The sequence below is a fragment of the Gossypium hirsutum genome, chromosome D12, assembly GCF_007990345.1.
Source record: "Gossypium hirsutum isolate 1008001.06 chromosome D12, Gossypium_hirsutum_v2.1, whole genome shotgun sequence".
NCBI lineage: Eukaryota > Viridiplantae > Streptophyta > Magnoliopsida > Malvales > Malvaceae > Gossypium > Gossypium hirsutum.
In genome coordinates this window covers 800,714-931,730 of record NC_053448.1, presented here as the reverse complement: position 1 = coordinate 931,730, position 131,017 = coordinate 800,714, and the positions used below count along the sequence as shown (strand labels likewise).

The 131,017-nt window shown below is 33.1% G+C and overlaps 16 protein-coding genes across 22 annotated transcripts in view; 9 read left to right on the top strand and 7 right to left on the bottom strand.

Annotated features, from left to right (window-relative positions):
* Positions 1–7,406: 7,406 nt before the first annotated feature.
* Positions 7,407–8,851, top strand: LOC107936831 (peroxidase 3). The gene is made up of 4 exons (XM_016869600.2): positions 7,407–7,689; positions 7,766–7,957; positions 8,037–8,202; positions 8,297–8,851. Exons 1-4 carry the CDS (start codon positions 7,408–7,410, stop codon positions 8,698–8,700), a joined length of 1,044 nt encoding a protein of 347 aa, XP_016725089.1. The 5' UTR covers position 7,407; the 3' UTR covers positions 8,701–8,851.
* Positions 8,852–13,365: 4,514 nt separating this feature from the next.
* LOC107936833 (peroxidase 56) lies at positions 13,366–14,862 on the top strand. The gene is made up of 4 exons (XM_016869602.2): positions 13,366–13,658; positions 13,754–13,945; positions 14,017–14,182; positions 14,314–14,862. The coding sequence occupies exons 1-4, from the start codon at positions 13,449–13,451 to the stop codon at positions 14,715–14,717; spliced, it is 972 nt and encodes a 323-aa protein (XP_016725091.2). The 5' UTR covers positions 13,366–13,448; the 3' UTR covers positions 14,718–14,862.
* A 5,166-nt stretch (positions 14,863–20,028) lies between these two features.
* Positions 20,029–22,594, top strand: LOC107936823 (peroxidase 3). The gene is made up of 4 exons (XM_016869594.1): positions 20,029–20,126; positions 21,556–21,667; positions 21,758–22,118; positions 22,191–22,594. The coding sequence occupies exons 1-4, from the start codon at positions 20,029–20,031 to the stop codon at positions 22,592–22,594; spliced, it is 975 nt and encodes a 324-aa protein (XP_016725083.1).
* A 3,769-nt stretch (positions 22,595–26,363) lies between these two features.
* On the bottom strand, positions 26,364–28,463 carry LOC107936817 (cationic amino acid transporter 5). Its single transcript, XM_041108115.1, has 2 exons — positions 27,916–28,463; positions 26,364–27,819 (listed from the first exon to the last, which is right to left on the bottom strand). Exons 1-2 carry the CDS (start codon positions 28,262–28,264, stop codon positions 26,507–26,509), a joined length of 1,662 nt encoding a protein of 553 aa, XP_040964049.1. The 5' UTR covers positions 28,265–28,463; the 3' UTR covers positions 26,364–26,506.
* A 3,190-nt stretch (positions 28,464–31,653) lies between these two features.
* LOC121224603 (UDP-glycosyltransferase 43) lies at positions 31,654–33,216 on the bottom strand. Its single transcript, XM_041108114.1, has one exon. It carries the CDS (start codon positions 33,075–33,077, stop codon positions 31,773–31,775), a length of 1,305 nt encoding a protein of 434 aa, XP_040964048.1. The 5' UTR covers positions 33,078–33,216; the 3' UTR covers positions 31,654–31,772.
* An 11,299-nt stretch (positions 33,217–44,515) lies between these two features.
* On the top strand, positions 44,516–46,320 carry LOC107936875 (peroxidase 3). The gene is made up of 4 exons (XM_016869652.2): positions 44,516–45,099; positions 45,173–45,364; positions 45,444–45,609; positions 45,703–46,320. The coding sequence occupies exons 1-4, from the start codon at positions 44,890–44,892 to the stop codon at positions 46,104–46,106; spliced, it is 972 nt and encodes a 323-aa protein (XP_016725141.1). The 5' UTR covers positions 44,516–44,889; the 3' UTR covers positions 46,107–46,320.
* A 2,248-nt stretch (positions 46,321–48,568) lies between these two features.
* On the top strand, positions 48,569–51,306 carry LOC107936895 (NPL4-like protein 1). Its single transcript, XM_016869679.2, has 2 exons — positions 48,569–49,696; positions 50,830–51,306. Exons 1-2 carry the CDS (start codon positions 48,713–48,715, stop codon positions 51,082–51,084), a joined length of 1,239 nt encoding a protein of 412 aa, XP_016725168.1. The 5' UTR covers positions 48,569–48,712; the 3' UTR covers positions 51,085–51,306.
* Positions 51,307–51,693: 387 nt separating this feature from the next.
* LOC107936897 (SOSS complex subunit B homolog) lies at positions 51,694–52,710 on the bottom strand. The gene is made up of 2 exons (XM_016869680.2): positions 52,335–52,710; positions 51,694–52,232 (listed from the first exon to the last, which is right to left on the bottom strand). Exon 2 carries the CDS (start codon positions 52,216–52,218, stop codon positions 51,805–51,807), a length of 414 nt encoding a protein of 137 aa, XP_016725169.1. The 5' UTR covers positions 52,219–52,232; positions 52,335–52,710; the 3' UTR covers positions 51,694–51,804.
* Positions 52,711–61,427: 8,717 nt separating this feature from the next.
* On the top strand, positions 61,428–63,590 carry LOC107936899 (gibberellin receptor GID1B). The gene is made up of 2 exons (XM_016869682.2): positions 61,428–61,967; positions 62,364–63,590. Exons 1-2 carry the CDS (start codon positions 61,929–61,931, stop codon positions 63,357–63,359), a joined length of 1,035 nt encoding a protein of 344 aa, XP_016725171.1. The 5' UTR covers positions 61,428–61,928; the 3' UTR covers positions 63,360–63,590.
* A 14,254-nt stretch (positions 63,591–77,844) lies between these two features.
* On the top strand, positions 77,845–82,181 carry LOC107936901 (LEC14B protein). Of its 2 annotated transcripts, none has more exons than XM_016869685.2 (10): positions 77,845–78,041; positions 78,528–79,065; positions 79,178–79,297; positions 79,524–79,601; positions 79,758–79,931; positions 80,458–80,535; positions 80,698–80,873; positions 81,115–81,273; positions 81,404–81,464; positions 81,743–82,181. In XM_016869685.2, the coding sequence occupies exons 2-10, from the start codon at positions 78,637–78,639 to the stop codon at positions 81,932–81,934; spliced, it is 1,467 nt and encodes a 488-aa protein (XP_016725174.1). In that variant the 5' UTR covers positions 77,845–78,041; positions 78,528–78,636; the 3' UTR covers positions 81,935–82,181. The 2 variants fall into 2 exon arrangements, with proteins under 2 accessions (XP_016725174.1, XP_016725175.1); XM_016869686.2 differs by having other exon boundaries at positions 77,847–78,041; positions 78,650–79,065.
* Positions 82,182–88,565: 6,384 nt separating this feature from the next.
* LOC107936856 (LRR receptor-like serine/threonine-protein kinase SIK1) lies at positions 88,566–90,229 on the bottom strand. The gene has a single exon (XM_016869630.2). It carries the CDS (start codon positions 89,965–89,967, stop codon positions 88,789–88,791), a length of 1,179 nt encoding a protein of 392 aa, XP_016725119.1. The 5' UTR covers positions 89,968–90,229; the 3' UTR covers positions 88,566–88,788.
* Positions 90,230–91,541: 1,312 nt separating this feature from the next.
* On the bottom strand, positions 91,542–93,041 carry LOC107936880 (histidine-containing phosphotransfer protein 5). 2 transcript variants are annotated; one of them, XM_016869656.2, is made up of 6 exons: positions 92,887–93,041; positions 92,345–92,475; positions 92,191–92,262; positions 92,026–92,097; positions 91,885–91,957; positions 91,542–91,788 (listed from the first exon to the last, which is right to left on the bottom strand). In XM_016869656.2, the coding sequence occupies exons 1-6, from the start codon at positions 92,947–92,949 to the stop codon at positions 91,738–91,740; spliced, it is 462 nt and encodes a 153-aa protein (XP_016725145.1). In that variant the 5' UTR covers positions 92,950–93,041; the 3' UTR covers positions 91,542–91,737. The 2 variants fall into 2 exon arrangements, with proteins under 2 accessions (XP_016725145.1, XP_040964047.1); XM_041108113.1 differs by lacking the exon at positions 92,887–93,041 and adding an exon at positions 92,563–92,715.
* A 1,965-nt stretch (positions 93,042–95,006) lies between these two features.
* On the bottom strand, positions 95,007–102,499 carry LOC107936882 (autophagy-related protein 18g). The gene is made up of 9 exons (XM_016869659.2): positions 101,848–102,499; positions 100,088–100,552; positions 99,245–99,682; positions 98,384–98,629; positions 97,435–98,271; positions 97,200–97,357; positions 96,253–96,386; positions 95,576–96,154; positions 95,007–95,444 (listed from the first exon to the last, which is right to left on the bottom strand). Exons 1-9 carry the CDS (start codon positions 102,019–102,021, stop codon positions 95,440–95,442), a joined length of 3,036 nt encoding a protein of 1,011 aa, XP_016725148.1. The 5' UTR covers positions 102,022–102,499; the 3' UTR covers positions 95,007–95,439.
* A 4,383-nt stretch (positions 102,500–106,882) lies between these two features.
* LOC107936864 (receptor-like cytosolic serine/threonine-protein kinase RBK2) lies at positions 106,883–111,989 on the bottom strand. 2 transcript variants are annotated; one of them, XM_016869640.2, is made up of 8 exons: positions 111,709–111,984; positions 111,161–111,624; positions 110,826–111,077; positions 108,157–108,311; positions 108,005–108,084; positions 107,776–107,911; positions 107,511–107,660; positions 106,883–107,394 (listed from the first exon to the last, which is right to left on the bottom strand). In XM_016869640.2, the coding sequence occupies exons 2-8, from the start codon at positions 111,498–111,500 to the stop codon at positions 107,308–107,310; spliced, it is 1,200 nt and encodes a 399-aa protein (XP_016725129.1). In that variant the 5' UTR covers positions 111,501–111,624; positions 111,709–111,984; the 3' UTR covers positions 106,883–107,307. The 2 variants fall into 2 exon arrangements, with proteins under 2 accessions (XP_016725129.1, XP_016725128.1); XM_016869639.2 differs by having other exon boundaries at positions 107,326–107,660; positions 111,709–111,989.
* Positions 111,990–123,367: 11,378 nt separating this feature from the next.
* LOC107936893 (probable LRR receptor-like serine/threonine-protein kinase RKF3) lies at positions 123,368–125,959 on the top strand. The gene has a single exon (XM_016869672.2). The coding sequence runs from the start codon at positions 123,711–123,713 to the stop codon at positions 125,595–125,597; it is 1,887 nt and encodes a 628-aa protein (XP_016725161.1). The 5' UTR covers positions 123,368–123,710; the 3' UTR covers positions 125,598–125,959.
* Positions 125,960–129,776: 3,817 nt separating this feature from the next.
* The window catches only part of LOC107936894 (sugar transporter ERD6-like 7), a 5,087-nt gene continuing 3,846 nt past the window's right edge, over positions 129,777–131,017 (top strand). Inside the window, exon 1 of one of the 4 annotated variants that reach the window (XM_016869676.2) lies at positions 129,777–129,995. The gene's annotated coding sequence lies outside the window, so the exon portion shown is untranslated. Of the gene's footprint in view, positions 129,996–130,911 lie in introns of those variants that run through there. The other 3 variants (XR_005922181.1, XM_016869678.2, XM_016869677.2) reach the window with 3 other exon arrangements.

Sequence of the window (131,017 nt, the reverse complement as noted above, 5' to 3'; positions counted from 1 at the left end):
CATTGTGGATAAACCACTAGTAATAAAAAAAATTGGATGAATCACCGGGTTTTTTTTTTTTATAAAAAGTTTTTATAGACAAGTTGCTAGTACGGTGTGGATAGACCACTCATTGTTGCAAATAAAATCTGCTAATACAGTGTGGTAAACCATTCATTATTGCAAATAAAAGTTGCTAATACAGTGTGGATAAACCACTCAATGGTTTAGATAAACTGCTCATACTTCCTCCGTTCATAGTGCCAGATAGAAAAATTACACAACTTTGGGATCTAAACTCTAAAATGAGATGCTTTTACCATTTCTTGGCAAAGATTGTAATGCGATTGTCGTCAATTACAAAATTAGTAGAAGAATAATTAAACGAGAATAATTTAATTCGAGAAAGCAAAAATGTTCAGTAGCAAAAAGATGTAAATTTGATGAAAAAGGAGGAAAGAAAAGAAAGATAAGAAGAACTAGGAAGAGAGAAGAAGAAATTCTAATTGGGGTTAGAAGAGAAAACAAAATCCATGTTTAAATGGGAAAAATTGGAGTAAATAGTTACGATTTAGGAACCTTAGGGGGCGGCATAGTAATTTACCCTTTTCTTCCCTTTCCTTTACACCATATTTTCATCCTAAATGTTGTTGATTATTTTGCTATCTCGAATCAAATCATCCCCTGTTCAATCGTTTTATATCGGAGTTTAGATTTGTCATTAATAAACATCCATTATCTTGGCCAAGAATCGGTAAGTACATCTCGTTTTTTATGTTTAGATTTCGAATTTTCGTAAAATTTCTATTCGATTTTAATCTTTCAATCCAATTACTCAATCTTTTTCGGTTCTTGTCGAATCTTTCGATAATCTTGACGAATCTTGAAACAAATTGCTAATTCGTGTAGAAATGCCGTTTGAAGGACTTGTTTTAGGTGCATCGGATCAGATTTGATTGTGAGGAACGTTGATCCGAATTCCAAAAAAAAGTGTGTATTCTTTTACAAATCAATCGAAGCAAACTGTGTCTATGATTAGGGCCACATGGTCTACCACACGGGCTTGTGGCCTACACGGGTGGACTACATGGCCCCTACACAACCATGTGCCCTGCAAACCTTAGGTTAGTTCGTGAACCATGTGACTAAGACCCTACCACACAGCCGTGTCTCCCCTGTAAGTTAGTTTTTGCATTTGCCACAAGGCCACAACCTATTACACGGTTTGAACACACAGCCGTGTAACCCTTCCACAAGTGTCACATTGTCGCGTCATAGGTTGTATGTCAAACCGTGTGTGCATTCGATGTTGGGTTACACAACCGTGTCGTAGGTCATGTGCTAGACCGTGTTACAAATAGACTTGTGACACACGGCTGTGTCTCAGACCGTGTGAAACTTGTACCTAACACAATAATGACACACGACCATGTGGCAGCCCGCGTCCTAGGCCGTGTGTTACATAAGTTACCCCAAAACAAGCCAAATTATGCACCAAATCTTGCACACCAAGACACACCAATCCCACATGCATTCATATGTCTAAAACACTATCAAACACACTTCAATTCATAACAAATCAACTTAACCAATATGCAGTCAAAAGACACCACAATTCATACATTAAAATCAACCCAACAACATCTCAAGTTCATTAATTAAGCACATATCTAACATACCAAAACCATTTCAAACATATATGTCATTCAACCATGGTTTACCTATTATCACAAGGCATGCATAAATATTCAACAACCTATCAATTTACACCATTAACTATAATCATTGATGCATACATAAGCTTGGTACCACTCAAACATACCAAATTGTCAAACCAAAATCAAGCTCTATTATATTTAAACCTTATACATGTCATTTATAACCATTAGCCAAAATAACCAAAACTACCAAAATGATGATAGGATAGTGTGATCGTACTTCGATGCGATTCTAACTGATCGAGCTTCCGATGATCTACAAAACAGATAAAAACAACTATGTAAGCAATTAATGCTTAGTAAGTTCGTATAAAGGAAACTTAACTTACTAAACATTTAAGTTAAACAACCAAGCATAATTTCATTATGCCATAAACCAATTTTCCTTTCCTATACATGCCACCTCACTAGGTTAGTTGGTGTAACATTGCATATACAATTCTAATCAACACATAACATAAAACATATCTAACATTTCACTTTCATATTTCTCCACTCATAAATATACACTAAACCATCTTTTCCTTTCAATTACACATTTCGTCATAATCCATATCATTACTCAAAAATCATAGTTCATTTCAGGTAATCACATACCCTTTAAGGCTTTATTTACCCGTTGAACCAAATGAAACAACATCAAATACTTGAAAAATACTCATATAACCATTTAATTCTCTAAACACACCACAAACATAACTAAATAACATATTTATAGACATATGAAACATATATTTACACCAAGGAATTAATATTCATTATCAAACTATAACAATCAAAACATTTATTTCATGTTCATACTTATGTTACATATCTCACCTGAAACATGTTACCTGAATAGCGAACGGTTGAAGGATGAGATACCAACCTTTTCATTGCTATTCTTTTTGACCTTTTCGTTTGATATCCTTTTCAGATAACATCCTTTTCAACCTTTTCATTTATTGTTTGTTGACACCATTTTTTTTTGAATAAAACGGGGTCGAATTGGTTTTTAAAAAAAATGAAAACGAAAATTGGAGTCGCCACCAATCCTTTTTTATAAGGTGTGAACAGGTCACCTCGTAAAACGATTGTTTTTAATAAACGGTTTAGATTTATTAAAACAATGCTTTTGGTCTACGAAATTCAGAAAAATAAGTTCGGGAGTCGGTTACGTACGAGGAAGGATTAGCACCCTCGTAACGCCTAAAATTGGTACCTAGTTGATTACTTGGTGTCGAAAATTAAAAAAAACTCGAAAAAAATTTAAAAATACGATCACTCTTTATATTGTGTTATTTTAAAAATTACTCGAATAAATCAAAACGAAAAATGCCTTCTTATCTCGCATTAACAAGATGTCACATATAATAAGTTAGAACACGGCACCTCGTATTTTGAGAGTAACCTTGCCTTTTTTTTTAAACCTCATTTATTTCAATTTTAAAAGGATATTCGGCTATTCAGGTTTAACGTGAGAAAAAATCGCAACCCAGTAAGTTAAGGCACGACTTCTCGAATTTCCTAAAACGCGAGATATTGCCTTATTTAAAATTTTTCTTTTTGAATAATGACAAGTGCAACACTTGTACGAGGTGTATTTGTTTTGTGATAAAATAAAACGGTTTATTATGGGTATGTAAAATACATTACGTGCCATTTTGGAAATGATGGAATGATAAGATGCTTATATAGAACATAGAATGACAATTTATAAATAAAATGTTACAATAATGAATGACAAATATGCAACAACAAAAGAGCACATGATGGCAATAAACGCATGATGTATATCATTTTAATACTAACATTAACAATCGGGACCAACAAAACAAAATATCATGCAAATCAATTGAAAGTAAGAAATAATTTAAAATAAATAATTTACAAGAACAATTCAAAAATAAATAATAAAAGGCTTCAAGTAAACAGTATATAAAAACTTAAAAATGAATAATAATAGTTTAAGACAAATAAATAAAAGACATACAACATTTAAATATATATATATATAAGAGTTTAAAAGATTATGTACATATAATGGTTTAAAATGAATAACCTATTAAGAGAATTAAATAAAGAGCATGTAAAACAGTTTACCATAAATGATAAATAATAATAAAAATAATAGTAAAAGAGTTTTTTGAATAAAAAAATGAATAAATAAGTTAAAATGGACCAGGGATGATACTGAAATCGAATCAAAACCTGGGGGTTTAGACCATAAATAAATAAGAATTACTAAGGACCCAAATAGAACGCGCTTAAAGAAGGAGGAACTGATTGGAAAAATATTCCCAAGCCCTGTGCGCGACGTTCCATCCTGGACCAAAGTGGAGCAAATAGAAATAAATAAAAAATTACATCGCTAAATTAAAAAAAAATGAACGAGGACTCAATTGCAAAGATTCACGAAAGTGGAAGGACCACAAAGGTGAATAGCCCATTTTATTCCAGAACGCGCGGACTCTCAGCGGGTCGAACTCGGGCTCGCGGGTCGGCCACCCCCGAAACTACGCCGTTTTGGCATCTGAGGGGGCCGAATTGAAACGGCGCCGCCGTGCGTGGTGGTCGAGAACCTCAAAAACCCTCATTTTCACTCATTTTTTCGAGTAAAGCCCCGATTTGGGGTTGAAAAAGTCTAAAAGGTCCTCAAAAATAAGAAAGAAGAGAAAAAAAAAGGGAAATATAAGGGACCTTTCGGTTACCCACTGTCGCCGGTGGGGTTTGCGGGAGCCCATTAGCTCGACCACCCTCAACACCGGAGAAGATCTCCAACCGCGGCCACCAAGGTAAGAAATACCCCCTTTTCTTTTTTATTTTATTATTTTAAAAATAAAATAAAATAAAATAAAATAAATCGAACAAGAAAGTAAAAATTTCCTTTTCAAATCTGTTCTGTTTTTTTTTATTAATGTTCGTAAAAAAGGAAGAAGAACTACAATCGTCTGATTTTCGGCTTTTATAGCCGATTTACAGCCTTTTAGTTTCTATTTTTTTTGTCACTTTGCTATTTGGCTTTTCTGCTGCTGCGTGTGGCTCGTTTTGCAGGTGTCAGACACGTTGGTGCAGGCGACGACAGAGGCGTGCGAGTAAGCCGGCATGCGCTGGAGGCGTGACAGAGGTATGCGGCGCTAGGGCTTGGGGGAGGCAACTAGGGTTTTTGTTTTGGCTGAAAAAATTTAAAGTTTGGGCTGTTAGGTTTGGGCTTTTGAGCTGGGTCTTATTGTATAGGTTTTTTTTTTCTGGGTATTGGGTTTAAGTCTGATTTTAGGTTAGTGGGCTTTAGTTTGGGTACTAGGCCTGGGTCAAAAATTGGTCTGTACATTGTTCTTTTCGGATAACATCCTTTTCAACCTTTTCATTGATTCGGAAATACCGAATGTAGTGTCATGGTATCTTTCAACCATGGTCTTTTCCTTTTTGAGTATAATACCATGATATATTTCAATCACGGTCCTTTCTTTTTCTTAAATCAAGACAATCTTAAACATCAATACATAGATGCATATATAAAGATATCAATTAATCTTATAAATTCAAATGTAATATTCTAAAATGAAATACGAACTGACCTTGATTACAACGGTTGTTTCAGCAAAGTTGAGAACTAATCCAAAACTTTTGTTTTCCCTTGATTCAAGTTCGGTTGATTCTTTTATTGATCTAAATAATAATTTCATTCAATGAAATAATTCAAATAGCTTAATATCATTAATTCTAACTTATAACCCATTTTAATGTGAAATTACAAAATTACCCCTAACATTTTATCTTTTGTACAGTTTAGTCCCTAAACTTGAAACTTGCAATTTAACCATTTTAATTAAAATTCATGCTAACTGATTCTTAATAAATTCACAAACAACCTATATTTTCCACCAATTCCCATTATTAACATTGAATTTTACTATTTTTCCAAATAAGTCTTTAAACACAAAATCAACAAAAATCACTTAACAGAACACTTATATCTAACTACTAACTTTAATATTATATCAACTACTTCAAAAATACTTCAAACTCATTCATAATAAATCCCTAAACCTTTAACAGTTTTACGAATTGACCCTCGAGCTAGCTAGATTAAGCTAATACGAGCTCAAAAACATAAAAATATCTTAAAACGGGACAAAATATCATACCATGCATACCAAGATAGCTTAGCCGAAACTTGCTTGCCCTTGGCAATGGCTATTCGGCTTTAAGGTGAAAAAAAAATAAAGAAGATGATATTCTTTCATCTTTTATTTACTTAATTTTTATATTACCCTTAATAACTTAATTAATCATCAACAATTTAATGTCCATGGCTGTCCACTACTTTTCTATATGATATATTTTCCATTTAAGTCCATTAATTTAAGATTTCATATCCGTTTGACCCTTTTAGCTAATAGAATTAAATTTTTACATATTTTACAATTTAATCTTTTTTACCAAATTAATTATTTAAACATTAAAATTTTTTAACCAAATTTTAATATGACCCTAATAACACTTCATAAATATTTAATAAAATATTAAAAAAGATGTTAAAATGCCTATATATATAAAATTTTAATAAATAAAAAAGTATATAAAATTATTAAATATTAAAAAATAATATAATTATTTTAAAAGATTTCAAAAAAAAAATGGGTGGCTTAAAATGGATTTGGGTTAGCCATTTACAAATATGAATATGTTTGAGTAAAATTTTAAGCTCATAATTTGGATTGAATTGAACTTTTATAAAATGTGTTAATATCATACTTAAACCGACCCGAACCTGACTTGCCCAACACGCAAGTCTCAATGCTTACCCTATTTTACCTAGCAAAATTGAGATAAACTAATAATATCAACAACAACAAATTTGATTCTATAATAATTCTATTTTACTTAAGAGGTGTTCATAGGCTCTTTTCAAAGTTCGTACTGTGTTTCTTTGCGTTGACATTTTAATTTTTAATAAATCTGTAAATATTATTTATCTAGAAGTAAAAAATCTGCTACAACAAAACAACATAGGAAGTTCCAATGTAAACAAAAGGTCTATACTCAAGCTATACAATATCATCAGATTACCACATAAGCTCATACCAACTGCGTCTTTCTCAAACAAACGAGTGTTATCCGGTAAAAGAAAGCTCCCCATACCAACCCCAATATAGTTGAAATCAAAGCTTTTCCTCTTAACTTCAGTGCCCTCCATTGTACTATTCAAGGAATTTTTATAATGAGCAAAGACTTAACACCTCTTTCCAAACAGTGTTGGAGTAATTGCATTAAAAAAAAAAAAGGGTTTCTAGTCTTCATCTCCATCTCAGTTTGACAAAGTCAACAGCTAACATTTTAAAATCTTTCATAAGTTGTTGGGTTGCTGAAAATATTTAAACTGGATTGGCGAAGGAGAAAAACCCAACAAACAAATAAGAAATGATCAATGTCCAGTTTGAAGCCCTACATTTTCGGGTCAACTGCAAGTATAACCTGTGGGATTCTTCAAGTATTAGAGTTAAAAATGGCCTTTCTTGGGAGGATAAACTACCCATTAACTTTACAATGATTTGTTTATAAGCTTATGTAGTTATGTTCATCCAAGGAAACAGCAAAACAAAGCTTATAAATCGTTTGTTTATAAATTAAATGTTTGACTTTGGAAAAAAATAATTGTACCGGAACATAAATAATATGATAATGGTTTGAAATTATACATTGCCTAACTGGGTTACAAAGATTCCAAATGAACAAGTATAAAATGGCAGAGCTGGTTTTGCCAATGCCATTCCCACTTTCAATTAGCAAGGCATCAAGGATGAGAAACCAGGCTCTCATTTTGCTTTGCATTGTAGTTTTTGGTGTTATTGGGACCTGCCATGGAGGTAGCCTTAGGAAGAAATACTACAAGAAAACATGTCCTAATGCAGAAGAGATAATCAAGACAGCTACTGAGAAACATGTTGCCAATGATCCCACATTGCCTGCAAGGTTCCTCAGAATGCATTTTCATGACTGTTTTGTTAGGGTAAGGCTTTCTAAATATTGTACACCACATTTATAATGTGTTGGAATCATGTATGCTTATTGGGAAATCTTTTCAGGGTTGTGATGGTTCAGTCCTATTGAACTCGACAACTAATAACTCGGCCGAGAAAGATGCGATTCCGAACCTAACCCTTGCTGGTTTCGATGTCATTGACGATATAAAAGCAGAAGTCGAGAAGAAATGTCCCAATGTGGTATCGTGTGCTGATGTTCTAGCCTTGGCTGCCAGGGATGCTGTTTCTTTCAAAGTAAGCTAAACCAAAACTCTTTACAAGATGTTAATTTTGGTATTGAAAGCATTTGATTTAACTATGTAATTATTTGCAGTTCCAAAGACCCTTGTGGGAAGTTCTTACTGGTCGAAGAGACGGCAGGGTGTCACGAGTTTCCGAGGCATTGGCTAATCTTCCTTCCCCTTTCTCTAACTTCACCACCCTTGTTCGGAATTTCGCTAACCAAGGCCTCAATGTACATGACCTGGTGGTCTTATCAGGTACAATATCAATGCAGAACATAACTAAAAAGAGTTGGTCATTCGATGTCGACAAAGATTTCCGAAAAAGTGCTAACATAAAAGTTGAATGCAGGCGGGCATACGATCGGAGTAGGCCATTGCAATGCCTTCAGCAACAGGCTATACAACTTTACTGGAAGAGGTGATCAAGATCCTTCCTTGAACCCAACCTATGCAGCTTTCTTGAAGACGCAATGCCGAAACCTGACTGACAACACGACATTCGTGCCGATGGATCCTGGTAGTGTGTTCACATTCGATAATAACTATTACGTCACCGTTAAGCAAAACAAGGGCCTGTTTCAGTCGGATGCAGCCCTCTTAACAAACAAAGGCTCCCGCAACATCGTCAACGAACTGGTGGACCCGAAGAAATTCTTCACAGAGTTTGCACAGTCAATGAAAAGGATGGGAGCCATTAATGTTCTCACAGGGAATGAAGGAGAGATTAGGAAGAAATGTTTCGTGGCTAACTAATTCTGGAAAGAAATTCCTCATTCATTTCATATTTAAATTGTTTATTAAAATTTGAGCTACTATTGATGTTTGATTTCGAAATGCTCTGCTTATGTATTAATGTTTGTAAGCTACTCCGTATAATAAAGTCGTTTTTATGTTTTGGGTGTTATAAGGGTAATTACGTCATTTTCTCAAAATGGATGATATATTAATTTGATATACAATTATACAAATATATAAATGGTTTATTTTTAATTAATTAATTAATGGGTGTTTAATGAGAACAATAAATAAAAATAAAAAATTTAATTTGTGTTTAATGATAATAATAAAATATTATGATTTAAATAATAATGTAAAAAGAAAAGTCAATTTTAACTCTATTTATTCCATAAAATTCATTTGAGAGTTGGTCTCACGTTGCAGGATTGATTTTATAATATTTAAAATATATATTTTTTTATTTTTAATAAGGTAGATAGATAACTTTAATTTTCAAAAATTGAATGAGAAATATTTAAATGATTATAAAATATGGTATAATTAAAAGTAAATTAATTTTTGGTGAAAATTTTATTTTTTCTGGATTTAACTTAATTGCACATGTTAATGTACTAAAAAAGTTAGATACAGTATCTATAACTACAATTTTTTTTTAAATTTTTTAGAGATTACTTAAATAATGATATGGCACAATATTAGAGTGCCGCATAATTATAGAAATTAAAAATCTAGAACAAGTTGTTAAATTTCAAGACTAACGTGGATAGATCAAATTGGAAAAAAAGTTACCAAATGTAGGGACTAATGTTGCCTTATCCCTTTTTATTTACGTAACAATAATTTTAGTTGCGTAGTTAACTATTTTTAAATATTCTGATTTGTTTTTTAATTTATATATATATATTAAAATCCCATTAATTTATTAAAATGGAAATGTTAAGTAATAATTCTTCATTGCAAATTTAAATTAACCTTAAAAACAGTTCCGCAAAAGATGTCTTGGCTAGTAATTTTGTGCATTTCACTCAACTCAAGGCTAATATAATACAACTTTCAAGAACTTGGAAATAAAAAAAAAGAGACTATACCCTTATTTGAAAATCTTCTAAAAGAATCCATACATACAAAATGAGATTGAAATCTCCTAAAAAAAATTCCTAAATACTTTTATATAGAAACAATTCAAGCCGAGCCCGCATCCCAATTTGGTGGGTTATTTGTAAAGATGGAAAAAAAAGGGAAGTGAGTTATGAAGCTCAGTATGAGTTTCATCACAAGAAAATCAGTGCAAAAAGTAGACAAATCGTACAGAATATTAACTCATAGAATGATCACAATTGAATAGCAACTTAGAATATCGATACTTCAAATCAACTTATCACCATAATATCTCAATATTCACAACTATGCAAATGTTTATGAATGCAATGAAATTTCAATTTATCAGATAATGTCATACCCCACCTCTATCTTTACACCACGTCATGGATAAACCACTTATTGTTGTGGATGAACCACTCATTGTGGATAAACCACTAGTAATAAAAAAATTGGATGAATCACCGAGGTTTTTTTTTTAATAAAAAGTTTTTATAGACAAGTTGCTAGTACGGTGTGGATAGACCACTCATTGTTGCAAATAAAAGCTGCTAATACAATGTGGTAAACCACTCATTATTGCAAATAAAAGTTGCTAATACAGTGTGGATAAACCACTCAATGATTTAGATAAACTGCTCATACTTCCTCCGTTCATAGTGCCGGATAGAAAAATTATAGAAATTTGGGATCTAAACTCTAAAATGAGATGCTTTTACATTTCTTGGCAAAGATTGTAAAGCGATTGTCGTCAATTACAAAATTAGTTAAAGAATAATTAAACGAGAATGATTTAATTCGAGAAAGCAAAAATGTTCAATAGCCAAACGATGTAAAATTTGATGCAAAAAGGAGGAAAGAAAAGAAAGATGAGAGAAGAAAACAAAATCCATGTTTAAATGGGAAAAATTGGAGTAAATAGTTACGATTTAGGAACCCTAGGGGGTGGCATGGTAATTTACCCTTTTTGCCTAAATAAAAGGAAATGGAAGGGATTCGAGTGGCTGAAACTCAGGACATTATTTGTTTTAGTGTAGTTTTCATCCTAGTTTGCTGAAAATAAAAGGAAAATAAATAAGAAAGAAGTGACTTCAACCTAAGACCACTAGGGAGTGCACTGACTATTTAACCATCAAGCATAATTCATTTCTAAGTTAATTATTTCAATTATCCCCCTATATTTTGGGGCGTGACAAATATATCGATGGATCACATCACCTAATCTGAGCTGGCCATACTTGTTCCATCTTCAGCAGAATACTTTCCCATCCTTTGTAATAAGGAAAAATAATATTAAATTGACAACATAAATATGCGACAATTAAAATGAGTTGAGCTATAGAAATATAAACTGAAAGCTCGCGTCAGTCGTTGTCAACTTTTGCATTTCCTTTCCCTTTCGACGGTCCTGCATCATTTTTAGCTACAAATAATAATTCAGTAATGGTATAACATAAAATTCTATACAAATAAAATTAAATTACAAGGTCTTACATATTTTACAAATTATTCGATTTAATCCTATATCTCGATAATCAATCAAATTCATACTAGTACTATTCGATCAGTCATAATTAAATATCAATTCATTAAATATCTCAAATTTAAATTCATCATATTCAATTTATTAGTCAATTTATCATCTCTTTACGTTTCAGTCCCTATCACACCTTATTGTACCAAATTGTAAACAATTCAAATTACAATCACACAAAAACAAATTCAAAATTCAATAATATATTGCAAACAAATATAACCATACCCTATAAACATACCTGGTTAAATCAATAGACAAATTGAAACTTTAAGGACTATCCAACAATTTTGGCTTTTCCCCAATTATTTCTGATTTGGTCCAATTTCTGATTTATACAATTATTCAATTCAATTTATTAATTTCAACTCTCTTATTTCATCCAATTATAAACATGTATCAACTCAATTTTATTATTTAGATGCCCCTAAAGTTTTATATTTTATTCAATTTAGTCCCTAAAACTGAAATAGTTATAACTTTCAAATTTGAGCCTCAATTTTGAAACGATCTCAATTTCATAAATATTCAATTTCAATTTAGTCCCAATGCATATAAATTCCTCACCAATTATGGATATAAGCAACATGAGGTTGTGAAATTGGTACATGAGATAAATGAGCCACGTAAAGAAACTCTGGATAATTTTGTCAAGATTCATCAGGAGTGCTAAAAGAAACTATATCGCGTCAGAACTTCTAAAGCAGGAATTGAATTTTTTTTATGAGTAAATATTTGTTACATATTTCAGGCCTTAATTCGCTCACATTTATATTATTCATGAATGATTTTTAGTTAGTTTTGAGCTATTAAGATTTTTATGTAGCCATTAGATTAAGCTCGAGGAAGGACAAATGGATTCGAAAGAAAGAAGTGGAATGAGAAAAGGCTAGAAAAAAAAATGAAGAAACTTGAATTTGCCTCCCAAGGCCGCGGTGTGGAGCTTGGATACCGTGACATTGGCTCAATAAGTTCTATTTTGGTTTTATTTCGTTTTAAATGGGATTTTTGGTTTCTTTTCATCGGTTATCGATTCAATCGATTAAACTGTCAAATCAATCATGAAAATTTTTTAAATAATTCAAGAAAAAAAGAAATTCATAAAATAAAAAATAAAAAAAATATATATTAAAAAGGCAAATAAATAATAAAAGGTACAAAATATAATATTTAAATCAGGTTATATACAATTAAAATGATACAAACTGACATTACTTCAATCAGTCGAAGACTAAAAGATAAAGGTTTTGGAAGAGATCCAATTTGAGCTAATTGTTAATGATGTAAAACTTCATGAGCTGTGTTGTTGGAGAAAAGATAAAATGAAAATGACTGGTAAACGAGAAACCCCCCAACATGTAAGAAATGATTACATAGGGTTGTAACTTGTAAGAGGATGCCCTCACCAGTCAATTTCCTGTTTCAAGCCTTGCATCTTCGGGTCAATTTATGAAATAAATTAATATAAGCACAGCTATTTGTTGATGATAGTTACATATGTAAGAACATTAGGAACTTTGAAGTAACATCTTTCCACGTCCTAGCAGCTGAAACAAATTAAGAAAAAAACTAAACAGGTTGATGAACTAGTGGAGAGCCAATTATTGGCTGAAAGACTAGTCAATTATCATTAGGAACTTTGAAGTAACATCTTTCCACGTCCTAGCAGCTGAAACAAAATAAGAAAAACACTAATCAGGTTGATGAACTAGTGGAGAGCCAATCGTTGGCTGAAAGACCAGTCAATTATGCTTTGCTCTCAATTCTAACTTCCTATTTTTGTTTATACAGCTGAATTCTGCTCTAATATTAATTAAAAGAACATATTGTTTACATACGAAATTGTAATCACTTTTAATCTCACCACTGGCTTAGTATTTCATCGTGCTCGCAATTACATACTACTGTTTGACTTGGAAAATTCAAAAACAAAAAACATTTGGATTATTGTACCGGAAACATAAAAACATGGTACTTGAAAGAATCTATTAAATATATACACTGCTTAACTGGGTCTTAGGAAATACACCCAGCTACAAGTATAAAAAGGTAGACCTGGTTTTGCCTATGGCATTGCCACATTCAACTAGATTTACATTGACTTGCTTATAGCAGAGGAAACAGTTCAAAGATGAGGAAGCAGGCTCTCATTTTGGTTTGCATAGTAGTATTTGGAGTTGTTGGGAGCTGCCATGGAGGTAGCCTTAAGAAGGGTTACTACGATAATACATGTCCTGATGCGGAAGCAATAATCAAGAATGCTACTGAGAAACGTGTTGCCAATGACCCCACGTTGCCTGCAAGGTTCCTCAGAATGCATTTTCATGACTGTTTTGTCAGGGTAAGGCTTTCTAAATATTGTAGCATATTTACAAAAACCCGCAAAATGCCCCTAATCATAAATGCTTAAGTTACATGTTATTGGAAAATTTTCAGGGTTGTGATGGTTCGGTCCTATTGAACTCGACAACTAACAACACAGCCGAGAAAGATGCGATTCCGAACCTAAGCCTTGCTGGTTTCGATGTCATTGACGATATAAAAGCGGAAGTCGAGAAAGAATGTCCGAACGTAGTATCTTGTGCTGATGTTCTGGCCTTGGCTGCTAGGGATGCTGTTTCTTTCAAAGTAAGCTAAACCAAAACCCTTACAAGATGATGTTGATAACTAAATGCATTTAACTATGTAATTACTTGCAGTTCCGAAAACCATTGTGGAATGTTCTTACCGGTAGAAGAGACGGTACGGTTTCAGAAGCTTCCGAGGCATTGGCTAATCTTCCTTCCCCTTTCTCTAACTTCTCCACCCTCGTCCAGAAATTCGCTAACAAAGGCCTTAATGTGCAAGACTTGGTGATCTTATCAGGTGCAATATCAATGCACAACATTTAGATGATAAAAGATGAAACTTTTCAACTTAATTCATAATAAGAAAACATAACTAGAAGAAGTTGATCATTCAATTTTCCAAAAGTTCTTACAGAAAGTTGAATGCAGGGGGGCATACCATCGGAGTAGGCCACTGCAATACCTTCAGCAACAGGCTATACAACTTTACTGGAAATGGAGATCAGGACCCTTCCTTGAATGCAACCTATGCAACTTTCTTGAAGACACAATGCCAAAGCCTCAGTGACAGCACGACCTTCGTGGCGATGGATCCTGGTAGTGGGCTAACATTTGATAATAACTATTATGTCACACTTAAGCAAAACAAGGGTCTGTTTCAGTCCGATGCCGCCCTTATAACGCATGAAATCTCGCGCATCATTGTTGATGAGTTGCTTGTCTCAGAAGTATTCTTCAGAGAGTTTGCACTGTCAATGGTGAAGATGGGAGCCATTGGAGTTCTCACAGGGAATGAAGGAGAGATTAGGAAGAAATGTTCCGTTGTTAACTAATTCCTGAAAGATTTTGCTCATGTACCTCAGTGGACCATATATGGTTTATTTCGTTGTTACAAAAATTTGGAGAAGAAAGAAATGGAATCTACTCGTTGAGCAACTATTATTGTTGATTTTACTTTTCAAATCCACGTTAAGTTGTAACTAGGCTTACCAACTACTCCAGCAAATTTTCACCTTTTGTTGCAACTTCAAATTCTATATTCTTCTCACTCTTTCTCATCTTATCAACATTTATCTCAAAGGTCTGCAATCAACCAATGAGCTCATCAATCTTCATATTATAAATGTCTTTTGTCTTCTTTATGAAAATTACTCTGATAGCAAAATATTCAAGTAAAAATCTTGGGATTTTTTTATTAGCTTAGAATTTGAACTCTTCACCAAAAGCAAATACCTAATTTGTCATATCACACAGCTTTACGTATAATTCAGACAAGGTCTCATTGTCTTCCATCCTAAAGGTCTCAAATTTTATTGCCAAAATCTGAAGCTTGGACTGCTCGAGTATTTGTTCTTCTATAAGCATTCTTGAAGATGGTCTAAGCTTCTTTGGCAATAGTACACTTTGAGATATGTTTGAACCCTTGAGTGTAAACTCTATTGAAATTGCATTTAAGGACTTTGGAGTTCGAATTCGTTTACGTTTAATTGTAACTCAACTTATTAAATAATAGTATAACACTAAGAGATGGACACAGAAGTTTGGTTACGGAATTCGAAAATTTCTCACGTCTATAAGGCTTTAACTCTTTATACAAGACATTATTTAAGTTTAACTCACTCACCAAATTGAAACTTCACTCTTATATATAATCTAAACTACTCCCCACTAGGACTTTTGGCCTTGAAAACTTAGTTGCAAATCGAACAACAATAACAATTTGCTTACAACAATTTTACACTAGAATAAGTTCAGGGCTTTCTCAATCTCGTATGAAAAAATAATAATAAACCTTCCCTTAAATAATCGTATGATCGCTAAAACAATACAAAAATTGTGAATTTTTAGCTCAATAAAGTCTTTAATATAGAATGAATCAATAAAGATCTTCTCGGTGTAATTAATTGGTAGTGAACAACATATAAAAATTCAATTAAAAATTGATATTAGTTAAAGCCTGAAAAATATTGCCCATTGCTCACCCAATAACAGTAAGTACATAGTATAATTACAATGAAATAAATCCAACTCTTTAATTAACTAATATAAGTCAACCGTTAATAAAGTAAATAAATATAAAGAGTACACGAAATTACTTATTCAACCTAAATTCATAAATAGTGGTTAGCAACCAATAAATTGTGTCAAATGAACCTAAATTTAGAATCAATGACTAAGTTAAGTGTTTGGAAAGCACAAGTGTCATTGTTGCACATTCTCCAACGCCTTCAAATGATATACTAAAATTACTAGCTTTGCCCTTGGCTTATCGGGATCTTCAACTAGAAGTTGTTACCAGTAATCAATACTTGAGTAATCTCTTGACTAGATTACTAAAGTAAAAGTAAGCGGGTTTTCGACTTAATTCCCATTAGAATTCACGTCTGTTGAATTATATAAATTTGAATATGCAAATTTGCCTAAAAATCTAAATTCAATTATTATTTACAAATTATTCGAGTATTACTATCTAAATATGAATCTGAGTTAAATACTATTATCTGTCTGGTATATGAATACACAAGAAAACTAATTTCACAATTTCAATCATTTTTGGAATATTCAAATTTAAAAAAATCTAAATTTGAATCCACTAAAATTCTTTTATTTATGTATAACCAAAATTACAAGGATTCTATATCTATAACCAATGGATTCGTTTGGATAATGGATATTCGAGTATCTATTTGCATACTCTCAATCTAGATTGCAGTTTTAAAATTTGAATTTGAATATCTGAATTCGCAATATCCAAATCCACAAAAAGCAGATCAAATATCTATGAATATCCAAATTCACAATCCAAATTGTCATCCCTAATTAACATATACAGTCAATTCTCTCTATAATAGTCCATCGCTATAACAATATTTCGCTATTACAACCAAATTCATAGACGAATTGATTTTTTTTTTATGTTTTATTTGAACCCTCTATAACAGCTTTTTGCTTATAACAGCAACATCCATAGTTTTGAAGTACGTTCTTTATTAAATTAGTTCTCTATAACAACATATGGTCTAAATTTTTAAGTAAATTTAAAGCTATTTCATATAAGCAAGCCTATTAATTATAATTTATTAAATAAAAATGATATTATTTAAAATATTATTTCATTAAAATGATTATATTTCACGTAAAGAAATCTATTAATCATATTTTACTAAATAATATTCAATGAGTAGAATTAAATATAGGCATAATGACTTATTTAGCCATCTAACTTTACAAAAAAAAAATCATTATAGCCCTCCTTTTAGTTTTTCGCCTATTTTAACCCTTGAACTTGTGTTGTTTGTCTAATCTAGGGGTGAGCAAAATCCGATTCAATTAAAAAAATCGAAAAAAATTCAAATTTTAAATTAAATAGTTCGAGTTATTCGAGTTAATCAAGTTATTCGGGTCAACTCGAATAAAAAATCAAAATTTTTGGTTTAACTCGAATATGAATTACACAATTCAAGTTATCTAAAAATTCGAATAAGAAGAGGCAAAACTATGTCATTTTGATAAATGTTTACCTTTTCTAAAGTTAAAAGTCAACCATTAAGTTAAAAGGTAAAACTATATCGTTTTGATAAATGTTTACCCATTAAGTTAAAAGACAAAATCATTATATTATTTATGTAATTAAATAATATTGTACTTCATCTACTAGTAAAATAATCGGTCCATGTAAACGCAACATTGAGTATAAATAATATGATTCGTTAACTTGACTCAATTTGACTCAAATTTTTTTGACTTGATTCAATTTGATTCAAAAAAAATTCAAATTGAGTTTGGTTGCTAAAATAGGATCCGTCAACTCGACTAACTCGAAATTTTTTGACTCGATTCGACTTGACTCGATTGAATACTCACCCTAGTTAAATCACCTCAAAATGGATAGAAGTTAACGTTTATTAACTTTACTGATGTGATATACATGTAGATGTTATGTCAACAATTAATTAATTTTTTAAAATTTTAAGAATTTAAAAAAAATTGATAAAAAACATTTTTTAAAATTAAAATCATTAAAAATGATAAAATATATTTTTTAAAATTTTAAAAAATTAATTAATTGCTTATGTGGCATATATGTGGACTACCACATGGATACCACGTTAGCAAAGTAAATAATTGTTAACTTTTTCATCCATTTTGAAGTGATTTGACAAATAATACAAGTTCAAAGGCTAAAAGAGGCAAAAAAAATGGCTAAAATGACAATTTTGTTAAGTTAGAGGACCAAATAAGTCATTATGCCTTAAAGATATCAATTTAATAAACTATTAAGTTTCCTAATTAAATATTCTACTATGAATTTACAACATCATAAACTTCTAAATTGACTACTCGAATTAATTAGTGACTCATAATTAATTCATTAATTTAATTTGACAAGTCATTAATTAATTAAACTTGTTAGATTTATAAACTTTATAATTAATCATGTGAAAGAATGTAAAATAAAATACACATAAAAGGGATAATATATGCACATATTATACGTCTTTTAATTTTGTTGATTTGATTTTCACTTTCTTTCATTTTTAAACATAATTCTTTTTTTTTTCATTTAATAGAAATTCACGATATAAACTATATGGTGAGCTTACAACGATTCCCTCTCGATAACATGTTATTATAGATGTATAATACCCACCTCTCTATAACAGGCAAAACTTGAGCAAACAAATTGTACTGTTATAGAGAGAGTTGACTATGTATTAAAAAGGATCCACTTGCAATACTAATATAAAATTTAGTTTTACACATTTTTTATATTTTTTTCATCAAAATATTTGTATTTATCATGCATGTAAATTTTTAATCAAACTGATAGCTTTATCATATTGATCTAAAATACTATCTATATTAATATATATTTAATATTCGAAAGTTTTTTTTATATAAAACGAATAGTTAAAAAAAATTAATTTATGTCAAACTTGATTTGCATGAACTACATGAATGGAGTATGAAATTTGACAGATATACTGTTAAAATATTAATGGTATAAAATATTATGGAATGGTGTAAAACCACTTTAATTTTACACTAGTGTTAGTGGATCCATCCTTATTAATTTATTGAGTTAATTGCATCAAACATCCTAAACTATGACCCTCATTTTAAATTGGTCCCTAAATTTTAAATCATTCTATTAGATCCTTAAACTATCAAGTTATATAAATTAGATCATTTGTTACTAAAATCATTAATTTAACTATTAAATGAAACATTAAATCTTATGTGATATAATTTAAAATGAAAATTTTATATGAATATTGTAAAAATAGATGTTTTAAAGATTTTTGTTTTGAGGTTTTCGAAACTTTTATAAAGTTTTATCGTTCACTTTTTTTTAATAGCCAACTGGAAGCACTTTTCGTTTCTCTCTCCAAAAATAGTCTACTTCCCTAAATAAAAAAAAGGCTTATAAGCCTAATTAAAAAAAACTGGCATAATTGACTAATTTAACCAAATTATGCGGCAACATTATATTTTCTTTAAATATTTATTTTAAATTTAGCTATAAAAAATTTGACGTGTAATTTAATAATTAAATTAACGGTTTTAATAATAAAATAAAAAATGTAAGTAAACGTTAAAGTGGGAACCAATTTAATACGAGGGCTCTGCGGCAACTAAGACTGGTTTATTTATTTGTTAGATGATTGTTTTAATAAGGACAATCAGAACGTTAACATCTTCCCACCTCCTACCACCCGAAAAGAGCAGGTTGATGAGCATGTGAAGTGTCGGTCATTGGCTGAAAAGAGGAGTCAATTATGTTTTACTCTCATATCTAACTTCTCATATATGTTTATTAAGCTAACTTCTTCTATATATACATATTTTTAAGTTTGTGCATGTCATGAAAAAACATGTTAATTGTTTATATACGTAATTGCCATTAATCAGGTTGATGGCTTAGTATTTCACTTTTGTCCTAGTTTTGGATTTCAACGCTAACGATGTTATGTTCTTGGATTATTGTACCAAAAATATTAAAACGTATTTTGAAGGAATCTCTTTAAATTATACATTGCTTAAATGCAACTTGTTTAGGAATATATTCCCCAACCACAAGGATAAAATGGCACACCTGGTTTTGCCAATGCCATTCCCACATTCAACTAGCAAGATATCAAGATGAGGAGGCAGGCTCTCATTTTGGTTTGCATGGTAGTATTTGGAGTTGTTGGGACCTGCCATGGAGGTAGCCTTAAGAAGGGTTTCTACAATAACACATGTGTTGGTGCAAGAGGCAGCAACAAAAGAGAGAACAAGAGCACAGAACATGAAGCAAGGTGCAAGAAGCATTTTTACTTGCTCACAAATGTGCAGCAAGGGAGCTAATGGCTGATAGCTCATTCAGCTCATTCATTCAACTAGAAAAAACATACATTGATAGTCAAATACATCACCAAATAGTCAACTAACCCCACTAATCAGCATTGGGACTATTAAAACATTGCTTGCACACATAAACAAGCCACCTAAACTAGTCATTCAACACCTAATGCATCAAGTTGTCATCAACTTGTCCATTTTAAACTAGATTAATTAGAATGAAACTAAAGAGAAACCTTGCTGTTACAGCAAGCATATGTGCTGCAGCATGTCATCAAGCTGCATGCACTTCAACCACAAAATGTAACAGCAGCATCGTTGGCCAATTTCCAATACTCCTCCTTGGACTCCATGCTGCAAATACCAGTCATTCATCAAGTTTTTTGAACTTGGCAGCTCTTAGATGCTTTGATTCAAGCTGACCAATTCATTTTCTTCTTGCACAAACAGTTCGTGAGTATAGTTGCTTGCCTTCATTCTGCCATTTTGGCTTGCAATTCGACAGGCTCACACTTTGCTTACTGTCTTCAAGAGGCTTGCAACTATACAACACGCATTGAGCTTCCACATGTTGCTGAGCTCACACCTTTGACAGACTCACATCTTTGCATATTGTCTTCAACAGGTGTCTTCATCAGGCTCGCACTTTGTTAAGCTTGCAGCTTTGACATCTTGCTAAGCTTGCACATTTGGAAAGCTCACACCTTTCCTTTAAACTCCTCCTTCAGCTTATTCAAGCTAGTTTGGGGATCTTATAAGTTTGAGCCGATATTATCTTCTCTACAAGCAGTCCTTAATGACTTGCTTGTGCTTTGACAGCTTCTTTCTTTTCAACAAGCAGGGGAAGCAAAATCAATGGTCCCGTAAGACATAGGCTCATGATACCAATTGTTGGTGCAAGAGGCAGCAACAAAAGAGAGAACAAGAGCACAGAACATGAAGCAAGGTGCAAGAAGCATTTTTACTTGCTCACAAATGTGCAGCAAGGGAGCTAATGGCTGATAGCTCATTCAGCTCATTCATTCAACTAGAAAAAACATACATTGATAGTCAAATACATCACCAAATAGTCAACTAACCCCACTAATCAGCATTGGGACTATTAAAACATTGCTTGTACACATAAACAAGCCACCTAAACTAGTCATTCAACACCTAATGCATCAAGTTGTCATCAACTTGTCCATTTTAAACTAGATTAATTAGAATGAAACTAAAGAGAAACCTTCCTGTTACAGCAAGCATATGTGCTGCAGCATGTCATCAAGCTGCATGCACTTCAACCACAAAATGTAACAGCAGCATCGTTGGCCAATTTCCAATAACATGTCCTAATGCAGAAGCCATAATCAAGAATGCTACTGAGAAACGTGTTGCCAGTGATCCCAAATTGCCTGCAAGGTTCCTTAGAATGCATTTTCATGATTGTTTTGTTAGGGTAAGGCTTCTAAATATTTGTACCACATTTACAAGAACCTGCAAGTTGTCTCAAATCGTTACATGATATTGGAAAGTTTTCACTTTTCAGGGTTGTGATGCTTCGGTCCTATTGAACTCGACAACCAACAATACTGCCGAGAAAGATGCGATTCCGAACCTAACCCTTGCTGGTTTCGATGTCATAGACGATATAAAAGCAGAAGTCGAGAAGAAATGTCCGAACGTAGTATCGTGTGCTGATGTTCTGGCCTTGGCTGCTAGGGATGCTGTTTCTTTCAAAGTAAGTCAAACCCCATTGTGGGAAGTTCTTACCGGTAGAAGAGACAGTAGGGTGTCGCGAATTTCCGAGGCATTGGCTAATCTTCCTTCCCCTTTCTCTAACTTCACCACCCTTGTCCAAAACTTTGCTAACAAAGGCCTTAATGTGCAAGACTTGGTGGTCTTATCAGGTACAATATCAATGCACAACATTTTTAGATGATAAAAGATGAAACTTTTAAACTTAAATCATTCAAACGCAGGGGGGCATACGATCGGAGTAGGCCACTGCAATGCCTTCAGCAATAGGCTATACAACTTTACTGGGAATGGAGATCAGGACCCTTCCTTGAATGCAACCTATGCAACTTTCTTGAAGACACAATGTCAAAGCCTCAGTGACAATACGACCTTCGTGGTGATGGATCCTGGTAGCGGGCTAGCATTCGATAATAACTATTATGTCACGCTTAAGCAAAACAAGGGTCTGTTTCAGTCCGATGCCGCCCTCCTGACGAACAAAAGCTCGCGCGATGTTGTTGACAAGTTGCTTGACTCGAAGGAATTCTTCAAAGAGTTTGCAAAGTCAATGGAGAAGATGGGAGCCATTGGAGTTCTCACGGGGAATGCAGGAGAGATTAGGAATAAATGTTACGTTGTTAACTAATTCTTGAAAGACTTTGCTTATGTACCTCAATGGACACCATTAATGTTCGATTTCCAAATGCTTTGCTATGTATTACATTTTTTTAAAGCTAAAATTTGGAAATTTTTAAAAATAGATATTAGTATTTTTAATGGTGTATTTTGGGATGAAGTTAATTTTTTAAAAAAAAAATTGGAGTGTTTAATTAAAATTTTTAAAAAATTTGTAAGATTAATTAGAATTTCTAAAAATTTTAAGACATCTCACTTAAAATTAGAGACCTAATTAAAATCTAAAAAAAATCAAGGGGAATATTGAAATTTTTCAAAAATTTTGAGAGGCGAAGAGTTACTTTAATAGATTAAACTTATTGATAGACAACTCAGGTTACTTTATTAAGTATAAACCTATCAAGTTGACTAGGGTTTCTAGGTATATTCCCTTAGTCTCAACTCAATTGACCCACATGAATCAATTCTAAGATATTCAGTCTAGCTCTCAATTATGACTTTGGCAGCTGGGGCAAACGTAATTAATCATAAATCAAGGAAATTGAAAAGAAATTAGTTAAGGAATTAAGGAATAGAATCCATAATCCTTGCAAGCAAAATAGAGTTCAGTTCATGAGAAATCACAGCAAAAAAGACTACAAAGCAATCTTGCATGATAAGGTAAGTAAAGGGGAAGAAACGAGCTTTGAGATGAGCTCTCTAAATATCTTGTTCTTCTTGTCTCTACATTTCCAAAGTCTCTAAAAAGCTCTTCTCCCAATCTTCATTTTCAATAGCTTTATCTATTAATCGTCTTTTCAAAAGATGAAGCCAAAGTCAGTCAAATAGTTATCAAGCATAAACTCTCTTTGAAATCTCCTGGTAGATTCCAAGCATCGTTAATAATGACTAGTCTCACAAATTCTTCCGCTGTTGCCTGTCAGGACTTTCGTAAACAATAATAACTAAGAAGTCATTTGGATAAGTGGGGCAAGAAACTCTTATGTGTGAACAAATTATGCGTGGTTATAGACAACTTCCACCCAACCGATGTAAATATCACCTGAGAAACCCCTGGGCTCTACACAATAGGAGTACAGAAAACCAATTCTTGAAATTATTATGCTATCAGTCTTATGCTCTTCCACTTGCGTTTCAAGCAAAACCAGCATATCAGGAGAATAATCATGAAATAGACTCGCATATTATTCATGGAAATCTATCATTAGCTCCCCTTAATAATTTCAAATCATAGTAAAGAATTTGTTTTAGCAAATTTCTATGTTTTTTTTTATTGAGTCCATTGTTGTTGTTTAAGAAAGTTTGTAGAAGATTAGGCAATTAATTCTTTTAGAAAATTTCAAACTATGTATTTTATATAAATAATTTATTGATAACTCTCATATTTAGAATTATGCTAATATAGTTTTTATAGTAGGTAAATTTAGCATTAAGGTTAGATTTTACAACATTTTATTGTTTTTCAGATTAATTATATTTTATTTGATTTTTATCATTTTTAGAGTTAATTCGAATTTACTTGTTATTTTCCTCTCTATATTGTAGGTCTCGAATGAAGAATGGAAGGCTTGGAGCATAAAGTAAAAAGTAGTGAAAAGAAGCCATTCGCTCCACTAAATTTCAATGTGGTGGAGCACAATCTTCAATTCAAAATTTCAAACAGTAAGCAATCCGCTCCACCACAATTCTACGTCTAATGGAATGAAACGATTAAAACCCTAGAAACAATGGGTGACGTGATTTAAGGAAAAAAAAGGGTAAAAGAGTGAAAAAAATCAACTTGAAGGCTAAGAAACAAGTCTCTCACACTAAGGGGAACTTTAAGCTTGTAAAGACGAGAAGAAAAAAAGATTTGGAGAGTTCAACATCAGTTTGATAATTATTATTATCTCTAGATTATTTCTTTTTACTTTTTCTCAATGTAAGTTTGTTTTGAATTTCTTCTTATGATGTTTTCTCAAATCAATATGAACTAAACTCTATTTTCTTAGAACGATAATGGATCTTATTTTTAGTTAATTAAATTATTCTCTCTTCAATTGTTTCGATCTTTGTTAATTATTTATTCAATCTCGTGCTTATTTAATCTGCTTGTTTGGCCACCAAGTTTTGTTAATCTAATAATCTTGGAAGAGAAAATTAATATTTAGATCTCGACTGAATAGATTAGGATTAACTTTAGTAGCATCATCGAACGAGTTAATTTTTGACTAGGATAAAAATATACCTAATGCCCTAATCAACTTAATAGGTTTGTTCATAATGACTTCGCGCAACTTGTCTAGCATAGGAATTTAGCTAGTGGCGAAGGGAGATTAACTCGACATATGCACTTGTATTACTTAATTCGACACGTGCACTTGCAAATGAATTTTCACACATCAAGTTTTTGGCGCCGTTGTCAAGGACCAAATTTTAAGTTATATTCTTCTAATATGAATTTTATTCATTAGTAATCTAAGATCGGATCTTTTTTACTTTTTTTGTTTTGTTTTTCAGGTACTCTAGAACTGCATATGCAAACTTGGGTCAGATTCTTTAATATTGTTTAATCCAGAAACTAAAAGGACTTGTCGTCAAAATCGAAGCGCAACTAGACAAGCTAGAGTACAACCAATTGAGACGAATCCTGTTAATCTAGAGAATCTTGAGAATCGTGAAACTGACCCACCTAGGGTTGGTGATCAACCATTGATGATTTGAGCACCTCAACAATAGTGGAGAAGGTGTATTAATTAAAGCATGCCTTTACATGAGGGATATCACTAGAGTATTACTAGGCCTACTATTGAGGTGAATAATTTTAAGATTGATGTTAAGGCTATGCAACTGATTTAGAACAAGCATGTGCAACGCTCACCAACGTAAATGAACTAGGCTCGACATCATCCAGCAGCATTAACCTAAAGGCCTCTAAAGCGGTTTCCCAGTCCTCAAACCGACACAAGGCAGAAATGAAGGAGTTCCAAGAAACGGTATCTCTGTGGGATTGGGGAATTCTTTCAAACACCTTGTAGACATGGGAAATGTCCCCACATTTACCGTAGACATTGAGCAGGGAATTGGCCACGGGGACGAAGGAGGTTCCATAGCCATATTTGAGAACGTGAGCATGAATCTGGTTTGCCAAGGGCAAGTGTTGAAGAGCGGCAACGGCCTTGAGGATAGCGGGGAAAGCGAAGTGATCAGGTAGGATACCGGAGGAAGTCATGTTGACATAGGTTAAAATGGCTTGGTGGAATTGGTTGGACTGGGTATTGGCTCTGAGAGATTGGGTCCATGATTGCCAAGTGAGTGAGTGGGTTGTTGTGGGGATGGATTGGTGGGTTTGAAGGGAAGAGATTGAAGTTGGTGGAGGAGAATACAGGAAAGGGGAGGACATTTGCTCGTTATTGCCGTTGTGTTGTTATCCACAAGCAGGATTGAATTTGGCTGGTTATATAGTATCTTGGAGTACCAGGCCCAATTGGATCTGGTATAAGGCCAGTTGACGTTTCTATCTATATTTATTTTAAGTTTCTAATTAAATTGATATCATAAGTTAACCGAAAACGAGCTCTATTAAAAATTATTAAAATATTTTTATATATATAAAATAAGTTAAATTATTATGAGGGTATTTTTATTTATTTTATATATATGAAATAAAATAAATTTAAAATATTAACTTTACTTTTTCAATTAAAAATTTTATTATAGACTTTTAATAAATATATCTATTACATAATATTCTTCTCTTAATTAAGTGCATCATGCATACAAGTAGATCCTTTTTGGGATTCTAGTAAGTATATTTTATTTGATCTGAAACGTAAAACACGGGGCTTTTATGCAGATTATGAAGAATCCTGCTTAAGGACGAGACCATATAGATAGAGATGGTGGAAGGAATACAAACAAGAAGAGGAAAATAAGGCAAGGCCTAAGCTGTCTCCTCTTTATCTTCATCTTCATTCTTAACCTTGAGGGCATCTAGTTTTTGTTGTTGATGGGCCATATCATAAGTTGCATGGACACCAACGAGAGTGTAGTAAACCAGCATTGCCACCGTACAGATTCCGAACCTTATAAAAGCTGGAGGTCCCAAAGACCCCATGAGGAAGATATTTATTGCAACTGACAAAGATGGAAGCCATGGAACCAGTGGGACCCCCCAAACTTTTGGCGTCCTCTGCTGTGGCAGAAATATTGATATCCCCATAGTCCCCAGGAACCAAAGGGGAATTGTTACAACGTATCCCACCCATCCATTAGGCCTTAGTCCCCAGTAGGCTGAAGTTCCCATTGAGGAAGCAATGATAACCAGCAGGAATATTACAAGCTTCAGCTGGTTTATTCCTGGTGTGACTTCCCTCACATAGTATCTCCTCACAAGTAGTGCTACAGCCATCATCATGAATATGAATAGAGTGCTCACAGATAGCAAGCTTGCTAAGACATCCAAGCTTGAGAAAAATGCAATGAGACCACTTGAAATGGTCATCAAAAGCGTCGCATTTATTGGTGTTCCAGTCTTTGGGTGGACAAGCGCGAACCATGGTGGGATCATGTGTGCTCGTGCAATATGAGTAGTATATCGTGCCTGCCCAAGGGCTCCTACCAGAAGGACAGTGGTCATCCCCTTAAGAGCACCAAGCGCTACAAGATACTTGGCCCATTTCATTCCAACACTCCGAAATGCCATAGAATAGGCGGCGTTTGGGTCTATCTCTGTGTATTTCTGCATCATGCTTAGGGACAATGCCATCAAGCAATATACGACAGTGATGATTGACATTGATCCAAGTAATCCTAATGGTATGTCTCTTGAAGGGTTTTTTGTTTCTTCAGCCATGGTAGCAATGCTATCGAATCCACCATAAGCAAAGTAAACAATAGCCGCTGCTTGGAAGATCCCTTTGGCTCCATGGGGTAAAAAGGGTGTCAAATTTGACGTGTTGGCATGAGCAAAGCCAGCAATTAGCACGAACAAGATCACTAAAGTGTTCAGTGCAGTGGCTATCCAATTCAATTGAGAAGTTTTCTTTGTGCTAATCATTGCAATGGTTGCAGCAATTGCCAAAACTGCAACTGCAATCGGGTCCAAGAGATAATTTCCCTTAGGGATACGAAGTGAGTCGGGCTGACGGTTTAAGAGAGTGGCGAAGTAAGAAGTCCATGCTCTGGCAACAGCTGCACCTCCAACAATGCTTTCAAGAAGTATATTTCCAGCAGTGATGAAGGCCACAAAATCTCCTAATTCAATTCTTAAATAAGCAAATGACCCACCTGCCACAGGGATCTCTACTGCAAACTCAGAATAGCAGAATACAGAAAGCATTGCTGAAATACCTGAGGCAACATAGGACAAGACAATGGCAGGTCCAGCATGACGATGAGCTTCTTGGCCAGTGAGCACGAAGATGCCTGCTCCAATAACCGACCCAAATCCAAACCAGGTAAGATCCCACCAAGTGAGGCAACGTTTCATGTCATTTTCACTTTGTTTACGAAGTTGTGTTATCTCGTTTGCATCATCCGAGCGGCTTAGAAGGCGGTCCTTGAATCGGGAATATATTTGTGAGAGTGCAGATAGGTAGGTGTTCCAATTTTGGAATGATTCTTCAGGCAAGAAATCAACTTTGCTCCATCTCCAGTAAGGTCGTTGTTGAACCTCATCTTCTTTCCCAATGTAACTCATTGCTTGGTTTTCTTTTTTCTCACAGCTTTCACCAATATCAAGGGTAGACTAGTGATAATACGGTGTAGTGATTTTGTCTTTAGTATGAATTTGTAACTCAATTATAGACCAATGGATCCTTGAAACGGTGACATTGTCACCACAACTTGCCATACTAGTTACTGATGTTTTGGAGTGTTTCGTCCTCTTTCCATACAGCATCAAGGGTAAGATAAGAGCATGCTGTGTCGTTTGATTCACGTCGTTGACTTGCCTTGCCTGGCCTAGTCTGCCTGCTCTGCATTAAATCCTATTCCTGTTTCTAGTCATTTGTAACCGGTTCACATCAAGATTCCAGGGGCCCGCTGTTTGATTCGGTGTTCAAATTTTGGTTAAAACTGAATTAATAGACTCAACTGATCTAATTCGGTTAATTGGTCGGTTAACCGATCTAATTTGGTCGGAGATCGGTTAATAATTTTTTGAAAGTTCGGTTATCGATTAATTCGGTTCGAAATCGAGTAATTAACCGAATTAATCAAACTTAATAATTAATAATATAAATTATATGTAGTTTTAATTCAATTAATTCAGTTAAATGAATATTATTAATTTATATTTTTATATGTTTCATACTTGTTTAACCAGAAAAACAAAAACATATAAATTTCAGTTAATTCAGTTGACCGACCAAATTAATCGAAATATTTTGGTTTGGTTAATTTTTTTGAAAATATTTTGGTTTAGTTAACGGTTAAAGGATTAAAAAGTTTGGTTAATATTAGTTTGTTTCTGTTAACCATTTAAACACACCTAATCTCTGTAACGATTTTTAATTTTTTTTTAAGGAAAACATGGTCCAAATCCGTACCAAACGTCTGACGAGCTTTAACCAAATAGTTTATTATAAAATTATTGAGTATTCATATTTATTTAAAATATGTGTTTATATGTTAACATGAATAAAAATTTTAAAAAATATATACTTTGCATTCTAATTCATCATATTTTATTTTTACTTGAAAATAATAATAAAAAATTTATAGCATTCGGAATTATGTTATACATATATTTATTAAAAGTTTATATAAAATGAAATGAAGTTTTAGTAGAAATAAATTTAAATGTTTAAAAATTATGGTGTCTTAAATTCAAATATGAGTTTTTATTAATCGTAAAAGCATTTTCATAATAACATAACTTAATTTAATAAATATATTTTACTCATTTTGATGCTCAATTTACTCCTAACATCCAAAAGTATAAATATGTATTATTATTAGATCATGTTTCATGATTTATATTCCAATTTGTGTTATTTATATCTCGAATTAAGTAATAAATTGCATTACATAAAATTTAATAAGATTAACAAAAATATTAAAAAACATTGTATAGCAATTATTTAAATTAGTTATTTTTGAAAATTTATTAATAAAACATTTCTTACTATTTGAAACATTTACATCATTCTTTTTTAATTCTAAAAATGATTCTAATCTATTTCATAAGACAATTTTATTTTACCAAAATAATATTTACCAAGTAATAATTATAAATTTTTTATCCTATTCTTACCCAATAATTATTCTCTATTAGTATGGGTCACTCACGCTTTGTGATAGTCTGATTATTTGTTTATGTCAATTTATAAGGTAAAAATTCAAAGATTAAAATATACTCTAAGTAATTTTTTTAGAATCGGACAGCGATCGAACCGATTAAGCCACTGATTCATACGATTTGATTAAATAAATCAATGAAAATTTATAGAAATAGAAAATCGGTTTAATTAATGTTTTAGTCTAGTTCAATTGTCTTATACCAATTCGCGAGTCAACCAGTTTGATGTCTCTTTTTAAACCAATATGCTGACCGTTTCCTTGTTTGAGCAGCCAGTCTGCTCCAGTTCAAACAACCATGACCCTAGGTCTCTACACTTCATACATTTTAAATTTAACCCTCTTACTTTCATTTTTAAAATTTTGATCCCTACTTTTTTTTTATATTTAAAATTTTACTTTTAAATTATATATAATCGCGTAACATCTTAATTGAAAGTCAACCATATTAATTCTTTCAACTAATTTATAATATTATTAAAATGTAAAAATCAAATTATGTAAAAAAAATTAAAGTCGAAGATTAAATCTTAGATTTAAAGATATTAGAAGGTACAGAATTTATATATATATATATATATAAAGCATGGTGAGTGAGTAGGAAGGTGACACCTAAATAGATATTCGTTCCATAAGCCCAGAATATTCAAACTTCAAAGTCAAGCATGCCCACAGTTCCACGAGAAATGGTTGCAAGTTGATATTTGCTACAATTGTTAAGCTATTGGAGAGCGTGAGATTCAAGCACTAAAGCCATTTAATTTAGAGTAAAATTTGTCCCAAACCCCTATACTCTTCATGAAGTTTATTTTTAAAATTTTAATTTTTCTACTTTTCAACTTTTAAAATTTATGTTCAACCGATATCACTATTAATATTTTTTTATTGAATTCAGGCTTATTACAGTATCATTTTTTTTAATTACATAGCTACGTACCAAATAAGTATTTTATTTTTATTTCAAAATATCACACTAACAAATTTACCAAAATAAAAAAATTACCAAGGTTAACAAGTAGACCTGAATTTTAAAATTTAAGAAGTAGAGAGACTAAATTTTTAGAAATAAAAGTACATGAACTAAGTTTCAAATTTGTAAAAAGTACAGGGACCTATGGTATATTTTAACCTTTAATTTATGCTTCTTTTGTTTTATGTTTGCTATATAGAAGACAACATGATTGATCACTATCTTCATCGCTGGCCAGGCTGTTATCTATCAAGTTCAATTTCAACACCTTCAACGTCATCCCGTAGATAACTACAAAGATAAATAAGTTTTGGTTTTCTTTTTGGCCCTCTGAATGAAGGGCTTATTTATCTGAGGGGCCTTAAACTTTTTTTCTTTTTCCAATTTAATTGAATTCAAAGTATCATGATCTCCACGCCTTCAGCATTTTATTGGTGACATGTAGTAGCAGCTTTAACACCGGCCGACTGTTGGGTTCATTAATTGATAAATATATATATATTTGCATGGTAATTTTCAGATGATGAGAATCCTAACATTTTCTTTCACATCCTCACAGTTGCATGCTTATAGAGTATAACATCTTACATGATGCAAAATCCTACATCTATAACTCGACTAGTGAGTAAAATTTGTGACATGATAGATAACAAGTATACTGAACTTATTGTTAAAGCCGGTGGCGATGGAAGCTTACAAGAACTTTGTACTTGAGCTACGATCATATATGTTAGCATCTGTAGGTCAACAAAAGTGCTATACCACTGCCTAGCATTGTTAAATCTAATGCCAAAAATATCAAAACAAGGCAGTGCATGAACCAGAAGTTGTGGATGGTTAAATGGCTGCATCTACAAATAAAGCATTTCAATAAATATAACCATTGTGAGAAAGTGACCACAATTCATTTGTAGCTAGTTCTGTCTTTCCAAACGGTTCAGTATTTCACCTCAGAACCTTGTATTCTACAGCTGATTTCCTGAATTAGGGATGTTAAGGATTTATAGGAGGAACCGTTTTCCATCAGTGCCATCCTACTCTTGGCCTCCATTTCCCTTACCTTGGCCTTCACTTCATCTTCTCCGTCCATCAAACGCCTCAACCCTCTTTCTAACTCCTCAGCCACTACCAAATCACTATCCTCCCTGTAATCCAACCTTATCTCCACACCCAATCCCAGCTCTTTCACCAACTCAAATGCATTCATTTGTTGCTCCGCATACACTGGCCATGTTGCAATAGGAACCCCGTGCCATACACTTTCCAATATGGAGTTCCACCCATAGTGTGATACAAACCCTCCAATTGCTTGGTGGCTCAATACTCTCACTTGCTGAACCCACCCACACACAATCCCCAATCCAGCCGTCCGATCCAGAAACCCCACCGGCAAAGCAGCCTCTACATTGGTGTACTCACCTGGGAGATCTAATTTGCCTTTGGGTGGCTCGCGGATGGACCATAAAAATCGATACCCAGAACGCTCCAACCCAATTGCGATCTCTCTCAATTGGGGTCCTTCAAGACTCCCCATGCTCCCGAAGCAGAGGAATACCACTGAAGAGGGAGGCTGTTGATCAAGCCATTCCATTATGGAATCCTGTTGCTGAGCTCCATCCGGATGCCATCGGGACGCTCCAGCATGATCCAGAATCGGACCCACTGGGTAAACTGGAGGTAACCCACTGATGGATAGCGACTCAATGGCATGGGGCTCCAGTTCAAGAAACGTGTTTACTACGATACCTATTGTCTCTGTGTACCTGCATGCGTTCTCTAAGAAACAGAAATAACCATCCTTGTTTCTCTTTAGCACATGGGAGGGCAACATGCTTGGGGGCAAAGGTTTAGAAAAAGTGGGGACGATCAACTCCACTGCAGAGTCTTTGGGAACGATAAACCCAGAGTGGGAGTCCGAGTCAACAAAGTCGACAGCTAGTTGTGTGTCTAGCGCTGGCAAATGAAGCATAAACCCCAAAAAGCTGGCTGAAGAAGCAAAGAAGAGATAGCAAGGAATGCCAAGGTCTTGGGCAACATCAATCATGGAAGTAGTAAACATGTCAACAAAGAGAGCAGCAACAGAAGTAGTGTTGGAACAATGGCAGCAGCAAACATCAAAACAAAGTTGCAACTCAGTGTTTGCAAGACTGAAGCAAGAAGAATCGAGGCAAAGCAAAGCAAAAATTTGGTCAAAAATCAAAATACTCAGCAATGTTGTGACTGAACATCCATCATTTTTCATTCAACTTGAAATATATAAAAGAGTTACATTGTACATTGACAGTTACCTAATGTATTTAACTGCCCCAACTAATACAAACCTAATCACTAGCCAAAAAATAATCAAACATAGCTGACTAATCAGCCATTACATCAAAAGATCTTGTCACTAACTTAAGTTTAACTAGCATTACAAACAAACTAAAGTTGAACTGAACCAAATTACATCAAAACAAAGCAGCAAAGTTGGTTGCTTCATTCGGTTCAAAAACCATTCGTGCGCACCAAGCAAAATGAGCTGAGCTCGATAGCTGCTGGTCTCGACAGTAGCAAGCTTTTGGCTCCATGTTGCATTGCAGTCCAGCTTTCAACACTCCTCCTTGGACTGTATGCAACACATTCCAATTGCACTTCTCAAAGATTCAAATCGAGCAGCCCCTAAGGGCTTGGTCATTATGTTAGCCAATTGTGCTCCTGAGCTGCAATGCACAAGGCTGACTTCCTTTGCTTGTTCAGCCTCTCTAACAAAATGCAATTTGATCTTAAAATGCTTAGTCTTGCCATGGAACACAGGGTTCTTGGCTATTGCAACTGCAGACTGATTGTCCACCCAGATTTCAGTTGCTTCATCTTGAGTTTCATTAAGGTCATAAAGCAGCTTTCTTAGCCAAATGGCCTGATTAACTGCTCCTGCTGCAGCAATGTACTCTGCTTCTGCTGTGGACTGAGCAACAGTTTGTTGCTTCTTAGAACTCCAGCAAAACATGCCCGATCCAAGTGTGAAGAAGTATCCAGAGGTACTCTTCATGTCATCGAGAGATCCTGCCCAGTCGCTGTCAGAGTAGCCTTCTAGTTTCAGTTGGTTCTGACTTTCAAACATTACACCAAAACTAGCAGTGCCCTTGATGTATCTAAGGATCCTTTTTGCTGCCTTCAAATGTGCCTCATTGCAACAATGCATAAATCTCGATAACAGGCTGACACCAAACATGATATCTGGCCTGGTTGCTGTTAGATACAACAGACAACCAACTAGGCTTCGATAGTGCCTCTCATCAACCCTCTGCTGATCACCACTGCTAGTCAGCTTTTCTCCTTGAGCCACAGGTGTGCTGACTGCTTTATAGTTATGCATGCAAAATTTGTCTAGGATCTTCAAAGCAAATGAGTGTTGGCTGATGAAGATACCTCGATCAGATTGGTGCACTTTCATGCCAAGGAAGTAAGTCATGATCCCCAAATCTGTCATCTCAAACACTTGCTGTATTTGGACCTTGAACTGATCAATGAGCTCGATTTTGCTCCCTGTCACAAGCAAATCATCCACATACAAGGAGACTATCAGCAAGGTTTCATGTTCTGACCTTTTAACATATAGAGTAGGCTCACTAAGGCTCTTTACAAATCCAAGTTTGGTCAGGTAGGCATCAACTCTGTCATACCAGGCCCTTGGTGCCTGTTTCAGGCCATAGAGGGCCTTTCTCAACTTATACACTTTGTCTTCATGTCCAACAACTTCAAAACCTTCAGGTTGCTCGATGAAGATCTCCTCCTTGAGAAAACAATTCAGGAATGCTGATTTGACATCCAATTGGTGAACTCTCCACTGCTTCTGAGCTGCTAAAGCAAACAGCAGCTTAATTGTATCCAGTCTTGCCACTGGAGCAAAAGTTTCTAGGTAGTCAACACCATACTGCTGACTGTAGCCCTTCACCACAAGCCTGGCCTTGTGCTTGTTCAGTGAGCCATCAGCATTGTACTTGGCCCGATACACCCATTTAACTCCTATGACCCTCTTGTGTTCTGGTCTGCTTACCAACTCCCAAGTCTGATTTTTGTTGATCATTTCCAACTCAGCTTCCATAGCTTTCATCCAGCTTCTGTTTTTAGCAGCCTCTAGTCTGAGGGCTCAATCACAGCAACATTGCACCTCTGATAGACATCAGCCAAAGTTCTGGTGCCCCTCACTGGTATATCATCGACAGCATCATTACTTGGTCCTTCTTCTGCAGGTTCAGCAACCAAGTCTAACTGGTCCAATTCAGACAAGTCAGTCTCAACACCATTCCAATTCCACACCTTTTCCTCATCAAACTTTACATCCATGCTGACTAAAACCTTCTTTGCTGTAGGATCATACACTCTATAGCCCTTCTTGTTGCTGCTGTAGCCAACAAAGATTCCTGGAGTTGCTCTGCTCTCAAGCTTGGTCCTTTTCTCTACTGGAATAAGTGCATAACATACACAGCCAAACACTTTTAAGTGTGTTACCACAGGTTTGACTCCATGCCAAGCCTCAAAAGGAGTCTTATCCTTGACTGCTCTAGTTGGCAGTCTGTTGAGCAGATACACTGAGGTGTTGACTGCCTCAGCCCAAAACTGACTTGGAAGCTTGCCTTGGAACAAGAGGCACCTGGCCATGTTCAGTACAGTCCTATTCTTTCTCTCACAGACTCCATTCTGTTGAGGAGTATAGACTGTTGTGAGCTGATGGTGAATCCCAGCACTGTCACAAAGCTTCTGAAATCTCTCAGACACATATTCAGATCCATTATCAGTCCTCAAGGCTCTAATTTTGCAGCCTGACTGATTTTCAGCATAAGCCTTGAATTTGCAGAAGGCTTCAAACACTTCTGACTTTTGCTTCAAGAAGTAGACCCAGCACAACCTTGTTAAATCATCTATAAACAGGGCAAAGTACCTGTTCTCACTGATTGAAGGTGTTCTCATAGGGCCACAAACATCAGAGTGCACCAATTCAAGCTTGTCTTGAGCTCTCCAAGCACTGTCAGCAGGAAAAGGCAGTCTAGCCTGCTTACCAAGCTGACAAACCTCACAAACATTCCCACTAGCTTCAATTTTTGAAATGTCATCAACCAGATTCAGCCTATGTAACAGATCGATGGATCTAAAATTTGCATGGCCTAGTCTCCTATGCCACAAGTCAGTGCTTTCAACAAGGCTGGTGTATGCCTTTCTTTCTATTTGGCTAACATCCAGCATGAAGCACCTATCAGTCATAGAGACTGTGACTAACTCCAGACCATTCATGTCTTGAACAATACAGAAACCATCTTTAAAAACCAATGTATAGCCCTTTTCAACTAATTGGCCTACACTAAGCAAATTCTGGTCTAAGTCAGGTACAAAAAACACATCTGAGATCAGCTTGTTACCTGAACCAGTGCTAATCAACACACTGCCCTTGCCTTTAGCCTCAATCAGCCTACCATCTCCAATTCTAATCCTCGAGTGGAAGCTTCTGTCTAGGCTTTTGAACAGCTTCTCATCTGCTGCCATATGGTGTGAGCAGCCACTGTCTAGTAGCCAATCATTGCTGGCCTTGGTTGTGCCAACAAAACAAGTTGCTGTGAACACTTGCTCCTCCTGAGCTTGAATGTCCTCAGCAGGTCTAGCTTGTTGCAGAGTAGCCTCCCTTGGTTTGCCCTTGCACACCTTCTCTACATGGCCAAACTGCTTGCATTTTCTACACTGAATATCTGGCCTAAACCAGCAATACTTTTCTGAATGTGTTGTCTTCTTGCAATGAACACATGGTGGGAACACCCTTTTTGCTTCATCTCTTCCTGACTTGACCCTTCTATTGTGCCAAGGCTTCTTGCCTTTTGCACTCACACTTGAGCCTTCACTGGCTTTAGCCTGGAAAGCAGCTTCAGGATTCTCCTCCTGCCTATTTGCCCTCCTTTGCTCAAGTGCATATAGGGAATTTATCAGCTCAGACAATGAAATGGCTGATAAGTCCCTCGAGTCCTCAAGTGAAGAGATTTTAGACTCAAATTTCTCAGGGAGAGTTGTAATAACCTTTTCAACAACTCTGCTCTCTGTGAAGTCCACTCCCAGGAGCCTAATGCTGTTGACAATGGCCATTATCCTGTCTGAGTACTGCTTGATGGTCTCAGACTCCTTCATCCTCAAATTTTCAAAGTCTCTCCTGAGGTTGATTACTTGCTGTTGCCTTGTCTTATCAGTCCCCATGAACTCCTCCTTCAGCTTCTCCCAAGCCTGCTTAGGTGAGTCACAGGCCATGATGCGAGTAAATATCACATCAGAGACTCCATTTTGCAAGCAGGCCATAGCCTTATGCTTCTTGGCTCGCTCCTCAGTATGTTGCCTCATCTGTGCAATGGTGGGATTGGCTCTCAATGGAGGTGGTTCAGCATCATTCTCGATCACACTCCAAAGATCATGTGCCTGGAGATAAGTCTTCATTTTAACTATCCAAATGTGATAGTTTTCTCCAGTGAACACTGGTGGAGGTGGTGGAGTGAAACTCATTCTGCTAAACTGATTTTAAATGCTTCAATCTTACCAAATTTTGAACTTACTGCTGGTTTTGATTCGAACACAACAGATTGCATACAAAGGCCCCTCAAAGACTCGGGCTCATGATACCATTTGTTGGAACAATGGCAGCAGCAAACATCAAAACAAAGTTGCAACTCAGTGTTTGCAAGACTGAAGCAAGAAGAATCGAGGCAAAGCAAAGCAAAAATTTGGTCAAAAATCAAAATACTCAGCAATGTTGTGACTGAACATCCATCATTTTTCATTCAACTTGAAATATATAAAAGAGTTACATTGTACATTGACAGTTACCTAATGTATTTAACTGCCCCAACTAATACAAACCTAATCACTAGCCAAAAAATAATCAAACATAGCTGACCAATCAGCTATTACATCAAAAGATCTTGTCACTAACTTAAGTTTAACTAGCATTACAAACAAACTAAAGTTGAACTGAACCAAATTACATCAAAACAAAGCAGCAAAGTTGGTTGCTTCATTCGGTTCAAAAACCATTCGTGCGCACCAAGCAAAATGAGCTGAGCTCGATAGCTGCTGGTCTCGACAGTAGCAAGCTTTTGGCTCCATGTTGCATTGCAGTCCAGCTTTCAACAGTTTAGTGTTATTTTACAGCATAAGTTACCTCCAAAGCTTAAGGATCCAGGTAGTTTCAATATCCCTTACTCCATTAGAGTTAATTTTTTCACTAAGTTCAGACTAGGGGAGGTAATGCCTACATTAGTTACATTGCAGTTAGCTGGTAGAACTCTAGCATGTCCTAAGGATGTTGTGGAGAACGCCATTGTGAAGGTTGAAAAATTCTATTATCCTGGCAATTTTATTATTTTAGACATGGAGGAAGATAGGGATGTTTCATTAATCCTCGAAAGACCTTTCTTAACGATAGGACAAGCATTTATTGATGTCAAGAAGGGCGAACTCGCTATGAGAGTAGAAAATGAACATGTAACCTTTAAGGTTTTCTCTGCTTTAAATTTGATGCAAGTTCAAGAAGAGTATTGTTCAGTTTAAGTTCCTAACAATATTACAAAAAAGAAGAAGATAATTTTAAAACAATCTCCTTGATAACGTGAAAAAGGGAGTAACCGATTCAAAGGTTTTTAAGCCCTCGGTTGTTAAGCCATCAACTTTGGAGATCAACTTGATAGCTCATACTAGTGCACATAGAGGCTCATTACCATGACAATTTGTTGACAAAAAACTATGTCATGTACCGATCAAGAAATGGAATGGTAAGAAGTTTGTAAAACAACAATTCGAGCCTGAACAATATGCGTTGTTATTAAACTCACGATGCAAGATACTTTCAAGAAAACGAAAGTTTTTCGTCAATTGCTGGATCTGGTGTCCTAAGTTTAGTATGTTCATGTTGTATTCTTCTGTTTTTCGAACAAATTGGTTTAATAAAATATCCATTAATTACATTAATACCCTTTGTATATTGTTCTCAATGTTCTTGCATGCAAAGTAAAATGGAAGCAAATATTGACTCACTGGTTATCTAACATTTAATCAATAGAAAGAAGTATTACGTGCTTGGATCGTAATACAGAAAAATATCTTGTATTAGTAGACGAACCTAAACATGTCCTTAGTCTAATCAGAAATGAGTAAATCGATTGAAAGACTAATATGTCATCTATCAAGTCCAATTGGGGAGATGCTTTCTCTAAAGCATAGAAAATAGAGATATAGATGTGACTGAATGGACTGACAATATATCGGACAGAACCCAAGTAGAATAGATCCTAGATCTGTTTTTGGATTTCTTCACTTGTGACATTTGTCGAAACCGTTTTTTGAAAACAAAAATTTTAGTCGTCGACTTAAAAAAAACTGGAGTCGCCACCGATCCTTTATTAAGGTGTGATCGGCTCACCTTAAAATGATTTTGGTCTACGAAATTTGAGAAAATGAGTCCGGGAGTCAGTTACGCACGAGGAAGGATTAGCACCCTCGTAACGCCCAAAATCGGTACCAAATTGATTCTTTAATGTCTTGGTGTCGAAAATTTGAAAAGATTTTAAAAGGAAACTTTTTATTTCATGAATGAATCAAAATAGTAAGACATTCTTATTTCAAAGAAATAAAACACCACACCCACTGAGTTAGGGCACAATATTTTTAAATCTTCAAAATACCCGAATATTGCCTTTTACTTTTGAAAATTCTTATTTCGAGAAGTCAAAATATCAGGACCAGTAAGTTAGGACCCAACATTTTTGAACTCCCAAGAATAAGCTTTTATTTAAAATTTGCGAATTTAATGCAAAATGAATACTTAGCGTTCTAAATTCATCGAAGAATAATCGTAATCCAGTAAGTTAGGACACGGTCTTTCTCGAGAATCATGAACGCCAAATACTTTGAAAATTTATAAAATATGATGATTTTGACAAAACCAAAATATATTTCCCGAAAGGTATGTTAAAGTTAATGTATAGTGTGAAACAAAACTTTAATTTAAGACCAATATGAATAAATATTTACAAATATATATATAAGTACAATATACAAGTAAATTTGCAAATATGTGTACGCATATATTTCACACACATATACAAAGATACATATAAAAAGATGAAATGGAATATGTCAATCAAAATCTAATAAAACTGCATGTATGTATTTGAAAATCATGAAAATAAAATAAACATAAAAGCATGTACCAGTATATATTTACAAAATAAAAATGTATATGTATATATTTACAAAAATAAAAAAAGTGTGTAAGTATATATATAGTATAAAGTATAAAAAAGGAAAGTAAAATAAAAAAAAGGTATGTATGCGTAAAATGTATGCCAATTTAAAACCCTTAAAAGTATATATTAAAACATGCACATATATTGTATATAAAAATATGCGTGTATATGAATAGCAAATACAGTAGTAATAATAATAGAAAACAATGCAATAATAATGATGTAATGTAACATAATAATAGTAATAATGGCATAATAATAGTAAAAAAAGAAAATGATATATAAAAAAAAGAAATAAAAATGAGAAGAAGGACTGAATTGAATTTTTAAAAAAAATGGGGGGCTGATTTAAAATAAATTAAAAAAAACGACTTGAACGTGCGCGTAACAGTGGAGGACCAAAAGCGAAATTATCCCCTCCTTCCAAAGCGCTGCGCAACGAGGGACTAAATTGAAACAAACATAAAATATGCGGCCCAATTTTAAAATAAGTAGAAAGGACTTAATTGGAACGTATTTGCAAAAGGGAAGGCCTAAATGCGGAATTAAACCTTTAAAGCCAAACGCGCGGATCCTCCCATTCGAGTCGGGTCACCGCGCGGGTCAAGGCTTGGATAAAACGGCGCCGTTTTGAGGTTTCAATAAAACCCAAATTTTCTTTTAAAAATTTCATAACCCGTTTTAAAACAAAAAAAAAAAAGAAATGCTGCCCCCCTCTTTTTGTTCTTTGTTAGGGTTTCATACCCAAGCCGTCGCGCCGCCGTTCAACTATGCGCCACAGCTCCGATCGCGACGGAGGTGGCACCGATCGATGCTTCCGGCCAAAGAGGTAAGTTTCCTTTCCTCTTTTCTTTGTTATTATTCGCAATATGAAAACCAAATCAGAAGAAAAAAAGAAAAAGATCTAAAATAACTCCAATAATCACCTTAAAAAAAAACAAATAAGCAATTTGCTCTTCTATTGATCTTTTCTCTGTATTTTCAGTTTTTCTTTTGATTTCTCTCTTGTATATTTCTCTGTCATCTTTTACACTGAAAATCACCCCCATTTAGTACATAGATCTAGGCTTTTTATAGCCTAAAAAATACATTTTATTTACACAATTTTCTTTTTCGGACTCTTCTAGTCCACATTTGCAGGTGATCGTGGCGATTACAGCATGCGCAGAGGTGGTCGACTCCGAGTTGTGCGGTGACTGAAGTTGCTGGGAGCGAAATCGCGCAAAAAAAAAGGGTGACAGTTGTGGCGCCGTTGCTCTAGCTGTTTTAGGGTTTCTGTTGTATTTTTAGGCTAGGTTTGGGTTAAATAGGATATTTGGGCTTAGCAAAATTGGGCCCATTTATTGGTTTGGGCCCGGGCATATTTGGGCATGTACAACATTCATAGTGTGTCATACCTTAATCCTGAGTGGATGGTGAACTATGTATGCGTGACTCGTATACTTTTATGTAAGTAAAAATCTAACTTCAAAAAGATAAGGAGCCGAAAGCTAGTGTGTTGGTTATACGACTTTTGCAGTATGTAACATCATCCATAATAGTAGAACTCATATCCCAATTAATGGGTAAATGATATCCTCTCATCGGTATTACTTGATAGATGAAAAGTAAACGTGGTCACGGGTCGTTTGTCTTTGTGATAAATGACTTTAGTATTTTAATATTGGAATTTAGTTTTGAATGATGTGGATTTTATATTATTTTTCTATGATTAATTACCTAAAAAATTGAGCATTGATTTTGATCTTGTAGTTACTTTGGAGATTGATCCCATGTGTCTGTAAATTGAATTGAATTTTAGCTTAGAGTTTGTCTGATGTCTTCTCAAGGCAAATGATTCAGGCCATTTTTGGATCGTTTGAGCCTATAAAGCCGACTCTACCCATAGTTTAAGCCTTTTTTATACCTTTTCCCAGTCCATGTACTTAATTGTTTAATATACAACCTAAACTCTAACCCTAACCCCAACCCCAACCCTAAACCCTTAACCCTAACACTAGCCAAAATTAAGTCGTAGTGCTTAACCTTTCTCAGTCCACCTTTGTTTACTTTTAAGTCTTTGGGTCTTAATGGATATATTTTTGTAGCTTAAAGTATCGATTGGGATAGGTAGAGACATTAATGTGGACATTTTCAGTGAGAGAAGGGATAAAGCATGAAGGTTAGTCTTTGTAGACTTTCTTATTTTATTTTTTGTTTATTTATTTTAGCTAAAAGAAAAAATAAAAAAATGAATGAAATTGAAAAAAAAAGAGAGAAAGGAATTAAAAGTACCTATGTTCTTGTTGACGAATCAAAATAAAAGTTCTTTTGTTTCATTTTAGTTGTTGATTTGTAAAGGTGGAGTCGAAAATGAGTTAAGCTCTTTATTTGGAGAAGTGGGGGATAATACTTTTTTGCTACTCATCGATCCATAAGAAACTAATGCTTAGGGTTTGAGCCAAAACCTTAATCCGAGCCCATGTTACAAGTCGAATAAAGTTCTATTGACCTTTGACTAAGTTTTATTTTACATTATTGAAGATAGATAGATAGATAGATTGATAGATACATAAACTTAAGAGACCTTTTCGATGATTTTTACCTCACTATAATCTTATTTGTTTTAACTACTAGATTCGAAATATTCACACACATGACAATGAGTGTAGGGAATGACTTAGAATTTAGAGATTATTTTAACTGGATTTTGATCTAATATACTGAGGCAATTTTTTTAGAACATTCTGAATTAGTGGATTTAAATTTTGAGTAGGTTGGATTTTTATTTTATTTTTTCTTTGTTTTTTTCTAGGGACTAGCAAAAATCTAAGTTTGGGGGTGTGTTAATTCTTATATTTAGAATTATGCTAGTATAGTTTTTATAGTATTTTAGAAGCTAAACTTAGCATTTATGTTAGATTTTACTATACTTTATTGTTTTTTAGATTAATTATATTTATTTGAATTTTATTAATTTTAGAGTTAGTTCGGATTTACTTGCTATTTTCTTCTTTATATTGTAGGTCTCGGATAAAGAACGGAAGGCTTGGAGCATAAAGTAAAAAGTAGTGAAAAGAAGTCTTTCACTCCATCAGCTTTTAGTGCGATGGAGTACAATCTTCAATTCAAAATTTCAAACAGCAAGTAGTTCGCTCCATCACAATTCTATGTCTGATGTAATGAAACGATTAAAACACTATAAATTAGAGGTGACGTGATTTAAGGGAAAAAAGGGAGAAAAGAGTGAAAAAAAAATCAACTTTAAGACTAAAAAACAATTCTCTCACACCAGAGGAACTTCAAGCTTGCAAAGACGAAAAGAAAAAAAGATTTGAGGCATTCGACATCAGTTTGAATTATTTTTATCTCTAGATTATTTCTTTTTAACTTTTTCTCAAAGCAAGTTTGTTCTAAATTTCTTCTTGTGATGTTTTCTTAAGTCAACATAAACTAAACTCTATTTTCTTAGAACGATGATAGATCCTTTTTTTAGTTAATTAATTTATTCTTCTCTCTTCAATTGTTTCAGTTTTTTGTTAATTATTTATTCAATCTGGTGTTTATTTAATCTGCTTGTTTAGCCACCAAGTTGTATTAATTTGATAATCTTGATTTGTTTTGGAAGAGAAAATTAAGATTTAGACCTCGACTGAATAGATTACGATTAACTTTAGTAACATCAACGAACAAGTTAATTTGCGACTAGGATAAGAATATATCTGATGTAGTAATCAACTTAAAGGTTTGTTGATAGAGACTTCACCCAGCTTGTCTAGCATAGAAATATAGCTAATGGGGAACGGGGATTAACTTAGCTAAATACTGGAAGGGTTTAGTTAATGCCATTGAATCTTAGGTTAGTAATTGCATATGTTGAACAATTGAACTAGAGATAATTGATTAACTAGATTAGATAAAGTTCCAAGATCTTAAAATTGATTGAAAAACTAATAGATTTTCATTATTTTAATTCAATAGCATTTTCATAACTTTCTTAGCTTAATTTTAGCAGTAATTAAAATTGATTTTCTTATTCCGGATTAGATAAAATTGAATAGTTGATAATTAGTAGCTTAGAATTTGGTCCCGGTGGGAACAATACCTTCTTATCATTGTATTACTGGATTCAACACATGCACTTACATAATAATTTTTTACTCATCATTTATTTTTATTCAAAATTTTATATTTGATTAATTTATATTTATTTAAATTATATTAAATAATTTTTTATACAAACGCACATCAGCGTGCTCAAACCCACATCCTCGTCTCAATAATGTTGATGCCAACAAATTTAAACACCCACTTATATTAAATAATTTTTCTAAAACTTCTATTTGATTTTTTGAAATTTGTATTTTTTTTATTTTATAAATTGCAATGTATAAAATATAGACAACGCGTATTGATTTATTTAGTTGTTGATAAGAGTATAGTAAGTAAGAACACTCGTAACATTAACATCTTTCCGCCTCCTACCAGCCTAAACCAAGAAAAAACTATTCAGGTTGATACTTGATAGGCATGTGGAGAGCCAATCATTGGCTGAAACACTAGTCAAATATGCTCTACTCTCAAATCTATCTTCCTATATATGTTTATAGAGCTGACTTCTGCTGTATTCTTTTTTAAGTTTGTAATGTTAATCATTCCCACCAAATCTGCTATAAAGTATAGTAATGGAAGATACAGGGAAGAAGTCTCTTTAAAACTATACATTGCTTAACTGGATCTTAGGAATATATTCCCAACGACTAGTATAAAATGGCAGAGCTGGTTTTGCCATTTGCCACATTCAACTAGCAAGAAATCAAGATGACAAACCAGGCTTTCATTTTGCTTTGCATAGTAGTATTTGGAGTTGTTGGGACCTGCCATGGTGGTAGCCTTAGGAAGGGTTACTACAAGTATACATGTCCTGATGCAGAGGAGATAATCAAGAAAGCTACTGAAAAACATGTTGCCAATGATCCCACATTGCCTGCAAGGTTCTTGAGAACGCATTTTCATGACTGTTTTGTTAGGGTAAGGCTTTCTAACTATTGTTCCACATTTATAATGTCTTGAATCATATATGCTTATTGGAAAATCTTTTCAGGGGTGTGATGGTTCAGTCCTATTGAACTCAACAACTAACAATACTGCCGAGAAAGATGCGATTCCGAACCTAACCCTTGCTGGTTTCGATGTCATCGACGATCTAAAAGCAGAAGTCGAGAAGAAATGTCCGAATGTAGTATCGTGTGCTGATGTTCTGGCCTTGGCTGCTAGGGATGCTGTTTCTTTCAAAGTAAGCTAAACCAAAATCCTTGCAAGATGTTTAACTTTGGTAACTAAAAACATTTTAACTATGCAATATTACTTTGTAGTTCCAAACACCATTGTGGGAAGTTCTTACCGGTAGAAGAGATGGCCGGATATCACGAATTTCCGAGGCGTTGGCTAATATTCCTTCCCCTCTCTCCAACTTCACCGCCCTCTTACGAAGTTTCACTAGCAAAGGCCTCAATGTCCATGACCTTGTGGTCTTATCAGGTAAGATCTCAATGCAGAACATAACCAAAAAGAGTTGATCATTCAATGTCGACAAAGATTTCCGAAAAGTGCTAACATAAAAGTTGAATGCAGGCGGGCATACGATCGGAGTAGGCCATTGCAATACCTTCAGCAACAGGCTATACAACTTTACTGGAAGAAGTAATCAAGATCCTTCCTTGAACCCAACCTATGCATCTTTCTTGAAGACGCAATGCGAAAACCTTAGTGACAACACGACATTCGTGCCGATGGATCCTGGTAGTGCGTTGACGTTCGATAATAACTATTACGTCACTGTTAAGCAAAACAAGGGTCTGTTTCAGTCTGATGCAGCCTTACTGGCGAACAAAGGCTCACGCAAAATCGTGGACGAGTTGCTTGACTCGAAGAAATTCTTCACGGAGTTTGCGCAGGCAATGAAGAGGATGGGAGCCATTGGAGTTGTCACAGGGAATGAAGGAGAGATTAGGAAGAAATGTTTTGTCGTTAACTAATTCCTGAAAGACTCTGCTTATGCATCTCAACGGACCATTCCATGGTAATAACATGCTAAATTGTTATTAAAAATTGATGAAAAGAGATTGGAATTTACTCCAGCAACCACTAAATGCTCTGCGACTGCTCATGTATTCATGTTTTTAAGCCAAGTCTATTTGTTTCTCTTTGACCCTTTTTTCTTAATATAAAACTATTTGGCTTCTTGTTTAACATTGCTATTTTCTTAAACTTAGGTTTAGGGACTGAACCATGATCAAAGTTAACCTCAATTTCCAATTTGATTTCTACAATAATACCTTTACCTTTATTAACACTTTTCACATTTTTTTAAAAATTTAATCTTTCACCAAACGCTATAATTAGAGGGTTTGACTACCCAATTCTCCATTTGTGCTCAAATCAGCTAAAAAAGATTTAAAACTCTGTTTACTAAACACCCCCTTTCTATTTTTTTTCATTTTTTAAACTGATAATTTAACTAGTTTGACTGGTTCGATCACCCGTTCGATTCCAAAAACATTACTGCTTCTTGTTCAATTGATAATATTGTTAATGAATTTTCATTAAACTTTACTATTCAAAGAATGATTTAAAAATAAAATTCCAATTGATATTACATATTCATATTAAATCAACTTTTACTTTTTTTAATCAAACAAATAGAAGAACTAATTTTTTAAAATTAAAAGTAAAGAGACTAAATTTAAAAATAGAAGAGTATAGGGGCTGAAGGTAAAATTAGACCTCTAACTTATTATGAAAATTCGAGCTCTTACAATTAGGGATGTAAACTTAAACATGATAGATTCTGAATCATTATGTTTCGAATGGAGCGGATTTTTTTCTTTTGAAAGATGGAGGCGAGGCGGGTTAGGATGGATTTTTTTTTTTTTGAAACGGTTATGGTAATTGTTTGCCCCACCCGACCCGTTCCATCCTTGTATATATAAACTATTAAAAGGGTAAAAATGTAATAATGTAATATAGAAAAAAATTTCATATGTTTTGTATTTAAATATTAAATTAAAGCAGCGCGGGACGAAGATGAATGTATCTGATATCTATGAAGTTGATAATAATTTTCAAATTTATGCCAGTGATAAAGCAAAATATATCAAAAATAAAACAATGGTAAATTTAACAATATTTGCAGTCGCCCCACTCAATTCACATTCCTACCCCAATCATTACAAAGCAATTTTAAGAAGGTTGGGTTTTTTACCGAAATAAATTTAAAAAATTTTAAATATCGAAATAGGTTGTCAGATAGATTAATTACCGAAATAGTATGTTTTTTTAATGGAGCTTATCTTACAGGCGCCAATGAATTTTTTATATTATTATTTTTATTTAAATAAAATATTTTTATTTTTATTAAAAATATTTAAATATAAATATGGGTAAAAATACGGTCAACGGGTCAAAATACGGTAAAAAAGGGGTCAAAATTAAATGAGTTAATAGCAACTCTGTTGATATTATATAAAAATTAAATGAGTTAACAGCAACTATATGATTAAAAGAGTCAGTTATGATTAAACTTTTAATGAAATGATTTTTAATTTTTTTATAAACTTATATGTTAAACTCACCAAATACTAAACTAAACACAACAATTTATAACTTAATCCTAAATTACTAATAAATTAATTTTAAAATAATTACAAACACAAAAATTTATAGCATAATCCTAAATTACTAACAAATTAATTTTAAAATAATTATAAAAAGCAAAAAAAATTACATTCATACAAAATACTAATCCAAAACTATAAACACTAAACATAAATAATTTATAATTAATAACAAAAAAATCACAATATCTTAATTAAACTCTTTAAATTATAAACAAAATTATTTACTAAAATAATATATTACCTTTTTTTTTCTTTCTTTTTCTTCTCCTTTCTCTCTTTTCTTTTTTTCTTCCGTTGATACATGGGGTTTGGGGGACCATACTTATAAGGTCCCCCATTTGTAATTTTTTCTCATTGAAGAGACAACACCATGGTGGTGTTGCAGCAGCAGAGGCAACAGTGCAGCAACAGCTGCTAGCAGCGGGGGAGGAGGCATTGGCGCCTACCTGTCAGGGGCAATTAGTGGCGCCTATCTGACAGGCGCCACCCGAAAACTCGTTTTTTACTCATATTTTGACTCTTTGATCGTATTTTTACCTATATTTATATTTAAATATTTTTAATAAAAATAAAAAATAATATTTTATTTAAATCAAAAAAAATTAATATAAAAAATTTATTGGCACCTGTCAGATAGACGCCATTAAAAACATACCATTTCGCTAATTAATCTATCTGACAACCTATTTCGGTATTTAATTTTTTTTAAATTTATTTTGGTAAAAAACCCTAAGAAGGTTACAAGTGACATACGGTACCGTTTAGAGTTCAAGAAATTTCTCGACTTCCTTTTTTACAAGGGAAATACGGTATCGTTTTGCAGTTCAGAAGCAATTAAAATCTCGGTATTATTCTCTTTTGTGTTCCATTCGTCTTCTTCCGCGGCAAGCGAAGCACAGTAAAAGAGCTTTCTTTCAACTCAAAACGCTTCTAATCACACAAAACGTTACCGTTTTTGTTCAAAGATGATGCTCAGAATCCGCAGCCGAGATGGCCTGGAACGGATCCAAGTCGACGGACCTCAAATTACAATTTTTCAATTAAAAACCCTAATTGAGTCCCAACTCCAAATCCCCATCCAAAACCAAACCCTTTCCACCGATCAAAATCTACTTTTAGCTAAAACCCTCGCCGACCTCCTCCGCTTTTCCGACATGACCGACCCTTCCATCCCACTCTCTGCCCTTAACCTCTCTCACGGTTCCATTATATTCCTCTACTACCACGGCGAACGCACCGTCCGCGGTGGCCCCACCGTTTCACCCGCCGGATCGTTCGGCCGTAAGATGACCATGGATGACCTCATCGCTAAACAAACACGGATCACCCGCCAGGAATCCCCTCACTGTGACTCTGTTTCCTTTGACCGCGATTCGGCCAACGCTTTCCAACGTTTCGTCAGCGAAACGCTGGCGTTTGCTTCGAAACGCGGCGGGTTCATGTACGGCACCGTCACGGATGAAGGTAGAGTGGAAGTTGATTTTATTTACGAGCCGCCTCAGCAAGGCTTGGAAGATGATTTGGTCCTTTTGAGGGATCCTGAAGAAGAGAAATTGGTTGACGCCATTGCAGCAGGGTTAGGGAGGAAAAGGGTAGGGTTTATTTTTACTCAGACGATAATGCAAGAAAAAAAAGACTATAATTTTTCGAACAAGGAGATTATACAGGCGGCTGAGCTTCACGCTGAGAGTGAGCTTAAGGAGTGGGTGACTGTCGTGGTGAAGCTGGAAGCCAATGAAGATGGGGCTGCGGAAGTTCATTTTGAGGCTTTTCAAATGAGTGATATGTGTGTTAAGCTATTTAAGGACGGGTGGTTTGTTTCAGAGTTTGGAGAGAATGATGATCCAAAGCTTTCGAAAATGAAAAAAGATGTCGTCGTCGGTGGGAAAGATGTTAAGGAGGTTGATAATGATTTCTTCTTAGTGGTTGTTAAGATTTTCGACCATCAGGTACGTAATTTTCTTGCGCATTTTCTGATTTAATCTATGCTGTTATGAAAATGGGTGCTTTTTAATCAAATTGTTTTCTCAATTTGTCATATCAATGATGCTTTCAATTGGTTTGTATTGAGGGTTTTTATTGATTCAGCAAAGGCAAAGAATTGTGGGTGTGGGTAGTTTACATTGTAGAAGAAGGGCATATGTGTGTTTTTGGAGAAGAAACCTTTAAGGTAATAAGTGCTAGCAAGAGAGCTGATTGTTAAGTGATTCCGGAATGAAGGGGGGAATCGCAAATGTGCCATCTCATCGGTGAGAAGTTTCAGCGTATAAAGAAGTTGTTCGTTGTGTCTTTCTTTGATTTTTTCGAATTTCTTAGATCCAAATTTATATAGATGATTATAGCTTACTGGTTGGTTTTGTCAAACCAAGAAAGAAGCAAAGAGATAATGCAAAACAGGGGTCACTTCCCATAAGATTATAGATTGTTTACTGGCCTGTCACAAATAAAAATCCTTGCAATTCCTACTGCTAGTAAACCTTGATATTTTTGGGTTGGTTTATATTTAGGTGATGAAAGTAATAGAGAAAGCATGAATATGGTTAATCGGTTATTGCAAACAGCATTTGCACTTATCTTGTCAAGTTGAGTTTATAAACTTATGCTGTCAGTGTAAGGTTGTGTAATATTGAAAGTAGCCCTTGGCTTTGGGAGTAAGGTTGTGTTTATGTAATTATACATTCTAGTTTAGCTTGTGATATATGCTACAGATAATGTCTACAGTTCTAGAGTCTATATCCGAATAATTGAACTCCTAGATGCTATTCGGTTTTTGGTCTAATGTTAACATTGGTTGGATACCCCCATCAATTACTAGCTCATGATAACTTTATGGATTGCATTGTGTTGATTATGGATATAATTCTTGAGAAAAGACGACGACTTCAAGGTTTTTAACATTTCTTAAGATATCTCCATTCAAGTTTTCCATGTAAGGATCACAAAGCTTGTCTCTTTGTTGCCACACCAAACATTATCTCTCATGCGATGCATCCTACAATTGGTTTTAATATATCATCAGTGACTTTTTTTCTGTTTCACTTCTACTTGCTTTGGAATCATGTGAACTCTCATTTTAATGCAGGGACCTCTTTCTACAAGCTTTCCAATCGAGAATCGGCAAAACCTTGTGACGCTGAGGGCACTGAAGAGTCATCTAGATAGAACAAAGAGTCTTCCTTTTGTGAAGAGAATATCGGATTTTCATTTGCTGTTGTTTCTGGCCAAGTCTCAAGGCCTTGGTTCCGACGTTCCTGCACTCGCAGAGTGTGTTAACACACAGACAGCGGTGCCAGAAGGTTATCAACTCCTAATTGAGTCCATGGCCACTGCAGCTTGATGTTATTTACATGTATATTTTTTATTTTACAGTTACATTTACCTCATAATTTACCATGCTCATTAGCAATCTGAGTTGATTTCCAATTTCTCCATAGGTATAAAAGGCCACAGGGTCTCCTGATAGTTTTATAAGTAACAAAGAATTTTACTGTTTCCCAGCAGACCCAACATTGTGGTTTTAGATTCAAAGATGGTTAGAAATTTTCTTTTATTCCAAAAAGCGAGTAAAGATTCTATGACACCCCCCCCCCGGCCCTCTTCATCATCTTAGGCTTAAGTTCGTGTTTTTGCTGAGACAAAAAAATTAGGACTTGATTTTATATTAAATTGTGATAAAAAAATACAATATATATTATAAAAATAGCAAAATTGGTAATAATCTTTCAACTCATGCAAGTTATGTTAATTGGACTTGGGTGTGAGTGTCCAATGTATCTGGTTAGATGTTATATATTTGGATGATCTTTAGATGTTATATTTTCATATCAATCAGTGGAATACGATTATGGATACTACGAAGTAATGATATTGACACCCCGAAGATCGGGTTTAAACTCTATTGTTATCTTTCTCTTAATATATACTAAAATAAAGAAATCTTTGCAATGCCATGACTGACCCACCCACGAATGACATAAATGTTAGGAAATTCATAGAGTCAAATGATAACATGGGGATATAAAGACAACCCAAAAAGAAATTCAAGGCATGAAAAAAGCTAGGGAATTGGGGGGAAGATTCGTGAATGAGGAGAAATAACTGAGTGTTGAACATACTTGTTGGAATTATTAGGATCAGGAACCCATTTAACCTCGCTCAAATTAGGTGTCTCCACAAACTCCATAATGAAGTTTCCCACTTTCTCCACCTTCCCTCTCCTGCCTGCTCTCAACACCAAATTGTTCTTGTTGTAAGAGAAAATCCCATTCTCCATCCTAATAATATCACCTGCCTCAAATGCCTCACACTCCTCACCCCAAAGTTGTAAGTGAACCGCCGCTGTCTTGTCCGCCACAAGCCCCAAACACATCTTGTTTTGACCATCCCATGTTATCTTCCCTTTCTCCAATAAAATGAATTGCGTGTTGATATTGTTTTGAGCTGCCGGCACAATCGCTTCTAAGGGCACCATCCTTTCGTTTAGACCTGTAAGCAACCCAAGTCCAAAATAATAATAATAAAGCCCAAGTGCATATATGTATAAACTCTCTTAATCATTTTTTCAAACATTTGGTGCGCACTTCCTACCTCTCTTCGGACTATAGACTTCCCCAACTCGAACAAGTAGCCAAAAAGTTGATGGATAAATCTTCCTATCAGTGTACAGTAGCCAGTAACACCTGTCTTTTGCTAAAATAATTATAATATAAAATTAAAGCGAAAAAGAAAGAAACAATAAAGCCATGGATTCGTTCTTATCATTTTGATTTAAGCAATTGCATCAGCAAAGGCTGCGTAAGGTTGTAAACAATAGCATTTTTGAAAATTTGTGGATTCTATCCCCCTTTTTTCCCCTTTTTTTCCAATTTCAATTTGTTTATTGTTTATTTACTACTTAAAAAAAAAGGGAATATCAGTGGGATATTTTACTTTCTTATATATTTAAACTTAAAGTTAATTACACAATAGATCCCCAAACTATGACCATCATTTTAAATTAGTCTCTAAACTTTAAAATGTTCTAATGATACCTCAACCGTCGATATTATATCAATTGGGTCCTTCCATTTTTGAAAAATCCATTTAGCCATTAAATGACATGCAAAATCTTATATGACATAATTTTAAAGAAAAATAAAATTCTGTCGCATAACTTTTAAAAGTTAAAACCTAAAAACAGAAAGAGTGAATTATAATTTCTATAGACTTGGAAAACCTTTAAAACAAGATTTTTACAATTTTTTTTCAATTTTTCATTTTAAATTATGTCACATAAAGATCTAACGTTTCATTCAACGATCAAATTAACAATTTTAGTAATGAAAAAAATCGATAGTTTGAGAATAAATTTATTATCAAATTCACATTATTGAATTTACCTTTTTATGGATGATGAATTTATTATTTGTACAAATAAAATAAACATTATAATATAAAAAAGAAAAGGGTAAACTACAAAAACAATCACTTTTGTTTACTTCAGATTACATTTTAGTCACTTATGTTTGAATGTTACGTTTTAGTCTTACGTTATCGGTTTGTTACGAAGTGGTCATTCTACCATTAAGCTCCGTTACCTCCTTAACAGCGGTCCTATGTGGCAATCCAACTAAGTTTTAAATGCTAACTTGGATGTACTATATAGCAGTCCAAATTAAATTTATTTAATTAAAAATCTATTTTCATCCCAACAACTGAACATCCAAGTTAACATTTAAAACCCATTTGGACTGTCACATAGGAAGGTAATGGAGTTTAACAGTAGAGTTACCATTTTGAAACAAAACAATAACATAAATGACTAAAATGTAATCTGGGTCAAACAAAAGTGGTTATTTTTAAAATTTACCCAAAAGAAAATATTAAATTTAATATTAATATTTAGCATTGCTATTGAAACACGTAAGCTAGGCATGGGGTTTGAATTTTCTCGCCCACCATTTTAAAACGAAAAAGAAATTATAAAAATTTTGACTTTATTCGAAACGATGAAAACATAATTGCATGACTTGGCCACATCCATTGGTTAGCTTCATTTATTAAACGACAAAAAGCAACAAAGGTTTCCGGACTGTCCTTTCACACACCTAACTTTAAAAAGAAACCCCTCTCATAAACTAACCAATCATAAGTTTTAGGCTAAACTACATCTTCTTTCACCGAATTATGAATAAGTTTTCGTTTTGGTCGCTTAACTAAAAAGTCATAATTTAGTCATTGAATTATTCAAAAAATTTCAATTACTGAGGTGTTAGAATCGATGTTATATAGCTTTTTTTGTTCACACTACCTACACCAATTAAAAGCTTTCTTTCTCCTCTTCTCTTTTATAGTTTCAATTTTTTTTTCATGAAACAACTTTAGACGTCATAAATCTGCGATTGCGAACAAAAATTCTTTCTCCACGATCTTCGACGTTGATGACCATCAGATAAAAACTTAATAACCCAATGTTTTAAATAAACACTTTCGAATAGTTCAATGACCAAAATAAAAAAACTTATCAATAGTTTAGTGATTAATGTTGCAGTTTACCTAAATTTTATGATTGATGGTCTAAGATAAAATTAAAAATTTTCTAATAAAATTAATTTAAAAAAAAGATATAATATAAAAAAAATTGGGTTAAATAAAGGGTTAAAGGAGATATAAGTATGTAGTTGACTCCTTCCACCCAACAATTGATCACTACATTCCCCAACCCACCCACATTACAATCCCATCCCATTTTCAAAACATGTTCACTTTATTCACCAATGTCGAGAATAATATTTTATTATTTAAAATTATTTTTTATGGGTAAATCTATCTTATCAACTAATTACCATTTCAAACCTTGACCTATCAAAATTTTATTCCATAAATTTATAAATTAATGAGAAAATTTATTCAAAAACGAATATATATATATATATATAATAATTGTAAACAATTTTATAAATTAAGTTCATGATTGGTATGATTTTGATTTCTTGTAAAGATAATAAAAAGAAAGAAAGAATGTCTCACATTGAAATAAAATAAATAAGAAAAATTCATGCATACGTTTCACATTTGGTTTATCTTCAATTGAAAGCATAAATTCTCAGCTAATTTGGGTAATCTCTAATTTGTGCCTTAGGATTAAAGATTTCCTAAATGGGTATACTCATGCCATTACAATTTCATCTTTTGAGATTTGGGTCTTGAGTATTCGACTATACGCGTGGGTTTTCAGATTTCATTACGTTACGTGTTTAATCCTATTCGTTCGCTTTAGTCTAGATTATATTAGTTCTTAGTCTGTTTGCATTGTAAAGGTTTGATTCTATTTTATGATTACTTGGATAGTTCATTTGTGTCATAATAATTTGGTACTTTTACTTAAATATTATAAAAATAAATTATTACAATTATTTGCCAGAATAGTATTAAATGAACAGAATCTCAAATTTCAAATCTCAAATCTCAAATCACCACCATTATCTCGAGGTGACAAGTTAGACATCAGTTTGACAAGACATAGAATCTTTGTCACCTCGAGATCCCAAATTACCATCGATAGATATAAAAAAACATAAAAAAATTCAAGGTACTATTCAAAACATATTATATTAGTTTTGAAGAGGAGGAGAAAAGACAAATTTGTTTTAAATGAAGAAATATTAGTAGGTTTAGTAGGTGCTGATTGCACATGATTGTTCTTCCTTCTTACCTTCCTAATAATTTCATCAACCTCTTTTGGGGCACTGCTTCTTGGATTTCAATGGGCGTAAGATGGTTTCCATTTTCATAAAAAATCACAAGTTTGAAGAAAAATAAGAATCAATGAATAGTATCTTTGAATTTTTTAAAATCTCGAATTACTGTTGCTATCTATGGGTTCTATCTGATATCCATTGTAGTAAGATTGAGTCTCGGCTCGACTGATGTGGGTATTGTTACTAGTTTAGAAGGATGTGAGTTCGAGTGCACTGAAGTGTATTATCCTTTTTATTTAAGGGTTGGGAAGATGTTATAGATAATTTTAGGTATTGTGTCAGAACCTATAATGAAATAGTTAACAAGTTAATCAGTTCTAGTTCGATTTTTAAATACTAAAATATTGCACTTTAAGTCATTAACGGTATATTTAACATTGGTAATTTTGTGGTATTTATTTTAAAGAGAAAAAAAAATGAGTGGTACTAAAAAAAATAGCTATGTGTACTAAAAGTTACCAAATGTCTTTAGATGTGTAGCAAAGCTAATTGGTTTGTCGTAGGTCGGTCCATAGACCAACATAATTATTCTTATTTATTTGACATTAATTGTTTAATAAATATTATAAGAGCTAAGTTAACAAACATATGCTTGTAAGATTTTTACATTAAACAAAAAGGACAATTAAATTTAAATAAACGAATAATAAATGAGCAAAGAAAGATAGGAAGCGGTTACAGCGCTACCCGACCATAACAACATGTTTGGTAATGGGGTGTACGTGGCACATGCAGAGCCACCTTCCGATACGACCACCACCTTTTTTTTTCTTTTTATAAAAGTTATTATATTTAAATATGAGTGAGTTTGGATGGGCGGTGCGTTTACCTGCGGATAGTGTAAAAACAGTGGTGGCGGTGAGATTAGATACTGTAGCGTGAGATAAAAAGTAAGCTAAACGCACCGCACCCAATCGTCCATCCAAACCCACCCTATATATATATTTACTCCTCTAATTTTATAAAAAAATTTATTTTAATCTCTCATTTAATTTTCATCTCTTTTAACTTTTAAATTTAATTATTTTTATCAATCACCCAAAAATAAATGGAACAGTTAACAAACGTTAGCTTTATATTATGACATCTCGTAATAGATTTTTTTAATTTTTTTTTGAATAAAATTCAAGTGAATTAATTATTAATTATATAGTGACACCAGTTCAATTAATAACGGATACGGGAAAATAAAGAGTGAATAAATAAAATCAGTTTTTATAGAAAGGATAAAAAAATATGTCAAGTTTAATATAAGATAACTAACAACCCAAAAGCAATGAATTTGAAGAAGACATTTTGCTTCTAGTGTTTGGATTATTCTTTACTTATTTTTCAAGTTTGGTCAAGAACCAATTTGAACAAGATTAAACTACATGAAACATGTGTCTATAAAAGCAATGAATTTGAATAAGACATTTGGCTTTTAGTGGTTCAATTATTCTTTTCTTTTCATTTTTCTTTATTTCCCCGCGAATTTAAATAATAATAAAAAACAAAAATCAAGGGTGAATTTGAATGGGCGGTGGGGTGCATGTTTAGCTTACTTTTTGTCTCATATAAACTCATTGTTGTTTTTACACTAACCATAGATAAACCCACCCCAAATAGAACATATATTTTTTCTCATTGTTTTTGTGATCCCATCATCACTAAGAACATTTTAAATGAAATGTTGTTAATGAGAATAAACAAACTTGGATGTTTTTGGCTAGACAAGGTCAATGCAAGAAAGAAAAGAATAATAATAATAATAATAAAAAGGATGAAAGAATAAAATAGAAAAAATTCTATGGGCAATTATGCAAAGAATCTTTGGAATATATTATATTTGTTAGACTTTTCCCATCAATGGAAAAAACAAAATGTCCAAGTGTTGGCACCAAGAGAGTAGGTAGGTGTTTTGGGTTTCTTTTCATTTGGTAAAATTGTCTTTTAAACCCTTATAAAATTATTAAGTTGTAACTAGTAAAAATGTGTTTTAATCACAATTTAATATAAAATTTATTATTTCACCTTATAAGTTGCTACAAATAAGCATGTCTCATGTCTTGTCTGCATTTGAGGATTGACGGCTGTCATATGTTCATGAATTTGTCATTTTGTGTCATAATTGGATACTTAATAATATTAACATTGTTAATTAAGACAAATTTCCATTTATAGTTTCATCTAATCGAATTCCTATACGTGACAAGTAGTCAAAATTTATATCCTATTAAAATCACACCATTACATTCATCTCCAATTTGATAAATCTGATCTGGAAATTGTCTATATACTAAATAATTAAAATTTTTTAAATAATTTTTTTATAAATTATAATTTTATAAGTTTTTTTAAAAAAAATTCAAGAATTTTATAAAAATTAATTAACAACCAAATATTTTTTATTTGAAAAAAGAAAATATTTTTAAACAATACTCTCATCTAACTATTTTAAGCTGAATCCGATCATCAGGTGCCTATGACTTGCTTGGATCTTTTCATTAAAGAAAACCAACAGCGGAGATTCAATTTTAGTTGGGACCCACATAAGTATGTTTAGACCTGATTGAAGGTCAGTTTGGACAAAAATATAGGCTCGAAAAATGAGTTTCGACAAAAAAATAAGGCCCGTTTATAAAACAGGTCCGGCCTTGGGTAAGACATTTTTGGCCTGGCCCGAATAGTATCTAAATTTTAATATTTTTATTCGGGTCAAGCTTGTGTAAAATTTGAAACTTATTTTTTAAGCTAAACCGAACCTACACTTAGTAAATAGCTTAAAATTTTAGTTGAGCTCTCACAAGAAACTATCAATCAACCGCAAAAAAACAAGCTAAGACGAGATCACGTGGCGATCTCACAGGGCTTATAGGTTCTGGAACCGCAGGGGGTCACAATACATTTTTAAAGCTTTTACTTTTTTTAAAAAAAAGTAATTTTTTAATAAATTCCATATTGAAAACATTGTGTTTCTGTGAGTGAGATCTTCGAAGGGAGTGTGTTCAAATGGGGCCCGTCCAATAATAGGACTTTCCAGAGAATGCCACGTGTCCAAATCCCACGATTGATAGATAAACATGCTTCCGTAGAATGCGACAAAATCCAAAGCCCACATTAGATGACCCTAGAAAAAATTATATTAAATAATTAAAAATAAAAAAGAGAAGAAAAAAAAAAAAGGAAAGGCAAAAGCCTTGTTAGTCTCCCAGGCTCTGACAAAAAACATGCCGTCACGCGCTTTACACTACCGGACAAAAAACATGTCGTTCTCAGTGGCTGTTTCGTGGTTTCCGTGGGGGAAACGAGGGTAACTTAGGTATTTCCGACGGTGGTTTTCGGACAAAAGACTAAAAGAGTCGAGACGGAACCCTTTGTCGCCACGTGCCTTTGCGTCGGCCGCACGCAGGAAACTCTTGTCTCCTTTCTTTGCTTTTTCTTCCTTTTTTTTATTGTTTTGTTTTTTAGCGAAAAAAATTGCTGTTTAGTGCAGCTATTGCCACGGCTAGGTTTTGGCTATTTCCAGAAACTGTCTTTTATTTTAAAAAATAAATTTTCAGAACCTGTCTGAAGTGATATTTGAAGTAGTACTTTCCCTTTTGCATTTTTTTCCCTGGAAAAAGAAATATTATCGATTCTGTTCAAATACGTATTCTATCGTCCAAACCTCAAGTACAGATTTTTGTGGAATAAAGAATATAAGAAGGGTTGTGCAATTATCCCTTCACTTTTCCATCTCGGATGCAATTATAAAAAAATAAAAAAGCCATAGTTAAATATAAAATTTAACACTTTGACTGGTTGAATTATATGTAATAAAATTTTTTTAGATTAATATATATCGAGATACCTGAATTTAGTAATTTGTATATAAAAATTTTTGAGCTTAATTGGTATAGAAAGTTAAAAATAGTAAGTTAACTTGATATTTTTTTTATGTATTTTAAAATATGATAATGTACTACTGACAACTAATAGCATAATGACATGTATCACATTTGAAGCGTGACAAAAAAATATATCACTTGTCAAAATATGAGGCTGTCACATGTCACAATGCTTTTGGTTGTCAGTGTCACGTTAGCATACATGCCCAGTCTTAAGGGTTGTCTGGAGGTGCGGCCGACTAGGGCCCAATGACTATAAGGGGTCAAAAATATTGTTTTCCAATTTTTAAGGGGCCATTTTTTTTTAGCTTTTAAGGGCTCAGAAATATTTTTATCAACTTTTAAGGGATCTAGAAAAAATTTTCTCTAACTTTTAAGGAATCTAAAACCCCATTTTATTGTTTTGCCTAGAGGCCCAAAAATGTCAAGAGCAGGCCTGTTAGCATATTTTAACGGTGTTAGTTAGATGCCTAAGAAAAAGGACCAATTGAAGAAAATCGACTAAATTTACAACTGTATGAATAGTACAGGACTAGTAATTAAATTTAACCAAACGAATTTAATTTATACTGTTTGGGTCAAGACTAAAATTTCAAATTCTGTAAAGTACAATGACTTTGAAAGTACAAAGACTAAAAATGATCAAATAAAAGTACAGGGACTAAATCTACAACTTCCCTAAAGTACAAGAACTAATAGCAAAATTTAGCCTTTATAAAACCTAAACTTTACTATTTGAACCGAAGTTTTATTTTGATTTTGATATATATTTTAAATTTTTTCACACCTTTTCACCCACATTATTATATTTTTATTAATTTCAAGTTAACGATTGAGTTAAATGTTATTTTACATGCACATTTGTATTCTAAATACATGATTTTTATATGTATATACATGTGATACAATTATTAGTAATAAATAATCACGAATGAGACCTTAAGAGTATTAACGAAGATTGAGCATTTAGATACTAAACCTATGCGGTGAAAATCATGTGTTTTTATTTCTCAACTTTTAACTTCAAAATGTACAATAATAAATAGTCGATTAAACCACGCGTGAAGTGACAAAAAATTTGTGCGCAGATTTCCGATAGAAAATAATATTTTTAACATAGTTTTTTCTAAAGATTTTTTTACTCATTGTTATTAAAGATGATTAGTTAAATATGAATAATTAAAATTAAAATTAAATAGATATACTTTAAAATATATAAAAAATGAAATATGTCAAAACAAAACTCATATAGGATAGGACTTAGAACAAAATAAAATTCCAAAAAGGACCCATTTGGAAAATAAAAATATCTCATTTTCAAAGAAATGAACAGGAAAGAAACAAATAGATGAAAAAAAAATCGAACTAGAGGAGTGGCAATAGCCATAGTTTGAAGATTCAAATGAACACAAGCATAAAGGTTAATTACATCGTACATCCCCAAGTTATGATCTATGTTTTAAATTAGTCCCAATATTTCAACGACGCAGTCGAATCTTTAAAATATTAATAGCATTATGTTGATCAGATCCTTCCATCAGTCTAATCATAAATCGAATTAATGTGAAGCATGTATAAAAACATATAAATCCAATTTTAAATATTAAGTCTTCGATGCTTAAATGTTATATTAATTTCGTCTTGTTTTTAAAAAAAATTACAAAATCTAAATTTTAAAAAAATCTAAATATATCCACATAAAATATATAATAAAATAAACATGGGTAAAATTTATGAGCTAAATTTGTTATTATATTAAATAAATTTATATACAATTAACGAAATACAATAACGATGTAATTACTGCTAATTTTTAAAATTGGGCTAATCTGGTTTGCTAGTCTAATTAATTTATTCGGTTTAATTAAATAAATTATTTAAAAATAAAAAAATTAATTTAATTGCTTAATTCAACTGATTTAAACTAATTTTGAGATAAACCAATTTAATAAATTTTTTGGAACGAAGACTCATTCAATTCTCAATCCGAGTTTAAGCCTACAAGAGAAGAATGTAGGACCCACAATGAACAGTATAATTCGGCCGCCCCGCTTTGTCGTCTCTATCGTCTCCGTTCTCCTCCGTCATTTCTCTTCCCTCTCCTTTGACTCTTTTTTTTTACTAAAAAAAAAAAAACTTCCTTTCCCTCTCTCTCTCTCTCTTTTGTATATTTTATATACTTACTTTCTTTAAACATTATATAGGTAGACACACGTACACACATATCTTTGCGTCCTCTCTCTGTTATTTTCCTCTCTTTCTCCCTTCCATTTCTCTCCCTCTATTTAGTGGTGTTGGGTTCTTTTTTTCTTCAGAAAGGAAGTGTCTCTTCTTGTTCAGAACAAAAAAAAAAAAGCCAAAGAAAAGAGGGAGAGTATAGAGACTCCAGTACAAAAGAGCAAAAAAAAAAAGAAAAAGAAAAATCCGGAACCAAACAATAATACTCTTACTTTTTAGTGTTTTTTTTCTTTCTTTCTTCTTGTTATGAGGCTTTCTTTGGGAAGATAAGTTTCATTTCCTTTCTTGGGGGTTTTCTTTAAAACCTTTTGTTTTTGCTTTCCTTCTGTTCGGCCATGGCCGGTAGCAATGAAGTCAACCTCAATGAATCCAAGGTATATATATATTTTTGGAAGATTGAATTGATCTGATGACTTGTTTTTTTTTTATTATTAATTTCTAGCAAAGTTGGTGTCATGGGGTATTTGACTTTCGTTTCAACTTGGGTTTCCATAGATTTGACCTTTTTTTTTCCTTCTGGGAGGGGGGTGTTTGATTGTTGGGTTTAACCGAATTTTTGTCTAATTATGAGCTTTTGTTGACTGAATAATTTGTGGGATTGTGTTAAATTATATCCTAGTCTGATATGTTGAACAAAAAGGTTTGAAATTTGAAATTTAAGTTTGATTTGGAGATTTTTGAATTTCATTGCTTGCTTGTTTATTTGGGGGGGGGGTTGATGTTATTATTGATGATCAAAGCTCCTAATTGTTTGGATTTGATTTTTTTAGAGGGTTGTTCCATTGAATACATGGGTCCTCATTTCCAATTTCAAGCTAGCTTACAATCTACAACGCCGTCCTGATGGAACCTTCAACCGAGATTTATCCGAGTTCCTTGACCGTAGAGTCCCTGCCAATATAAACCCTGTCGATGGGGTTTTCTCCTTCGACCATGTCGACGGTGCCACTGGTCTTCTAAACCGGGTTTATCAGCCTTCTTCGTTGAATGAGGCTCAATGGGGCATGGTAGACCTTGAGAAACCTTTGAGCACAACTGAGATTATTCCTGTCATAGTGTTCTTCCATGGTGGAAGCTTCACTCATTCCTCCGCTAATAGTGCTATCTATGACACCTTTTGTAGACGCCTCGTTAGCCTTTGTAAGGCCGTTGTGGTGTCTGTAAATTATCGCCGATCGCCTGAACATAGATACCCTTGCGCGTACGATGATGGTTGGGCGGCTCTTAAGTGGGTTAAATCAAGAACTTGGCTTCAAAGTGGGAAGGATTCTAATGTCCATGTCTACTTGGCTGGTGATAGTTCTGGTGGAAATATAGCTCACCATGTAGCCGTGAGAGCGGCCGAAGCTGATGTCGAGGTATTAGGTAACATTCTTCTTCATCCGATGTTTGGTGGGCAGAAAAGAACGGAATCCGAAAAACGATTGGATGGGAAGTATTTTGTCACGCTGCACGACCGCGACTGGTATTGGAGAGCGTATCTACCAGAAGGGGAAGATAGAGACCATCCAGCTTGTAATCCATTTGGTTCCCGGGGTCGAAACCTCGAAGGGCTTAAGTTCCCCAAAAGTCTTGTTGTCGTGGCCGGTTTGGACCTCATTCAAGATTGGCAATTGGCATATGTTGAAGGGCTTAAAAAATCCGGGCAAGAGGTGAAACTTCTCTTCCTAGAGAAGGCTACGATCGGGTTCTACTTCTTGCCGAACAACAATCACTTCTATTGCCTCATGGAGGAGATAAAGAACTTCGTCAACCCTAACTGTTAATAGTCTCCACTTAACCGTAACTACAGTCAGCGTATACATAAATCCTAAATATAAAGATTTTGTTCCATGTCCAAACATTGTTTCTGGGTTTCAGACAAGCAAACCCTTTTGTCTGTTAGGCATGGCAATGGTGAAGTACTTGGAACTATAGTGTTGTAAGGACAGTGATTCTTTAATGTTTCTTCATATTATAACCATAAATGACCTAATAAGTGGATACTTGTTTACCAAGTTAAAATGTTGAGTGGCCAACTCTGAAACCCTCCCTACTAGAAAACGAAATGAAATTTTGGCATCATTTATGTGGATCAACATTCCAACTAATCATTTCGACTCTAATAAATACTTGTCAGCTAAGTAGAAAATTCAACTACTTACATTAACTTTAAATATATGATATGATGATTCATGGTAGCAACTTGATTGAATGCCAGTCTCCAATTTCTTAGCTGTTTACCCTAAACAAATTAAAACCCTCTCTTGTTTATCCCCAAACCAAGTTTTCTGCATCAAACAGTGATTGGGAATTTTGGAAGTACTCTATAATAAGGGACCACAAGAGTATTGGATTTGGATGGTTTAATGGGCACTAAGTGGTAGGAGAAAGAGCAAGTAAGGATAAAGACAAGGAACCTTGTCTGTGTTTTAATTGACTTTCTAGGCTTTTGCTTAGAATATATGCTTTGTGTTAATTTAAAATATTAATTAGTGTTTAGATTTCCAATGGCCAATTTGATTTTTTTTTAATTTTAATTTTAATTTGTCTTATTATGAAGCTGTGGGCTGTGGGCATTGTAAATTAGCTGTTTATGTCTTTTGAAAATTATTCCCTAATACGACAAAATAAAGAATCATTATCAACAAATTTGCCTTTTTGCTTAAATCATAGTCTGGGGACAAAATCCTTAATTTACTTTGCCTCATAATATTCTACTTTATTTTCTTTTTTTAGTCTTTGCTTGCCGACTTCAACCTTTGCCCCTTTCACACACACATTCTTTTTTTTTACATTTATTATTATTGCTCAAATTTTTACATCAGTCCTTGTACTTTAGTAAACTTTGAAATTTAATCTTTATATTTAAATTATTTACTCTTTTTTTTTAATTTTAAGAAAAAAATATTAATCCACTCATTAATACCGTTAAAATTTATTAACATTTTAGTTAAATCATTATTGCCGTTGATAATTTTTTATTAAAATTTATTGAAATTGTAAAAAGATATTTGGAAATGTGATGAAAATTGATATGTCAATCAATTTATAAGGTTTTTAAATTTTAAACACATTTTAATGGGTTTTTTTCCCTAATGGTAGCCTATCAAACACATCAAGTGATAGATAAAATAAAAAATAAAAGCATGAGAAAATACAAGAAAAAGGTTTGATGTTATAGATATAACTCCAGAAAAGGGAAATGGAAAAGATTGATTGCTCAGAATTTTCTTTTTTCCTTTTTCTTATAGTTAAATTTTATAAAAGGTCCCTGTATTATATCTTTTTATTGAATTTAGTCTATTTGCTATATATATTTATTTAAATGTGTATTTTTAATCCTGAGTTTTGCCCCTTTTTTTTATTTATTCGATGAAATAATTTGAAATGATTCCATTTTTCTTAAACATGTGATATCGTGATATATACACGGATAATTTTTTACAGTTTGATGACTTTTTACACATTTAAAAAAGACAAAAAAAAACCCTTTAAAAAAAAGACAAAAAAAGGTGAATATTTGTTTTTATTATCTTGCGAAATCTTAAAAAATTCTTTTTTCTCGACTTCTCTTTTGTTTGCCTGGTTACCTTTTTATCTTTTTTCTCCCTCCAACTAATTTTTTTTTCTTCTCCTCGTTCACTTCATGTGCTTTTTTTTTTAATTTACAAATCTATTTTGTGGATACGTTTGTTGACTTCACAAGTTGTGATGGATAGATGATGGTGCTTGTTGTTAATGAAGCTCCACCAACAACTAACAATTTTTCTTGAAAAGTGGGTGGCTCTTCGTTGGCTTCTTAATATGTTTTTGTTTTGTGAGTGTATCAGAATAATAAATGATTTCACGAGTCAATTTGGATCTGTGTTGTCTTATAAATTGATTTTTTCTTTTACATTCTAAATTTATAAGATAAAGAATATCCCACTGAAAAGCTCAAAAAAAAAAGAAGAAGAAGAAGAAGAAGAAGAGAAAATTGGAGAGTCTTAAAAGATTTCTCTTTTTGTTCCTTTTTCATGAATTGGAATAGTTGGGTTCACATGAGAATAATGAAAATTTCCACACAAAAGTTTATTTACTTATTTATTCATTTAATTTTCATGAAAACAGAGAGACAATAATAAAGGATGGGAAAACACTACATCTATCCAACACACATCAACATTTAACTATGATGTTTGTTCTTATGTGTTTGGTTAAGTGGAGCAAATCTGGGTTTTCACTTTTCTCACTTTTTTTGTATTTGAGTTCGGTTTTGATGTACAATTTGGTATCTGAGTTTTTCTTATCCTAATTTAATATTGGAGTTTGACTTCCGTGTTTATTTTGGTACTTAAGTTTTTTTTTAATCTATTTGATACTTGATTATTTTTGTCTTAGTTAAATACATACATTTGACTTTAATGTTCAGTATGATACTTGAGTTTTTTTATACAATTAAGTATCTATATATATTTTTACTAGAACACGTGCGCCAAATATTCATTGAACTACATGATGCTATTTGGTCTAAATATCAAATTCAACATTGAAACCAAATTTAATGTACCAAATTAAGACAAAAAAATTGATTACTAAATTGAACTATTAAAATTAAACTCGTATACCAAATAGTATATTAATCCTTATATTTATTTAAAACAATAACACTGAAAACTAAGAAATAGGTTAAAAGAAAAGCCATGTTGTTCCTAGCCAAACATGTTTCCGCATGTTTCCTGCAATATTTAGAGTACAAATATTAGAGATAGCTCCGACATAGACATAGTTCAATCTTCAACCGTATTTCGAGGGTGTCAAAATCTGGGAAGCAAAATGGTAATGGGGTTATTACCAATGGCTTCCTTGCGGTGTTGTAGGACAACATGTTAATCGTTAAATAATATATTTTTTTCTTTTACATCTGCTGCAACACAGCCAGCTCTCGTCTGAATGTGTTTTTAAGTTTTGAGCTGCTGTTTTTTTTTTTTGCCACGAGTAGACAGTCATTGGACATTGACAGCAACACTTGATCCCATTGCACTGACAATCTTTCTCCATCTCAAGAAGAAGAACCAATGAAGAGCCTTTTTCTTTTTCTTTTTGCTGCTAAATTGAAATTATTGATGCATGAAATTTACCTACATACATACATAAGCCAAGGGAAGAACCCTAGCTTTTCTTTTGCAGCTTGAATTATGGTTGAGATTCGAAATTTGATGTTGAATACACGTATATTTATTGTACAGACAACTTAGACCTAATGTTAAAAGAAATACTCTTCTAATTTTATTAACATTGTCTTTTTTTCTTTTTTTTTTAAGATGTTATATTTAAGTTGTTCATGCAACAAACGCACACTTATTTACAATTTGATGAACGTCAGATCCGAACTAGTATTTAACAACAAAATTGACAATTAGGATAAGGCAAGGACCTAATCGATACAATGATAACACTTTAAGGACTCAATTAATGCTTTGAAATTTAGGGACTAATTTAAAATATTGATAATAGTTTAAGGGTGTTGTGTAGAATTAACCTATATATATATTCTTTATTTAAATAAATAAAAATATGTGGTAATAATAATGTTTGTAATTTCTAAAATGAACCATGTCCTGTCTTTGGTCAATTCACAATCTAACACTGTGTAATAGTTTTAGTAGTGTGAGTTGTATTTAAATGATATAAATTTATGTATAAAAAATATTAAATATAATATTTATGACAATAAAAATAATACAACTATGAGGTGGGAATGATATTTGTAATTACAATTAGGAAAATAGAAAACACAAAATCCCTTCAAAACATGGGCCCTTGTCCAGAAAGGCTAAACAGGCAAAAGCTTGGACCCCTAGCCGAAAATAATAGGCATAATTGTAATTTTAGCCTTCAACATCTATATTTTCTATCAATTTGGTCATTATTCTTTTTTTATTATTATCTAAATTTAGTTATTAATCTTTCAAAAAATATCAAGTTATCTTTTAACGAAAATATTAACTAAAAAAATTAATTTTTTTGATGAAATTGACGTGATAACCCGCTTGGTAATCATCATGAACTTCATACTAACATAACACTATTTGACTTATATGCCACATTAACAAATAATTTAAAAATTATAAAAACAAAAACTAAATCCAAAATAAATATAAAAAGTTTATTAAAATTAAAAAAAAAAGTAGGACGAAATACACATGGATTGCCTTGCAGAACATTTTAGCCAATATTTTTATTTAAAAGAATCAATTTGACTCTTTCTCAAAAGGCTAATAGTCAAATTTGACTCTTTTCAAAAGCTTGAGGGCCAAATTTAGCTAAAAAAAATAAAGATTAAATTGACAAAAGATATAAACATTAAGGACTAAATTTGACATTATGCCAAAATAATAAATAAAAAAAGAAGCATATCTACACTACTGGATAGGATTATTGCTTAAACTAACTAAGCCATCCTTCACTATAGAGACTAAGGCATTAACTTAAAGCATAAATATCAAATGAATTTCAACACATACTGGACTTGTAGCCCAAAAATCAGCCCTTATGCTGTTATAATGAATGTCACTTTTTTTTTTAATACATAGTCAAAAGAAAATAGAAAATATATCAAGATGAGTCCTAATCTCCAAGTACATTTAGACAAACATGGATTGATTCTAAAAGGGTTTGAATATTTGATCACAGAGGCAACTTCCAGTTAACTTTCTATTTTTTGAGTAATTTGTTCTATCGCCGAGTTGTTGTCATGGAAGTTGCTTGATCTATACCTAATCCCTGTAGATGCAGTGAAGCTTGGCGTAGGAACAACTTGCATTGCAATCTGGAACCTGCTGAAGTTCTTTGTCTGATGATATTGGGGTTGATCGTTTGCCTGACCTGTTTCTGTTTGCGGCAACGGTAACGCTAAGAGGTGACTCACAGGTGTATTTGAGGGGAGCAGGGATTGGTTTGGAGATAAAAAGGATTCCTGGTTGACTCTGGTGTTAGCGTTGGTTTCCTCGGTTTGATATACTGAACAAAGGTACTTGCAATATCCTGAAATTGCATGAACAGTCTGTAAAGGGTTAGCGGTGTTGCTCGAAAAGCAGACGGATTTGCTTTGGATCCAGATTTGCCAAAGAGTAATAATGAATTTTCTGTATTTAAAATGGCGGTCATACTCATACCCATCAAATTTTAAATCCCCCACCCAACTTGCAATCCATTCCTGTATATCAGAAGCCTGTAGCTTTTGGGTATGAACTAGACCGCTCGTGCAAAAGATAGCCTAGTGTTTTATCTTCCGTGAAACACAGTGGGCAACGAGAATCGATAACAGTTGTTGCAGATAGTTTTATACGCCATTTGTTAGCCTCTTTGACCGTGAGATTACCTGAGTAGTTGAACTTTCAAACAAATCTGTCACCCTGTTGGAACAAGGAGAATGATCTGGACCATAATTCCTTCCATCCTATGAGCGTAGATTCGATGTTGATATTCCTAGAGTAGGGATAATCCATTGTCCACAATCGATTCGTTTCCACCATCCCAAATTTGAATGTCAATTCCCTGCAAACAAATGTCGCCTCCTTTTAAGTTACTCTTCCAAATGTCGGGGGCAATATTTCGCCAGTAGTATTCTTGAAATAAAGGATTGAGGTTCCGCCATAATAGATATGCTTCCGAAAAAAATCCATCCCTATAGCAATATTTGCACATCAATCCCACTACTTACTCAACCTTATAAATGTCTGTAACGAGACACTTATATATATGTCTTGTATATATAACAATCCGATTTTAGACCGAATTTAATAACACGAACTGTTTGGAAAGTTAAGAGACAAATATGGGTTAAGAAATAGAAATAATTAGTAATTAAACTGATTAAGTCATTAAAGTAAATAGTAAAGTAAATAGTACAAAGACTAAATTACAAAGTGACTAAAATAAACTGAAGTTTAGAACAAGTCCTTAGTATGAAATTGATCCATGGTTTAGTAAATAATTTTACCACTAATAATATGAGTTAGAGGAGATCGCATAGCCATTGGTTTTTATTTTTTTAATTCGATTGGGTAAATAATGAGGTACGAGTGTTTCAAGCATTAGGAATTCAAAGGACTAAATTGTAATAAATGTATTCATGTTTAAATGACTGTAGATTATGTTCGAATTATGTGATTAATGAGTTTCTGTATTCGAGTTTAATTTCATAGCTGAAGACAATGTAGGATCGGCTCGAGACAAAAGGAAAGCCAAAGTCGTTGACAAATAGTCATTTCTAGTTTGTGCTTCTATAATTCTCTTTCAATAACTCGTTCATAGTCTAGTAAGACGTTATAAACAAATATGAAATAAATGTCCAGGTAATCGTATCTTTCCCCAAAAAAATAAGAGATGATGAATTTGATGTTGTGATTGTCGAAATTGAACTATGAGTGATTAAATTGTGATTTATATATATGCGCGCATGCACGTACATATATGTTTGATATAGATGTATATATGTTATTGAGATCTTGATATCATGTTGAATTATGTTATAATTGTGATAATATTGATCATGCCCGTTATACGATGTTAGACGTAATTTGAGTATAGTTGGCATGCCATAGGGTCACCAATATCAGTGATTTATTAGCCCCAATTCCCAGATGGTCGTGAGCAATCCCAATTTCCGAAGATTCATGGACATATATTGACATTCAGATTGAGTAGTCTCAATTCCAAGAGGGTCGTGGACTTACTCGTTACACAGATAAAAGTATTCGCCCTAATGTCTATCGTCGATTTATAAGGGTCGAAATGAGTAAGTATTGCAAATGATAATGTATGACATGTTGAAATATTGAACACATCACGATATGAAATTATGAGATATTGAAATAAGTATCAAACGAGAAAGTTTGGAAATTATATGATTATTGATATTGTGATAAAGTAAAGTAATATAGTTGATGTCAGATTCATATATTTGCTTTAATTTAATATTAATATATTGATTTTCGATTATATTAGCATTACTGAGTATTCAATATTCAATGTACTGTATTGTTTGTTTCCATGTACAAGTTTCGGATGAGAGTTGACGTGGATTAGAAGTAGTCAAGCTTCAACTCAACAACTCAGCCTGGGAAACATCTTGTTACCTCTTTTGTACGTATTTATGTGTTTTGGTTATATGACATGTACCTAGGTTATTTGAGATTGTTGCTTAAGTTAATATTTTGGCATATTTGGTACTTGACCTATAAGGTCTTTGAAGTTGAATTTCATCCTTTAATTAGCAGTCATTCGTGTTTGTTTATATAGGTGTGAATTATGCAAATTAGTTGGTTATGCTTTGATGCATGAAATTGTTATGGTTTGATGATGTTTAAATGTATTTTGCATGTGCCAATTGGTTCATTTGAGTTTGTGTAATGTTTAGGTATGTTTGAAGAAGTTTTGGATATGATTTAGTCACTTTGAAACATTCAACCTAGGCTAATTTATCATAAAGTCTCGAGACAGGAAGAACATGTCTTAAGACTTTAAGAATAAATTTTACTATATGGGATGTTACATTAGACTTGGTCCAGAGACCAACCTTATAGGTCTCGAGACAACTTGACTTATGCCTCAAAATAGAGTGGCCTCTGTCTTAAGATAAGGGCATATCGAAGCTAAATTAGTTTTGTCCTGGTCCAAGTCTCGAGACAATAACCCATTGTCTCGAGACATTCAAACATTGAAGCTAAAATAAGAAAATAAGGGAGGTTTAGGTTGAGGTTGAATTTCAGGTGCAGAAGGAACATGAGGCAGATGAGGAATAAAGAAACTGATTTAATGTTTGGAAAAAAAGTCTTTTGTGTTGACCTTCCTTCCCTAGCAAACACTTGCTTCGGTTCAACTCTTTATTCTCTTTCAGGTTCTTGTCTTTGTTCATGTCCACCTTCTTTAGGAGGCCTTAGATTTACAGGTCCTTTCGACTCGCTATGGGCCAAAGGTGGGAATTGTAACACCCCACACTTGACCTAACCGCCAAATTCAAATGTGTGATGTCACATTACATCGCTGAAGCAACTTAAATTACTAAAACAAAAATACATTCAACTTCAATCATCAAATAATTCATATGATTGTATTTATGCACTCATTGAATTCATTTCATCAATTTACGGGGTTATACGAGTTGATTTTAGATTTAAGACTTGAATTCAAACTCAAATGTTATGTCTCGAGATAGGTCATAAATTATTTTAGAATTTTTGGCTTCAAAGTCAACATGTCTCGAGACATTACATGTTATGTCTCGAGGCAAGGTCTTTTATGTCTCGAGACTAGGTCTCAAGACCAATCTCTCATGTTGTCCTATTTTTACTTTGATGTTTGAATGTCTCGAGGCCAGTGGTTCCTGTCTCAAGACCTAGAGCAAGGTAAAATCTGTTTAGTTTCAATATTCTTTTGTCTCGATACAAAGGTCATCTGTCTCAAGACTATACAAGTATGTCTCGAGACCTCAGACTATAGAATGAAAAGTTTAAGTGAAATTTGTTCTTCCTATCTCGAGACTTAATGACCAAATGGTCAAAATCCTGCATTTTTAAATGTTCAAAACCTTAAACAATTGAACTCAAACACACCTAAAATGTACCACAAATCATATTCATCCAATTGACCTATCTAAATATATTCAAACAATACCAAATTTTAACCTTCAATACATCATAACTAAACCAACCAATTAACGCATTCAAACTCACATAATTAAACCCAAGTAACTATTGATCAAAAGATGAAATTCAACTAAACTAATATTATAGGTCAACTGCCAAAAGTGCCATAACTAAGTTAAGTTATAAGTCAATCAACTTAGGTACATGTCATATGACTTTAAAACATATAAATACATATTGCAATGACTTCCAAGTTGAGCTTGAGGCTTGGATGCTTAACCGCAAGATTTCTTTAGCTTTATCCAAGATCTGCACATGAAAACAAATAAATCCGTACGCTGAGTCAAGTATACTCGGTGGTGCTAACATAACTCGAATTCAATTATAAACATAACTAAATTTAAATAACATATTAACTCAAGCTAACCAACTAGCCATTTCATGCTAATATCAAAGATATGCATATATTAATAATTTATGTATCATTTCAACTGGTTCTCATCTATGCTTTACTCGATAATTCAATATAATTTCCGATGCACCTCAGGGTATTTGCATCTAATTTAACATAACAAGATCATGCCTCACTAAAATCAATGTCTAGTATCAATTGAATACATATTCAATATATCATTTTTACATTTTAATCCCTCTTAATCAAATCAGATACAATAATGAATACTTGGATTAATCTACCATCAAATATAAAGCAAATAATTCATTCAATCATGCATTCATGTCATAAACACATTTACATTACGATAAGCATTGTTCTGAGTCTCAATCGAGCTTACGAAAGCTCTTTTGTTGACCTGAGCACAAAATATGACCAAATTGTAAAGTTCCAAAATTTCTAGTCGACGTCGTGACGTCACATCCTCCATTTCGTGACATTGTCAAATAGTTTGTCACGTCGTGACCTCAGGTCAATCGACATCGCGATGTGACTCGCTGTCTGCCGACGTTGTGATGAGAAAGATTTCTTATCGGGACATGAACTCTGTTTTTAGTAAAATTTGAGTCATTTGGTGCCCATTTCAAGACTGCCATATAACCTTCACATTTTGAGCACAATTGACTAGTTTTCCTGAATTAAAACATTCCATACACATAACTAAACAAGTACAGATAACCATATTCATCTTCACATAAACTAATAACATCTAAACAACCTTTAGACATATCATTCATTTATCAAAGTATATATGTCAAACCATTAACCGAATACCATCTTTATCACTATCAATTCACATCCAAAAATGTCATTTCAAATGCCATACATACAACTCATACCATTTACCAAAAGCATACCATCTCGACAAGCATTACCATTATGCAAAGTTATGCATAAAATGGATTTCAAGCTATGTCATCATTCAAGGTTAACAAATACATAACACCTATATACATGCCATAAAACCAAACTTTTAAATGATTGAGAAACTACAAAATCAGAAACGGGATAGTGTGAGCTTCTTGTTGATCTGCTTGACACGTTCAGCAAGTTGACAATCTACAAGAAAAGAGAGGTAACAGAGTAAGCATATTAAATGCTTAGTAAGTCCATATGAAATTTACTTAACTTACCTTGACATTTCAACAAACTAACATTTAAAACACATTGGTATTTAACATGACATCATTTGACATATTTTGTAACATCATATGCAAACCATCATATACAACCAACGGTTAGTCAATTTACATATCAAGAACTTATAACACAAATCATATATAACCATTCAATTTGGTAATATGTACCAACCAATTAATAATCTATTAGAAAGCATATATAGTTTAATTCATATTCAATCCATTTCAATAATTCTATTTCCACTAAGTTGCATTTTCACTCGAAAGAACCTTAGTAAACCAAACTCAGATACACGGGTCAATAGTGTTCATACAAGCTGACATTTATGAATTTGCTCACACAAGCTGACATTGTATCGAGGTTACCAATCCAGACTAAATCAATGATACATATAAACTGAGAATCCGCAACAACTGTTAGGTCTCATATAACCATGTAAATTCTTGATCGATTCCATATTAGACCCTAATGGCATGTCTTACGTATCCTAATCCTTTACTAAGTTCACACGAGCATTATTACTGTAATCATATCATTTCAATTCCTATAACAGCATATACATGTCATACCAATTTTATAAAAATTCCATTTCCATTTTGGTACCTTGTACCTGTTCATAAATATCACATTTTTCATACTTTATAATTTAGTCCAATTGATGCCAAAATCACCAAATTCACTTAAACTAATAAGCAAAATAATTAAAATTCAATTATAACAGGAAACAAAAAAGTTTCATATGATCTTACCAGGCAAAACAACAATCTATACAATAATTTGGTTCAATTTATCAATTCCAAACATTTTATAACATCGTATTACAAATCAGTCCAATTTTATTTTTCGAATGCCCCTAAAATTTTGCATTTTATTCAATTTAGTCCGTAAAACCGAAATAACAATAATTTTCAATTTTGAGCTTCGATTTCGAAAGCAATCTCAATCACATCTTTCTGTGGCCCTCTATTATCAATAGTTACAGAAATTTCACATCAATATCAAAATTTATACACTTTAGTCCTTTTGGACTAGAGGTGTTCATGGGTCAGGTCGGGCCAGGCCCAGCCAAAATTTTAGACTTGTTTTCCTAAGCCTGACTCGAATAAAAATGCTAAAACTCGGGCCCGGGCCTTATTAATTTTTTATATAATTTATTTTAAAAATATAATACATCAAAAATACTAAAAACTATAAAAATAAATGTCTCCGAAAAAATTAAATATAAAATAAAAAAATATGTATACTAAAATAACACTAAGATATGTGCAACTTAACAAGCAAATGCCTCTAAAATAGTAACAAAATTAATAATAAAACAAGAGTTATACAATAACAATAAAATAATAGCAACATAATAGTGAAATTGTAGCAAAATAGTGAAAAACAACAATAAAATAACAATAAAGTAGTAAAAAATAGCTTTTTTTTGCATATTCAGGTTGGGTCGGGCTGGCTCGGGCTAAAAAAGCCTTACTCGAGGCCCGACCTGTTTTTACCCAAATCCTCCCACTTTTTCCAAGCCCATTTTTCAAGCCTATATTTGTACCCAAACCCTTCCACTTTTCGAGCGGGTCAGCCCATGAGCAGGTCTATTTTGGACAAAACTAACAACTTAAACTTTACAATTTAGTCCTTTTTCACATCTAAGTTTAAAATCTATCAATTCAACACCAATTTCTTTAAGAAATAATCAATGGCAACTTTCAAAAACTTTAATAGTTTTACAAATTAGTACATAGACTAATTAAATCAAACTCTCACAACCTCAAAAACATAAAATTTATAAGAAAATGACTTGAAAACTTACCAATTTGAGGGACCGAATGTTTAAAGCTCAAAACGCTTCTCTTTTTCTTTGTTTTAAGCTCACGAGCGGTGGAGAAGATGAACTTATGACAATTCTCCACCTTTTTACCTTTTATACCATAATTAATACCTTAATTACTTAATTAAATTAACATAATCTTAATTATATTAACATAATCTTTCGACATATTCCACTATCTATTAATAAGAATTGGTTTAATTACCAATTTGGTCCTTTATCCAATTAAAATTTTATAATGATAAAATTTTTACAATTTAGTCTATGTACCTTAATAAACTAACGATTTGACAAAATTACTAGACCAAACTTTAATAAACTTTTATACTAGCATTCATAAAGATTAAATCTCGAATTACGGAAACGAGATTCCGGCACCACTAAAAACTGAGTTGTTACATACCTGATCGAATTTAAATCCGACTTAATAAATATAGTACAAGGACCTCCTACAATCATTATTTATTCTTAAGCCTTATAGTTTTTATCATTTACAATTTAGTCCTTAACAATACATAATTTATCAAATGATTCATACTAAATTCTTTAATTCCTATTACATTTCTGACATATTTTTCCATTCCTTAGCTAAACTATATTGATGCATGAATTCAAGCTGTTTATATCAAGATTTGAAAACTTTCTAACAATGAAAACCTAACTCAAACTTATTAATTTCATAGATTTATGGCATGGGCTTCTAAAATTAATCAACAATTTTACAAAAAAAGAATTAAAGAAAATGAAGGATAATGATGCTTTACTTTTTAAATTCTCTCTCCCTCCACTTAAAATCATTATATATAGCATAATTAATTATCTAACCTAATCACTTATTATATTTTAAGATTAATTTAGTGGACAATGATGACAAAGTTCACCATTTAAGCATTATCATCTATTTCAAATGGTTTAATTGCTAATATAACCTTAACTTAATTGCAATTTAAGGCACTTGCCTTATTATAATTAAGTCACTAATCAATTTAGCCCCCGTACTATTTTTATTAATTGTTTTAATTCAATCACACTCACTAATTCAACTTTTCTATCTCGTATTTGACACTTAATTATTCTATTTTTAACTATCTATTAATTCAACTCAATTAGTTCGGCCCGAAATTGAATTTTACGACACCATTGAAAATCAAGTCGTTACAAAGAACTCATTATTTTTACAAAGTACCAAATATTAATACAGTGGTATTTTTTTTTATTTTCAAGTGTTTTTTTTTAAATAAAATAACATAACCATTTCGACCAAAACCTCACTTGGTTTTAATATAAAAGCTTTATAAATATAGTGTAGTCGGTGAAATTTTTGGATCAATTAAAAAGCATCGCATGTCAAGTCGAGATTACTGTGGATAAAGTCGAAGTTATGGGTAAAACTGATAACATCGTATCAATATCATAATTATAATTTAAATTAATTAAGAGATAAATAATTAAAAGTTATATTAATACTAATTAAAAATAAAATAATTAAGTGATAATATTAAATGGTTATTTTATCTCTAATGAATTGAATTAATAAGAGACAAATAATAAATAAAAGAGCTTAAATTCTTGTAGAACAATAAAATGAAACAAGTAAATTCTACTAAAACTTTCTTTTATTCAAGTAATTAATACTATAAAAAAGGAGTCACCCCGAGCTATTCTACTCATAAACAAGTTTAAGAATTTGAACGTTCTTTACAGAAACCTCTGAAGAAACTAAAGAACTTACATAAATTTTAACGAACACCATACTCGTTCAGAAGAAAATCCACATTCCAATCCAATTCAATCAAGAAGAGGAGGGCAAAAGATGTTTATGACAACATATTATTGATTAATTCAAAAAAAAATTTATCTAAAAATTATACAAGTAAGTAACATATATACAAAATGAAAATACATAAATGAAATTGATAAAAAAAAATACATGTACCAAAATGATAATTTAACTATATTACAAAGATATTTAAAAAAAAAAAGGTGCATAAGATGTCCATCTCTCTACTCAAATCATCCATACTTGAAAAATACATTACTTGCTTTATAAAATATATGGTATAAATAAGTGGGTAAGATGCAGATTTCGAAGGTCTAAATTGAAGGATTGGCAGTTATTTTCACCCAAAAATTATACCATTCAACTAAAGTCAACTCTTACTAATTACTGTTGAGATGCAGAGGGGAATGATGTACATAAGAACAAGTTTTGGTTCAACATGTCAAACGGATACGTGTCAGGAACTGAATCAATCAGGTCCATCTTATTGCACCCACTTCAATCATCAACAATCCCCATACTCAGTTCATACCCCCAGAAAAAACAAAATTATAATTTTCCCCAAAACAATTGTTGGCAAAGGGAAACTCCTAATCTGTCTGAATCTCAGCAGCAGCATCTAAAGAACCAAGATAGGTAAAGCTTCATTTGTGTCTTATCCACTTTTAAGCTCTTTAAGCCTTTTATTTTTCCTTTTTAATCAGTTTTCAGTTGTCTTGTTTGTTGTTATGTTCAAGTAGGTTTGGGTTTTGTTTTTGTTTGATGATCGAATCTTTGTTTGTATAAATCTTGTGCCATGTGCAAACGGTTCGACTTTGTGGTAAAACTTCACACTTCGCCTTGCTTCAAGAGCTGGGTTTGGTTTAAATTTCATGGTGGTAGGCTATACAAGCATGTGAATTTTAGTTAATTAAAGAGTAAAAAAACTTGTCATTTTTTTGGGGTTTCTTACACCTTTTCTGGGTATGGATGGAAGTGACCTTAAATTTGGTCAAACTCTGACAAAAGTTCATTCTCTTGACCGTTGATCATGTGAATGTTTGTCTATTACAAATCCATGTTTTGTCCTTATCTTTTTAAAACTCTTCATTTACCCAATTTGTATTTGGTGTTTTTTTTCAGGTTTGACCTGTTAAGAACCCAAAAAATTGTACTTTGGCATGAAGGGTTAGCAGATACGTGTGTGCATTAGTGATAAGAACATATTGGCAGTTGCTTTTATATTGAAAGAATGTTTGTTACAGCCAGTGGGGTTGACATTGATGAAATGGGGTACGCCATGAGTAGGCTAGAGATAGAATCCGAGTTGTTCGATGGCGGTAATACCGTCCATGAAGCCAGTAGCAGTACTAGGCCCGGCAAACTGTTTCCTAAAGTAGATGACGAGATTTCCCAGCTTACAAACCTCAGATCAGGGCCTAATGATCGACTGCATCAACTTGTGCCCGGAAAGCAGCAATTACCTGTTTCCCCGGTGAGGATGTTGGCAGGTCGAGAAAGTAATTATTCAGGAAAGGGAAGGTTCTCGTCAGCGGATCGTTGTCACATGCTTAGCAGGTATTTGCCTGTAAATGGTCCTTGGCTTGTGGACCAGACGACCAGTCGGGCCTATGTTTCTCAATTTTCAGCTGATGGTTCTCTATTTGTTGCCGGGTTTCAGGTATTTTTGCTCGGTGTCTTATTTCCAAATGAAACTGACTTGATATTGAATTGATTGGATTATAGTAAGTAATGTGTTTCGATTTAATTTGATTGTAAATGTTTGGTTTCAGGGAAGCAATATTAGGATATACAATGTGGATAGAGGTTGGAAAGTTCAAAAGAACATTCTTGCTAAAAGTTTGCGTTGGACAGTTACCGACACATCCCTTTCTCCGGATCAGCGGTACCTTGTGAGTTTGAACCGGATACTGTTACATTGAAATGCAACCATCATTATTCGAGCAAATCATTTTGTAACAATTTATAAGATATGAAACTAAGGCATTAACTTGGATTAGTTTCTTTCCAACTCTAAAAACAGAATGAATGTCTTAATAGATTTGTTTTTTGATGGCTTTAAATGTTTTTTTTTTTTTTTGCAGATATCTTAATGAAATTTCTATTCCTTTATTTCAGGTTTATACCAGCATGTCGCCTGTAGTTCACATTGTTAATGTTGGGTCTTCTACCACGGAATCCTTTGCAAATGTCACGGTAGAATGCTCGTAATTTTGGGGGTAGCATTTGTGGTTTAAAGTTGAACAACATGAAATATTTTGATTCGGGGATGTTTTTTTGTATTCATCCGAGCATTGTTTATGTCGACAATAACCTTTTCAGTTACACATTTGGAGTTCTAATGTTTTTCAGGAGATCCACGAAGGATTGGACTTTTCTTCTAATGATCGAAGGTATTCTTTTGGAATATTCTCCGTGAAATTTTCAACTGATGGACGAGAACTTGTGGCTGGAAGCAGTGATGACTCGATATATGTTTATGATCTGGAAGCAAACAAGCTTTCCCTTCGAATTATGGCACACACGGTTGGTTCACTGCCCCTGTATTCTCGATATGATAAACTTGTTGTTTTATGATCATTTTATTGCTTGGATATTGTTGATTTATCATAACTATCATTTTATCCACTATCAGTTTTAAAGATTATATTTGCTGCTATGCTTATACTTTGTCTTTGTGACCAACAAACTCGAATGTGTGACTGGTAATAAAATGTGTGGAAGTTGCCTCTGCTGACTTGTGATTGTATTTAAGTTTATATGGACATGACTTGGAGTCTTAACTCTTGCCTTTGTAATGCATCGGCATTGATGCGCACAAGTGTTGCATGAACAAGAGAATTAAGGGAATGAATATCCTCAGAACATATGTATTTTTTCAAGATCCATTCAATAAGTATAATGCTTTATTTTGGATTTTTTTTCATTTAATTTGCATTGGCGTACTTCCCACTCTAATGTCGGAAGATTACATGTAATGCGGTGACCATTTTCCCTATTTGGATCTATAATCTCTGGGGACCTAAAAGTTGATTTGTGTTTTGTCTTGCAGGCTGATGTTAACACGGTAACCTTTGCCGATAAAAGCGGCAATTTGATATATTCCGGGAGTGATGATAACCTCTGCAAGGTGATTCAAGTCTTCCAATGCATGGAATGCATAGATATTATTATCCTTTTCTCTTACGTACCAAAGTTATATTCCGTTTATTATGCATTCCTCCATATGTACAATATTTTTCCAAGGCCACTGCTAATCTTTCACTAACACTAATATTTTGATTTTGTTTAGGTGTGGGATAGGCGTTGCTTTGTAGCAAAAGATAAGCCGGCAGGAGTCTTGGTGGGACACTTGGAAGGTATTACATTCCTCGACAGTCGTGGGGATGGTCGTTATTTCATATCAAACGGTAAAGATCAGACTATCAAGCTTTGGGATATCCGGAAAATGTCCTCCGATACCTCTTGGTATGTTTTTTTTTGGCTTCTGATATGCATGGTTTAGATTTTCTCCACGTGTATGTCCTGTTCATGCTCTAGTAAAGAGAATTTATTTTTTTTATCAATTTGAATTCCAGTGATAGTTTGATCATAAAAATAGTTCGGATTTTGAATTCAATTTACTAGATTACTTTCAGTTAAAGCAACATCCAGTTTACATGCAATGGATTGAGTTTACGGGAGTCGACATTTTTATATGTTATTGCAGCAATTTAGGGTATCGGAATTTCGAATGGGATTACAGATGGATGGACTACCCTCCACAGGCTAGAGATTTGAAACACCCAAGTGATGGATCAGTGGCTACTTATAAAGGTCACTCAGTGTTGCGCACTCTTATTCGCTGTTATTTTTCACCCGAATACAGGTGAGGTCTCTTATTCTCCATTTGCTCGATCTTAGTCAAATTAACAATACAGTTTTCTTTATCTAACTGTTGGTTCCAGATTACAGTATTGATTAACATTTCATCAATTTCTCGAAATGTTTTATCGCAGCACGGGCCAAAAGTACATTTACACCGGATCTCATGATTCTCGGGTTTATATTTATGATGTGGTAAGTAACTAAATGTGATATGCTTTTCCTATAGGGTGCCTTCAGAGTCGTCACTGTTGCATACAGCATTGACATATCCTGTAGATATTAAGACTACAATGCTCTTTGTTGGATTCAATTTGTTATCGGTTTCATATATTACGAAAAATGTCTATTGCCATCTGATATTTGATGCCATGCATGAGTGATTATGCTGACAAAATGACGGCAACATAATGTTACTATCCATTGCATGAATACCAAATGCGAGAGAGTAATAACATGGTTATACCGTACAGGTCACCGGAGCCCAAGTTGCGGTACTGAAGCACCATACATCACCAGTAAGAGACTGTAGTTGGCACCCGCATTACCCTGTGTTGGTCAGCTCCTCTTGGGACGGGGACGTGGTTAAGTGGGAATTCCCTGGTAACGGAGAAGCGCCGGTCCTTGCGAACGAGAGGAGAGTCAGGAGGCAGTATTACGATTGAAGGCGGCGATCCGTAAGCTATAATCATACTACGTATACGGTATTTGATAACTGTATCTACATGTTTTTTTAAGTAGCAGCTCCGGTATATCTTACATTATTTTATCCAATAAGGTGTAATCATTTAACGAAATGATTACACATCCATGTATAAAAAGTTTTAGTTGCATAGTGCATATAAATAAACCATACAACTCCCTTGTTTTGCTAAAGAATTTTATAATATTTAAATTATCTTCATGGATAAATTATAAATATTATATGATTTTATAATACTAAATTGAAAAAACATTGGTATTAACTAAAGAAATAAGGTGGAGTGGCAAATATTTCCTTACTAAAATTTGGGTTTAAATTTCTTCGTAACTATTTAATTTTTTTGGATTTTATATAAAAATAAATAAAAATATCTTTAAACTAATATTTATTACTTCGTTAAAATAATGGTCTTTTTTGATAATTTAATGACCAAATGAGTTGGGACCTGATTATGATTTCTCATTCTACTTAGTTCTCTTACATCAAAATAGAGATAGCCATGGGGTAGTGTGAATTTTTGCCCGCTCCAATCCGAGCTTGATATACATCCAACATAAATTGATCTCAACTCAACTCAATTGAATATAATTTATCTACCTTGAATCTGATTTGAAAATTCAAAGTTATACTTAACTCCAACTCAACTTAATGTCATAATTTTTAATTTTAAAATATTTTTTTTATCAAAATAGAATAATAGTTTTTAATTTTTAATTTACTATTAATTGTTCTCTGGATATAATTATGCTAGAGAAAATATTAATATAAATTTTATTATTATACATTTTAAACAAGTATTTAATAATTATCCTGAGACGGAGTGGATTTTCACTTAATTCGACCCGACTAACCGGAGAATTAGACATACCTGACCCAGTCGAATCTAAACTCGTTGGGTCCGGACTTTCTTTTACCATACCAATAACTGGTGGGCCGTACATACCATGCGTCCACCCACTAAGAATTTATTCCACGTTCTTAAGCCCATTTAAGTTTTGGATCATTCATTGTTTCTTCTAAGGGTTAATATATTGTTTGTACTCTAAATTTGTCCAAAATTATTTAAATCTTTTTTGGGTCTAATTGACATTCGAACTTGTATTCTGTCACCTAGTCCGGTATCTTTACACTAACACCACAGTTTATGCTAACGTGACACTACTAATTGATCGGTGACATATGGCGGCCTCTTGGTATTACATGTAGCATATATAAATTCCAAAAAAAAAATTAAAACATATGAATTTATAAATATATATGATTTTTTTCACATCAAGAATGAACCTGAGCAAAGAATTATACTCTTTATTAATTTATTTATTTTTTATTTTTTTAATTTATGCTCGTCACATGGAATACTAAGAAGATGCCATGACTCACCTCTAGATTGGCTATCAGTGCCACATCATCACAAACTAACGATGTTAGTGTGAAAATATCAACCTGGGTAATGGAGCACAAGTTCAGGTACCAACTAAGTACTTGTGGACATGTTTAGGGGTAAGCTACATATTAACCTTTTTTTTCAAATGATAAATTAGATTAGCAAATACATATTTTTTTAAAAATACTTTTATAAATAAATAAAAGGCTTATATGTCAAAAAAGCCCTTAAGAAAATGCAAAAAATAAATTAATCCCCCTTTATTAAAATCGAACCCAATTGAGCCCTTGTAGTTAACAAAAATGATCAATTAAGCCACTCGATTAACGGAATTCATGGCTAAATATATTCACTATTAAAATAAATTGATGGACCAATCAAATTGTGACATGTGGCAACTTCTAGTTTAATATAATATTTTCCCCATAAAATGATTAAAAATAAAAAAAAATCATTAAAATATAATTAAAATATAAAAAATATAAAATTTTAAAAATATTAAAATTAATATAAACTTATAAAAACTATAATAAAATAATAAAAACTTATAAATATTATAATAAATTCTAAAATATTATTAAATATTAAAATTGATATAAAATTATAAATAATATAATACATTATAATAAATCATAAAAAAATATTTAAAAAATCACCTAAACCCCTAAAATCATAGTGAGCACATGGCATCACACCAATCGTTGGATAATGGAAATAGTCATTAGATCGTTAGAGTCATTATTATGTTGAATAAAATGTTCTTGATATTCTATAAATGAACCAATAATTGTTGGACCCTCTAATTTTTATTGATAAATTATTATTTTATTTTAAAATTTTTATCTCTAATTTTTTAAGTACAATAAAGTAGTTTAGATATTGAAATGTTGAAAATTGTTTGTTAAGTATCGTACGATATAAACGATTTTTACTACAGTTAGATACTATCAAACCAAAATTTTATTTTCCAACTATTAGCATATGTCAGAATGGAATTTTTTGACCAATGTTTTCAGAACTAGACTAGTGGTCGAATTGGTTTGCTAGTTCGATTGGTCTCTCTAATTTAATTTAATAAAACATTTAAAAAAATAAAAGAAATTGGTTCAACTGCTTCACACTCACAGTTCTACTGATCTAATGACTTTCTTTGGACCGGTACCCTTGTCGATCTTGGTCTAACCAATATGACCAACTAATCCGGTCCAATTCAAAATTTTCTTTTTCTTTTTATAAGTTTATGTTTATTTTAATATTTTTAATATTTTTTTATACTTTTTAAATAATTTTAAGGATTTTAATAATTTTTTATAAAATTTTAAATATGTTTTATTAATTTCATAATTTTTTATAGTTTATTAGATTTTCATATTTTATAATATTTATAAGTTTTATTATTTTTTATAATTTTTTATCAATTTCAATATATTCTAATATATTCTATTTTTTTGTTTTCTTATATTTTTTTATTTTTAATCATTTTTATGGGAAAATATTATACTAAATCATAAATGGTCATGTGCCACTATCTAATTGGCTCGTCAATTTATTTAACAACCAATGTTGTGAATGATGGAAACCATTAACGGAAGGGCTTAATTTTTTTTTTGTTAATGACAGGGGCTTAATTGAGTGTGAATTTAATACATGGGCTTAATTGATTCTTTTGTATTTTCTTAAGGGCTTTTTGACATATAAGCCTAAATAAAATATCTTTTTTTTTTCCTTTTGATATGGGTAAAAGTGCCACAAAACCCCTGTACTATACCCTAGATTGCATTTTGGCCATTCTACTAAAAAATAGACAAATTGTGTTTATATATAATATATAATAACAAATTTAGCCCTCAATCTTTACAAATTTATTCAATTTAACCCTTACCCTTTTATTGGAAGTAAATTAAAATTTTTTAAAACTAATAAAGCTAAACGGTCAAAAAGGTCTTAGTAACAAATTAAAAAATAATTAAGCCCTTTTAAAATTTAAAAGTAATAAAAAATAATAAAGTTATAAAAAAAGTTATAAAAATTTTAAAATTATAAATTTTTTGCAACCCAAGAAAGCAAGGATCAATTTTCTTTTTTATCTTTAAATATTAAAAGGGCTTAATTAGCTTTTTTTTTTAATTGCTACTAAGGTCTTTTTGACTCTTATTAGTTTCAAAAAATTTTAATTTACTCCCAATAAAAAAGTAGGGTTCAATTTGAATAAATTTATAAAAGTTGAGAGCTAAATTTGTTATCTTCTATATAAACACCAAATTTTAACGGATAGACTATTTTACCGTAAAATTTTTATCTTTTCAGTAGAGAAACTAAAATGGGAGGAAATTTGGTCTTACTTTTACATTTGATATGAAAGAATGAAAGTCATTCATTTGCAAATATGACCCTTTTTACCATCAAAGAAATTGGTATTTACTTTTCCTTTACAGAGTTTAGTTGCAGACAGAATATATAAGAGTTTTACACAAATAAAGACACACTACCATTGTACCCAAAAACACACAAAAGAAAAAGGCATGCTAAAGTTGATACCAAGTCTTTATTCTCTGCTACTTTGCATTACAATGGAGTACATTTCTGGGTGCCATAAAACTTAAAAGTACATAAAATAAGGGTTAATTTGGTTTGCTAGAATCCGGAATTAGGTGTGCGTATGGGAAACGCAATAAAAACCTAACCTTGGACGGTGGAGCAAACCAAGTGCCATCCTTTTAACCTACAAGTCAAACTGAAAATATTTACCCTATTTTCGGGTCTTTTTATATTCTGATTATATTTGACGTAATGCACAACAAATTTACCTAGTTTATTTATTGGATATAATGTAAAGTTAGCCCTCACCCATGGAATAAGACATACTATACTAGAATAAAGCAATACCCACTATGCATCATGCAAGTCAAAAGGAAAGTTCACTCTTTCGTTGTTTATCCAACAACATATTCTGCTTAAGTAGTTTGTGCTATTAGGCTTCGTTTTCAGCCTAGTGACTGACTAACCATTTTAGCATTGAGAAAACTTGTTTATTGTAAATGTATATGTGTACTTTTTTAGAGCATTGGGTATTCATCCCAATTGGACTTTAAGATAAAATTGAGGCAATATTTTGGGGATTGAAACTTGAAAATCAGTGGGGGGAACATGTGAGAGATAAGGGCTCCTACTTAGGCAAATTGATGGATAATAACACAATAAATGACCTTTTTTTTTCTTTCTCTCAATAACCAAAGACTTAAACTTGATAATGATTAGTGGGGGACAAAGACTATGAGGGCCACCATTTATAGGTAGTTTAGTTTAACATTTTTGCAGACAATTTAGATTGAAAAAGTAAGAAGAAAATGCCTAAGCAAAATTAATTATTGTAATAATTAATTCTCACCATAATTATCCATATTGTTATAAGTTTGACTTAATAATCATATTGATGTCTTAAAATTCTACTATATATGAGTACTTTATAGGTCTTTTTATTATAGGAATCTGATCCAATTACTCCCTCTATTATTAAATCGATCAATTTAGTCTTTGTATTTAAAAAAAAATTAAATAAAACTAAATTAGAGCAGAGTTAACATTTATTGTTTAGAAAATATCGTTTATAGAAATATTTTAAAAGAAAAAGAGGGCAATATATATACTAGATAAAGCTTAATCACAATTGACAATACCAACAACTCCCACAGTCCATACCCAAAAATTTCAGGCACTTTGCATAATATGTCATTTTCTATGATTTTCTTTTATCAGATTTGTTTCATGGGTAAATGTGATGGTCCATCATCTACCTTATACTATAATCTTTTACAGTGTTATTTCCATGTCTCTTTATTTATGCTCACATCACTGTGCATGTATTATAACACCTAAGAGGCAAATTTACAGTAATTTTATTAGGTCTTGTTTAGCAGAAATTCCATAGCAGAAAAGTATGCAGCCCAAAGGGGACAATGTTGACAAGAAAACGATAAGATTTGGTGGTATAGTATATGCACTATGAAATAGGTGTCACAAAATACATTAATATAACATGCAAATAAACATTAATTAATTACATATATAAAAATATTAATATAAATATTAAAATGATACATACTGATGGGGACGATATCTATCACCATGGATGGTATTTTCCATGTGCCTAGGCACTGATATATATTATTATAATGTTATCTTCAGTCTCCATCAAACCTAATCCTAGTGGTTTACTCATTTGGTCCATTGCCAAAGGAGACTAAGCAAATAAAAATGGTGAGAAAGAACTACTTTTTTGGTTTTTTGGTTCTCGTTGTGAAGAGGACAAATGTGTAGGTAACGTATGAGGACCACTTCCAGTGTGGAAATACATTTGAATATTCGTAAATCACAGATTTTATTTAAGAAATATTTATCACTAAAAATATAAGGAATTATGAGGTGTTGAGAAAAGGAGAGCTGCAAAACTAATAGACGTAAGTTGATTGGTGAAGCTAAGCTGGCCCCAACTACATTGTCGATGCCAATGATGAGTTTACATTTCATCTATGTTTGGGCATGATTTGGATGATTGTTCCATTCTCTTTTTTGCCCAACCTCGTGCATTTGGAAAGCTGCTCAACTCTCAAACAAGCCCCAAGTTTTACTTTATTTTACCCCCCACTCACGTTCCTTCAAAACATGAACACAAATATAAGAAATGCTTTTTTGTAATTGTATCGATCTGGGTGTTGTCGAAATAAATAAAAAAATATTATCTGATATTTGATAATTACATTGAATTTCAACTAAATTTAAATTCGAACTAACTAATTTTTTTTTAAAAAAATAAAGCTATTCTAAAATTATTTTTCAGGTCCACAAAACTCAAACTTTACTTACGAAACACTTATTTTTGAGGTCCACAAAACTCAAAACTTAGTACTTACTGGCAGTGATGACACTAGGGGGCTGACAGGGACTCGCCCCTATTAAAATGAAATTTTTTTTATATAATCTCTTTAAAATTTTTAAAATTACTTTAGCTCTCCTTAAAAATATAAAAATTTTGATTTAATCCTTTAAAATTTATGTATTAATTACAATTTAATTTCGACTCCCTCTAACAAGATTTTCTAGTTTCACCCATGCTTAACTACCAATGAAATGGCAGTTGTGAGTAGGGAATGTGGGCTAACCAATAATATTGACATGAAACAAGCACAAGACTTGTCCCCAAAATTGATACTAGTATTAATGTAGTTTAGTTTAATATAAATAAGGGTGATTAAGTACATAATAAACTACAAAATATTGCATATCACAAAATTATAGTCTCTAAATTCTCATGTATCAACCTCACTTATTGTCACCTTTTACCCACAAAATCAATAAAATTCTATCCTAATTGTTTCTTCTTCTTCTTCTTTTTTCCAAAAGTACCCTCCACAAGATTGCTCAAATGACCAATTCTATCCTTTACACTGGGAGGTAGGCCTAGTCTTCATTTTACCGGCTTTCAACGGGCACGCTGTCTGGACCGGCGGCACCATGCAATTATACTGTAAACATAGCGAGCTCCTCAGAGGAATCTCCGCCGTCGGACTGATCTCGATTCCGGTCAAATAGTTATGCTGCAAATAGAGTATTCTTATGCTGGCGGATAATAACCGGTCCACGAAGCTGGCCGGGACTTGACCGGTGAAGTAGTTGTTGTTCAAGTAGAGATTCTGTACGGTCGAGAACATTGGTGATATGTGACCCGACAATCTGTTGTGGCTCAGATCGACGGTCGGTATCGTCACTTGTTCAGTCGGTTGCACTGGGCCGGAAAACGAGTTTCTTTCCAGCTGAAGGTTGGTGATTGGGAATGAGAACAAACGGCCCGGGATGGGACCGGTGAATTGGTTCAAACTTAAGTCTAGGTAGTTCAAGTGGTTGAGCCGTGATAGAAGCTTATCGACCGGTCCGGTAAGCCGGTTCCAGGAGAGGGAGAGGGACTGCAAAGAAGGAGGGAGGGAGTAGGGAGCTAGCGAACCGGAGAGGGCATTGTGTTTGAGGTCCAACCGGGTTAGGACATGAGAGAGAAATGGAGGAACCGAACCGGAGAGATGGTTATGACAAAGAATAACATTGGTGAGCTCCGGCATGGTTCCGATGGAACGCGGGATTCCACCGGTGAGTTGGTTATAACTGAGATCAAGCGTTTTAAGCCTCCTCAGTCGACCGAGAGTCACTGGAATATTCCCGGAGATAAAATTCCGGCTGATCGCAAGAAAACGAAGGCCCTTCAATTGCGAGATTGACTCCGGCAGCGACCCATAGATCCGACCCGGAACAATAGACAACTCAGCTAGAGCAGATAGTTTACCAATAGCCGAGTCTATCCTTCCAGTTAAACCCGGCGAACCAGCACGAGGATCACCAAGATTAAGAGCTACTACTTTATCGGACGCACAGTAAACGCCGGCGAAGTTACAAGGATCGGAAGTAAAATCCCAGGAAGCCAAAAAATTAGAGCCAGGCAAATCATGGAGAGACTTTCTAATAGATTGTAAAGCCAAAAAATCAATTGGGTCTAAAATTGCAAAAGCCAAGAATCTACATTGAAACAGAGCAACTAAAAACAGAGCATAAGAAACCACATGCATCCTCCTCCTTCGTTTAAGAAGACCCGAGTTTATCTGAGTGAAGCAAAGAGGTGAGGGAATTGCAATGTGGTTTATATAAGAAGAAAAAGCCAAAAGGGAAGGCTTTCGGGTTGGCAAATGTAGGTTTTACGTGAGAGAAGAGGACCGGTTTCTCGTTGGGGATACAAACGTGAAAGCTTTTAATGGCGAAAAACTATCAGCATCAAAAAGATTATATATAACTTAATGAAGTTAAATAAAGATTGGCTTCAAACAGAAGCAAAAGACCAAAACTTTTATCTTATTCTTTAGTTTTTTTTTTAGTGGCTTCTTAGACAAGATGCATAGCACAACGGTGACGGCGTATTTTCTAACACCGATGAAGGAAACTGCAAATGTTTGTTTTACTTTTCTTTATTGTTGTTTAATGTTTTGGTTAAGGGATAAAGGGTTTGTTCAAGCCTACATGGAAGGCAGAGGGATAGGTTCGGGAGACAAGTCAGCAGGTAGGGTCGGTTGACGGTGGTTGATCCAGGGACTCAGGGATCACGTGACTAATGAGAGTGGACTGGACACAGGGTGGCAATGTCCAGCTAGGATAGTAACGTCGTCAATAAGTGAAGCGGTACCATTGAAACCTATCATAACTATATATATGACATGTATATAAAATTGTGAATTAATTTTTATCGAAATATCGGATTGAAATAAAGAGTTAAATTGGTTGACTCATAAATTAGTTGAATTATTAGTGATCTGATTAATTTAAATACCGATCTAATTCCGAAAATGGTAGCACTAAGGATTGAGGAAGCATGTTTTGAAGAAAAAAACAGACCTCCCACAGACAAGAGCAGAGCCCAAAATTCATGTTTCTTTGTCTGCTTAATGCACCAAAAAGACGTAGGACATTGATCTTAATTGTGCGTTCCACTTTCCATTAATGGAGGAGTTATATATAATAAACGTGTAAACAAGAAAAAGGATGTTTGCATTTGGACAGCATGCAGATGCAGGCAAAGGGCTATGCCTTAGCCACTGTTTGCAGCAGTTGCAGTCTTCCCTCATTAACTCCCAGTGTCGTTTCTCTCAACCCAGGCCCGGCTATTCACTTTTCACTACGTCGCTATCCCATTTTGGTTTGGATAAAAAAACATAATTATTTGACTCAATTTTAATTAAAAAACAATCTTTTTATTAAATAAAATACCAAATTATTATATTAAACAAAAATTGTTTTAGGTCAAATGATGATTATGTCATGTATGAGAAAAAACACCAGTATCCCTTGACCTTGATCTTCCAGCTGAATGTAATAAATGTTCCAATAACAGATTCAGACCACACAACATTTATTTTTGTCTTTGATTTTCAAAAAACATGTTTGATGATGTCCCTCTCAGCTTTTCTTTTCTTTTTCCATAGGCAAAAATCGTAGGAAACCTTTGCTTAAAGCAAAAGTAATAGTTTTTGATGTATCCATCTATAGATAGATAAGTCAAATGCTACTGTGAAAACAACTCTGATGTTGTTTAGTTTTTGATGCATCAGTCTATCGATAGATAAGTCAAATGTTAGTGTGTGAACAACTCTGCTGTTTTAACCAGAGGTTTAATCAGTTTTATCGATACGAACTGACCCGATTTCAAATCGAATTTAACACGAAAAAGTTTGATGAAATTCTCAGACATTGAACAACTTATGCAGGAAAATGCTAGAAATGTTTTTATTCACAACTCTATGCAATGTTTCTCCCTTTTATTCTATCAAGAAGACGATACGAAATGTGATTTAATGCACTCTTGGAATCGATCCACCAGCTGCAACTATTTGTTTCTCCAGCTGAAACACCAAAACATCAGGGAACGGTTCCGCATGCTCATTTCCCCGGCAAAATATCACTAGGCATACATACAAGCAACGGGAAGCAACACTTACCCGGAATAAGGTTTGAAGCTTGTTCTTCAGTAGGGAGTATTCATGAGAGAGCTGTTGCAGACATCTCAAACACCTGTTCCATTCATCATCAAGCAATTAGGTGCATAAAAAAGCATTGCATACAGGTAAAGCAAGACTCACCCTTCGCGGTTTTGACCGTCGCTGAAACTCCGAAAGGCGATACATGCATTTTTAACCCTCATTGCACCTATGCTATTACCATAGAGACAAAACACTTGATTTTCAAAGGCATCCATACAATATGATCAAATTAGGTCCTTGAAAATGCTTTTGAGATTGAATTACCTGGAACTGCTACCCTTTAGTTGATGGATACATTCATCTATTTGCTTGAAATCAACACCTTGTTTTTGTTCACTTTAAAAGAAAAAAATGGAACAGGAATCAAAAAAGCGAAGAAAGAAACAAGACAAATGATGAAGACAAAAGCAGAACTTACAGTGCTATGGCCATATTGTTAATAAGTTTCTCACAATCTTCAAAGAAAAGTGAGGCAACCTCCATGACAAAATGTGGGCTGTTTTCATCTTCCAGTTTTCGGAGCTGAGTGAATTGATCATCCACAATTCCCTGTTCATAACCATTAACAGCCCATCATCAAAACACAGGCAAATAATGGGACAAAAATAAGATTTGGTATGGTATCCAACCCGAAACCTGGTGTTCACAAGCACAGGGTACGAAGGCAAACGAGTAAACTAACGAACACATGTCAATACCATGCCACATAAATACTCGATTCCCCCCGCTAAGAGTACACACCTCAAAAACACTCAACACCAATAAAAATCCAACTTTTCCTTAAGTGGAAGGATTTTTGCGAATCTGTAAGACCCCACAAGATTTGGTTTTTATAACAAATACACTTCCTTAAAAACAAACGATTTCCCATAAATATTTCATTGGAAAAAATCAAATCTTTTAGAGTAAAATCTAATGAAGGAAGCACAAATAAAACGTAAAGGAAACATGCATTTTTACCTCACGATGGAGTGATGAAGAGTAGTCAATGAACTTTCTTTGCAACTGATTGACAAAATCCATGGTCGCCTCTTGTTTTTGTTTCTTGAAAAAGGAAAAGCAGTTAAAAACAGATACTTGAAAAACTTTTTTTGGAGGAGATTAAGGAAAGTAATTATTTAACTTATCAATTATAACTAATTTATTATTTTTTACTTTCACCTTTAACTCTACATTAATTATTTAAATTTTGAATATTAATTATATTTTTATTTAAAATTGAAAAATGAAATGACACTTAAAAATGTATTATATATTTGATTTATGTAGAAAAATATTTTTAATTAATTAAATTATAACTTTTAACATTAATTTAAACTTAAAAGATTAAAGTTTAAATACAATTTTCAAAGACTGTAAAGTATTATATAATAAATTTAAATATTTAAACTAAATATAAAAAATTCAATATTTTTAAAATAATTTAATTATTTTTAAGGTGGAATAGTTTTTTTAAAATTAAATAATATCATCTTAAAAAATTGTTTTAAATCAAGTTGTTATTTATAAGAGTATTTTTATTGTATCTAAAATATAAATCTTTGTTAATAGATTTTTAAATTTAAATTTCTCAAAACATGCTATCATCGAAATAAATTTTTCAAAAACAAACGTGGTCTAACCCGAGACATGAAGAGCACTGTCTCGATAATGTTAAAACCTGAAAATTAGTTTAAATTCAAATCCAAATTTCCAAATTGATTTAGTATCTTCGCATAACTCGATGAATTAGATAAATACACTTTATAAATATATGATTGTACATGAAATGGATGATCATTTTAAAATAAATGATATTGTTTGCTGGAAACGATATGATTAAAGAAGTAAACTAACCTGAGTTGCATCACATATTCGAATTCGGTGACCGAATATGGCGTGAGATGTTACGATTTGAACAAAATATAATTCAATATTGGATGTGGTTCCATTTTATCACCTATATAGTGTTTACAAATACCACTGTATGAAAACACAAAACTCAAATAAAAAATTATCTATTTGTTACAACCTCATGCATAACCATTTCAATACTTCTCTCAGTTATAAAAAATTATAGACAGATAATCGCGTTCGTTCCGACTCTTGGAACCTTCTCCGCACCCTTTCTCAACCCTGCAACCGCTGGTTGGTCGGTTACGGGACGAGAACGAAATGACGGCATTCAGACAAGTATTGGGATGACTTTGGTGGATATTGCATACTCTGGAAGCTGGTTCACATGGGAATGAGGCAGATTGTCGAATAATAATATCCGAGAAAGGCTTGATAGTGGGCTTGCTAATGCTGAATAGAAGGATGAGTTTCCTAATTATTCTTTGCAACACCTTCCGCACAGTTTTTTCTGATTACTGCCATTGATATTGTTAGATACAACCCACATGCCTTATATAGGGCGCTCTTGGAGGTTCCGTTTCAAAACTGGTTGGGTTCTTGTGAAAGTGTTGTAAAAGATAGTTGGGCTAATTCAGCTAGTAACGTGGTTGCCAAATTGAAACAAACGGATGTTGATTTGGGTAACTAGAGTAAGGGCATTAGAGCTTGTAGGTCTCATCGTACTACAATGCTTAAGCAGCGGTTAGCTAAGTTGAATGAAGATGACCCTAATTCCTATCTGTCAAAGAAATTAATTCAGATCGAATATGATTTTCTTTTTCACCTTTTTTTTTGTTCAGCGTGAAAAAAATATATGTACGAATATATTTATAAAATTTAGGTGGAAAGCAAATAAACAAGATTAATGGTGAGTTTAGATAGGCAGTACATTTACTTGCGGTTAATGTAAAAACAGCAATGACGATGAGATTAGATATTGTAGCGATACTGTAGCTTGAAACAAAAAATAAACTAAACATACCGCACCCAATCGCCCATCCAAATCCACCCTAAAACTTTGAAAATCGAAACTACTTTTCTAAATTTTTTCGTGTTTAAATTCTTTTAAAAAATTTTATATAAAAACATAAAAAGATAAATATATATATATATTATTGTTGAAATTTTAATCATTTCTCTACTAATGTATAAAAAATATATAAACAAAAAACAAAAGCATCTCCAGAGAATGACAGAGTGAAGAATTTATGGATACCTTACAGTCATTTCATTTGCTTTTTCTTCTTTTTTTTTTCTTTTTCATCACCAGACAAACAATATTGTTAATACAGATTGAGACCAACAACTTCACACAGTTTTCTGTACATACAAACAAATCCAATATCATCAACACAAAGGAACTTCAACCCAAATCTAAGTACCAGAATGAGTTTTACCCCCTTCTCCTAAGCTCAATACTCTCATCCATTTTTACGTATTGCCAGCTGAATAACATGTACAAAAGAGAGGAAGGGAACGATGAAGCGTCGTTCTTGCTACACTTTAAGCATACAACACAACCACCATTGCCCTCCCCCACCCTTTATTTACAGGGTGCAATGCATTTTGAATCCAAAAACATACCTTTGCTAAGCTTTCCACAGTGGTCAAACCAATACCGTGACTGATGAATCCGGTTCAACCTGTTAAAAGAATCCCAACCGTGAAAGGACAAGTCAATTTAATTTTAGACAAAGGTGGATAAACAACATTATTAACGAGGAAAGCAAATGGTGTTTGAGGAAATGCTGCCCCATTACTTGCAGTTTTCTACCTTCTTCAGAGAACAGAAATATGCCACCTAGCATTTCATCATTTTCCCCATCTTCTTCCAGTTTTTCCTTTCCACAGTGGTTGCTGCTGATGCTGTCGACATCATCATTTGCATGTACAGACAACTTGCCACTTCCATTCTGCTGTATGATTTCATAGTGCCCTTCCCGGAAGTGCACAAAATCAACCGCAATCTGTTGTGCAGAAAATGATGATTCATCTGCCAGAATGTTTTTAGGTGCATCATAGTGGTCTACATGCAACATTGAGGCAGCACCGATCCCTACAGCATTGAAAGAAGGTATTCCTTCAGCCTTACTTCTTGATGGAGGCAACTCCCTCTCCAGAGAGGAAAAATCACTTCTCTCAGAGTGACCGGTATCATTATATATATTCTCTGAGTGCTGAAATGGAGAAGATTTGACAGTCAAAGACTCCTGATTCAACACCAATGGCTCAATGAAGCCATTCCCCATTTTTCCATGGCAAGTTTCATTCAGACCCTGGTAGATGGGTGGATAAGGCTTTTCGCTGTTAATCTGATCGAAATCAAGTATATTATCCAGTCTCCTTGATGAACCTGACAAGAATTGCAATCATCAAATGAATGCAATTTTAGAGGCAAGGACATTTCAATAGCAAAACCAAAATTTCTCTCGAGCAATCACATAGGCTTACCTCCTTCAGAACTTTCAGTGGAGCTAAGTGACGCTGGTTTTGAATGACAAATAATAATCTCTTGCGAGGCTTTATATTCACCTTGATGAAGATCAGGAGACAAGGACAGAGGATATTTCCCAACGGAAAAACACCTATATGGAACAACCAAGATAGCTACTTTATAGATTTTAAACACAAACCATAGTCAACAAACATGCACATGAACACACATTTGCGTTGCATGGACTTGCTGCATCTAAAGCTTGTGGGAAGCATTGAATTCCCAGAAGTATGGAACGTCAATCCTTAAAAATGAAGGAAAATTTAACCAGAAATCCTTTTTTTGGCAATCAAATACATATTTATGTCCAAAACTTTGTACAAGAAAATATTCCATGATATTAGTACATCCTATATTCATCTAACAAACTACCCTTCTTCAACCAAAGCCAAACACTCTTTCCCTCCTGAGTATCGTATGCGAGCACATTATAACTGAGGGTGAAAGAGGTCATATTATCTTGCATCTTCTGTATACTGGAGGAAATAGTAAAAATCAAGACCAAACAATAATTACAGAACTCTGCTGTACGTTTAAAGACCTCAGGCACACATGGAAACACTAACTTAATTTTGTGGCAAAATGCTAAAAGACAATCTTATTATATCCTTGGTTATACTTTGAGGCTACACTATAAACAACATCAGCATTAATACGGACAATAGATGTTAGATGTAAACACATTCTTAGTGCAAACTAAGTATGAGAAACTTCCAGATAAATTCAGCAACATCAGCCCATTTCAGTGAGATTTTCCTTGAATCATCGGCCAGAATAAAACATTTCACTAGATTGGAATCAATAATAACCAGAAACTTCAGGCAAGGATGGATATCAATATTAAATTCAGAGTTCAAAATATGGCTAGAGCAGCCAAAAAGAATATGCATGAAAGGGAACTCACCTGTCATTCCAGCTTGATTTGATTCGATGGAAGCGATCAAAAAAAGGTAATAATTCCTTGCTTTTGATTTCAACTTCATGAACTGGGACCTCCTCAATTTCAAACTCACCACCATTATGACTATTGTCTCTTGAAGAATCCATCATATAGAAAGAAATCTGTAATAATGAAAAAACTAAATCAACCAAGTTATTGCACCTATTATGAGTAATAGAAAATTAAGAACATGAACTACCTTAGACTTTTGCCATGTTGGTAACCTCCAGGAGTTTACTTGCACCTCTGCATTAGAGAGGTACCAGTGGAAGCTCTCATGGGGCTTTGTGGGAAGAGGTGTTGAAGTCTTCTCTCCACGGGCATTATCATTAATTTCCAGAGAATTAATGCTGTATTCCTCACAAACTGATTTACTTTGAACAACTTCAGCTAAATCTTGTCTCTCAAGGGTAGCCTTAGAAATACTTTCCTCTCTTTCTGGCCAATCTGACCTCCTACATACATCCCACCACTGAACAGGTTCAACCTTCACCCTCAAGTCATCCTCTTGTACGTGTGTATATGAAGCTGTCTGGAATCTTAAATTACTTGCTCCTGAATCTGCCCCAATTGAAGGGAGAAGCTCATGTTGAACTACATGACCTGATGGAGTATAAACTAAGAGATGTTCCAAGGAATTAGTTCTTGAAACAACATGCTGAGGAGCGAGCGATATAGAATTATGAAAAGCAGCAGCAACAGCACCAGATGGCACAAAAACCTTTCCTGTCGCAGAATTCGCAGCATTGCTTACTGTATTAAGCCATCCAAAACTACTATATTTTATCCTGCTGACAACAGAAAGGGCAACAGGTAGTGGGGGTGGGAAAGATTGCTGATTAGTGACACAAGATGAGGTAGACCACCATGGTAGGGATATAACTGGAAAAAGGGAGGGTTCTTCACCCTGAGAACTAAGCGTTTGAAATCCTGTATCACCTCCAAATGGGGACAAGACAAAAATATGGCAAGTTCCCTTGGATGAAACAATCGCAACCCACTGACTATAGTGACTAAAGCAAATATCTTGAATCATCTGTTAAATTATAACATAAAAAAGGAACAAAAACAAAAATATATATTAAAATGCAATCTGCAAGGGGAAGGTAGAAAAGTAAGATATATCTTGAAACTAAAATTATACTAACAGCTGATGTCATTCCCCGATGTAGCTTGTAAAGATGCACATGAGAAGAGCTCCAGTCAGAACTTTGCACACCAGATCCAGAGCGCACATACGATGGCATGATCCTGAAGATGTTTATATTATTTCCGTATACTGATGCAGTAACCAGAAGGGTCCCACTAGGGTCAAAACTTAGTGCAGAGATTGGGCTTGTATGAGCTTTAAATTGAGATATAACATCTCGAGAAACAAAATCCTTTATGACAACCTACAAAATCAACCATTTGAATCATAAGAAGTGTCAGTAATTGGATGTTCTAAATCTCATCTATCATGTAAAATATACTCTCTTAATAGAAAATAAATAAGACGGCACAGTCACTAATGCATCCTCCCAAAGCTATTTATGATATAACTGCATTCATTTTGTTCTTCCCATTTAGCCTTGCAACTTCCATAGACAAGGAAACATGAGGCCCAATTTGTTCCATTTGGAGATAAAATTGGAAAAACAAAAACGATCATCTCATTCTCTTTGCGGACTCCATACCTTTAATAAATTAAATTAAATTCTATTTTTCAGAGATAATAATATTCTTTATGATTGAAATGATATTATGTATCCTGCTAGACTTCTTATAAGTAGAAGCATAGCAAGACATCCTAGAGGAATCCAACTGGAATATTTAAATTAGTTTTCGAGTCATCAGGCAGTAACCTCAATGCATTATTTTGCTGCAAACATGAACTATTCAGAAATGCCATCCAAAAATAACAGGTTTAACCTCAAATTTTAAAGCATGCGTACTTTCATCCTGAAATATAGAGAAAAGAAAGATCTTATTAAAATAGAATGTAATCTACGTAAAAGCATAAGACTAACCATTCCTGCATTGTCCATATCAGTTCCTGCAAGTCTTCCAACTTTCCAAACTGAATTCTGTGACACGGGGGAATGTGAGCCATCAGGAAGTAGCTCTTGACAACACTTGGATAAAGTCCTGTATCCCATATCTCCCAGGTTGATTAGCCCAGTTGCCAAATGCTTACTAGATTCCATTGCATAACGAGCAACCAAACTACTGCCACCAGGGGATGTTGATGGACTGACACCAGGAGAAGGGGTAAGGTTTTGTGGGCTTAACCGTCCAGTGTTAGACAACAGTGGATTATTGGAAGCATATGCTAACCACCTTGGACCCACAGCCATTGGACCCAAGCCGACATTAACCCCAACAGCCCCTTGTCCTGCCAACTGGGGAACAGGATAGGTGAGGACACTAAACTTATTCTCGAGAGTGAGGGCATCAAAACAATATATCTGCAACCATACAAGAAGAGTTGATTATGATATCTGCAGCACCAGAAATAAACTAGAAAAAGAGGAGTGCATAATCTTCATAAAATTGCTTTGCCTTTGATTGGTATATATATCTCAGCTTACTGCCTTTGGACTGACCGATCACTTGCAGCACTAGTTAAAGCAATACAAGAAACTAAGACAACCTACAGACTGAGATCACTAATAACCATGACTACAACAAAACTTAGAACAAAAGGAGATACAGGTTATAAGGAAAAAACTATGCTGCTGATAAATTTTTATCATAGAATAAAGCAGCAACAATGCCGAGTAATTTAATCTGCACTTCAAAACCCAAAACATGCAAAATGAATTTTCAAACTCTCTTAAATTAATATACCATTTATATCAGCCAGCACTTACCTGTGTTGCAAGACCTACCGCTACAATCCGGGAACTGCATCTAATCATGCAAACCGATGAACGAAATCTCAGCACATGCACATAAGAGTGAGACTGGAGAGAGTAAAATCGAACTGTTGTAGGTGAGTTGACAGTGTTTCCTGACTGTGGCTCCATACGGCAATCTTGGGCCACCCCAACTGAATGGCCAGTGTTCTGAGCCAATCTTGAACTATTGGTGTCATAACCAGCAACGACCAATAGCATAGGATGCGATGACTTGAATCCTTCTTGTCCATCTGAACTCAGGGGGCAAGGCTGCATCTGTAAGAAGGAAACTGGACCATCACGCTTTGAAACTAGTTCACTATAGTTAGAGGCATCCTCCACATCAAGGACTTGAAATCCATTCTGGTAACCAAGTAAGAGGACACGCTTGAAGTGAGACGGACCAAGTTCCAACCTGTCAAAGCCAGCCCATGTTACCTGTTCATGGAACAAATAATGGAAACACACCTAAGCAAACGTTGATTTCAAAATAGGAAGAAAGGAGAAGCATTCTGAGACAGCCCAAAAAAATCCAACAGAATTATGAAATTTAATTCGAATGTGCCAAATTCACACCAAGGCAGGGAGAGCAGATAAAAAAATCATTGTGTAAAAATTTGTTTGTTGATAATTTAAAGCTAAGCCTCACCATTCCATGAGAAACCACATTCCAAGTCTAGTGCAGCTTAAAAAGAGATTCTTAACAAATATTAATGCTTCACAGAGCACAACAGTCAAGATATGAGACATTATGAAAGACACATTCATGCACACACTAGTTCTACTATATCAATTCTCCACTGTAAAAAATCATAACAATCTAAATAAATTTAATTCACAAGATAGTGCATCGGTGACTTAACTCTTTAAGATTTTCCAAACAAACACCCCATGAAAATTGTGCAGACAAAAAGCAGCATGAAATAATCAATGCTTTAAAGGATATCAAAGATAAATAATCAATGCTTTAAAGGATATCAAAGATATAAGGTTTGAGTTAACATAGTTAGAGCAGGTTAGCTAGACTCCATATCCAAATTGTTTAATATTAGCAGAGCCAAAACTAGTTTTGTTAAGGTGTGCGTTTAGGAACTGTGCCTGCATAGGTGTTGTTAGACAAGGAGCTTTTGATGAGGCAAGCACACTTTTCTAAGGAGGCAGACACCAGAAATATATATATTTGAAGTTCTCTTTAATTTTTTTCATTTTTTTCATTAATTGCATCTTTAGTAGTTTTTTTAAAGGACAAATTCAAGCTCTCTACTTCTAATGTTTGAATATTCAACAATCTATGGACCATAAAAAGATCGTGCATATTGGCCAACAAAAGAAAAGGAAAATTGTGCATGTTTTATAAGATGGGCCGCTCTTTAGAGTTTATAATCAAAATTATATATCTTAAGTGTGTGCATATATGCATACACGTACACAAATACACATACTGCGCCTTACTTAAGTAAGCGACTTCTTGGGCAATATAATAGCTGAAGCACGTAAAGCTCATAGTGCGCCCTAGAAGTAGACAACACTGAGCCAAATGGTTCTCGACAAGTAATACCGAGTAGTGAGAGCAATTAAGCTTTAAATCACCATTAACTCTATGCAAACACTAGACTACTCTACTAAGTAAGCTAAAAGCTTTCAAGTACCAAGCAAGCTAAGAGTTCAAAAGCTAAAAAGAAAGAAACCAGAAAAACAAATGTAAACGATTGAGCCTAAAATGGAAAGTAAACCTGATCTTTATGATCTTCAGAAGAAGTAGAAATGGAAGCAGCGACGGAAGCACCAGCGGAACGAACCGTGGATGCGACGTTACTAGCATTCGAGGAAACAGTCTTCAAACAAGACGATATTATCCTCAAAGAATTCGGCAACAAGCCATTGTTCCTTCCTTTCCCTTTCCTCATCCTCCAACTATAAAAACACTCCTACTCGTACTACTACTCTCGAGCAAAACCGCCACCGACTCTTCTCCTTCTTCTCCTCCTCCTTTGTCACTGTCACCACCAGCATCACAACGGCCTAACTCCGCCTTCACCACCGTGACCACCGGCGAGTAGCATCTCCGATCGCCGACGATCGGATTTAACATCCGATTCTCCTGATCGCCACTCGAAAATCCTCACAACAAACAAACAAACAAACAAACAAAAATAACTTTTTCTTTTTTGCAACTTAGCCTGAGATTACTTTAAGGCTTGCTTAATGTTTGACTTCAAAGGAAATATTATCAGCTGTATCCTCTTTATACTTATCCAAAATCCAAATTTACTCTTCTACATAAGGTATTTTTATTTATTTATTTATTTTCAAATTTTGTCTCTCAGAAGTTTCTCTTTTTCTTTCGCTTTCTCTCTCATATCAATCTACCTGTGTTTTGGGATGTAAGCAAAAGAAAAGGGAGCATTACCCTCTATTTTTAATTTATTTTTGAAAGAATTTTTATTTACAAAAAATTAAATAATTTATTAAAAACTATAAAACTCGAAATAAATTTTCTTTAAGATAATAAATTAAATGTTTAAAAATCATAGCGTATTGGCGTACTAGAAATAAATTTACTATATGTGAAATTTTATTAATTTTATATAAAAATATTTCTTTTGTATAATTTTAATTCAAATAAAAATTATTTTCGGAAGGTAAGTCATAATTTGATTTTTTTTTTCATATAAAAATATCTTTACAAAAATAAAAATATTATCATAATAATATAATTTTATAATTTTTTTTACTCTTAATAAAAATATTTAATATAATATAAGCTGAAAAGTTAAAAAAACAAAAATATTAATAATACATCCATTTATAAATATCTTTGTTTATATTTTTAATGTTATAGAATAGATTTGGATAGGCGATTGAGTGCGATACGGTACATTTAACTTATTTTTTATCTTATATTATAGTATTATCGTTACTGCTATTTTTACACTAACTATAGATAATTTTGGTTTGGGAGGGAGATGTGGACCGAGCAGTGTGGCTTGGACTTTGGGTCACAACACGCGAAAGCCTGAAAAACATGTTTACAATTTTTCTTAAAAAATAAAAAAATATATATATTACTAACAGTGTGACCTTTGTTTCGTGCCGTGTGATATCAGTTGTCAGGCTGTTACTAATTTTTCTGTTGATTCATTAGTGAATCTTGTCTTCGCATTGGGCTTCTTGCAGTAGATTGGCATGGGCTGGCCAACTTAAGACTTCTTTGGTTTGGATTGGACATGAATTTTATTAGTGACTATCCTAAATATTTAGGGTTTGTTTAATTACCAGTAAAATATTTTTCGTAAAATAATTTTTGAAAAATGTTTTATTTTTCTGTAAAATAATTTACTAAAAAATATTTTCTAGTGTTTGATTAAATCTGTAAAAAATATTTTCTGCTGCTTGGCAGATTTTTTGAAAATATTTTTCGGAAAAATTGTTTTTACATATATTAATATATATTAATAAATTTTTATATTTTAAATTATTTTTACATATATTGCAATGATTTATTTATAATAATACTCAATTATTAAGCTACAATATTAATCGTTATAAATTGAAAAAACTAATATCAAATAAATTATTTGTAATTGTGTTAAAAAAACAAGTATTGAATAATTAAAAAAAAGTTACTGGAAAATCGATAAACAGAAGCAGTTTTCTACCGGAAATGAAGGAAGGAATGAAGGAGGCGATACAGAGGAGAGCACGGGAAATGTCTTACAGAAATTGAAAGGGTAAGACATTTTCCCTAAAATGTAACCCATTTTCCCTTGCTTTGGAGTTCATTTTCCAAATGGAAAATGTTTTCCGCCAATCAAGCACTAGAAAAGTTGGAAATAATTTTCCGGAAAATCAATTCCGTCAATCAAACAGACCCTTAGTGTTTTTTTTTAAATTAGTAAATTATGAGGTTTTAATGTATTATATTTTATCAAAATAGGGTTTAATTAGGGTTTTAATTAGGGTTAAATTGATAACATGATTAACATAATGGCATAGTGTTTTTTTTTTAATTTAGAATTCGGATTAAAAAATTTCACTTATCATTTAATGGTAACAACTAATACTTTTATCAAATTGGACTCACTAATGATATTATAAAAGAAACCAAAATATTATATCAAATAAAACTAGAGGGGTATTAACTAGGAGGAGTTCGAGCATGCTTTAATGTATTTTTCTTTTAGTTTACTTGGTGGAGAGAGGTTATAGGTAGAAGTATTGTATAAAAAAAAGTTTAATGATAAATCTCGCCACTAACGTTTACATGTTTTGTCAAAATAGCCATAATTGTATTTTTTTTTAGCTTTTTTTAGCCATCAATCTTTGTTTTTTTTTTCAAATTGCTTTTTTTAATCGATTTGATGAAAATACGGTTAAAAAAGTTAACGGGATGATGTGAAATTTCATACGTGGAATATTTTTAATGATGTGTAATTTATTACTTAAGTAACCGAATGAGATAATTACATGTGAAAAAATAATAAAATAAATAAATCATACATGAAATTAAAAAAATAGCTTTTAATTTAAAGAAAATAAACTTAATTGTCTAAAAAAAAGTTTCGAAATGAACATATGTTTACTTACTGAGAGGTTTTTAAAAGATGATTAATAAATCAAATAAAAAATACCGAATATGTGCATTCATTTTAAAACCTTTTGTTAGATAACTAGTTTATTTTCTTTTAATTAAGAGTTATTTTTTTACATGTAATTATTTTATTGGGTTATCTAAGTAATAAATTTTATCTGATTAAAATATTCCATGTATGAAATTTCATATCATCTCGTTAAATTTTTTAATGGTACTTTCATCAAATCTGTTTAAAAAAAAGTAATTTGAAAAAAGGAATAAAGGTTGATGGTAAAAAAAAATTCAAAAATGCAATTAGGGCCATTTTGACAAAACATGTAAACGTTAGTGGTCAAATTTGTCATTAAGCCTATAAAAAAATGTTGAAAAATATAGAGTTACGAGCTAAGTTCTCAAGGGAAAATTTAGTGGCGAGAGTTCTAATCTTCAAAGGTTGAGGTGTGACAGATTTAAGTTCTGGAGTTGTAATTGTTTAAAGACAATGAATACTCCTCATTGAGTTAGGTTCTACAAATATAGAGAAAATGAATTGCGTAAACAAACTTGATTGTCACTTGTTTATTTTGTGTCTTCATAGTGCGTGGATATGTGAAAATTTCCGCAATCACGGCTCTTTATAGTTTTCATTATATTAAAAAACAAAATTATTAATAGATTTTTTTGTGGAAAAAAGAAGTTAATAATAAATGGAAAAAACTAAAGAAAAAAGTTAGGGTGAAATGATAAGATGATGACAAGATAAGAAAGAAGGTAGGCGGATTACGGTGGGTGTAATGGAGTTACGTGCCGCCTAGGTTGGGTCAATTATAAATAAACAAATCATCATCGTCATAAGTCAATTGGCTAAACACCTTGAGAAAAAAAAATAAAAAAAGATGATCCCATCAATTGGCTCACGATAGAAATATATAATTAATTTATGTTTTATTTATTTATTTTAGTTTTAGATTTTATATGATTTAAAAAAAAATTAGACGAACATATAGTAAAATATCAAAATGTCACGTCATTATATTATAATAATAAACTGTTAAATTTGACGACTAATGTGAAAAAAAAACACATTGATTAAGTTGAGAAAAATACAGATTCTAATCTACTAATTTTTTAAATATATATATTTTGAGTCCTCAAGATATCTACCAGAACGAGTCTAGTAACTAATTTTACGCATTCTGTAAGCCTATTAAGGGGTAGATATTTTTTAAATATATTTAGTTAAGTGTATAAGCATTCTATAATCAATAGATTTAAATGTCTAAATCTGTATTTGTTATTCAAATAAGTGACATAGATTCATATAACGAATATCCAGGATATCTATCTGCATCTACTTCAAATTTGCAGCGGATAGTAATTTTAAAATTCGAATATTCAATTCTCAAAACCTAATACTAATTTTGAAGAGGATTATTTTGTACAAAAATTTTACTCATCATTCGAATTTTAATTTTAAATCTGTACTGATTATTTTTATTTTATGTCTCGCTATTCAGTGTTTATCGTTCTTTATTCCATATTATCGTTTTTTTAGGAATATGCAAAAGTTCAATTAAATAATATTTAATGAAAATTTTAATCAATATGTTAGATGTAACAATATGACATATTTTACTTCAAATGAGAGAACTCAAATTTAAATATTAGATACGAGATTATTGAAACATATAATTATGAACTTTAACTTTGTATGGAAACATGTTTTTCTATTAATATATCTGCCTAAAACTATCCATAATCCCTTAAATAGAAGGATAATACGTTTCAACGCACTCAAACTTACGTCCTCCTGCACTAATAATAATGCCAATACTAATTGAACTAAGAGTCGATCAACTCAGATATTTTTGACATTATGGATATGCCAAAAAATAATAATTATCCATTAATTTTTGTTTAAATTAATTCATTTCCTAATATAAGGGTGGGTTTGAATGGGCGGTGCGTTTACCTGTGATTAGTGTAAAAACAGCGGAGGCGATGAGATTAGATACTGTAGCGTGAGATAAAAAGTAAATTAAACGCAGTGCACCGCACCCAATCGCCCATCCAAACCCATCCTAAATTGGTTGTGATTTGACAAAGAAGTAAATTGAAAGAGTCCGACAACATAGAATTGAAGAGAGAGAAAACAGTATTAAAGAATAAATCAAAGATGACGTGGAATAATAACATAGCAAATAAATATCTTATTTTAAAAATAAAAACAAAAGAGCCTTCTTTTGGGAATTAAAAAACAACTCCTTTTATCATAGTTTGCTTTAAAGTTAAAATAAATTAGAAAAAAAAAGAAAAAAAAAAGACAATGGCTGGTTCTCCCCTTTAATCTATTTCTCCGACAAAAATTGACTGAACCCTAGGGTATTCTCTCTACTTCTGTTCCCCAACGATTCTCTTATGTACATGTCTTCTATGTCCCAAACACACTGCCATTCTTCACATTCCTTTTTGCCCTCCTCGGAATTCTACCCAAACCCTAATCCTGTTCTGTTCCTTTTTAAAAATCCCATTTTTTTAATGTACGTGAAACAACGTCAATCTTTTCAATTTGGTCCCCCTTTTCAACTTCATCTCTCTGCATGCACCATTTCAAAGCTCTTCATTGAAAGCTTTTTTGAAAAAAAGGGACCCGACATTTCTTAATGCTTTTTAAGCTGTTGGGATTGCCATTAAGTAGCTGCACTAACTGCATGACATTTTAGCAACCAACTGTTAACATATATATACGTATATGTATATGTAATATGTATGTATGCATGCATGAAAGTTATCAAAGCTTTGATGTGGAACTTGTCGACGTGCCTGACTCATTTGCGGACGCCGTATCGACGACCGGTGTATGCACAGCGAAGCGGCTAGGAGGACAAGGCCCATTTCTCGAGCACTGTAATCGTTGCCGAGATTGGGATCGATCAGCTCTCGGATTTCGTTCTTCTTTAGCAAAGGTTTAACCTAGGTGGGGTGGAAAACAAATTCAAGGCATAAATAAAATACATGTGCATATCCATATAAACGAGTACTTGAGTATATGGTGATGTTGTGTGTCTGCTTTAGGGGCGTTACGTACCCACAATACAAGGCTTTGCTGAGAGTAATCCAGAGCTCTACGGCCGGTAACGAGTTCCAACAACAGTACACCAAAGGCAAACACATCGGTTTTTTCGTCGACTATGCCGTGCATCAAGTACTCAGGAGCTAGGTAGCTGCAAAAAGAATGACATAAAGGAGATCGATTTAATTATTGGAATCGATAGCCGATAATTGTAATGAAAAGTTCAGTGTTTAGGTATACGAACCCGAAAGTGCCTTCGAACTTGGAAACGGTGTGGTGAGTCCAGTTTTTGGGTAGCCATTTCGCGAGTCCGAAGTCACAAATCTGTTGCTTTCTTATGTTACTATATAACAAAGTAAGAAATGGAACGTTTAAGGATTTGGTTTTGGAGGGTACCTGAGGATCAAAGTCCTTTGTAAGCAAAATATTTGCAGCCTTGACATCTCTATGTATGATTCTCCTCTTACTACCTTCATGAAGATACCTTAAACCTTCAGCTGTTCCTAAAGCAATCTTAAACCTAATACCCCATGTCAGTTTTTCCTTTGAACCTGTAAGAAAAAACAATACATAAAAAAAAGGTCAATTCAGACCAGGTGTTAGGATCGTCCCGAATAAGCAACGAACAAGTAAAAATAGTAGAAGAAATTGAGAAGATGAACACACAAATTTAACGTGGAAAAACCCCTCAAAAGAGGATAAAAAACCACGGGCAAAGATAATTTTACTATAATGGCAAAAGAATGAAGAGTACAAAAGATGGAGATAAAAACTAAACCCCGAAAACCCGAAAAATAAAGAACCCTTAAACGTAAACACAAAATTCTCTGAATGTGTTATGAGTTCTAATCTAATGGGTGTCTCTTAATTCTAAGATTGTAAAGGAGCCTATTTATAGGCTAAATTAGTAAGTCAAATAAACTATACTAATAAATGCTAAATATATTATACTAATAAATACTAAATCTTCTAGAAAGAAAATATATTTTTGTTTAACTTGACTTGCAAGCAATCTCTTAGAATTTGGGTCACACAATTCTAACAATCTCCACCTTGACACGAATTCTTTCAATGCCATCTTTGCCAAAACCCGCCACGGGCCTATCTTGAACTATGCAGGGAATTAACTGAGTCGAATCTATGCTTAGAAGCTGGAAGACTTCTAGCCTTCGACTTGTGCACTGCCAAATCAAAATTAACCCGGGTCTGATTTCACGAATACAGTGCCCTAACTTTTCAAAACCTGCATCCAAAAGAGAACCTCTCTTCAACGAAACAGTCATACCTTTTTCCCTCCTATGACCAAGTTGCCTCCGCTTCAAATGAGTTGACTTTGACTCCGTAACGGACGAGGGACGTCCGATTTCACCGGTCACTGTAGAACCTTCCAGAATATAAAGACTGCCGGTTCTTTTACCTTTTAACAAAACGAGAGCTCCACGAGATACTTTAATGTCGCTCGACTCGATGTTGATTCTGCATCCTTTCAAGTCTAAAATACTCAAGGAAATGAGATTCTTTCGTAAATCAGGTACATACTTGACATCTGAGAGTGTCCTAATCGTCCCATCGTGTATCCTAATTTTAACAGTACCAATACCGATTATTTTACTAGATGAATCGTTTTCCATGTGCACAACTCCACCTTCAACTGAACTGTATGTGGAGAACCATTCTCTATTGGGACACATGTGGAAAGAACATCCTGAATCTAGGATCCACTCAGACGTAAGCTTGGAGTTATTGCTCGTTGACACTAACAAGAAATCATCACCGCCTTCATCGACCAAATTAGCACCAGCTACATCTTCCTCGTTACTCTCAGCAGCTCTTTTATTTCGCAGTTTATAACAATCTGCTTTGACGTGACCTAACTTTTTGTAATAGCGACACCTTTTGTCTCGTTTCTTTGATGCTACTAAAACGGAAGCTTGTCTATCTGCTTTGCTATTCAAATCAAACTCATTGTCGAGTTTGTCTCTACTCAACAAATGACCCTTCACATCTTCGAACGAGAGTTTGTCTCTGCCATAAATCAGGGTCTCCCTGAAAGACTTGTATGAAGAGGGTAAAGAGCACAATAATAGCATAGCTTGATCTTCATCGTCAATATGAACCTCAACGTTCTTTAAATCATTTAAAAGAGTAATGAATTGACTGATGTGATCTTTAAGAAGCTCACATTCGTTCATGCGAAACGTAAATAGACGTTGTTTCAACACTAAACGGTTAGCCAGAGACTTAGTCGCATAAAGAGTTTCTAACCTTTTCCACAAGGCGAATGAGGTCTTCTCCATCAATACCTCCTGCAATACTGTATTCGCGAGGCACAACTGGATTGCAGACAAGGCCTTTTCATCAAGCTCTTCCCATTCTGTTTGATTTAGATTCTCAGGCTTTTTCCCTGTAACAACCTTTTTCAAGCCATTTTGAACTAGAATTGCCATCATTCGAACTTGCCACAGATTGAAATTTGTCTCACCATCGAACTTCTCAATTTCAAACCTTGTTGCTGCCATCTCTGACCGGGCTGATCTATGAAAGTTAAACTAGCTCTGATACCACTTGTTAGGATCGTCCCGAATAAGCAACGAACAAGTAAAAATAGTAGAAGAAATTGAGAAGATGAACACACAAATTTAACGTGGAAAAACCCCTCAAAAGAGGATAAAAAACCACGGGCAAAGATAATTTTACTATAATGGAAAAAGAATGAAGAGTATAAAAGATGGAGATAAAAACTAAACCCCGAAAACCCGAAAAACAAAGAACCCTCAAACGTAAACACAAAATTCTCTGAATGTGTTATGAGTTCTAATCTAATGGGTGTCTCTTAATTCTAAGATTGTAAAGGAGCCTATTTATAGGCTAAATTAGTAAGTCAAATAAACTATACTAATAAATGCTAAATATATTATACTAATAAATACTAAATCTTCTAGAAAGAAAATATATTTTTATTTAACTTGACTTGCAAGTAATCTCTTAGAATTTGGGTCACACAATTCTAATACCAGGATCCATCCCTTCAATGTTCATAATTTCATGAAAACGATGAAACTAACCATAAAGAAGAGAAGCTAAGCTCCCATTTGGAGACAACTCAAGGACAAGATGCATTCCACCTTCAATTCCATAACCAATTAACTTAGCAGTGTTGGGATGGTTCACATGAGCCATAATCCCAAGCTCAGACAAGAAATCCCCTATAATCTCATCGGCTGTGCCTTTTGTTAGTCGTTTTATTGCAACAAGCAGTCCGTTTCGTAAACTCCCTTTATAGACTTCAGCATAACCACCTTTTCCGACAAGATTCTCTGCACACACACACCAAAAAAATAAAATAAAATAAAAAATCAACCCATAATCAAATTCCAAGCAGAGTACAAAGTATACTAACCAGTGCTGAAGTTTTTTGTGGCAGCTTGAAGCTCTGAAAGAGTAAAAATTTTCCTACGATTATATGAACCGGAAAAAAAATCTGGTGCAACAGCAAAGTTTTCTCTCATACTATTACTCCTCAACGACAGCCTAAATGACCCGAAATTCTGCAAATTGGCTAAAGATTTCTTCGATTTACTTCGGAATAATTGTGCCAATCCTCGCCATTTAGAACCACCTTGCTTTGAGCTTTGATCATTTGTTGGTTCTTTACAAGAATTAGTCCCTTCGAATTCTTCGCTCCTAAAGAAATCCTCGAGAACACCAGTTGGAGAACATGTATCCACCTTCTTCTCCATTTTTTTAAACTTTCATGTTTCAGACGATAAGAGGCAAAACAGGGGAGACACAGAAACAGAGTACTCTGTTTTCTTTTTCTTGTCTTCCCCCACCAGTTTAATTTGCAAAATTGTTTTGATTTCCCTGCAGATATAATGGATAAGCAAAACAACACAGAGAAATAAAAACCCAGAAAAAAAAAAAGAAGCAAAGAGAATGAGTGAATACCATTTGAGGATGAAGGTTTTAAGTTGTTCAGAAATATACAGATATTGTAGTTGTGAGACGAAGAAGCAAACAACATAAAAAAACAACAGAAGATATGGAAGATATTAAACGAAACCAAAAGAGGGGACGATTAAAGAAGAGGTGCACATAAATTTGCGGTTACTCTAAGCTTTTTATCATCACTTGCTTCTCCATCAATATTGTTTTCAATGATTTCTTTCTGTCTTTCTTTAAAAAAAATGTTATTATTTATTTCTGAAGTAAATATTACTTCTTCTGCTTAACTAATTTATTTATTTTTAATTAATATTATTAAATAGAAAAAAAATGGAAAATACATATATATATATATATAGCTTCGGTTGGTCAAAGACGGCTTCAGTCCATTGAGTTGCGGCACGTGACTTAGTTAGACACGTGGGTTTTTACTGTTATCTCTGCCGTATCATGTAAGAACTTTCCGGCTTGGTTCAATGACGGGACGTAATTATGGATCACACAAATATATATAAAAATCTCTATTATCTCCATCTAAAGAAAAAAAAAAGGGAGGACAAAGTGGGAATATTTTATAAAAATTGTAAGCAATTTTCTGACTTTTTCTACTAAAATCTAGACAAAAAAATCATAATCTAAACAAGAACTATTTTAGTTTAGGGTTTTGGGACAAATGTACAATGTTTTATGAACGTGTCATGTTTTTAATTTGGTCAAAATGTTTAAAACCTTAAATTACTCGAATTTAATTAACGGAAAAAAAACCATTTAAAAAAATTAAATATAAAAAATAAACAAAAAGTTGAATGTAAAAGAAAAATGGGAGGGACGATATGATGATTATTCCTTCATTGATTACCTTGTATACAAGTTTCACTTTATAAATCATGTCTTATACCACATCACCCCTTTAGGTTAGTTAAACCAAATCAATGCTACTTCCAATAAATTAAGTGGAGTGATAATAAATAATGAAAAGAGAATAATTGGGATCGGATTTGAAATTATAATCCTGCTATTTTCAAAATATGACGTGGTAAATATATTATCATACGTGTAATGCTATGTCATCTCGTTATTTTCATATATCACTTACTAAAATTTCAATTAATGGATCAGCGACTATCATTTGTCTCAGTATTGAAATTTTAAAACTCAAAAAGTATATAAACTTAAAATGATCTAATTAGAGAATATTGACTAAATCTACAGATGTTACTGTCTGGGTCAGAATTAAGATTTTAAAATTTAAAAATTATAGGGATTAAAATTGACTAAATTAAAGTATACTTACTAAATCTACAACTTTCATAAAGTGCAAGAACTAATAGTATAATTACATATATAAACTTTGATGTGAAGTATAATCAGCCGCGTAGCGAAAAGGTTCGGTAGACACAAGACACCATGATCACCTTGATTAAATGGAAAATTTATTTTATAGTCCCTATCAAATACTAGTAATTCAATTTAATTTTGTTTAGCTTTTTTAGTTAAATGAAAATTTTTATTTTTGGCTCTTCCAAAAATAAGGTTTTTTTCAGCCACTGATTAAATGGGAAAAACTCTTTTTTGCCCCTCCCAAAAATCAATAATTTAAATTAAACTCCTTCAAAACAAAAATTTTAATTTGTATCCTCAAAATTTTATAATTTATCTTAGTTCCCTTAACACAATTTCTTCAGTTCACCCTCGAGACATATATAAATTTTGATTTGGTGTGCTTATATGTATATATATGAAATTTTGGTTTTAATAATTATAAATTGCTAACATCATATTGACTTAATATTATTTTATGTTTATTTATTTCAGAAATAGGATTGACTACGAATTCGAACAATATACACATGGTTTCATAAAACCATACGATTATCCCGATCTAAATTAAGCAGGTTTTACATGAAGAAGATTTGCCTTGGCATGTTCTATTCGATACGAGTAGGAGAAGCGATATTCTTAAAAAAAATAGAGAAATTAGAACTAAGTCAATATGATACGGACCAGTCCCTTCTTATTGTGTCAAAGATCTTACCATTTCTGAAGGAACTAGAGTTACATTTCTTTTCCAGTTCCATTCAAGAGTTCTTATGTGTTCCCACAACTCTTTAAGGCCCCGAAATTTTGACAAAAATCTTTTCTTTTCTTAGGAACATATACAAGATTCGTCACTACAAAAAAGATAATGGTACATACATAAACAACTATATTTATTTACTACGAAAATAACTGAATTTATTTATTTTAAAAATATACAATTGAATCTAAATTTTAAAATCTAAAAAATAGAAAAACTAAATTCTTAAAAATAAAAATAAAAATACTAGATTCTAAATTTGTGAAAAGTTTATGCATTGAATCTGAAGTAACCTGTGAAAGTGGATTTTGATTGAGATGCAAGGTGAAAAAATAATGGGTGGGCTCTTATTGTTGTTCACCATTTTGGTTGGTGGCTCTTAGACCTCGATTCTCATTTGGGTCTTGCGTTATTCAGCTGATTTGTTCAGATTTTGTTTTGTCAACTACTAAGTCTTGCGTTGACACGTAATCCGACTCTATTTGGATAATCTAAAAATTGACCCAAGCTTAAAATTTTGATTTCCAAAGTCCCAAGAAAAGAACATGCTGATGTTGTGATTGAATATTCTCAAATTCAGCAGCATAAGTTTGACAGTTTAAGTGATTAGCTATACTATATTGCACTAGTAATAAAATAAGAAGAAAACTAATGAATAATGTAAAAGATGTTGAATCTTGTTAATTGCTTAGAAAAATAAAGGATTGAATGGAAGTGTTTAGATGGTTATTGCGATCAACAAATTAAAAAATGACATAAATGATTGTTTATGTAATTCGGTTTTTTTTATGTTTTCGGTGAGCAAATTTATTATTTTTAGTCCCCAATACAACAAGTAATTCAAGTTATATCGCTTTACTAGCATAAGAACCTCACGTTTGTATTTAAAGACTTAGATCATTCTAAGTTCTCCCATTTAGAACTTAGGCAATAAGCAAAACATGTTTACTCTCTTAAATAACTCAATAAAGAGTTTTATAATGAACAAATTTAGTGTTCTCAATACACAATATAAAACATATACAAGCCTCTCAATATATAAGAGTTTTCGAGACTTGCTAACATACTAGAGATCAATTACATTCCTATCCTTATAAAACAACAATTGCAAAATAGAAAAATATGATATACTAATAAAGACCAATATAAAGTGGACTATTGGAGTTTTTTTCTTCAATGTTATCCCGATCTGTTCTCCACAATCTTAGGATCTGATTGCTTGATCCAATCCAACCTTTAAGATACGTTGCTTCATATGGATAGGTTTTCAAAGTCGGGCTTGCAAGTATCCACAATATCATCATCATTCAAAGCCTAAAGATTTTGTTTCAAAAATTGTTAACTTCAAATATGGCAGGTAACATCATGCCACAATGATTGTGGGAGTGACCACTTCCGTTTGCACTTAGCCAACCACTTCAAAAACTTGCATCAACAATCTCTCTCTTGGGCAATTTTTTAACAAAAACCAATCGAGTCAGGAAGTTAATGAACAATATACCTATAGCTCCCCTTCAGCACAACCCCTTTAATCCATCACACTTATCTCAAAACATAATCAAGCAAATTAACCATCAATGCCTTTGAGTAGTTACATCAATATTTAATATATTAGAATTATAACTAAAATTTAATATATTCTTCAGGAGTATGTAAGAATTCTCTTAAAATAGTGATTTGGCAGAAGATGTAAATTATTACAAAAGTTGGTTACAAAACAGATCTACACGCCACTCGCCCAAACGGTCATACATGATACAAATTTAGTCAAGTGGCTCACTATCAACAGCAACTCTAGCTTAGTCCCATTCTACAGAGTCTTTTTCTACTATCTATATGCTTGAGAAGGAAAAGATAACAAAGTAAGTTCAAAAGAACTTAGTGAGTTCCATAAAAAAAACACAAAAAAATACAAGGATACCACTGGTGAACAAGCATTAATTCTCATAAAGAGCATTGCACTTTTCGATGAAACCATGAGGTACTGTAACAGCCCGTCTTCAGTAGTGTCAAAAACAGTAGTTTCGGGACCACAATTTCGACTAGTGACTTATTATTTTATTATTTATTTAATGTCTACAGGATTATATTAAGGTCGTATTAAAAAATCGTTAAGAAATTTTAATGTTTAAATGGTTAATTAGGTAAATAAACTAAATTAAAAGGTATAAAAGTTGAGTTCTATTAGTTAAATGGGTCAAATGGCTATGAAATTTTAAAGTAACGGACTAAGAGAGTAATTATACCATTCTTAATGTTAATGGACATTTATGGGGTAATATTTTGTTAAATTTTTAGTTAATAACCAAGGTTAAAATGGTAAATTAATAAATAAACTTAAACTAAATAAAACAAAATTGTTTCATCTTCCTCACTTAGTCTCTCCACTGAAATTTGAAGAAGGAAATAGCCATTTTTAGGGCTTGAAGGTTCGACTAGCTTAGGTGTTTGCATGGTACGTGATTTCGATCCAGTTTTTAGTGATTTTTATGTTTTTGAGTTCGTTTTAGCTTAATCTAGCTAGCCAGGGGTTAATTTGCAAAATTTTTAAAGTTTGAGGGACTTGTCATGGATTTTTTGAATTTTTTCGATGTTAGTTGATAGATTATTAATCTTGGTTGTAAAATAAACATGTTTTGTTAAGTGATTTTTGTTGAATTCTGGAAATAAGGATTAAACTATTAAAAGTATAAATCCATGGGTTTTGTTGTGAATTTTTGGTGATTATGGGTTGTTTCAAGGTCCCTTGTAACATTGGTTAAGTTGGATTTAGGCTAAAATGAGTTATAAGCTTAAGGACTAAATTGTGAAAGTTAAAGTATTAGGGGTAATTTTGTAATTTTGTATAAATATGAACTATGGATAAAATTGAATACTGGAAGTACTTAATTGAATGAAATTATTTATTTAGATAAAGATAAACCACAATCAAACTTAAATCGAGGAAAAGCTAAAGCTTCGATTAGCTCGGCTCTACTACTACGACCCTAATTATCGAGGTAAGTTCGTATGAACTATGATCGTTTTAATGTTAGTTAAATTGATTATTTTCTATTTTTTAATATAAATGAATCTATGTATAAATGTTTCTATGCTATGATGAATTGACGAGTAACGAGTCTCGTTTGAACCTTCAGAATTCTCAGGGATTTCATGTTTCGGGTGCTGGTCTTGAATGTCCTACCAATGGCTAAGATTTTGCATTTATTGCGGATTCTCCACAGCTCGTGTGAGTAGTATCGTGTAGCTAACATTCCAACCTACAGCTCGTGTAAGCTAGCCCATTTCACAGCTCGTGCGAGCATTGATGTAAAGGAAATGTTATGGTTATATAGAAAGACACTATGTGTGAGCATTCCCGAGTATCTGATGTAATTCTAGACGGTTCAACGGGTAAAAAAAGGAAATGAAATGGTAAGTATACAAATAGAATGAATCATGATCTTATGAAAACATTGATGAGTTAAATATGTGTTGATATTTGGAAATCTACTTATCTTACGGTTGAATTCATGTGTATCATGGACAATTATACTAACTTGTGAGTTTGATGATGTTGTATAGGCTTATGCTAAGCTTATGGCATTGGTAACGATTTATGTTTGATCTATACATTGTATTAATGAAATGGTAAGTTATGTTTAAGTTTATACGAGCTTACTAAGCACTCATTACTTAAGTAGTTACTTTCCTTCGTTTATAGATAATCGGAAGCTCAACCGGTTGGAAGCTCATCGGAGACCTATCACATTATCCAACAATCATTTCGGTAGTTTTTGAGTATTTTGGCCAATGTTAATAATGGCATGTATAGGATCTTTGTAATGGATGTTTTTGTATGTTTAAACTTTTGAAGTTATGTTTGTTTTGGTGAACTTTAATGTTTTACCAAGTTATGTCATATTGGTCACTTTTAAGTGCTTGTAAATAAGGTTCTTTTTCTACGTTTGTGATGGCTTGAAAATGGTCAATTGTGGTAGAATATAATGGTTAAGTGAACTAGGTTGTGTGTTTGAGATATGATCAATTTGCTTTGGTTTGATTCATAATGTTTGATACAATTGTGGTGCCTTTGAATGACATATTGATTAGGTGATTTAAGATGTTTGAAATAGCATGTACATGTGTGTTTGAATTATGTTTAAATCATTTGCTTGTGTGCCCAAGGAATGGTTAATTGAGTATGGTTTGGCATGGAAATGGCTTGATTTTCGGTAAATTTTTTAGATTACACAGCCTGGGACACGGGTTGTCACACGACCTGGTGACAAAGCTGTGTGTCATTTGAAATTTCTTAGTGTTCCAAGTCAGTGAGTTACATGGCCTAGCACACGGTCGAGTGTGGCAACTCAGAGAGTTACACGGTTTGGCACACGACCTGCGACATGGCTGTGTGACCCTACTCAGTGAGTTACACGAATGAGGACACGGGCTGTGACACGGCAAATTTTTAATAGAGTTAACATTGATTGTTTAAAATTTTCATTTACTATTTAACAAAGTTAATATTTTTAAAATTTATATGGTTCTGCAAGCAAAGTATTTTATTTGAAGCTGAACTACAAATGAATAAAATTTTTCCATGTCATTTTCTAAGCCGTAAATATTAATTCTATTAAAATTTGATGTTATTTATTAGTTAATATTATATATATATATAAAAAAAGGCAACAGCTTCCAACTACTTTACCATTAGCCTTTTTTATATTCCTTTCCAAAATCGATTTTATATATTATTACAAAGTGTTTAAAACGTGGAATTTATTTTGAAAAATTAAGCAGGCTTTGAACCGGATGAATTTGATGTCATCAAGTCATAATTATAGGCATAAGATGATGTCTTGTAATGTAAAGGATTAAGTTGTCGCCTTCATTTGGAGCTACAACAAGAAGCCAAGTGTTTTGTGGTTTTGTTATGTATGTATGTATGTTAGAAGGATGAAGAAAATGAATACGAGCGGTTTATAATTATACCTATTAATAGAGTTTTATCTCTAACTTAGAGGTGTTCATGGGCCGTCCGGCCCCGACGGCCCGCCCAAAATATGGGAGGGTTCGGGTAAAAATATAGGTCTGAAATATGGGTTTGGCATAAAAAATGAGGCCCGTTTAGAAAACGGGTCGGGCCTCGGGCACCACTTTTTTAGTCTGGGCCCGTCCCGGCCTGAATATAATAAATATTTTTTTTTTATTTTTTTAATTTTAAAATATTTTTAAAATATTTTTTTATTTTTAAAATAAATTTTTGGTGTTTATTAAAAAATGAATCGAGCTCTGGCTTAGGAATTTTTTTCCTGGACCCGGCCTGGCCCATGAGCACCTCTACTCTAACCCATAAATATATATAATCATATATATAAATCTTCTTATAACAATATAACAACTTTAAAATTTTCACATTTATGTTGTGTATTAAAAAAAGAATTAAAATTTCAAAGTCAAAAAATTATCATTCTAATTAAAATATTTAAAACGTGCATAACATTATTCCAAAAAAAAGTACATGTTAGGAAAATAAAATCACGTTAATATATAATTTGATTAAATATTTAAATTATTTTTTTATGAGTATAAGAATAAGAATAAGAATACTAATTTAATAACATAATCCAAATTTGTATTTTTGTCTTTATTCGACCTCGAGTTATCAAAAGAGCTTCTGTAAGCTCATTTTAACCCTAGAAATGAATGTATATTGTAATGACCCGAAAATCAATGGGGTCAGAAAATGTGATTTCGGAAGCCTGATTTCGTAAACCGGGCACGTAAATATTTTTATGTTAGTAGTGAATTAAATTTCAGTCGATTACTTTTATCGAATCAGTGCTTAGTTTTAGTACAGGGACTAAATCGTGTAAATGATAAAAATAATAATTATTGAGGAATTACAATTGGAACTTAATATATTGGACTTATAAAGAAAATGAATCCTCATATACATGATTAGGTGGCCGGTTACAACTTAATAATATGTATGCTATATATTATAAATTATAAAGAATTAAGAAGTTGCCTTTGTTAGATAGTTGAAGCTTTTGGTAATATTTTAGTAGATTTTAAGTTTAGGATAAAGGACTAAATTATAAAGTCAATTGGTGATTTTGTGCAATAGGGACCAAATTACAAAGATTTCAAATTTTTGGGTAAAAATGAGAAATAGGGAGTTAAATTAGGCTTATAGTGAAATTGGTATAAAACTTTGGGGTTAAATTTAGAAGTTATGTTAGTCTTGGTTTTAGGGGCTAAATTGAATAAAATACAAAGGTTGCATAATTTAGCAATTGAATGTGAAAATGAATGTAAATTGATAATTTTATGTGTTGTTTTTAATCCGTACCTAATATCGACTCGGATTCTTCGAAAAAGAAAGAAAAAGACAAATTCGTCAACGAATAACTCAGAGTTTACGATTTGTGTTTCTATAATCCGAACTCTTGTAAATTGCTGCATTTTGAACTATTTATGCATGGTAAGAATACGAGGTGAGTTGATTGTGATAATGAAATGATTTTGGCTCAATTGAGTTGATTGAAAGGATTAAATTGAATGTATATGAAATATATATATTGTTTAAAATGTGGAATTGAGTATGAAATGTGAATATATAATGTTGATATATGTAAGTTTATATGTTTATGATGAAAATAAAGGTGAAATGAGATATTTGATGTTATTGAATTATGAAATGAAATCTCTATTAACTGTTTGGGCAATTCGGAAATAGTTGGCATGCCATAGGATAGGAAGAGTTTAGGGTTACTTCGACTACGAGTCGATGAGATACTGGGTGCCAATTTGCTTTGGTTTAACCGATGAGACACTTGATATCAAATTTATTTATAGTGTTGGGCGCAACCACTTACTTTGATTTATCCGATGAGGCACTAGATGCCAAACTGGTGTGTTGGTTGGGTCCATATATCCGTCAGAGTCCGAGTTGTGTTAATAAGGGAAGTAAACAGTAAACTTGAGATAATGACTTTGAAATGAAAAATGAAGTTGAAATGGCAATGCTAGAATGAAATGTGAAATGGAAACCAAAATAGTGAATGGATATGTGAATACGAAATGGTGTTGATTTATGTATGAAATGAATTCAACTATGATTGATATGATCATTGTTTACATGAAATTGGATTTCGGTACCATATGATATGTAAATTGAATTTGCCGTGTATTAGTAAAATGTGTTTGATAAAATAATGCATATATGAACATGCACATTTGATATGATATTTGCATAGCATCATCTAGTTTCAACTTGAGCATTTAAATGTATTATATTTTGTTTTTAATGTTTGGATTATAGAAATACCTCTGAGTTATATTCATTGTACAGTTTTGTTTTTCGTGCGCATGTTAGATAATTATCAGTTCGATCGTCAATTCAACATCCAACGATAATCTCGAACTCAAGTGTTAGTGATGTGTTTCATTTTGGGTCTTCCCATGTACCTAATAAGTCTAATGGTTCTATGATGTCCATTTTGGGTTACATTGCCATTTTGTGAATCATATGTAAATATTATGTGTGATGGCAAAAATCATTATAATCATAACTTGTTAAGTAATTGATGGGCATGTTCTTTGATTAATAGTATTTAAGTGATATACTCAGATATAGGTATGTAAAGATGATACTTATGCTATGCCATGCTTAAAGTGATTTGATATTTCTTACACCTAAGTTATAAGGCTAATATGGAATCAATTGAAAGATGGTTTGAATTGTTAGATGATTACATGTTAGGTTCAATGTTTTGGAGATGCCATTAAAAGTTTATTGATTTATTTGAATGTGGTCTTTTGTTTGGTTTTGATTTGTTAATTGAGGTGTCAATTGTGGCATATTGGTTAGACAATTAGGTTGACTGTTAAAGCGATGTTTTTGGCAAACCGGAAATGGATAGAAAGGTACTTTGTTGATGGTTTTTATGTTATAATTGTGCTTATAAGGTACCAAAGTTTAGATGAATTTGGGCATGAAATGGACCATTTAAAGATAGATTTTTACCATTTCTGAACTCAAGTACTGATATTTTGGCATTTGGTATTGATACTTGACCAATAACAGTTTTTAAACAAACAGAATGCCAAAATGGTGTCCATATGTATATAAGTATCATACCTTTTCATAAACTATCAGTACCAATTGATAAATATTGATACCTTTGATTTGCAAAGAAAACATATTTTTAAAAAGTTATCGACACCAACTATGAACTTTTAGTATTAACTTAAAAACTTTGAAATTTTACAGTCTAATCTCATTTCATGTCTAGATTTTCATAATTAATTCCTTACTGATCTCAAATTACTGATGTATGGTATGTGATTTGTAATAATGTAAATTGTATTTTAAATATGAATGTTTTTTTATGTAAATTCCTTACTGATCTCGTTATTCGGATCCGACGTCCAGGTCGAGTAAAGGGTGTTACATTTATTATATGTTAAAGATGATTAAACTAAATAGTATGAATATATATAAATTGTGATATTGAATTATAATTGATCGTAGTTGTTCTGGCAACGAATGTAGTATCTCGTAGCTCAAATTCGGCGATCGGTCGAGTATGGGGTATTACAATATTACTATATATTTAATATTTATGCACCATAAATTACATTATATTTAAAATAATATAATATTTTCAAACTTAAAAAATGAATTGAACCGAGTTCAGGCCTTGAATATTTGAGCCGAAGCCCAACTTATATTTTAAACTAATCTAATTGTTTGTAATTAAATAGTGCTAGTAATTATTGTAATAAAAGGTCTCAATAATTTGAATTTAATTGGAGCACCTCAATTACTTGCTCTAATGCGTATTTAATTTAATTTTTTATATTTCATTCACTTTCAATTATTTTATTGTCTTATTACAATTTGTACTATATAGAAAATTAAGATTTAATTACATTTTGCTACCTAAACATGTCTAAAACAATTTAATATTTTTGTAATTACAAGATAGTGTAATTACTACGATATTACACTTTTTTGCACTTATTACTTGATGTTTAAATTTCAAACTTGTTCAAGGCTTAAGCTATTTATTTTAATTTTAAATAGCAAAGTAAAGAATCCTACAAATGAACCCAGAACTAACCCATTCTTAATATTTTAATATTTTATTTTACATATTATATAAATGAAATTTACAATAAAAATATTACAATTTAAAAACATAGAAATATTAAATATTAAACTAAAACTAGTATAAGTTAGGTTAGATTTTAGGGTAGGTTTGGATGGGCGATTGGGTGCGGTACGGTGCGTTTAGCTTATTTTTTGTCTCACGCTACAGTATCACTACAATATCTAATATCATCATCATTACTATTTTTACATTAACTACAGATAAACGCATCACCTATCTAAACTCACCCTTAAAAAATATGAAAAACTTGAGGCATATCTTAAATAGTATCCAACTTAAATAAATATAAATCTATAACAAATGTTACAAAAATGTAAGCCCTGGGGATTTATTAAAAACAAAACCCCAAGTGGGAGCACGTAAAAACAAAACCAACCACATCATCAATAAAAATAAAATATTACACGACACAATGCATCATCAGCTTCCAGCCTCCTGGTACACTTTTGCCAGCTCCTTTCCTCTGTCTCTATTTCTCTTCGATCCGCTCTTCACTGTTCTGTTTTTTTTTTAAACATTATACTATTTTTACGCTTGGCAACTCATCTCTCCCTCGATTCTCGTTAACTACTATTACGAAAAATAGTCAAAAAGGCTGCTTTGATGCTTTTCCCATCTCATCTTTTTCAAGTCAAATCTCTCAACTAAATCACAAATCCCCCCCCCCTCTCTCTCTCTTCTTCGGCAACTCCCATTTCCTTCTTTCCATTTCCATCTCCCTTTCCATGTATTGTAGGCTATAACAGTTACCTTTCCTTCCTCAAATGTCCCTTCTTCTTTTCTTCATTGTCTTCACTTTTTCCCCACTATGTTTTGCTCAAAGCAATACCCAACAACAACCATGTCCTTTAAACTTCACTATCCTCCGTCCCATCCTCCCTAACCCCAGGCCTCGTCTCAACACCTCCATGGAATGCCACTATGTTCGTCAGGGTCTCCGCCTTGTCCTTTCCGACTACCTCAAACGCACCGATTCCTTCTACCCTCCTTTAAACACCGCCGAGTCCTGTTGGCAATCTTACCAATCCCTCGACCCCACCTTCGACATGCGTTCCAGTTGTGGTTTCCAGACCGATTGGATCTCTCAAGGTTGCTTGAACTTAACCACCAGGGCTGATTTTGAAGCTTTGATCCCCAACGCCACCTTATCCGATGTCGTTTCGAATTGTAACCAGTCGTTGCAGGGCTCGGCTTGTGCTTCTTGTACTCGAAGCTTGGCCAATGTGCAAGCTTCGTACTTGATCGACAATTCAGTAGCAAACGTCTCCGACTGCACCGCTTACCCGTCTATTTACGCAGCTGCTTTCGCTAATTACGCTGGACCAACCGATGAAGCCACCGCCTCTTGTTTATTCTCGGTTGATTTTAGCACCATTAACAATCGTAAAAGTAACAGACTTGGTCTGATTTTGGGTGTTAGCGTTGGTGTTAGCGTTGGTTTAACTGTTTTGATTGGTGGGTCTTGGTTTGCTTATAGAAAATACCAGGATTCAAAGAGAAAGAGAGGGAAAGACAGAATCAGGAGCCTCGAGATGGGTGGTGCTGGTGGTTCTGGTTTGTCTTCCATCACTGAAAGTACTAATTTGCTTCGCTTTACCTTCGATGACATCAAGGAAGCCACTAGGAATTTGTCGAGAGACAACATTATTGGCAAAGGAGGGTATGGTAATGTGTACAAAGGTTACTTACCTGATGGCTCTGAGGTTGCTTTCAAAAGGTTCAAGAACTGTTCTGCCGCTGGTGATGCCAATTTCACACATGAAGTTGAGGTAATCGCCAGTGTTAGACATGTGAACCTTGTTGCTTTGAGGGGATATTGTACAACCACCACCACGTTAGAAGGTCACCAAAGGATAATCGTTTGTGATTTAATGAAGAACGGTAGCTTGTATGATCATCTGTTTGGTTCCATGGAAAGGAAACTCAGTTGGCCAATGCGTCAAAAGATAGCACTAGGAACAGCTAGGGGATTGGCTTATTTACATTACGGAGCACAGCCAGCAATCATTCATAGGGATATCAAAGCGAGTAACATACTTTTGGATGATAAGTTTGAGGCCAAGGTAGCTGATTTTGGACTAGCAAAGTTCACACCAGAAGGAATGACACATTTGAGCACCAGAGTAGCTGGAACAATGGGGTATGTTGCCCCTGAATATGCATTGTATGGTCAATTGACCGAGAGAAGCGATGTGTATAGCTTCGGCGTAGTGCTTCTCGAGTTGTTGAGTGGAAAAAAGGCACTCACGATGACTGATGATAACCAGCCTTCTCTAGTGGCTGATTGGGCATGGTCATTGGTTAAGTCTGAGAGAGCTTTGGATGTTATTGAAGACGGCATGCCGGAGTTAGGGCCACCAGAGGTTCTTGAGAAGTACGTGTTGGTCGCGGTCCTTTGCTCGCATCCAGAGTTACAATGCCGGCCAACCATGGATCAAGTAGTAAAAATGTTGGAAACTGATGTTTCAGTTCCCTCAATCCCTGAACGACCGATTCCTCTGGTGGCTCATATCGATGACATTGAGAGATCGATAAGCAGTAATGGCTCAGGTCATCTCTCTGGTTTGGCTGGCTATCAAATATTTACTTGTGAAAGCAGTCATCATTCAGGTAGTAAGGAGGAAGGGACAAGTTTAGGCGCTATTGAATAGAGAAAGCTTCCCTGATTGGTATGCTCACCTTGATTTTGAATGGTTTAAATTTTGTGCTTCACCAGTTTTAGAATTGCATATGATGTTGTAAAGATTCATTAATAGTTTCACAGTCACGTTAGGTTCATTTGAATTCAAATGATATATAGGGCACATAAGTGCTTGCCACATTTGTATGTATAGCAACTTCCTCTAGAACATCAAATTGATTTGTTCACCAAATGATGCTTCATTGTTTTTTCATTTTCTGGAAATTCCTGTATATACATGTATGTCATGTTTTTGCCAACTTGTGGCATGGAGTTTTGGTCTTATGAAGAAAGAATTTGATTGTTATGTAATGCAAGAATTTGATTTCTAGACCTTGTTGCCTAATATGTAGCTCTTTGCAAGTTCTAATAGTTCTGCTTAATTAATTTCCATATATATATATGTATATATGTATGTATGTAAGTCTTCATTCAAAGATTGTTACATGACCACAAAACGATCGAGAGAGAGAGAGAAGGCCGGCCTAGCGAAGAGGGCCACAAACGGCCTAGCAAGAATGGCCATAGACAGTCAAGTGGAAAAGACCACAGATGGTCTGGCAAACAATGCTTAGCCAGCCAGCGTCCTTAACACCACGAGCTTCTTTCCCAAACACACCGGAGAGGAAGTCACTCCAACAGAAAGGAGAAGACAGCCCCTGGAGAAGAAGCCAAGTGTGGTGACAGCAACCTCAGAGGTCCTTTAGGCCAACAGCAGAGGCAGGGAGAACGGAGAAGAGAAACACAAGATGGCCGAAAGCAAGAATAGAAGACCTTTTTGATGGCTTCTTTTATATAAAGAAAAAACGGTTAGGTTGATATATTCTTTTACATATTTTGTTCTTTTGGAGCCATAGAAAGTTGGCAAATTTGCAAAAGAAATCATCTCAGACATGCTTGTTAGAAACTGGTGCAGCTCGTGCTGGTCTAAAGCTTGGACAAGAAATGGGTGATGTTGCACCTTTCACATATCGGATGTGGCTATGTCACTTGGACTTAGCATGTGTTTGACGCAGGTATATCGTATTCCCGTATGAAGCATCGAATGCGACTATCGAACATGAGAGTTTGAGCAACATAGCAGTGGAGAAGAGTGATATTTTACAGATTTGGCTTTAGCAATGCCGCATCTGGTGAACCAAGGAAGCATCATTGTAGTTGAGGAGTCATGGTTTAAGAATTTACTGAAGATGGTTGACTGAATATATTATGAATATGAAGAAGCAGATAAGACGGCCCTGAGGTGGGTTTTTTCTTGTGTCTGAGCTTAGACTTGACCAACCACGATTGTAAGCGTGAATTCAAACGTCTTAAAGTTGACTAGTCAAAGCAAAAAACGGCGGCTGGTAATAATAATTGAAGAATGATGACTGATATTATTGTTTGTTAATTTCTGACCTCAAGCTATGTACATAAAGCTTAAGCCAATGGTAAGTTAGGGGACCAGAAACTGGACTACCCAATGTACTCTTGCTAGAATAGAACCCTCCAGCTTGCTTCATGCTTCATGGGAAACTTACAAGCATCACAAATTCTTCCTAATCGGATCGGTCTTAATTGAAATATCAATTTAAAATAAATGGTTGAACTTTAATTTATAAATTGATATGAATCAATTGAATATGTTAAAAATAAGTTAAATTGATTTTTTAATTTTTAAAAATTTTATAATTTATTTAATTAAACCGGATAAATTAATTCGAAAACCGATAATTTCTTCAATTCAACTATCTAATTTTGAAAACAAAAGGTTTTCACGTATAAAGTTTCACATAAAATATTGTCGTTGGACAGGCAGGTCCATAGCGCATCATGGGCAACTTTGAATTTTAGGATTTTTTTTTTGTCAATTTATTTGATAATTTTTTGTTTTTATATCTTTTTAATTTTGGAAATCTTAATTTATGACTATATGATAAATTTATTAAGTTAAATTTTATTACTTTTAAAATTTTATGGAATAAATATATTATTATATGTGCAATGTGATGTCAACTTGATATTTTCACATAATACTCGAAAAGTATAGGAACTAAAAAACAATTAAATTGGAGAATATAGACTAAATCCACAATTTACGCATAATTTGAAACCAATGTCAGAATTTGACCTAATGGATTAAACTACTAATGTTTGAATCATAACTGAAATTTCAAAATTCGAAAAGTATAAAGACTAAAATTAGGGATGGCAATGGGGTGAGGCGGTTTTTTGTTCACCTCGACTTCGACCCTACCTCAAACTTGTTTTTATTTTTATTTTTTTTATTTTACTTCCTTTCATATGAGTGTAGCATCATGATTCCTAATCTTTGATTTTTGATACAATGCTTAAAACTACCCATATCCCCTCCCCAACCCTTAAATAAGAGAATAATGTGCTTCAGCGCGATTGAACCCACATACTTTTGGACTGGCAACAATGTTGATGCCAACTAAGCTAATGCTCAATCCGCTAAACCCATTTTTTTATTAAAAATTGGGTAAACTACACTATTAATCACTAAACTATGGTAAGTTTTCATTTTGGTCACTTAAGTAAAAAAAGTTATAATTTTGTCACTAAATTATTTGAAAGTTTTCATTGAAGTCACTGAACTATTCAAAAAAAAAATACTTAAGCCATTGAGTTGTTAAGTTTTTCAAAAAACAAATTCCATCAACGAGCTCTAAGTCACGATTTGTTCAGTTGAAAGTCAAGATCGACTCGAATTTGTCTTGCACAAAGCACAGGTACTTTTCAATAAAAAGTTTATTGCTATAAATATCATAGAATAACTCGGTTTTGAAATTTTTTTTAACTTCTGCTATAACTGTAAACCGTTTTCTTACTTGGATTTTTCCAACACAGTACCCATCGATGAGTAGGACATACCTCAGATCCAAGTCAACTGGACGGTCAGTGGCGGAAATTGAAGAAAAAATTGTTTGAACTTTGTTTCCTAAATTTGTGACGTCCAAAATTATTTTATGAAAAAAAAAACCTGAATTACAAAAGAGAAAGTGAAAGAATTTTTTTTTATTGGTGCAAACAGTGTGAACAAAGAAAGTCATATAACATCGATTTTAACAACCCAATGATTTAAATGAAAATTTTAAATAGTTCAGTGACTATATTGTAACTGTTTTAATTAGATGACTAAAACGAAAATTTAATCATAGTAGAGTGACCAATAATATAGTTTACCCTTAAAAAATTGTCCCAAACTTGGAAATAACTTCACGATCCCATCTCACCCTAATATAGAATTATAATATATTTATTTTCATCAGCCCCCAAATCAGAACTTGACAATCTAACCCCAAAAAACACCATATATAGTTATTTTCTTGTCCTAAGAGGATTGTTTATAGCTTCAAAACAACAAGGGACCCTGTCTCTGTTAAACCCTAAAGTTACTTGTCAAACCATGATGTTGAACTTTGAAAACACAGCCAGTGTTTTAATTGAACACAACTACTTCTAAACAAATCCATTTCCTATCCTCAACTGCCACTGCAACCTTTTCCTTTCATTAATACTTTCATGCTCATCTCTTTGGTTAATATATACTAAATTTCAAATTTGTGGAGAGTAAAGGGGCCTATTGCAAATTTTAACCCTTTTTGTTGTTGTTGTTGTTTGAGTACTTGACAAGGACTCATCAACACTTTCAACAATGTTACTGCATCTAAGGACAAAGGACTAATTGGACACCCATGAAGCATGTGATTTTTCCCAGAAAGGCTGAAACATTTTCAATCCTCACATCAGTTCCAATTCCAAGAACTAATTTGTTGCGTTTGGAACTTCTTTGGGGTTTAATTATACCAAAATTTGTAATTTAGTCCTCATATTTTAATTGAATTTAATTTGGTCCGTTTGTTTTTATAATGTTGTTTGTATGTTCACATTGATAACATTATCGAATGTTTACATAATCAACTAAAAATATTATCAATTTAGATCTACTAATAACATTATGGAAATAAAAGGCAATGTTTTCAAAATCAATCAAATCATCAACTTTCAATTCAACCAATTCGATCAGTTAAAAAATAAATCTAAAAAGTATAAAAAAAGGGGTAAATATCAAATAAAAAGGGAATTATTGCAAATAAGGTCAATCACAAGCCTTTCGATAAACAAGAGTGTACCTACCAAATGTACTCACACAATTCCCTTAAAAGTTGATAGCGATTTGTGTCATTTATCAATCCCCATTCTTGGCTTGCTCCATTCATCTCGATTTTTGTTCTTTGTTTGGACTAACTCCTTCTTTATCACCTCCACGGCAGCGGCTGCAGCTTCAGACAATGATGCTGGCGGTAAGGACGGGAGAAGCTGAAGAAACAACAAACTTGCCATGAGGCAGAGGGGGTTGAACGCAGTGAGTAAAAGGCAGTGAATTTTGATTTTCCTTTTTTATGGTTTAGGATTACACGACAATGGGTGGGCTGTTATTTAAAATAGGTACCTAAAATATTGTTTGTGTTCTATTTTGATCACTAAATTTTTATTTTTTTGACTGAATTGTTCGAAATCGAATTTTTTATCATCCAACCGTTTGAAATTGGATGGAAGTGTTGATGGAATGATGGGTTTTTTTTATTGGTCTAATAATAAATTTAGCCCTCCAATGATTACTAGTTCTACCAATTTGATCTTAAATTTTAAAAAATTCAATAAATTTAGCCCTCAACGGTTACAAAATGATAATATTTAATTTTTAAAAATTTTGTAATTTTTAGAATATCTAAATATTAGAGGGAGAAATTTATTATTAGAGAAATAAAAAAATGTTCACATCAGCACTTTCGTCAAATTTTAAATGGTTGTTAATGTTTGGTGACAAAAAATTTTGATTTCGAATAGTTTAGTGATCAAAATAGCATAAGTTAAAAGTTCAATGACCAAAATAGAATAGGGGCAATACTTTAGTAACTATTTATGTACTTTACCCTTATTCTTTTTTTCCATTTTGGGCAAGTTTTAACATTAGGCTTTTGTTATTGGAGGGAGAGAGGGATTTACTGTAATGAAGTGAAGGAAAATTAATAATGAAGTTGTTGAAACCGGGTCAGAATGATTGGATCAAAAATTGATTGATGTATTGGTTAGGATAAAAGCATCAAAATAATTTTTGAGCGAATTATTCGATACAGATAAAAATTCAAAAATCAAAACAAAAAAATTGAAGTTTAAACCGGTTTATACATTTTTAATGGGTCGAATCAAAAACCAGTAATGTGACCGATTCAAGTAACTCTTGGAGTTTTAAAACATTGATGGCATGCCTGTCTTGGTAGGTCAGTTATCATCAAGAAACAAGTTGCAAAGCATGCTATTGCTATAGCCACAAACAAATAGTTGAAAAGACCATACTGTCTATAGAATGAGACAGACTTACCA

Bases quoted from the DNA above. Each gene is read 5' to 3' on its own strand.
- LOC107936831 (XM_016869600.2), top strand. From the start codon at position 7,408: ATGAACAAGTATAAAATGGCAGAGCTGGTTTTGCCAATGCCATTCCCA. The intron at 7,690-7,765 runs GTAAGGCTTTCT...AAATCTTTTCAG, and splicing joins TTCATGACTGTTTTGTTAGG to GGTTGTGATGGTTCAGTCCT. The intron at 8,203-8,296 runs GTACAATATCAA...AGTTGAATGCAG, and splicing joins TGACCTGGTGGTCTTATCAG to GCGGGCATACGATCGGAGTA.
- LOC107936833 (XM_016869602.2), top strand. From the start codon at position 13,449: ATGAGGAAGCAGGCTCTCATTTTGGTTTGCATAGTAGTATTTGGAGTT. The intron at 13,659-13,753 runs GTAAGGCTTTCT...GAAAATTTTCAG, and splicing joins TTCATGACTGTTTTGTCAGG to GGTTGTGATGGTTCGGTCCT. The intron at 14,183-14,313 runs GTGCAATATCAA...AGTTGAATGCAG, and splicing joins AGACTTGGTGATCTTATCAG to GGGGGCATACCATCGGAGTA.
- LOC107936823 (XM_016869594.1), top strand. From the start codon at position 20,029: ATGAGGAGGCAGGCTCTCATTTTGGTTTGCATGGTAGTATTTGGAGTT. The intron at 21,668-21,757 runs GTAAGGCTTCTA...TTCACTTTTCAG, and splicing joins TTCATGATTGTTTTGTTAGG to GGTTGTGATGCTTCGGTCCT. The intron at 22,119-22,190 runs GTACAATATCAA...ATTCAAACGCAG, and splicing joins AGACTTGGTGGTCTTATCAG to GGGGGCATACGATCGGAGTA.
- LOC107936817 (XM_041108115.1), bottom strand. From the start codon at position 28,264: ATGAGTTACATTGGGAAAGAAGATGAGGTTCAACAACGACCTTACTGG. The intron at 27,820-27,915 runs GTATTTCAGCAA...GAATTGAATTAG, and splicing joins CTTGTCCTATGTTGCCTCAG to GAGATTTTGTGGCCTTCATC.
- LOC121224603 (XM_041108114.1), bottom strand. From the start codon at position 33,077: ATGAAAAATGATGGATGTTCAGTCACAACATTGCTGAGTATTTTGATT.
- LOC107936875 (XM_016869652.2), top strand. From the start codon at position 44,890: ATGACAAACCAGGCTTTCATTTTGCTTTGCATAGTAGTATTTGGAGTT. The intron at 45,100-45,172 runs GTAAGGCTTTCT...AAATCTTTTCAG, and splicing joins TTCATGACTGTTTTGTTAGG to GGGTGTGATGGTTCAGTCCT. The intron at 45,610-45,702 runs GTAAGATCTCAA...AGTTGAATGCAG, and splicing joins TGACCTTGTGGTCTTATCAG to GCGGGCATACGATCGGAGTA.
- LOC107936895 (XM_016869679.2), top strand. From the start codon at position 48,713: ATGATGCTCAGAATCCGCAGCCGAGATGGCCTGGAACGGATCCAAGTC. The intron at 49,697-50,829 runs GTACGTAATTTT...ATTTTAATGCAG, and splicing joins TTAAGATTTTCGACCATCAG to GGACCTCTTTCTACAAGCTT.
- LOC107936897 (XM_016869680.2), bottom strand. From the start codon at position 52,218: ATGGTGCCCTTAGAAGCGATTGTGCCGGCAGCTCAAAACAATATCAAC.
- LOC107936899 (XM_016869682.2), top strand. From the start codon at position 61,929: ATGGCCGGTAGCAATGAAGTCAACCTCAATGAATCCAAG. The intron at 61,968-62,363 runs GTATATATATAT...TGATTTTTTTAG, and splicing joins TCAACCTCAATGAATCCAAG to AGGGTTGTTCCATTGAATAC.
- LOC107936901 (XM_016869685.2), top strand. From the start codon at position 78,637: ATGTTTGTTACAGCCAGTGGGGTTGACATTGATGAAATGGGGTACGCC. The intron at 79,602-79,757 runs GTAGAATGCTCG...AATGTTTTTCAG, and splicing joins AATCCTTTGCAAATGTCACG to GAGATCCACGAAGGATTGGA. The intron at 79,932-80,457 runs GTTGGTTCACTG...TTTGTCTTGCAG, and splicing joins TTCGAATTATGGCACACACG to GCTGATGTTAACACGGTAAC.
- LOC107936856 (XM_016869630.2), bottom strand. From the start codon at position 89,967: ATGCATGTGGTTTCTTATGCTCTGTTTTTAGTTGCTCTGTTTCAATGT.
- LOC107936880 (XM_041108113.1), bottom strand. From the start codon at position 92,634: ATGTGGCATGGTATTGACATGTGTTCGTTAGTTTACTCGTTTGCCTTC. The intron at 92,476-92,562 runs GTTTCGGGTTGG...GGTTATGAACAG, and splicing joins CCTGTGCTTGTGAACACCAG to GGAATTGTGGATGATCAATT. The intron at 91,958-92,025 runs GTGAGTCTTGCT...TGAATGGAACAG, and splicing joins GACGGTCAAAACCGCGAAGG to GTGTTTGAGATGTCTGCAAC.
- LOC107936882 (XM_016869659.2), bottom strand. From the start codon at position 102,021: ATGAGGAAAGGGAAAGGAAGGAACAATGGCTTGTTGCCGAATTCTTTG. The intron at 100,553-101,847 runs GTTTACTTTCCA...TTCCATGAACAG, and splicing joins CTGAAGATCATAAAGATCAG to GTAACATGGGCTGGCTTTGA. The intron at 98,272-98,383 runs GTTAGTATAATT...ATAATTTAACAG, and splicing joins ATCGGGGAATGACATCAGCT to ATGATTCAAGATATTTGCTT.
- LOC107936864 (XM_016869639.2), bottom strand. From the start codon at position 111,500: ATGGAGAAGAAGGTGGATACATGTTCTCCAACTGGTGTTCTCGAGGAT. The intron at 108,085-108,156 runs GTACCCTCCAAA...AGAAAGCAACAG, and splicing joins CAAAGGACTTTGATCCTCAG to ATTTGTGACTTCGGACTCGC. The intron at 107,661-107,775 runs GTACGTAACGCC...CACCCCACCTAG, and splicing joins AGCAAAGCCTTGTATTGTGG to GTTAAACCTTTGCTAAAGAA.
- LOC107936893 (XM_016869672.2), top strand. From the start codon at position 123,711: ATGTCCCTTCTTCTTTTCTTCATTGTCTTCACTTTTTCCCCACTATGT.